The 106,026-nt window shown below is 34.4% G+C and overlaps 12 protein-coding genes across 17 annotated transcripts; 6 read left to right on the forward strand and 6 right to left on the reverse strand.

The window, feature by feature from the left end:
- Positions 1-581: 581 nt before the first annotated feature.
- LOC109181154 (leucine-rich repeat extensin-like protein 1) lies at positions 582-1,538 on the forward strand. Its single transcript, XM_019330909.1, has one exon. The coding sequence runs from the start codon at positions 582-584 to the stop codon at positions 1,536-1,538; it is 957 nt and encodes a 318-aa protein (XP_019186454.1).
- An 8,029-nt stretch (positions 1,539-9,567) lies between these two features.
- LOC109181155 lies at positions 9,568-10,146 on the forward strand. Its single transcript, XM_019330910.1, has one exon. It carries the CDS (start codon positions 9,568-9,570, stop codon positions 10,144-10,146), a length of 579 nt encoding a protein of 192 aa, XP_019186455.1.
- Positions 10,147-15,245: 5,099 nt separating this feature from the next.
- Positions 15,246-19,361, reverse strand: LOC109182125 (proteasome subunit alpha type-3). The gene is made up of 9 exons (XM_019332187.1): positions 19,053-19,361; positions 18,887-18,970; positions 17,745-17,818; positions 17,104-17,190; positions 16,927-17,011; positions 16,729-16,775; positions 16,355-16,420; positions 15,673-15,763; positions 15,246-15,520 (listed from the first exon to the last, which is right to left on the reverse strand). The coding sequence occupies exons 1-9, from the start codon at positions 19,194-19,196 to the stop codon at positions 15,449-15,451; spliced, it is 750 nt and encodes a 249-aa protein (XP_019187732.1). The 5' UTR covers positions 19,197-19,361; the 3' UTR covers positions 15,246-15,448.
- A 2,059-nt stretch (positions 19,362-21,420) lies between these two features.
- LOC109182123 (probable protein S-acyltransferase 4) lies at positions 21,421-25,180 on the reverse strand. 2 transcript variants are annotated; one of them, XM_019332184.1, is made up of 7 exons: positions 24,638-25,180; positions 24,025-24,207; positions 23,309-23,617; positions 23,007-23,228; positions 22,540-22,925; positions 22,314-22,491; positions 21,421-21,872 (listed from the first exon to the last, which is right to left on the reverse strand). In XM_019332184.1, the coding sequence occupies exons 1-7, from the start codon at positions 24,692-24,694 to the stop codon at positions 21,855-21,857; spliced, it is 1,353 nt and encodes a 450-aa protein (XP_019187729.1). In that variant the 5' UTR covers positions 24,695-25,180; the 3' UTR covers positions 21,421-21,854. The 2 variants fall into 2 exon arrangements, with proteins under 2 accessions (XP_019187729.1, XP_019187728.1); XM_019332183.1 differs by having other exon boundaries at positions 22,314-22,925; positions 24,638-25,179.
- Positions 25,181-27,510: 2,330 nt separating this feature from the next.
- Positions 27,511-30,784, reverse strand: LOC109182124 (probable protein S-acyltransferase 1). Of its 2 annotated transcripts, none has more exons than XM_019332185.1 (7): positions 30,401-30,784; positions 29,712-29,818; positions 29,324-29,629; positions 28,999-29,220; positions 28,509-28,891; positions 27,977-28,197; positions 27,511-27,882 (listed from the first exon to the last, which is right to left on the reverse strand). In XM_019332185.1, exons 1-5 carry the CDS (start codon positions 30,756-30,758, stop codon positions 28,538-28,540), a joined length of 1,347 nt encoding a protein of 448 aa, XP_019187730.1. In that variant the 5' UTR covers positions 30,759-30,784; the 3' UTR covers positions 27,511-27,882; positions 27,977-28,197; positions 28,509-28,537. The 2 variants fall into 2 exon arrangements, with proteins under 2 accessions (XP_019187730.1, XP_019187731.1); XM_019332186.1 differs by having other exon boundaries at positions 29,712-29,891; positions 30,401-30,601.
- A 1,944-nt stretch (positions 30,785-32,728) lies between these two features.
- On the forward strand, positions 32,729-37,532 carry LOC109182048 (retinoblastoma-related protein-like). Its single transcript, XM_019332067.1, has 9 exons — positions 32,729-33,789; positions 34,057-34,219; positions 34,327-34,399; positions 34,928-35,104; positions 35,197-35,316; positions 35,415-35,559; positions 35,737-35,849; positions 36,923-37,038; positions 37,113-37,532. Exons 1-9 carry the CDS (start codon positions 32,961-32,963, stop codon positions 37,252-37,254), a joined length of 1,878 nt encoding a protein of 625 aa, XP_019187612.1. The 5' UTR covers positions 32,729-32,960; the 3' UTR covers positions 37,255-37,532.
- A 5,011-nt stretch (positions 37,533-42,543) lies between these two features.
- On the forward strand, positions 42,544-48,126 carry LOC109182047 (alpha-L-arabinofuranosidase 1-like). The gene is made up of 19 exons (XM_019332066.1): positions 42,544-42,884; positions 43,236-43,455; positions 43,694-43,748; positions 44,168-44,379; positions 44,691-44,812; positions 44,906-45,053; positions 45,225-45,294; positions 45,473-45,618; positions 45,728-45,773; positions 45,873-45,925; positions 46,029-46,173; positions 46,358-46,476; positions 46,574-46,645; positions 46,729-46,835; positions 47,004-47,060; positions 47,155-47,353; positions 47,475-47,621; positions 47,797-47,979; positions 48,010-48,126. Exons 2-18 carry the CDS (start codon positions 43,279-43,281, stop codon positions 47,944-47,946), a joined length of 2,025 nt encoding a protein of 674 aa, XP_019187611.1. The 5' UTR covers positions 42,544-42,884; positions 43,236-43,278; the 3' UTR covers positions 47,947-47,979; positions 48,010-48,126.
- A 708-nt stretch (positions 48,127-48,834) lies between these two features.
- On the forward strand, positions 48,835-51,168 carry LOC109181543 (NADH dehydrogenase [ubiquinone] 1 beta subcomplex subunit 9). The gene is made up of 6 exons (XM_019331359.1): positions 48,835-49,037; positions 49,163-49,204; positions 49,969-50,050; positions 50,238-50,293; positions 50,484-50,556; positions 50,837-51,168. The coding sequence occupies exons 1-5, from the start codon at positions 48,903-48,905 to the stop codon at positions 50,523-50,525; spliced, it is 357 nt and encodes a 118-aa protein (XP_019186904.1). The 5' UTR covers positions 48,835-48,902; the 3' UTR covers positions 50,526-50,556; positions 50,837-51,168.
- Positions 51,169-51,255: 87 nt separating this feature from the next.
- On the reverse strand, positions 51,256-53,290 carry LOC109181542 (50S ribosomal protein 5 alpha, chloroplastic-like). Its single transcript, XM_019331357.1, has 2 exons — positions 53,012-53,290; positions 51,256-51,843 (listed from the first exon to the last, which is right to left on the reverse strand). The coding sequence occupies exons 1-2, from the start codon at positions 53,283-53,285 to the stop codon at positions 51,488-51,490; spliced, it is 630 nt and encodes a 209-aa protein (XP_019186902.1). The 5' UTR covers positions 53,286-53,290; the 3' UTR covers positions 51,256-51,487.
- A 733-nt stretch (positions 53,291-54,023) lies between these two features.
- On the reverse strand, positions 54,024-58,614 carry LOC109181539 (splicing factor 3B subunit 1). Of its 2 annotated transcripts, none has more exons than XM_019331352.1 (3): positions 58,531-58,614; positions 58,216-58,236; positions 54,024-58,120 (listed from the first exon to the last, which is right to left on the reverse strand). In XM_019331352.1, the coding sequence occupies exon 3, from the start codon at positions 58,088-58,090 to the stop codon at positions 54,302-54,304; it is 3,789 nt and encodes a 1,262-aa protein (XP_019186897.1). In that variant the 5' UTR covers positions 58,091-58,120; positions 58,216-58,236; positions 58,531-58,614; the 3' UTR covers positions 54,024-54,301. The 2 variants fall into 2 exon arrangements, with proteins under 2 accessions (XP_019186897.1, XP_019186896.1); XM_019331351.1 differs by having other exon boundaries at positions 54,024-58,127.
- A 2,520-nt stretch (positions 58,615-61,134) lies between these two features.
- Positions 61,135-78,573, forward strand: LOC109181540 (exportin-7-like). Of its 3 annotated transcripts, none has more exons than XM_019331355.1 (29): positions 61,135-61,253; positions 63,005-63,620; positions 64,174-64,334; positions 64,836-64,898; positions 65,858-65,975; positions 66,094-66,203; positions 66,291-66,386; positions 66,654-66,777; positions 67,190-67,257; positions 68,585-68,671; positions 68,780-68,932; positions 69,025-69,117; positions 69,237-69,296; positions 69,389-69,492; positions 69,577-69,664; positions 69,864-69,968; positions 70,089-70,190; positions 70,275-70,327; positions 70,459-70,522; positions 70,631-70,765; positions 71,800-71,912; positions 71,999-72,092; positions 73,647-73,866; positions 75,041-75,171; positions 75,982-76,128; positions 76,279-76,407; positions 77,472-77,570; positions 77,740-77,778; positions 78,034-78,573. In XM_019331355.1, exons 2-29 carry the CDS (start codon positions 63,380-63,382, stop codon positions 78,169-78,171), a joined length of 3,135 nt encoding a protein of 1,044 aa, XP_019186900.1. In that variant the 5' UTR covers positions 61,135-61,253; positions 63,005-63,379; the 3' UTR covers positions 78,172-78,573. The 3 variants fall into 3 exon arrangements, with proteins under 3 accessions (XP_019186900.1, XP_019186899.1, XP_019186898.1); XM_019331354.1 differs by having other exon boundaries at positions 70,086-70,190; positions 78,034-78,171; XM_019331353.1 differs by having other exon boundaries at positions 68,585-68,932; positions 70,086-70,190.
- A 14,827-nt stretch (positions 78,574-93,400) lies between these two features.
- Positions 93,401-94,422, reverse strand: LOC109181541 (calmodulin-binding protein 25-like). The gene has a single exon (XM_019331356.1). It carries the CDS (start codon positions 94,297-94,299, stop codon positions 93,595-93,597), a length of 705 nt encoding a protein of 234 aa, XP_019186901.1. The 5' UTR covers positions 94,300-94,422; the 3' UTR covers positions 93,401-93,594.
- Between the last annotated feature and the right edge of the window lie 11,604 nt (positions 94,423-106,026).

The raw sequence follows: 106,026 nt of genomic DNA on the forward strand, positions 1-106,026 counted from the left end.
CAGTACTTTTTAAAGTACAAAAATTTAGATCATTAGAATTTTAATTAAAAAATTAAAAATTAAAAAATTAAAAAACATTAGTACAACAACTTCTAAGCTAAGGTAATTCAACCAATTAATGAAATACTTAAAAAAAAAAAAAAAAAAAAAAAAAAAAAAAAAAAAAACAGCTCTTTGCCAATATTCCAAAGTATTCTCTAGATAAACATGTCTTATTACCTTAATTGGTAAAAAATCACAAAAATATTTTTATCTATAATTGATCGGTTCAAAATCGAAAAAAATGCGGAGTGACCAAAAATACTAAAATATTCTTTTAAAATCCTTTAAAGCTAAAATGGCATAAAATTATAAACCGACAATGATTTTTTTAAATAAAAATAAATAATAATAATAATAATAATAATAATAATAATAATAATAATAATAATAATAATAATAATAATAACGAGAATGTTATCTTTAACGACAATAACGTTATCTCTCCCTATATATATCCAACATTCTAACCTAGCTACCTACCTCGTACAATTTTATTAAACTTGTTTAATCTTGGATCTTGATTGCAACGACGATCGACCATGGCGGCGGCGGGGCAGTCCAGAGAAGAAGATCGTGCGGCAGAGGCGGTGGCGGTGGCAGAGCGGGAATTTAGTTGCAAATACTGCGACAGAAAGTTCAACAATAAGCATGCTTTGGGAGGGCACCAGAACGCGCACCGGACGGAGAGAGCTATGGATTTGACTGCTAAGAGGACTAGACGTGGCGACTTCATGAATTATTTTCCATTTTCTCCTTTCCTTGGGGTTTCTCACCTTCTCGCCGGCGCCGGCGGCCAGGTGAACTACTTGAACCAGGCACCCTCAATGCCGCCGTATTTCTTGCCTGGCCACCCCATTCCCTCGCCGGAGATTCCAGCACCCAGGCCGCCGCCCTATGCTTATCCATTTTCACCTGCTGTGTCTGAAACCGGCCCACTACCCAGTAGGCCGCCGATGGAAAATCATCCCCCTTGTGCTCGTCAGGTTTTGCTGCCGGAGATGACTATGTCTGAAACCGGCCCACTGCCCAGTAGGTCGCGGGTGGAAAATCATCCCCTTCGTGCTCGCCAGGTTTTGCTGCCGGAGATGACTATGTCTGAAACCGGCCCACTGCCCAGTAGGCCACCGGGGGAAAATTATCCCCCTCGTGCTCGTCAGGTTTTGCTTCCGGAGATGACTATGTCTAAAACCGGCACACTGCCCAGTAGGCCGCCTATGGAAAATCACCCCCCTCGTGCTCATCAGGTTTTGCTGCCAGAGATGACTATGTCTGAAACCGGCCCATTGCCCAGTAGGCCGCCGGTGAAAAATCACCCCCCTCGTGCTCATCAGGTTTTTTTGCCAGAGATGACTATCTCCGGCGACAACACCTTTCCAGTGGGAAGTTTTCACGCCAATTCTGCTGTCACCCCCATGCTTGGTTCCATTGCTATCAACTACTCCAATCCAATGAATGCTCCAGAAATGATTGAGGATGTAGATCAAAACTGGATATGACGACTCTGATCGATCTCATGCTAAGGAATTTCTATTTATTTTGCGCGGGAAAAAATAGAAATCCATTGATGTTTTGCCATTGTCGTCTTTTAATTTTGTCTGTCGTCAACAAACAATAATTTCATTCTCAGATACTCAGATCTATTAGATCATTTGTCTGTCGTTTTCAGTTTTCATAGCAGTTAAATTAATAAACGATTTCATTTCATTTTGATATATAGATTATTGTGTTTTTTAAGCTCAAAATTGTGTTGAATGAATTGAATATTCAGATCAATATAACTTCTCAATCTCTGTGATCTGACTTGGGTTTCTCTGATCTACTGTCGTCATTCGGCGCCGGCGTTTATCTGTTCACAACACATAAAAGGAAGGCGGCCAACGGGTAAAAACCGTTAGGTTGGTGATTCCCGGTGTTTATCTGTTCACTACACAATACACATAGAAGGAAGGCGGCCAACTGTTAACCGTTGGTGATTGTCGATTAGTTATGTACGTGATAGTTAGCGTGATCTACGATAGTTAGTTATCGTAGTTCTATGACTAACATACAACTGCGATGCAAACGTCAGCTGCATTGCGTCAGCTTTCGATAACAGGTTTAACTATTTTTTGAACATTGTCGATTTTTTGGTATTAATTTTAGGGTGACTGTCATGGACCTTGTGATCTAGTGGCATCAATTTACTCTTTTTTATGAGAGGTTGTGGGTTCAAGTTTCCATGTGCTTCTTCAGTATTTTGAGAAAATAGTTCTAATAGGGTTGACGAAAAAATTGACATTTAAATTTATGAAAATTGTATTTTTAGTTAAATTTTCATTTTTGGAGTGTAATTAAATTTGCTGTGATTTTGTTTACTAAAGACTTGTAATTTAATAAAATGTTAGCTTTAATTTTAAATTTGAATATGATGTCAATTTTTTTTTTCTGTAACTAATAATATAATCTTCTGGTACCATTATTTGTGGTACTTTGAAATTGAAAGATATGTCTCACGTCTTTATTGTGAGTTGTTTATTACTGAGTACTTATTAGTTGAGAAAAAACGCTATTAAAATATGTCTAACTTGAGTATTGATGGGTACGTGTGTGTTGAGTCAATTTATTGAAACTATGTCAAATGGTGTCATTGTATTTGAGATGGAAGGGGGAAAGTGTTCGGGGGTTTTGTGGGGTGGTTGGGTAGGATTTGAAGTTATATTATAGCTAAATTATATATGGACAATATTATGGATTATCACTCTAATCTGTTCGGATATAGTTACTAAATAGTATTGACTAATCTTATATCATCTAATCAAAATTAAATTAGGGTTGTATAAACAAGCTAAGGCCTCGAGTTCATCCTCAAACTTGATCAAACTTAAAATTTTGGACTTGAGTCTAGCTCGCTAATATAATTTTTATAAGACTCAACATCTATCAATTCAATTAGCTCGATTCAAATTAATCTTATATATTCCATCAATCACATTTTACCTATTCTGTTTACTATTCATTAGGTGAACCAATTCTTTCTTCTTTGTTTATTTTCTTTAGTATTTTTATTTATTTTTAAATTTAATTTGAATTTTTGTCTTTAGTAGTACTTTTAATGTAGTTTCTAAATGTATAAATTGTGTATATTAATACTAAACTTAGGAGTTAATACATTTTGGTTTCTCGACTATTAGGTAATACTCGATTTAGTCCCAGAAAATTAAAAGTACCCAATTTAGTCCTCTAACTTGTAAAATCGACTCAATTTGATCTTCCGTTACAAATATCATTTAATAACCGTTATTTAGAGAGGCAAAAACGTCAATCACTATTCTCAACCCCCTTTCTCAGGGGTTCCCTCGCTGGTTCGTAGTCCTATAGTCGTCAGTCGCATTGGTACAGGCCGAAGACGAGGGGGAGAGAGGACGTTGGTGGTGGAGGGTGGTGCTGTTGTCGCCGGTGGCCATCCGGCGAGAGGAAGGTAAAAGAGGTAGTGTGAGGTTTAACTGAGTGAAAATTTTCTGAAGAATTTCTGGTCCAATTCCTCCGTCAATGTCGGCGTGAAGAACCAACTATTCGGGTCGGATCCTCCCAAGCTTTACGCCATACATTACTTAGGGTTAAATCCGTGACTCTGTTACAGAGACTACGATTGCAATTGAGACATTGAAGATCAACGCGTTTACGCCAGTGACATGGCGCATCGGACGTGGTGGAGACTTCATGACTCCATGGATGAAATCTTGCAGAAATTTTGCGGATTATCGGAGCAGAGGAAGACTCAGTTGGAATGGGATAGGAATCGACTCAATTTGGTCCTCCGTTACAAATATCATTCAATAACTGTTAACTGTTAATACTAATTCAATTTTGTCGTTATTAGTCAAGTTTGGTTAATTGAACCGTACCAGACACATAAAATGAGACGGAGAGAATATATATAGCTCACGTTTATTTTGTTGGTATATAAAATGAGACGGAGAGAGTATATATAGCTCACGTTTATTTTGTAATAAATTATTAAAATATTTAACGTTAACGTTAAAATTGTAATGGCAATATACTATAGCATGCAAGACAGCAATAATATCACGTCATTTCAACAACATAAAAAATTGTTCAAACTTATCTTTAAATAATATATATATATATATATATATATATATATATATATATATATATATATATATATATATATATATATAAAAGAAAAAAACAAATTGTTCAAACCGTGTAAACCTTTATCCTAAAATTAAAGTACAAAACTTACATCAATTATTAGATTTTTAATTAAGAAGACTAATTAAAAATAAAATTTAAAAAAAAAAACACACACACACACACACACAGATTCTTGTTAGCTTAATAGGCAAAATATCACACAAAAAAAAAAAAAAAAAATCAATCTAAATTATCTATAATTGATTGGTTCAAATTAAGAAAAGACAAAATATAAATGTTTTCAACTTTTGATATGATGATTGACCAAAAATGATAAATATCCAAAAATCCTTTAAAGCATAAAATTAAATCCGAGACGGGATGGTGTTTACTGCTTACAATGTTACTAGAGAACGAATTATAGAAGGACAATATTTTTTAATTTTTTTTTTTATAAATAATAACGACAATGTTATGTTATTAAAAAAAAAAACAAAAAAAAAAAACAAAAAAACCAAAAAACAAAAACTTACGTTATCTCTTCCTACAAAAATCCAACACTCTAAGCTAGCCAGCTACCTCGTACATGTTAATTAAACTTGTCTGATCTCCGATCTTCATTGCGACCACGATCGACCATGGTGGCGGCGGGGCAGTCCAGAGAAGAAGACCGTGCGGCGGCGGTGCAGGAGGCGGGGCGGGAGTTTTGCTGCAACTATTGCGACAGAAAGTTCAACAATAAGCATGCTTTGCGAGGGCACCAGAACGCGCACCGGATAGAGAGAGATAGGGATTTGACTGCTAAGAGGACTAGACGTGGTAGCTTCATTATTATCCACTTTCTCCTTTCCTTGGGGTTTCTCCCCTTCTCGCTGGCGCCGGAGGCCAGGTGAACTACTGGAACTAGGTACCCTCAATGCCACCGTATTTCCTGCCTGGCCATCCCATTCCCTCGCCGGAGATTATTCCAGCAGCCAGGCCACCGCCCTATGCATATCCATTTCCACCTGCTGTGTCTGAAACCTGCCCACTGCCCAGTAGGCCACCGGTGGAAAATCATCCCTCTCGTGCTCATCAGGTTTTGCTGCCGGAGATGACTATCCCCGGCGACAACACCTTTCCAGTGGGAAGTGTTCCCGCCAATTCTGCTTTCACCCCATGCTTGGTTCCATTGATATCAACTACTCCAATCCAATGAATACTCCAGAAATGATTGAGGATGTAGATCAGAACTGGATATGAATATGATCTCAAGCTATGGAATTTCTTTATTTTGGGCTGAAAAAAATTGAACTCCATTGATGTTTTGCCATTGTCTTTTAATTTTGTCTGTCGTCAACAAACAATAATTTCATTTTCAGATTCTCAGATCATTTGTCTGTTGTTTTCAGTTTCCATAGCAGTTAAATTAATAAATGATTTCATTTCATTTTGATATATAGATTGTGTTTTTTAAGCTCGATCAAAAGTGTTCTATGACTAACATTACAACTGCGATGCAAACGTCAGCTGCATTGCGTCAGCTCTCGATAACTGACTTAACGGTTTTTTTGAACATTGTCGAGTAAACAAGCTAAGGCCCGCAAGCTCGAGTTCATCCTCAAACTTAACATTTTAGACTTTAGTCTAGCTCGATAATTTTTATAAGAACTCAACATCAATTCAATTAGCTCGATTCAAATTATAGTTATATATTCCATCGTTCTCATTTTACCTGTTTTGTTCACTATTTATTGGTCGAACCATTCTTTCTTTCTTGCTTATTATCTTTATTATTTTTTATTTTTTATTTATTTTTAAATTTGATTTTTTGTATTTAATAGTACTTTTAATGTAATTTCTAAATGTATAAATTTTTTATTCTAATGATAACTTAGTACTCCGTATTATGAAAAATTAAATTAAAAGTATTATGAAAAATTGAATTAAAAATAACTTAGTGTTAATCCAAGTCTCGTTAACTGATCTAACTAGACACATAAAATGAGACGGAGAGTATATATAGCTCAAGTTTATTTTGTAAATTATTAAAATATTTAAAGTTAAACGTTAAAATTATAATGTCATCAATATACTATAGCATGCATGACAGTACGTAATAATATCACTTATCATTTCAACAACATAAAAAATTTTACGTTCAAACCGTGTAAACCGGCCTTAATCCTAAATTAAAGTATAAAAATTAGATCAATTAAATTTTTAATTAAAGAAGACTAATTTAAATAATAATAATAATAATAATAATAATAATAATAATAATAATAATAATAATAATAATAATAATAATAATAATAATAACACTTTAGTACAACAACTTCAATTCTAAGGTAATTCAACCAATTGATGACAAACTTGTTAAAAAACGCACAGATTTTTTATTTACGAGAAACTTTAATTTGCCACTATTTGAAAGTATTTTCTAAATAATAAAATGTATTTTGTTAGCTTAATTGGCAAAATATCACAAAAAAAGTAAATCAGTTTAAATTATCTATAATTGATTGGTTCAATTCAAATCAATAAAAGATGAAATATAAATGTTTTTAACTTTTGGTATGATGACCAAAAGTGATAAATATTATTCCAAAAATCCTTTAAAGTTTAAAGCATAAAATTAAAGCTGAGACGGGATAGTGTTTACTGCTTACAATGTTACTAGAGAACGAATTATGGAATGACAATATTTTTTTCTTTTTTTAAATAATAACAACAATGTAATAGAGCCAGTAACTTTCAAAAAAAAAAAAAAAAAAAAAAAAAAACAATGTAATCTTTTTTTTTAAAGAAAAAAAAAAAAAAAACGATAACTTTGTTACGTGTTATCTCTTCCTATATAAATCCAACACTCTAAGCTAACTAGCAACCTCAGCTCGTACATATTAATTAAATTTGTCTATCTCCGATCTTGATTGCAACGACGATCGACCATGGCGGCGGCGGGGCAGTCCAGAGAAGAAGATCGTGCAGCGGCGGTGGTGGCGGTGCCGGAGGCGGGGCGGGAGTTTTGCTGCAAATATTGTGACAGGAAGTTCAACAATAAGCAAGCTTTGGGAGGGCACCAGAACGCGCACCGGATGGAGAGAGATAGGGATTTGACTGCTAAGAGGAATCGACGTGGCGGCTTCATGGATTATTATCCATTTTCTCCTTTCTTTGGGGTTAATCTCCTTCTCGCCGGCGCCGGCGGCCAAGGGAACTACTGGAACCAGGCACCCTCAATGCCGCCGTATTTCCTGCCTGGCCACCCCATTCCCCCGCCGGAGATTCCAGCAGCCAGGCCACTGCCGCCATATGCTTATCCATTTCCACCTGTTGTGTCTGAAACCGGCCGCCCACTGCCCAGTAGGCCGCCGGTGGAAAATCACCCCCCTCGTGCTCATCAGGTTTTGCTGCCGGAGATGACTATCCCCGGCCACAACACCTTTCCAGTGGGAAGTGTTCCCGCCAATTCTCATATCACCCCCATGCTTGGTTCGATTGCTATCAACTACTCCAATCCAATGAATGCTCCAGAAATGATTGAGGATGTAGATCAGAATTGGATATGACTGATCTCAAGCTATGAAGTTTCTATATTTTGCGTGGGAAAAAATTGAACTCCATTAAAACATATATTATAGGTTAAGATGTTATGTTTTGCCATTGTCTTTTAATTTTGTCTGTCGTCAACAAACAATAATTTCATTCTCAGATACTCATCGGATCATTTGTCTGTCGTTTTCAGCTTTCATAGCAGTTAAATTAATAAACGATTTCATTTCATTTTGATATATAGACTGTGTTTTTAAAGCTCAAAATTGTGTTGAATGAATTGAATATTCAAGAACAGAACTTCTCAATCTCTGTTATCTGTTCACGCGGCCAATGGCTAAAAACCGTTGGTGATTGACGGTTAGTTATGTACGTGGTAGTTAACGTGATTTATGACGGTTAGTTATCGTTGTTCTATGACTAACATACAACTGTGATGCAAACGTCAGCTGCATTGCGTCAGCTTTCGATAACCGACTTAACGATTTTTTGAACATTGCCCATTTTTTGGTATTAAATTTAGACTTGAGTCTAGCTCGATAATTTTTTATAAAACTCAACATCAGTTCAATTAGCTCGATTCAAATTATTGTTATATACTCCATCAGTCTCATTTTACATGTCTTATTTACTATTTATTAGCAAGGTTGCAAAAATCGCGCCTAGGCGGCGGCCGCCCGCCTAGAAATTCGGCGAAATCGCCGTTCTAGGCGGTCGGCCGCCTAAGCGCCCTAGGCATCGAGTAGATCACCGTGGACTAGGTGGCCTAGGCGGTCATCTAGGCACCATGTGCGGGAGTTTAAATAATTTTTTAATATAAATAAAAAATAAACGGGCGCCTAACGATTTTTTCAACTTTGTTTATTAGTCGAACCAACTCTTGCTTCTTTTCTTATTTTATTTAGTATTTTTTTTTACTTATTTTTAAATTTGATTTTTTTTTTTAATCTTTAATAGTACTTTTAATATAGTTTCTAAATGTATAAATTTTTTATATTGATACTAAACTTAGTGTTATGAAAATTAAATTGAATTAAAAATAACTTTAGTCAAATCTCATTAATTGAACCATACACATAAAATGAAACGGAGAGAGCATATTATATATAGTTCAAGTTTATTTTGTAATAAATTATTAAAATATTTAAAGTTTACGTTAAAATTGTAATGGCAATATACTATAGCATGCATGACAGTAATAATATCACGTCATTTCATCAACATAATAAATTGTTCAAACCGTGTAAACCTTTATTATCATATCCTAAATTCAAGTACAAAAATTAGATCAATAATGAGATTTTTAATTAAAGAATACTAATTAAAACAAAAAAAAATAGTAAAAAAAAATTAAAAAAAATACACGTACATATTCTTAATTTACGATAAACTATGCCACTATTTAAAAGTGTTTTATAGGTAAAATGTATTTTGTTAGCTTAATTGGTAAAATATCACCCAAAAAAATAAATCAATCTATATTATCTATAGTTGGTTGATTGAAATCGAGAAAATATGAAATATAAATGTTACTCTATATTAACTTTTGGTATGATGACCAAAAAATAATAAATATTATTCCAAAAATCCTTTAAAGCATAAAATTAAAACTGAGACGGGACTGCTTACTATGTTACTCGACAACGAATTATAAAACAACAATATATTTTCTTTTTTTAAAATAATAATAATAAATAATAACGACGATATTATCTTTTTCTAAAAATAAAAAAAGAACGTGAACTACGTGATATCTCTTCTTGTATAAATCCAACACTCTAAGCTAGCTATCTACCTCGTATATGTTTATTAAACTTGTCTGATCTCTGATCTTGATTGAGACAAAGATTGACCATGGCGGCGGCGAGCGGGCAGTCCAGGGAAGAAGATCGTGCGGCGGCGGCGGCGGCGGCTGTGGCGGTGCCGGAGGCGGCGGCAGGTTTTGGCTGCAAATACTGCGAGAAGAGGTTCAGAAATAAGCATGCTTTGGGAGGGCACCAGAATGCGCACCGGATGGAGAGAGCTATGGATTGGACTGTTAAGAGGAGACGTGTCGGCTTCATGGATTATAATCCATTTTATCCTTTCGCTGCCTTTCCACCACTTCCCGTCGGCGGCGCCGGCGGCGAGGTGAACTACTTGTACCAGGCTGCAGATGCAATGCCGCCGTATTTCCTGCCTGGCTTGCCGGAGATTCCAGCCAGGCCACCGCTCTTTGCTTATCCATTTCCACCTGCTGTGCCTGAAACTCAGGTTTTGTCGGGGCCGGCGATGACGGCCTCCGGCGACAACACCTCTCCGGTGGGAAGTGTTCCCGCCGATTCCCCTGTCACCAACTTGCTTGGTTCCATTGCTGCTATCAACTCCATTCCAGGGAATACTCCAGAAGTTCTCATCGAGGATGGAGAAGTGGACTTGAATCTCAAGCTATGAATTTCTTTTCATATTTTGCGCGGGAAAACTTGAACTCCATTAATGGATAGGTTAAGATTATCTTTGCAGTTTTATTGTCTGTTTGTTTGTCAGGAAACAATCATTTCATCATTATCAGATACTCTCATCATATGTCTGTCATTTTCATAGCAGTTTAATAAACCATTTTCATTTCATTTTGATAGATTATTGTGTTTTTTAAGTTCTTTAATTATTTTATCTCAATTTAAAGTGTTGAATTATCGAATATTCAAGAACTAACTTATCAATCTCTCTTATCTGAATTGGGTTTCTCTACTGTCGGCGCCGGCGCCGGCGTTTATCTGTTCACGACCGGGAAGGCCAACGGGTAAAAACCGTTGGTGATTCTCGACCGGTTAATTAGTTATATGGCAGTTAATTAACATGATATATGCGTGATGGTTAATTAGTTATCTTTGTTCTACGACGACTTACATACTACTATGATGCAAACGTCAGCTGCATTGCGTCAGCTTTCGATTAACCGACTTAACGATTTTTTTTTTTTCCTGTAACTAGCTATAGTATGCTGACCCTTAGTTTGTGGCACTTTTCAATTCAAAGATATTGCTCACGTCTTTCTTGTAGGTTGTTTATTAGTTTAATTAAGATATGTCAATTTATCAAAGGAGGCTGAAGCTCTGGCTATTCGAGAAGCATTAAGCTGGTTGAAGGGTCGGGGCTATGGTAATGTTCTTGTGGAAACGGATGCTCAACAAATTATATCTCAACTTCATACGCATAATCGTTCACCGTTTGGTTTATTGCTTTATGATATAAATGTTATGTTTTCTTCTATCTTCGTTTTCAAATGTTAGACTCGGGTTTAATTTGTAAAGCGATCTGCTAATATTGTGGCTCACTTGTTAGCTAGAGACGCTGTTTTAACGGGAGGTAGTTGGTTTTGGTTTGATACCGGCGCCCTTCCTTTATTTTTCGTGCTATTTGTAATGACTTACGGAATATATGAAGTTATTATTGGTGGTTTTGGATTTCAAAGAAAGAAAAAAAAAAAAAAAGATATGTCAATTTAAGTATTGATTGGTGTGTGTACGTTGACTCAATTGAGTGAAACTATGTCAAATAATGGTGTCATTATTTGAGATGGAATGTAAGGGAATGGCTTCGGGATTTTGTGGGTTATGGTTGGGTACCATATGAAGTTACATTATATCTAAATTATATATGAATAATATTATGGATTGTCACTCTATCGGGATATAGTTACTAAATAGTATTGATTGATCCCTTATCGTTCAATTAAGATTAAAATTTTAAAAAAGAAATAAGAGGAGCTTGAGCGCAAACTTCTTTTAATTCAACTTTTCCCACATCGGTGGAAAAAGTGGAGACGGTGCGGCCCTTAAAGCTCCCTATAAAAGAAGTCTCAAGGCTCCTCAATTTTTCCCATCCCATGTATCTTGCATCGGATCGGTAGCTCCATCCTCTGTGATATGAAGCCTAATTTTAGGGTTTACAAGTTTAATTATTTTTTATTAATGTTGGGAGACGTTTCAGAGAAAATAATCATTTTCTCCAAACAAGCTCCCTTAAAATATTGTTAAAACAGTGTTTCAAAAGTTAGTGTTTTGAGCTTGAAATGCTAATTCCATCAAGTTACTAAGCATTTTCTTTGAGATGGAAGGGAATGACTTCGAGGATTTTGTGGGTTGCTTGGGTAACATATGAATTTACATTATAGCTAAATTATATATGGACAATATTATGGGTTGTTACTCTATCGGGATATAGTTACTAGATAGTATTGACTGATCTCTTATTGTCCAATTAAAATTAAAATTAAAAAAAATAAGAGAGCTTGAGCGCAAACTTCTTTTAATTCTACTTTTCCCACATCGATGGAAAAAGTGAAGAAGGGTCTTGAAGCTCCCTATATAAAGAGGCTCAAGGCTCTTCAATTTTTCCCATCCAATGTATCTTGCATCGGATCAGTAGTTCCTCTATGATATGGAGTCTAATTTTAGAGTTTACATAGTTCAATTATTTTTTATTAATCTTGGGAAGCGTTTCATTGTTAAAAAACAATGTTTAGAGGAGGTCACTTGAGCGCAAACTTCTTTTAATTTTATTTTTTCCACATCGATGGAAAAAGTTGAGACGAATCATGAAGCTCCCTATATAAGGAGTCTCAAGGTTCCTCAATTTTTTACATCCCATGCATTTGATCTTGCATCAGATCAGTAGCACTTAATTTAGAGCTTACATAGTTTAATAGTTCAATTATATTTTATTAATGTTGAGAGACGTTTCAGAAAAAATAATCATTTTTTCCAAACAGACTCCCTTAAAATATTGCTAAAAACAGTGTTTCAAAAGTTACTGTTTTGAGTTTGAAATGCTAATTCCATCTACTAAAAAAAGTTACTGTTCAATAGTTTTACTTTCTTAAAATATTGAAAAGAAAAAATCAAGCGGGCATTCGAAATCTTATCAAATTCCTTTAAGTTTATTTTGTAAATTATAAAATATTAAAATTAACATTAAAGTTATAATGTCACCGAGTAAATTTTAAAGTACAAAAACTAGATTAATTAAAAAAACATTAGATTGAACAATTTAAAAAAAAAAAAAAAAAAAAAAAAAAAAAAAAAAAAAAAAAACATGATTCTTAATAAGGTAGTAGTGTGTGTTGTATACTTAATCTTTTTCAGCCCAAAGCTAGAATCAATGTCCACCACAATGTTCGATTTTGTGGCCACTCATTTGATATGGTAACAAATGTATCATCACACTATATAGTAGTTGACAAATTGAACAAAAGACTTTAATATAAGAAACAATATAATGCAATTTTTTTGGGATGGTTTTTGCAATGCAAATAGGAAAGAGAAGGAAGAGAGAAGATGAAAAATGGAGGAAAAAATTATGACAAAAAAAAAGTAAAAAATAAATTAAAGTATATTCAGCGCTTAGTTGATATGCCAAACACACCCTTACAACATTTGCTAGACTTTTAGACGATGTATTTTTTAATGTATTTTTATCCTTAGTTAAACGATCGGCGAGCAAAGTAGTCCACGAGCTTGCTCGGGCAGCTTGTTCCATGTCTAATTGCTCTGTTTGGAACTTGACTCCTCCTCTTGTCATTTTAAACAATTTGAGAATGGATTTGGTCTAATTTTAATGAAGCCTTTTATTCAAAAAAAAAAAAATAATAATAATAATAATAATAATAATAAAACCCTTTTCAGGATGTTCTAACTTCTAAGGGAATCCCCAACGCTTCTTCTTCCCTTGTCTCCCCATTTCATAGATCCATATCTTCCATCTCACCATATAATCTTAAATTATATTTTCTCTCTAATCCTTCTTCTTTTTTCTTCACTTTTTGTGAGCCCTACACTTTCACACTTCTACACATTATTTATTATTTTATTTAATTTTGTACAATTAATAATTTCATCAACTGTATAATAATTTTAAATTTTAAATAACGAAATAAATTAATATTCAAAAGCGAATACGAAATTTTAAATACTAAATATATCAACAATTATTTGTAATAATACAATTAAATTTTTTAAAAATAAATTAAACTTCAAAGTTTAAAAAAAATAAAAAATAAAAAATAAAAAATTAACATCAAATCTTTAATCGAAACAGCAAGCTGCTCCCAACTGACACATGCTGCTCACGCACCACACGCGGTGTCAATGTTGCTCCCAAGAGAACAATTTCTGCAGAGCAACTTCCTTTCTTGTCATCCCCTCCACTCCAATGCTTCTCTCCTCCTTTCTCCCCCTATTTCTTGCATGGGAGAGACCCTAAGGTATTTCAAATAAAGAAAATATTATTCGGACTCTCAAATTTTACTCCTTCAACTCAAATTTTTTATTTATTTTGGAACTTACAAAAAAAAAAAAAATAATAACTTTATCGTTACATTAAAATCTTCTTCTTTTTTGAATACAAACCAATGTGGTTTTATTTAGAGATAAACCGAAATAGAGTCAGGCGGAACAATGTCCCAATACATAACAGTATTATGATCGAAAGTTGTAGAAGTTAAAGTGTGAGCTAAATAGTTCTGTGGTCTAGGAATAAATTTAATCGAGCAGAAATCAAACGTAGATATGCAAGTTCTGCAACCATCAATAGCATAACCAATATACGAACGAGACGGGGCACCTGCAGAAGATAGATAACATTATTGAAGTGTAGGACAATCTGTATATAGCTCTATAGACTGTTCTCCACGAGCGCTTAGCCATGACAAGGCCTCTTTGCATGCGAATGTCTCGACAATTAAGTGGGGAGAAACAACTCGGGAGGGGAGCGCTGTAGGCAGAAATATAACCACCATTGCCATCGAAAAGAACCGCTCCAATAGTGCATGTGTTCATTGCATGGTGATACCCGGCGTCGACATTATATGCTCTCGGTTGTACTGCAACAGCATGGTTCATGATGGTAGACAGTGGTGGTAGGGGCGGTGTCTATGGCTCGCACACAATCAACAGCAGCGGGGTGTACTCAGCGCCACACCTGCATGGTGGCAACAGCGGCGGCAATCAGCTTCTTCAACATTAGCAAATAAACATCTCAAACCGCTCCTTGCACGCTCTCCAAATATGATATAAAATTGCAACTACATACATAACTCCATTAGTGTCTAGAATATTCAAGATTGCACTAAACCAAACATGAAAAACATTTGTCACAATATTAAGAAGTGAAGGTTGGATTGAGCCCATATGGATTTCGCATAGGCACACAACACCAATGAATGTATAGTGTCTTCATGAATGATAGCACACATGGCACAAATAGAATCAATATTTACCCTCTTTATAAGCAAATTATTAGTAATAAGAAGGATATCACTTATAACCTCCCATAAGAAAGTCTTCTATTTGGTAGAACTTTATTATTTGATTAATATCTAATTTACAACAAAACATGCCACCATTATCCAAAAGTACAATCTAGGAAAATCCCATTTTATAACCCTAGTAAAAAAATCACATAAATTATTTATTGTTAACCGCCTCAAACCAAAAAAGTCAATGAATCTTCGAAAATTATGTCTAAAGATCTCATGTCTCAAAAATCTGTCAAGAGTTATAAAGGTTTGTTAACATAAAACAATAAACCATAAAGCAACAGAGTATACATTTAATGAAACACCAGAATAGAACGCATAAAGGTTCCAAATCCACTAACACTTAAATAAGAAACACCTTAGCTAAAGTACATTGAAAATTGAAAAATCTGCTTCAATAAAGCAACAGTACAATAACAATTTATCATGTTATAGCAACTAATCTGCATCCATTTCTTCAAGTGCAGCTTTGGCGGCTGCCTTGGCTTCCTCTAACAGATCTTCCGGAACCTAAAACATACCAAAGAGAAGAGTTGATCAAAACATTATATTGGTGGCAGCATGTCTCTGGCAAAGAAAATAGAAATGGAAACAAACAAGCAACATGCCATTCTCTTCTAATTGATCAAGAAAGGATATTAAAATTGGTTTTTCTACCATACCTTCTGGTGTTGGCGGTTAGACTCGTCACATACCCAACTCATTTCCAATTCAAAAGCCTTGTCCTTGGCCTCATCATGTACACCATAAATACTGCGTATCAACAAAATACTACGTCAACATCACTTTTCTTAAGTTCACATGCAACATTTAGAACATATATATATATATATATATATAAAACACTAATAATATATGTCCCAGCAAGTTCTCGTTTGAGACTAAGTTCAAATAATAATCACAACATTTTTGTAGATGTATAGATTTGACAAATATATCCTACAAGTTATCAAGAAACAGCTTGATATAAATAACAAAGAAAATGAAGGGAAGAAAAGTAAATATACAATTGAATAGAGTAATGAGGTAATAAATTTTTTAAAGTTAAAACAAGAAGAGGAGCATAAGAAAGAAAAGGTCATTGCTTGAATTTCTCCAATCTTCAAGATTCAGTCATAGATGTGGCAAGAAATATTCACAAGTGAAAAAATAATTATCATTAGTGCGTAAAAAGCTACGTCATAGTAGTCAACTTGTTAAAATAAGTCCAGCTTAGACATGTTCTATACAACCAATGTGGTGGTGGTATTACTGACAAAATCAACAAATCTGTATACAACTATAAATCCATCCTTTGCAAATGGGCATGTATTCTCAAGTTAAATAGGAAAAGATGGGACTCACATTTTGGCTACTTCAATAACTCCTTGCCGACATGTCATTTCAGAGAGCTTCAATTTCTCAATTTCACTGGCCACAATTGAATTTGAAATGCATTAGCACGTAAATGAAATCAATCAGCCTATTAAAAAGTGCACTTCAAATGGAGATAGCCAGATAGTAAAAGCAATGACTAAAAGGCCAATGTGTATTAGCAACAATCTTACACAAAAAATAGATTTAATATGGGGGCTTAAGCAACCAAAACAATTTATGAAATTAGAAAGTTGAACTATACAAGAAATCACACCATTCATAGACTCCCACAAGGTGAGAGTGCAACTCATCAAAAATTAATCTTTAAGGTGGATAACATTAAGAAGATATGCACTACTTACGTTTTAGCAGCTTGCCTGCCCTTTCCAATGGCAGCACCAAAGTACCTCTATAATAAATGAAGAAAATATATATATTAACATGCGAAAATAACCCTCTACACAAAACCAAGTTAATTCAAAGCATGCCACAAGTTTAAAAATATTAAATGTACAGAAACCGCCAAAATGATGCAAAACGAACAGAAGAAACCAACTCACATAAGAGACACCAGAAGGTTCAACCATGTACAACTGTGGTCCATCTCTATCATATCCTCCAAGAATCACCCCACAACCAAAAGGCCTGCAGCAAGTTTTACTCTAAAATTTCACACCCAATATGCAGCAAAAGGGCAAAAAGATTCTTAAAGGCAAAAGTGAGTGCAACTAGCAAACCTGAGCCACCAATAAAGTGTACATAAATGTACATAACTAGCAACCCTTTCAGCAAGTTCTTTCACTGGAATAGGTTCACCATAGACACTGCAAAAACAAATCAATTCGAAAAATATAAGAACTACAAAGAACTTATCAAAGAAGAAATACAATGACTTGTACAATGATTCTGCTCCAATAGAAGTAGGTGCACCTGAGTCGTAAATTGGAATTTTCAAATCAAAGGTATACCAAGCATTAACAACTAACAGAACCCTAGGTGCAAATGCCCCCAAACGGAAAGTTCATCAGCAAAAAGGAAACCACCGCATGATAGCATGTATGCATGTTTGAATATTAATCCAATATCAGCCTCAGTTCATATTCTCAACGGTTCTCAAATTTTTTAAATGCAAACTCAGTTATGAGATATCCACAGCAACACCATATGCATTTAGTCTGTGTAACTAACAGTCAAAGACAAGAAGTATGGGAGACAATTTGGCAGAACAAGAGAAAGAGTAGATAATAGCTATCTCTTAAAACACAACAAATCACAGAACAAAGTCCAAGGAATGAGATTACCGGAAGAAAACCAATATATCACATCCTATGCTTATAAACCACACAAACTAAAGAAACAAGAATGATTGAAAGCATACTTCGCATAGCTGGTTGCTTCAGATTTAGTTCGTGCAACAATTTGCCTCCCATCAGCAGCTAACCCAGCGACAGCCTGTAAATAAATAAATCTTACTGATTTCCCAAAAAAAATCTTACTTAAACAGATTTAGTTTGTGCAACAATTTGCCTCCCATCCGCAACAACTCAAAACATTTCAAAATATTACTGATTCCCCAAAAATAAAGAACAATAGATTTTTCGAAGGATTTAAGTAGTACATCAAGACTTAGTTAACACAAGTAGTGGAATGTTATAAAGACAACTTAGATAAACCATAGCAGTTACCTTTTCTAGATTGTAAAACACAAGTAGCTTGGTGATTTAAGGCAGCTATGCATTAGGTCAGTCAGAACTCAGGAACTAGAACACTAAAATGGATTATTTATATTTTTTACAACGTTAGTGACAAAAATGCAGGTTTCTATAAAGATGAAATGACTACTATTCAACAGGGATTTTGAACCCAGTTAATCAGCTATTTTAGAAATAAACCTGTTAAAGCCTCATTCACAACATACACTTGAAAGCATATGAAATTGGGATTTTACTATATAAAAGTGCTTGTAAACATCTATAAATTAGAGCACAACAAGGTCCTCCTATCACAGTAGTTTGACCACCTCTGAACCAAGTATTCAAAGAATTTCCAAAGAAACACTTAAAATATAAAAATGTATGCTTCTATTAAGTGATTGCAAGCTTTTCCAGGTTTAAAAGGTACTAACTTCACCTCCTTCAATACTGTCACTTAGCCTTCTATAAGACACTGTTCAACCTTACCAAATATTTTTGTTCACTCTTGCTGCTCCATAGTATACCACAAAGAAATAAAGCTGCAGCTACATGGATAGAAAAGTAAATAGTGACAAAACTCGTAGTTGCACAACATTTCCCTAGCTGCATACCTTCACTATAATTGACAAAACCCTAAAACCCCTAGACATTTTCAAACCACATACAATATTCAGATGATTCAAAATTGTCCAAGATACAGGCAAGTATTCCAACGATTCAATCAATTGTAAAATATAAACCAAAATAAGGATAATAGAATACAAATTGCATTCCATGTGCTATTCGAGGATACGTGCAAATACAGGAAAAAGATAAACGGTAGTACCATGCCGGAATGGCGATGAACGGAGTGAATTCGCCGATTAGATCCTGGCAACATCATCTTCAAAGCAATCAGCTTCTCCACACCCTATAATCAAACCAACGGAAACTATTAAGAGAAACCCAAACCCTAAACATAAACCTGCGATTCAATCTCCCTATGGCCATACCATGACGATTCCATCCTTGCATTTGATGCCGATTACAGTGCCGCTGTTGTCAACGGCCTTGGCGGCGTACTCGATCTGGAAAACTCTGCCGTCCGGAGAGAAGGTTGTCACCGAGAGATCGTAGCCAGTGCCTATGCTGCTCATCTTTTCTCTTCCGTTTCTTCTGCTAGAGGTATTCCCCTTGATTCGAGTGTGCTCCGAGCTCTGAACAAGCAAATATAGTGCAGACGAAGGCGAAGAGAGTTTTCTTTGAGCTCAAGACAACAGGCCAGTGCAACTGTTGGGGAAAAAAATCAAACAGAAAACAAGACAGGGGTCTTCTGGCAATTTTTGTTTCTTTGTTCATCTTTCTTTTTTTTTCAATAACCTAGAATTTTTGGTCCAATAATTTTTATTTGTTTTTACACCCGTCCAATAATTAATAAGTTAAATTTAGAGTTAATTACCAAAATGATTCCTTGACTATAGCAAAATTATTAATTTAGTCCTAAACAAATTATTTGACCAATTAAGACACTGAATTTTAAAAATCTTAATTAATTTGGTCCTTCGTTAGTTTTACCGTTAGACTTCCGTTAATTGGGATCAAATTAGTAATTTTGCTATAGTCAAGAGACCATTTCAGTAATTAACTTTAAGGGTGACAATTTGGTTCGGTTTTCTCAAATCAAACCATACCGAACATTGAAGTAATTAACCGTACCGAACAATTCGGTTAAAAACTGAAAGGAAATACCGTTTGATTTTATTTAATGTTCGGTACGGTTTAGTTTGGGAAAAGCGAACCGAATTACCCACACCTAAAGTTAATTACTGAAATGGTCTATTGACTATAGAAAAATTACCAATTTGGTCCTAAGTTAACAGAAGTCTAACGACAAAATTAATGAGGACTAAATTGGTTAAAATTTTTAAAATTAAGGACTTAATTGGTCAAAAAATAGTCAAAATCAAATTGATAATTTCATTATAGTCAATGAACTATTTTGATAAGAGTTAATACCTAAAATTGTCATCGACTATAGTGGTTTTTTTCAATTTCGTCCTAAACGACTTTGGTGACCTAATATCGTCCCAGACTTTTGTGTTTCGCTCAATTTAGTCCCAGACTTTTGTGTTTTTGCTCAATTTAGTCTCTCATTTGTTATTCTGTCCATTTGGTGTTAAATAAATAGACAATTCAGTAATTTTAATATTGGCATCTCTTTACTCATAGACATGTGAACTGCGAAATCCCTTTTTTTTACAAATTACTCCCAGAATTACTCCTAAAACTGCGAATATAAAATTTGATTTGCAGGTCCGGGAGTAATTATGGGTGTAATTCGTACAAGAAAGAAGAATTTTGCACTTCACAAGTTGAAAGTAAAGAGAGATCAATATTGACATTACTGAATTGTCCCTTAATTTAACACCAATTTGACGGAATAACAAATGGAGGACTAAATTGAGCGAAACACAAAAGTCTGGGACGATATTAGGTCATCATAGTCGTTTAGGACGAAATTGAAAAAAACCACTATAATCGAGGACGATTTTGGGTATTAACTCATTTTGATAATTAACTCTTAAATTTATCAATGCGGGCCAGCGCGCCATTACAAGTCAAAATTCTTGAGAGCTTGTTTGCAATCCCAATTACCTAGCTCTAAATTATCACATTCATGTTAGTGGGCTTCACGACAATTGTTATACTATGGACTAGAATTCTTCTTGTATTGTGGACATTAGTTTAAAAATGATCTGTCTGCAATTAATATAAAATGATAATTACATACACTGATACACAAATGTTAATTGCATACACATGTTAATAATATATAGTGTATCCAATAAACATATTTTGTATTTGCAGTTAATAGTTTATGCGTCTATAGTTACAATTTTATGTGTTTGTAGTTAACATGTTATATGCATTTAATTTATATACATGTAAATAATATGCAAGTTATTTTGGAATAAGATCCACAATAAAAGGTAAATCATAGTCTATGATATAATTTGCCGTTTCACAAGGCTATTTTTAAAAACATTTTTTTTAAATTATAAATAGAAAATGATGATATTGTATGATGTATTTTATTTTAATGTATAGTAAGAATGTTTTTCTCTTTAGGATTAGAATTTTCCTCATCTAATATCCAATTTGAGCATTAATTGTTCTCCAATCAAATTTGTTAAAGTTAATTCTCTATAGGGTTGTATTCATTGTTCAACTTTTTTTTTTTTTTGTTCAACTTTGAAAATGGTTATTTTTTCTTAGTACATTTTTTTTTCAAGTTTTTTTTTTTTCTTTCAAATAACCCTTAAAGAAAGAAAAGCAATGAATAAATGGAAGAATCACAATGGCTAACTTAAACCCAAGCAATGAATAATTACACCATCCTTTGATCTTTTGCTGCATTTGGCAAAACTCATAGACACAAACCAGGTTCTGAGGTTAGTATTTCTTGTTTTCTTATAACAGATCAACCTTAGCCTTCAAACCATGTAGTCTTTGGCCATGAATTTCAGATACTCACACAATGAACAATGAGGAGAGGTTCAACAAATAACTATACATCCACTCATCAATAAATGTAATTTTCACGACGACGAGGATCAAGATCCTACACTTTATTCACCATGTCAGCACCACTCAATTGTCTAATATAACCCGCAACCAACCCACAAGCAAATCTTCTAATCTGGAATCCCGGGCCGGCCTTAAAAGCCCGCCCCACCAAAGGCAAGATGATCGAGAGAGAGATTCTCTGCTTATGTGTATAATACCTGGGTTGTGGAAAGCACGGGAGAGTCTCCCTATGACATTTGTTGTACCTGTGCAGAAATAAATCGTTTAGGAAAACAACAATCGTCACTAAATGGAACAATCATCACTAGCCTAAACAAGAATTCTTGAATAGCAAACGACTGGTTCAGATATTCTTGACAAAGAAGTACATATAATGTTTCTTTACTATACCAGTTCTATCCAAATGAACTAGATGGTAACTGCCAATCAAGTATATTTAGCTAAAGACGAGAACTTTTTACAAAGTACCTACACCTGGAATGACCTCTGTATAATGCACGGTTTATGGCTTCTTATAGTGATCAGACTGGTTTATCTGTCCCGGGTTTAAGAATGTTTGCATGCAGAAGGATCATGGAGATATAAATTCAAAAATTGGATCTTAAGCTTACTTAATAACAGTTCATTTCCCCGCTGTATATAAAAAACGAGAAAAAACCCAGTAGGGCGGAAAACTAGTAGAATACCTGCAAACTGTCGTGACTACTTGGGATTTCAATTTGATTGGAGGTCGATAATTGTTCAGGTATTCTTGACGTTGAGTCTTTTGCATCATCTTCAAGAGAATAGAAGGGCGATTCACCATCAGATCTATATTTTTCATCCTTGTTTATGGAGTTATTTTCGGTGCCAACATTATCCAACCGGTTGGGAAGGGAAAGGGCATTCTTCTCTGCAGAAATTTTCTGCTCCATAATATCGATCTTGTGCATTGAGCTAACGGTACTTCCCCGATCTGCAGAGTTACTTCTCCCGTTACCTTCCATATTTTCCAAATCATCCTCTATCTCATCAAGTTCCAAGTTTCTCAAAATTTCGGGGAGTGAAATGCCATTCTCTTCTGCAAACCTACTTCCAAGCTCAATATCAATTTTCTCTTTCGAGCTATCATCATTTCCTTCAACGTTAGGAGATTTGGGCTCCACCACCGCGAGTGCTTCTTCATGAACCGTTGCCCGAAAATCATTCAGCGGGGGAGGGATCTTGGAGAAGAGAATCTCCTTGATATTTTGCAACATCCCTTTGTTATATGGATTATCCTTCTTATCATACCGATACCTAAAGTTCTCATATGTGGTCTACGAAAAGTAAAGAGTCAGAGCACTTAATATAAATTTGACACATGGCAATGAGTAATCAAACAAACGTTCAAAGTTTACCTGGTTCGTACAAATCAGATAAAAATGAAACGCTGTAAGGCCTCCCACGAACCAAACAGCAATGAAGCAGTATACGATCAGAACATCAGATAAAACATCTTGTTGAATACCTCCCCAAGGACCGTCATTATGTTGCAGAATGTTGATCCAAGATATCACAAAGACGTATAAGCATAATATCGTTGAAGTTGATATGAACAAGTAAAAGAATCGGTAGTTACGCTGCAATCAAATACAGAGGAAGTTCCGTGTTACTCTAACAAGAAAAAGAAAGAAAGAGGGCAGAGAAAAATAGAACTTACTAATCCAATACATTGACCGACCCACGGACAGTGATGATCAAATCTTTGCACACAATTGTTGCAAATGGAGCAATGGGATGCTCGAGGAGGACGATAAAGTAGGCATGTATCGCAATATTTCACTTTGACTGTGTGATCATTCACGATCACATCCTTTGTTCGTGGAAGTTTTAAATGAGGCGTTCTACCATGTACCCACTCCGTGGAAGGGGTAGTCATGTCAAGTGTTTCATCAAATTCCGGAGGCTTTGAGCTCCTTGGGACAATTCCGGGATCTCTACTAGCTGTCAAAAAGAGAAACGTAAGGGCCTGCACAAAAAGTTTAGAAGATTGGTTAGCCGAGTTATGTACATTTCTATTTCCCAACCTTAGGCTTTTTAACAAGAAGCGTAATAATACAAACAAAGAGTGGCATAAGCAATGTACACAAGTCCATTTGAGTATTCTTGAAACAGAGTGAAACCCAGAATTCCCAGAAAATAGACAACATTAGGAGCAAGCTTTAGAAACTGAAAGCTAATAAAGAGACATTACTTATGGACAGCATAAAGATTCAAATATTTCGATGATAAAATAAAGTGGTGCTAATGATTTCCACATGAAATAACTTCAAATGCCAAAACAGGTCATATCTCATATGAAATATGAATACCAAAGAATGATTGACCCTCAAAATACAAGAAATACCAATATTGTAATGAGAATGGTATTGTTACCAGAATGGCAAGAACTGCTCCAACTAGTAGTATAGGGTACCAAGAACTACCATCTTTGTGGTGCTTAATATTGGAATAAACTTTTATGCAAAAAGCAGTGGCAGGGCCTGCAATCAGGAGCATGGATAGAAACAAAGATGCTACATCGGGACCAAAGATCAGTCTTCCTCCAAATAAGAATTTCTGGGAGCATTAACAAGAGAAAAAATAATAACAATAAGACCAAGGCAAATAGGCAATATTTTTACCAAACAAAGTATGCAAGCATGTTTTAAACAAACAATTATTGAAGAAACCTGTATAAAGCATGTTTTAAACAAACAATTAACTTGTATACATTCTGAATATCTTGTGATCTGGAAAAGTTGTATTAAAACTCATCAAATGTCACACCTAAAAACCTCCACTTGCAATGAACTGCCTAACAAAGTTCACAATTGCATACAATGTTAAGAACCATGTTTTCACCTAAAATTAAACACTGCCCTAGCTAGCCAAAATGAACATTTTCAAGACTAACAATGATGAACAGAAGCTATATATATATCACACAAGAAAACTCCAACTTCACTTGTGCATTTAAAAGAATCCCTAAATGAAATTATGAACTTACATTACTCCCCTTCCAAACCTGATAAAGCCTCTTGACTTTGGCTTTCCCTTGAGCCATCAATCACACTTGAGAATTGGAAGAGGGCAAAACAAGAAGCACCCAAGAGTCAAGCTTTTGGGCTGAGAGAAGAGAGAAAGAAAAACCCACTCCTCCTCTTCTTCTCCTTGTTCTTTTTTTTCTTGATCAGCTCACAACAAACCATGCCATGCAAAATCCCACAACTTATTGAAATTCGGGATTGCAAATTGTGAGTGTTGTTGACAAGAAACGCGGATTCGGGGGTGTGATCAAGAAACAGCTGCCCTCCCTGCCTGCCTTCTTCGTGCTCTGTGTGTGTCAAGACGGATTTACCCAGGAAGGATTGCTAACAGCCAACCTCTCTCTCTCTCTCTCTTTCTCTCTCTCTTCGATATATACATGTGTGTATATATAATGTATGTGTGTATTAAACGCGGAATTTCCTAATTTTGGTCGTGTCTCCCCCTAAGCAGAATATGATTTTTGGTAATTTTCACCTGAGATGAACTCTCTCTTCTGGCGGGGCGGATGTTCCAAATTTTGGCTCTTCTGCTACGAACTACGGAGTATTCTTTTACGGGGCGGTCCATTTCCTCGACTATTTTACAATAATTGAACATTAAAAATGTAAATTTGAATAAAAATAGATAAACCTAAGCACTACATAAATTAACAACTATTATGGATATATTAGACTTTTAAAAATAAAAAGTAATTTTACGATATCTACAAACTATTTCACATATTATTTTTTTATTTTTAGTTTATTGTCAATTTAACATTAATAAATTAAGCTAAATAATTGTTTACCAATACTCTGATGGGCTACATCTAGTCGATCGGCCAAGTAGCTTGACTTGCACCACCAGGTAGGCATATCTAACTAGGACAAAAGGTCGTTGTGATAGAGGAGAAGAGCATGGTTTAAGATTAGGCGCTACTAGACCGACCAACAAACCTGTTGGGTTAGTCAAGAAGAAACGTGCAGAGGCACAACATTAAACCAATTTAGTATAAATTGACTCGTGTATAGTATAAATTATTCAATTGACCTCGCTTAAAGAAACGACTTGTACTCATTTCACTACGTAAGTCTCATTCAACCATTATATCCAATTGTACATATCTAGAATACCTCTACTGATTAATCTATACTTCACTAATAACACTATATGTTCATAATAATCCGTAGACCTTTTCTTTTTCACACTCATTTAACGGTTTAATATGATTAAAATGATAAATGAATCAAAATTTATTGGTGAATTGTTTACTATCAACACTCTCAATATGTCCTACGTTTTACTATTTAATTCATGGTAGTTTACTCTCCTTTACTTGTGGAGAAACATTTTCCTTCTGCATTGTTTACTTTATGAAAATAAACTTCAGTCGGATATTCTTATTTCCATAAACAATATTTAATTGATTTTAAAATAGCATAGAATAAAAAAAAAAAAAATGTTGTGTTGGCTGTTTTGTTGTATAGCCAACGTGCAGGCACAGAAATCTGGTCTTTGGAAGTCTCACGTTTGTGTGTTGGACTCATGTTTAATTTCACAAAAGTTGTTTGGTTACCTAAATATTTTATTTTTTAGAACATGAAATATGTTCTAATTATATAAGACACCTTTAAATATATATCATATTCATATTACAATTATTTAAAAATATGTGTTTTCCTTTGAAAGTGATGCAATTGGTAGATAATGAAACATGATTATCATTCAGTTATTATCAATAATCAAAACCCCTCAATTGACTTTGTCACACACGATATTTTGAATGCAATTTACTTCTTTTGTGCAGCGCTGCAGATTTCCATTGTCACACCTTTATTTATTTTGTCATACAATATCTAATATTCCATCACTTTGAGGTTAATTTAGATTCAATTCGAGTCGCACCCATCTAAAGATTATTTTTTGCATCTGACATCTAACATCTCTTCACTTTGAGACTAATTCGGTTTCAATTCACATCCACCTAGTTTGACTCTTAATATAAAATTTGGTCTAAAATTCTTTAATATGACACTTTATAATTACATCTACGCACCAACTATTCTAATTAAAAATATTCCACCTTTATAGATTAATTTTGAATGTTACATGTGGCTATCAATTGAACTATGCAATGATTTTGATTGTTCTTTTGTTGTAAGTGACAACAAATAGACATAAAACACCAACACAATGGCAATAGTTGGAGACTAAAGCATGTCCTTTTATTAAAGGGTGTTGAATATATGGAGTCCCCAATGTGCTAGCTCATATGGACCTTTATCCAACACTATAACCAACTTCATTTAGTGTCTGCCTGTCTGTTTGTTTGTATGTAATATGCTGTATTTTAAAGCAGTTGATTGACTGTGACACAAGTTTTTTATTAGTTTTTTTCCTTCGATTTCGTCATATTATATCCTAGACCACATGAATTACGCGAAACTCATAAGTAAATCGAGTCAATCTAACTTCAAGATTCAACACCAAACTATACACTTTTTGTGCACAAAGAAGTCCGTCCATCCCAAACTCAAACCCCCAATGTTCGTAGTATAGATCGAACTCCCACCATGCTGTTAGCTAGAAGCAAGTCTTAAGTGAAGTTTCTCATCCATTAGATCAGACCAATATCATGGAAGACTATGTTGCACAAAATTTGGCATATGGGAACCCTTTTCTTGTAATGAAGGAAACTTACAACCACTATTCGAAGATGTGCATTGGATAAACTTTGCTCATGTGTGATAGCTCGCAAATCATATAAAAAAGGTAAATAATACTAAGAATACTATGCGCGACAAATTCGACTGAAAAGATATTAGCAAAAATTGAACTCTTGGTACCCCAAAATTTGTTTTAGACAAGATCTTGATAGATGAACAAATACACAACTAATAGTAGAAACATATAACTAAAACTTTTCACAAAACTTGAATTCTCAAGGTTCTCCAAAAATGTTACTCCCCTTCATCATAGATGTGCCTCTAACTTTGTTTGGAAAATTATAGAACAAAGTACAACACCCCCAAACATACAATTTTCTATTTTTTTTCTAAAACACAATCAGACCATAGAAAATTCATAAAGATATATAAAATTGCTATCAAAAATATACAAGTCTTGAATATTGAGATCCAAGACAAGTAGGCAAGATTGCAAGTGTCTTTTGAGTCCAGCCAAGGCCCAAGGATGTCCAGCTCTTCACCCTCAAAATTCCTCCCCCTTCCACCATGAAAAAAAGAAAGGAAAATAAGGTTTTTTTCATTATAAATTTAGAATGGGAATGAAGGGGGGAAATGAGACAAAAATGTAGTACCTTAACAAGGATACGTCATCCTCGTTTTGTTCAAATTCCCAGACTACATTACATTTATCGCATCTATTTTATCGAGGTTTTTCCCAACCAGTGAATGGTGAAGAAAACAGGAGAGGTCTTAAGCAACACCAGAGTTTCGCATTTCGCAAAATCTGCCCCTGCACTTACAGGCCATCAAATGCCCGCCACCACTGAATGTGCTAACGTTGTTGTTATGACCTCTTTAGAAGACAAAAGCACGTGATCCGTTAGCATGAAAGACATGGTCATTTATTAGAGGGCAGATAAGATGCAAAGAATGCAATGTAGGCAAACTCGAGAGAAAACTAACAGCCATGAAACAGTATACGACTATGCAAACTCTTATTGAAAGTTTCCAACTATTCAGATGTCATTTACTAATCGTTTTTTTTTTTTTTTTTGGGAATGTCTAGTGGGTATATGATTGAACCTAAAACCTCTTACATAGAGTGCTATGTCGATTTCAATTGACTAAACTACTGCTTAGATCTTTAACGATGCAGAAAGTTACCTTTAGGTACGATGAGCTGCAGATGACTACTAGCTGGAATTGACTTCCTTAGGCTTATCACCTTTAGCAACTTTCTCAACACCTCCGTCCTCCTTCAAACGGTCAACAATTACATTGTAATCCAAATTTGGTAAAATAGCATCCTCCCGTACCACTCCCAATTCCAAATTGTACTTGTTTTTGGAGTTGATCCCACCAAATCTATAGCTTACACTCCTTACAGAGCTCCTCACCGTTTCATCTTCTCCAACAACCCATTCTCGAAAATTGACCAGTGATGGTGCAGTCTTGGATAAAAAGACTTCTTTCCAGTTGTTTATTAAACCACGATTAAATGGGTTTTCCTTCTTATCATATCGGTATCTGAAGCTTTCATAAGTAGTCTGCAAGTATACATAAACTACATTAGTCATTTGACTTTCTTTTCCTATGAACAAAAAAATTGATGTAAAAAGAGCGTGAGGGTGTGCAAACAAATATATTGTCTAACCTGGTTATGAGACAGAAGGTAAAAATGGAAAAAACTTAGCCCACCCACAAACCAGACCGCAAAGAAGCAATAAAAAACTAAAATGGCGGAAACTACATCCTCCGACATCCTACTCAATAGACTGCCTCGTTGATGAAGGAGATTCATCAACGAAAATGTGAAGACATATATGCACAAGATTGTTGCTGTCGTTATGAAAAACAGGAAGCACCTATAGTTCCTCTGCAATCAAAGAAATAAAGAAATGGAGGCTAGTTTACTTTTCATACAACAAAACAAGGCAGCTGCCTTCTATTGCAGAAGATTTCCAAACCGTGGAACTTACAACTCCAATACATTGACCAACCCACGGGCAGTGATGATCGAATTTATCAACACAGTTATTGCAAATTGAACAATGAGAAGCACGTGGTGGACGATATAGCAAACAGGTGTCACAGAACTTCACTTTGACTGAATAGCCATTGACCATAACATCCTTTGTCCTTGGTAGTTTTATAGAAGTGGCCCTGGTATACCAATCCATGGATGTTACACTGGCTTCTAATATCTCATCAAATTCAGGGGGGCTTTTGTTCCTAGGGATTATTCCAGGATTGCTTGAAGACGTGAAGAAGAGAAAAATCAAATCCTGCATGATCACTATAATGTGTTAGGCCAAATTTTCAGAAGATAATGCCAAACTCTTCATGGAAGACTTTCCAATTACCTACCAAAATTGTGAGCACAATCCCCACAATAGACACAACCTTCCCAAATACTGGATCAGCTTCTTGAGTCCTTGAAAGCGTTTTCAAACAGAATGTGAATGCAGGGGTCCCTATTAGAAAAGCAGATAAAATCATTGATGCCCCATCAGGACCATAGACCAATCTCCCACCACAAACGAATTTCTGAAATAGTAAAGAAAGTCGTATAAACATGAGCAACCGGTAGTCTTCCTCCCCCACCTCATAATAAACATTATACTTCATTACAAATTTTATCTCATGTGTGAAAATTCCCTTCTATAGTTAGTGGCAATGCATTTCCAAATTACACACTGCATCACATGTTGAGCAAAACCTTAGCACAATGAAGTACTAATCTCAAGAAGACACTCAAAACTTAAGTGAAACAAAAAACAAAACATGAGTTTTGAACCATTGGACAATAATCAAAAACCATAAACTAAGATTGAAATCTCAATGAACCTAAGTTGTGGAACCCAATGAATTTGGCCTTTACTGGGCAAACATTTAACAGAAGTTGAAATGAAAATGGAAACATCATTTCCAACAATTTGTCTTCCCAAAATTTCTTTAAGATTTTTTTTTTTTTGTTTAAATAACCATAAAATTGTTTCTAGTCCCATTATTACAATAAATCGTTCAAAATAAAACACAAGCAACGAGAATCTTACATTGTGGCCGTTCCAAGTTTGATAAAGCCGTTTCTTGGGAGCGTCGACTATGGAGGATGGGGCCAAATCCTGATTCCGGATCCCATTCATCGCCGTTGCATTCTCCATGCGCAACTTTGATGATGGAATCGAATGGCTTATTGAGGGGTGTTGGTATAATCAATAATGGAGAGAAAGCAGAAGGAGAAGATGAAGATGAAATCACCCCTACACCTACCCCTATCCCTCTCTCTCTCTCTCTTTCTCTCTCTCTCTTTCTCTCTCTCTCCCTCTCTCTCTCTAAAAGAAAAATTGATTCCCTCCTCGCTACGCTTGCCCTCTTTCTCTCCCTTGAAACAAGGGGACATTTTCGCTCCATTTCTATAAATTTGAGCTCACTTCCTTCTCTCTTGGTCTCTCATATTTTGCTGGTGACATATCTTATGATTTGTCAAGTATATATAAATAAAATAATACAACTTTATAAACTCCTTTCAAAAAAAAAAAATTACAACTTTATAAACTATAAAATACACTCACAATATTGTAAACATTTTCTTAAAATAGCAATGCTAACAATTTAATTTTATATGTGAGGTTTTATGCGTGATGAAACTAGTAGGCCTATATATCCGAAATAACCTAAGTTCGATTCTTACAAGTTACAATTTTCCTTTAGCTAATTCTTGTGTCTCTAGAAGCGAACGAATACTAGTCAGGTGGATCTGAATCGTAATACAAGATGCCTAATGTCCAATCAAGAATGACAAATTAAATCGTAATACAGACAGAGAGAATGACAAATTAAATCGTAATACGGACGAAAATAACTAATAAGCCTAATGACCAACCGAGAATGACAAATTATATTGTACCACTATAACTCTTCATTTTGAATATACTAAATTATTATTATTATTATTGTTATTATTATTATATAATGACATTTTATTTTTTATATCACTTCTTTAATTTTCATTCCTAATAATTATATTCATTCCCATTAGATAATGTAATTTGAATTTCCACTTCATTATCACCTCTCTTTTTCCCCCACAAAATTACAATTCTTTTATTTTAATTCTGTCATCCCAATTAAACATTATGTTACATTAGATTCATTGTGCATATAAATGTACATGTAGGTTTAAGAAATCAATTTTATAGTACGACAAAACTGGAAACTAACGTTATTAAAAAAAAAAAAAAAAAAAAAAAAAAAGTTATACGCTTAGGCGTATATATATTTTTATATTCAAATGAGGTGATAGAAACAATAAACATAACAATGATACATGAATCTAGATTATATGTGCGTTTCATCTAATATGAATGAATATAATGTCAAATATACAGAGTTTAATGAGAAGTTACTAGTTATATCATGAATTATTTAGTAGCAATAATATTCATTGATTATACAATAATGTTTCAATGTAATAACATTTAATCTCTTACAATGAAATATAATTGCCATTATAATTAATCATGTGAACGTTTTTGTATTGTTGTTTACATATATCATTGAATCACCACATATATCATTGCTAGGTTATTTATTTTTTTATTTTTTGCAAATACATATAAAATGCAAATTCGACTTAAAACAAATATTTTCAAATATAAATAGTAATGTAGAGCATGTTTTTAATTTATTCATCTAAACGTGCTCATTTGATAGTTTTAACATTGGTAAGTTATAAGCAACCATTGTGGTTTATATATGATTTTGATATTATATTGTTTTTCAATATTGATATTAGCATGATTTTCGGTTTCAATATATATTTTCAAGCTGTTCATTTTTCACTGCTATATATGTTAACTATGTCATAAAATCGTGCATATGTCACGTCAATATCTTACATGTATTGCAACTTATCGAAGAACTCAATCCAGAGACGTCACGTCAATAGTTTGTCATCATTATGTTGGATTGTAGGAGTTCATATTAGTGTAAGAGGATCGGTGGCTCACAACTGATACTAGAGCTTCTCAACATCTCAGTCACTATCTCATTATTATACTGATCATAGTTTATCGACACCGTGTGATAAATATATGCTAAATACATTTTAAATGTAAAATCAAATATATCTTAATAATAATAATATACTTTTTAAACAATAATTAATGGATGAAAATGAAAATTGTGCTTGGGTCTTGTTGGCCCACTGTTGGTACCCGCCAAGCAGTATCGGGAAATTTGGCGGCAAAACTGGGACACGTGTCATATCGTTATTACAAAATGTGTCGTCTAGGGCTGCCTGTTACCGGCAGGATGACGTATGTCGTTTTTCCCGCGCGTATTCGCTAACAGAAAAAAGAGGTGGGCGGGAAAAAAGGGTCCCTTTTTTAGTGATAGAAAGAGAAAGAGGGGCAATTAGGCTGAAAGTCTGAAACCCTAGTGTTCTTCTCACTCACAATATCATCTCAAGCTTCTCTGAGCTTTTTTCCCCGGATTCCATTTCTCTCGATTAGAGCGATCTGTTATTCGATTGGCCGTGTTATCAGTCGGAGTGCAAGGAAGTTTTTTCCGGCGGGCGGCGGCGGCGGCAGTAATTTGGAATCAAATATAAAGATGGCTTCCTCGTCCACTCCTACTCGGCTGAGCTGCGGCACGGCGACAATGTCTACCGCGACGTGGCTGCGCACCGTCATAGATCCGCTTCCCTCGAAACCCTCGCCGGAGCTGGAGAGGTTCTTGTCGTCCTGCGATAGAGATGTAACGGCGGATGTGATTCGGAGGGCTCAGATTATACTCGAGGCCATATTTCCTTCTCCGAGCGGTCCTGGTTCTACTCCGGCGGAGGAGTGTGCGGCTGCTGGAGCTGAAGCTGAAGCTGGGAGCAGTGTGAGCCTTCAAAGTAGCAACTTAATGGACAACAAATGGGTGGAACAGCGTCGATCGGAAGCTATGAAGCTTTATTACAGGGTACTGCAAGCGATGTGTGTCGCCGAGTCCCAAATTTTACGCGGGAACAATTTAACTTCTTTGCTGACTAATGAGAGGTTCCATAGATGTATGCTTGCTTGTTCCGCGGAGCTAGTTCTAGCCACGCATAAGACCACTGCAACTGTATTGTTTCCGGCTGTTCTAGAGAGAACGGGAATCATGGCTTTCGACCTCAGTAAGGTCATAGAAAGCTTCATTAGACACGAAGATAGCCTTCCTCAAGAGTTGAGACGCCATTTGAATTCTCTGGAGGAACGACTTTTGGAGAGCGTGGTGTGGGAAAAGGGGTCTTCTATGTACAACTCCTTGATAGTAGCTAGGCCAGCCCTTTCGGCAGAAATTAACCGTCTTGGCTTGTTGGCTGACCCCATGCCATCACTGGATGCAATTGCAAACATGTCTTCTGCAATTTTACCTCCAGTGCCATCTTTTCATAAGCTGGAAACTAGCCCAGGTATGCATTAACTTGGTTATTATTTTCTTTGTATACCTCTTTTAGTTTTACTCATGAATTGGTGTATTATTGCTGATGTAAAACTGCAAGTAGAGTGAGTTCTGGATGCCTTTTGCTAAAGAACTTCTAGATAAATTTGATTTTTATTTTTATTCAAACCTAGTACTAATCTTTCATTTAACAATATTTGGAAATGGGTGAAATAGCTTCTTTTCTCTGTATCATATATCTGGTATTATGTAAATTCCTGACATATTTTACATTCAGGTCAAAATGGTGACATGAGGTCACCCAAAAGACTCTGCACTGAGTACCGAAGTGTGTTGGTTGAGCGGAATTCCTTCACATCACCCGTGAAGGATCGTCTTTTGGCTCTGAATCCTTTGAAAGGAAAGCTCCCCTTACCTGCTTTGCAGTCTGCATTCGCAAGGTACTATTGTTGATACCATCTATAGATAGATCTGTTGCTGTTTCATTTAGCTTGCAAATTTCAGTTCTCATGCGTCTTTGCCTCTGTTGAATTTGGATATTTTGCAGCCCTACAAGGCCAAATCCTGGTGGGGGAGGGGAAACATGTGCAGAAACAGCTATCAGTGTATTCTTTGGCAAGGTATTTATAGTCACAATATATAGTTAATAATAATAATAATAATAATATTATTATTATTATTATTATTATTATTATTATTATTACCATCGTTGTCTTCATTTTGAATGCATTGTAATGTAATGCTCTAAGTTTTCAATTCCTCTTAGCATTGATCCTATCTATACACTTACAAGTTTTGCACTGTTTCCAGTTTTTCTTTTCTTCCTGGCAAGCAGTCTACATCTCTCACAGTCTAAGAGCTTCTTTTGGAGAGCTTTCAATTATAATTTTGTTCCAAGAAATTATGAATTGGATGGCTAATCTGGTTATAATACCCCGTGTATTTTTATATAAATCAGATTATTAGAACTTTCTGGATAACTATTCAGGCAATCATGTGGCAAATCCAGTTGTGAATTTCTTAGATTTAACATGTGGGTGCTGATATATAACTATACTAGCTTTATGAAATTGAGAAACATTAGGGGTTTAATTTTTCTCAGTGGTTGATCTAATTAACTTTACACCAATTGTATGGTTCCCACCTAGATTTCAAAGCTGGCTGCTGTCAGAATTAGTGGCATGGTTGAACGGCTACAGCTTTCTCAGCAGATCCGGGAGAATGTGTATCATCTTTTCCAAAAAATACTTAATCAACAGACTGCTCTGTTATTCAACCGTCATATTGACCAGATTATTCTTTGCTGTTTCTATGGTATTGGCAAGGTACATATATAGTTAAAATATCAATTTGAACTCTGCTGTAGTCTGTTTTCAGATTTTGCTTAATTATTCTCTTCTTGTGTCATTTACTGCAGATTTCCCAACTCAGCCTGACCTTCAAAGAAATAATATGCAACTACCGAAAGCAACCACATTGCAAGACACATGTTTTTCAAAATGTTTTTGTTGATTTGACATCAGCTCAACGCCATGGCGTATGCAACTGTCTCTATGCACTCTTTCCTGAATCACTTTTTTTTTTTTTTTTTTTTTTTTTTGGAATTTGTAATCATTTTGAATAATTTTTAAACAGAAAGCTGGTAATGATCATGTTGATATCATCTCATTTTACAATGGAATATTTGTTCGTGCTGTAAAACCACTTCTGGTTGAGGTTGGACCCACTGGAACATCTCAACAGAGTAGCAACAATGCAGAAGCTAAGAGTAGTAGCACCGGTAGGTCTTCATTAACTGTCTGTCTTTGAGACATTTGTTTCCTTTTTATCTTATCTTCTTTTGTTGTTTAGGGCACTGAGCATTCCACTTCTCTTGTCTTTTTTTTTTTTTTTTTGCAATTCTTTGCCATTATTTGTGACCTAACATTACCTTTAACAATCACATGATGCCAACCAGGTCAACCTCCTGCATCACCCAAGACATCCCCTTTTCCAAGTCTCCCCGATATGTCTCCTAAGAAAGTATCTGCTGCTCATAATGTTTATGTCTCCCCACTCCGATCTTCTAAGGTAGGATTATTGTTCACATTTATTCTTGTGCTATGAAGTATATTTGAAATTGCATTTCTTATAGTACTTGAGATGGAGTATCAGTTGAAACTATAATTTCTTCATGCTGAGCCTTTTTTCCATTTTTAGGCATATTAATCATTCACTAGTAAAATTATTTCATCTAGATCAAATTATTTTGCTTATAGCTTCCATAAATATAGCATGAACAAGAGGGAGAGATGGAGTTTAATAAAGTAATCTGAAATTATCTTGAAATTGGATAGAGTTGTCAAAAGTTGGACGTGCTCCTAACCTTAGCTAGATCTATGAACTTAACTTGAGTTGCCTCTAGTTTCTTCATGCTAGTTTTTTGTACTTGATGAAGAGGTGTTTATTAGATAAGATTTGGAAAACATCTCCTGATCATATTCCTCTCGTGAAGAGAGTACCTGAGAAATGAAGATAAGGTAAGGGGATATGAATGGTATGGGACAGCGTCAAGAATCAAATGATCAGTGTATCCATGTAAATTCCTTAGTTGCAAAATGGAAATTGTACAAGGGTATTGCGAAGAGTTTTAGTATTGTATGCTTGTAAGAACATCTGATATTCACCAGTTTTAGAGTTTTAGAGTTTTAACTTTTTTTTTCTGGGGCACCTTCAGTCATTTCTTTATAGCACTTGGCCTTTATATTATAAAAGAAAATTATGAAATCTGTTATCATATTTGTTCGGTGGGATGGGTATTTTTTTTTTTAAATGTTTATATTTAGTGAATGCAGGTATCCTATTTGTTTCTTAGCATCACGCTAGATTGCTTTCAAAGAACAATTTTCTTGATACATCCAATTAGATAATAACTGGGCAGAGACAAATTGTGCCTGCCAATCTGCCATTGCTCAATGGTCGGCTAATGTATTCCTGTGGTGAATCCATATAATGTTTAATCTAGCATTCTAGTTGGGACTGTAATGCATAAATTCTTATTAGTGCTCATTTTTGGACTTCGTTTTGGAATTTAGAGAGAAAAAAGTTATATTTCTGTCCTTTGATGCATTTCCATGCCATTTGACTTCTGTATGTGTTTGCAGATGGATGCTCTGATATCTCACAGTTCTAAAAGCTTCTATGCTTGTGTTGGAGAAAGTACTCACGCATACCAGAGCCCTTCAAAAGACCTAACTGCCATCAACAACCATTTAAACGGGTATGCATGCTAACCATAATGATAATTTCACTAGCGAATGTAGAGGCACGAAAACTGAATGAAATTTTCTGCAGCCGAAAGCTTAGGCTCAACTTCGACGATGTGGACGTGGGCTTAGTCAGTGACTCTCTTGTGGCCAACAGTCTTCACCTTCAAAATGGAAGCTGTGGATCTTCATCATCTGCAGCCGTCAAGTGTGAGCAGCCAGATTCATGAGGCTGCATTACATATCCCCCTGTAAATCCTTTCCTTTTCTTTTTTTAATTTATATCCTTGTTATGTTTTACTGTTTTAGGGAATGGTAGTGTAAAGGCCAAGGGGTTATTCTCTTAAACTGGCTGTAATTATCCCTAGCGCCTTCATCCATCTTTTACTGGTTTCAGTGTAGATTTTTGTCTATTAATAAGATTGAGTTACAGAATGATGTATACTAGTAGAGTAGAAGGCAGCAAAGAATCTTCTTATATATATATATATCTATATATTCTCTTAAACTGGTTTATGCCTTTGGTTTAACTTGTATTATAAGGAATCTAGAAAGTCAACAATCTCCGCATTTTGCACCAAGTACAATTATGTATATATTTTTTATTGTACCAAATACTGTCAGTTCTTTTTCTTAGAAAAATATACATTATTTACCTGGAGCAAAATGTATCAGTATTGATTGACATCTTAGAATATTTTTAATAAACGATATACCAACTTAATTGTCATCCCTGAATGGCTGAATTCCATTCAATAGATTTTGAAATTTTGAATCAGTAATTTAATTGATTAAGGTTAAGTTATCATCATCATTGTACTAGTTTATGCCAATTGGCTTGATAACTTAATTGTCAAAAAATTGAAAGGGATATTTGTTGACTTGTGCATAGTTTCTTCCACACTTGGCATAGAATTTCCTTGTAAGCATTATAGTGGGGCTAAATGATGCTTTCTTGCCTTGAACCCCCAACCAAGGATGCACTAAAGGAACATGTGTGACAATTTGACATTTTCCCTCAGTCTAAGCATTCTTTTATCTTTTACCACTTTTACACTTCACTTATAAATTTCTTCATCGTAATTTCAAAGAATTCATGAATACAAAACAACTTTGTATACATAAGTGAGATTTACTTAGGGTGTGTTTGGTTTGTACATGGGAATTGAAATGGGTATGACCTACTTTTGTGTTAGAACTTAGAGCAATGGATTTAGATCAATAGAATTTGATTTTTTTTTTTTTTTTTTTTTTTTTTTTTTTTTTTTTTGCAGCTTAAACGTTACGAGCTAAAAGAGTGTACTACTTCAAGTACCTTGCCTAATACGGAGTAGTTGGTATTTGTATATATTAAATAAAGATTAGATTGTTTTGTTAAACACACGCATAGAACCATTAGTAGGCAGTAAATGATCCTCACTTGTCAAGATTTTATTGATAGAAAATAAAGAACAAATGAAAATTATGATCTAATATTTTTTCAAGTAAATTAAATAAAGAATAACATAAATACGAAATAAAAAGACGACTATGTGTGATGAATTCGATTAAGAGGGTATTGGCAAAAATTAAATACATGACCTTGCAGGAATAAGAGCTATTCTTTTTAATTGACGAGAGAAACTCGCAATTACTATCCGAGGGTGTACATTGATCCTGTGTAATAACTCACAAAGCACACACGATAAGTAAACCAAACATGAATAATATCCCTTCTTGAATTAGTTAATGGCAACACACCATGTTGTAAGTGTAGTTGTTATATTATACAATTATAGGTGGTTGGTATAGTTTTGAAAATATGACAACATTGGAAAATTTTATGTTGAGTTTGTTTTGTCAAATAGAATGACTTGAAATTTCCCAATCCTATAATGGGAAGAAGATCATTTTGACAAATGTTTAGAGATAATGGTAAGTATGAGTTTTTGGAAAATTGGTTTTCTATTACATCTGATTTTGAGTTGGCAGAACTGTAATTGCAAAAGATAGAAAAATTCTATGTGGAGAAGGAACATGCTTACCCAAACAACTAATTTAGATTGTGTTTCTAAAAGGAAAAAGTTGAATATCCTCTGTAAACTATGATGAAGAATTGCAATTAAAAGGAGACTTTGTGAAAAAGCCACTATATATTTTTGTCATTACTTGTATCAAGACACTATATATTTTTGTCATTATGCTCCCATTTTTTATTTTTCTAAATTTTCAAATTTGTTTTCCATACTTAATTTCACAGAGAACTATTCCGTAACTTCGTGTAAAAATCACCTAATGATTGAGTTAAATTGAATACATACACAACTTTGGGCTCAAATAAGTAGAAAACTATGTAGCCTAATGGTATCCGGATTGGACTTCCATTTAGAAGGTTATTATGAGTTCAAGCCTTAGTGGAGGCCTTCTTTGTGTTTTAGTAGGTTGAGAAAATATATGAACAAATACTACAATGTAATAGGGCCTTTGTGTTTTAGTAGGTTGAGAAAATATATGAACAAATACTACAATGTAATAGGGCCTAGAAACTGTTAATAACCCCAAATTGAAAAAAAAAAAAAAGAATATATGAATTTATAAACTCATTGGTTACACTAACTAATTAATTAGATTTAGTCTTTTAGTGTGATTTGACCTATATATACATTATAATTAGGGGTGTAAATGAGCCGAGCCGCTCGGTCAAAACACGGATAGAGTTTGAGCCGAACTCGAGCGGCTCATTTACTTATCGAGCTCAATCCGAGTTCACATATTCTATGCTCGTGGCTCGACGAGCCGCTCGCGAGCCTTATAATAATAATAATAATAATAATAATAATAATAATAATAATAATAATAATAATAATAATAGTAATATTATTATTATTATTATTATTATTATTATTATTATTATCATTATTACTACTACTAGTAATTCACCCGCGCAATGCACGGGAAAAATTTATGTTATTATAAATATAAATAAAAAATAGAAAAAGTAAAATATTTTAAATTATTTAATATAATAATATTTTTGAGTTTCCATTGGTCAAGTATTTATTATTTTTATAGAATACAAAATTACAATTAAAATTATAATTTTGTATAGTTAATATAATCTCTAATTATGCGCATATTCAAATAAACTTATAGAGAAAATTTACCTAATTACATTGATTTATTCTTAATTGTATTTCATCTATATTATAATTTTCACAATGCGAATAATAACTAAGATAATTACATTTGGAAAGCAAATTTTAAATTTTGTATGTGTAAATTTAAACTCTAATTGAACACATTTTTTATATGATTATATAATATATAGCTATTTTATTTTTCAAAAGTATATTTTTTATATGATTATATAATATATATAGCTATTTTATTTTTTAAATGTTGTGCTTTTTATTTATTTATTTATTTTTTTTATAATAAAGGATGTTGTGGCATTAATTTTAACATTAATTATTTCCCAAACCATATAGCTTTATTATATAAAGGATTATTATTATTATTATCCAAAATTAACATTTTACTCCCTTCTAAGACTTACCCTACTCCAGTACTCTTGCAGTTCCGCACTCCCACCCCCATTCTTCCCGAGCCCTAACTCTAGAGTCTCGAAGATTGTCGACGACAACGGCACAGAGACGAGATACGGAGACACCGGAAGACTACCGGCCAACGACTGATTTGAGCTCAAAATCGAGCTACTCGAGCCGAGCTCGAACTGTTCAAAAATGAAATTATGTGCTTGAGCTTGAGCCTACCCTCGTTTACACCCCAACCCAATTATGTGCATTATCTTATATGAAAAAATGAAATTAGTTTCGGAAGGATGAGAATTCAAAATCAATTCAGATTAACCAACGATACAATTACAGGAGAGTATATCTCAGTCTACCTCTAACTACTCATATCTAATAGGATACAGATAGTAGACTTATTCTAACCATAGAAAACTAATCATAGATGGCCAACCCGTGAGATTACTAAACCTGTACCATTTCCCACCCGGAGCGTATCCGGGCCATTATACTCCTCCGCGGATGTTATCATGCCGGCATCGGGAGTGGCATGAGCCGTGGCACCCGTGTTAGGATACCACGTGTCGGCCGGTGGTACGGATGTGCCCGGGGACTCACCGGACACGGCAACATGAGCTTGAGCGGGTGGCTGTGTCGTGTATCGTTTATAACAGTAGACCGCGGTATGTCCCTGCGATCTACAAATTTGACAACGTGGTGCACCGCGCTGATTCCGGCCACCACGGTGATTTCTGCTACCTCTTCCGCCACGCCACTAGGACTGCCGGCCACTATCACCGCTGTTTTGATTGCTGTTGGAGTGCCGGCCACCACTGCCTCGGCCTGCATAGAGCGCCGACGGCGAACCTGCACTGCCACTTTCCGGGAAGTCGTCCTCCAATATAAAGTCAGTAGCTTGCAGGTGATCAGCGAGGTGCGGCAGTGAGATCGGCGCATGGGCAGTGAGGGAAGTGGCGTATATGCGGTACCCCGGTCTCAGACCTCTCAGAACGTAAAGGTTCTATTCGGCCATGGAGAGAGACTGTCCAGCTTGCGCGAGTGCCTCAACCAGAAGCTCCGCCCGTCCAAGGTAGTTGCCCGGCGTTGCGTTTCCTTGCCGGAGCGCCTGGAATTGGCCCAGTAAACTCAGACAACGAGCCTTCGTATTGGAGCCGAGAGCGGTGCAAATTGATTTCCAAACGTCGGCGGCGGTATTCCGGCCAACCGCAAGATGCAATACCTCATCTGACATCGAGGATATTAACAAAGAAAGGATCGACTGATCCTGGAGTATCCATGTTTTGTATGCTGGGTTCGGGACCGTCGCCGTGGTGGTTGTGCCGGTGCCTGAATCGCCGGAGACCGTGGTGAGAGTGGCTGCCGGACATGGAGTGGTTCCATCAACAAAGCCGACCAGATCTTAGCCTCTAAGAAAGGGTATGAGTTGGGTTCTCCAAAATAAAAAATTTCTAGAGGTTAATTTCATGGATATAAAGTGGTGGGCACCGGCGAGGGGGTTCGGGTTCGCCGGAGATGACCCGCCGGCGGCGGACGGAGTACGGTCCGAGGAGTGCGACGACATGGGTAGGGGGGGGGGGGGTAGCGTATTTGTGGTGGAGGATTGTGTTTAGGCTGATACCAGATGAGAATTCAAAATCATTCAGATTAACCAACGATAGAATTACAGGAGAGTATATCTCAGTCTACCTCTAACTACTCCTATCTAATAGGATACAGATAGTAGACTTATTCTAACCATAGAAAACTAATTTATAAGTTATACAATTATAAACATATATAATAATATTAATACTCACAGAACTACTAGTTATGTATATATGGTTCATTTTGTACTTAGTAGGTAGCTATATAATTTGTTTGTTTGTTTGTTCACCCAATCTTTGATATTGACATTTTTATGCAGCTGGACAAACATTATACCATATGGATAAGTATTTGAAATATATATATACACTTTTAAGTATACTTATCCAAATCAAGAATTTGCAGAGGAACACCCAAGTTCCAGTGTTTTAAGAGAAGTGGTCCTCACATTTCATCAAACACTTGCTAAACGCCTAAACCTCAACACAAACAAATCTGCTTACGTGAAAGCAAAGATAAGAGCAACGATTTTCCAATTTTAGAATCTCACAATCCTTAGAAGCAACAATCTCTCTGTCACTCTCTCTGGTCTCTCCACGTATATTTATATCCACGCGAAACCGCGGTCAGCTCTCATCACTAACCAACACAGCTTGCAGTGACTGTGAGCTCAGCATCGTAACAAAAGGACTCTTGAAATAGAACATCTTCGCCGCACTCTTTCTTCCAGACTGGATCGTTTCCAGGTAGGAAATGTTTTCTGCTTTCTTGTTGATATGAAATTCTTTGCTTTTCTCGTTCAATCTTCTCATGTATTGCTATGTTTCTTTGTGAATTTTGTTCTGTTTTCGTTGATTTTTTTCTCAACTTATTGTGTTCCCTTGGTCAACAATATTGTAATATCATTTTTGAGTGTGCAGTTTGATCATCTTAGTTGGTGAAGTTTGTCAAAGTTGAAAGCTTTATTTCACTTGGTCTGGCACAGTGTGCAGAATGGTGTTTATTATAAGACAATCCAAATGGTCCGGAGATTTACAGAGTGTTCTTCAGATAATTTCATTGCCTACTAAGTACTAACTTTATTAGCATATTTGCAGGACTTAAATTGGCTAGGGAGTCTCTGAATGTGGTGAGAAAGCAATGGGTTCTCCTCCTTCGTCCCGTTTTGTCATCCTTAGTTTCCTTTTCTTTGGGCTTCTTGCCCTAAATCAATGTTCTGGAACTGAGATTGATGCAATGGTAGCATCGCTCCATGTGGATGCCTCAGAAGCATCAGCAAAGAAAATACCTGACAGTTTGTTTGGTTTATTCTTTGAGGTAAATCAATTGGATTAATGAATGCTAATATAATTCAGTTGAAATCTTACCATTTATTATTGCCATTAGTTCATAAGCATTTTCTTAGATTTCATTTATTGTACCCACAAGTCTATGACTAGATTGAACTCTCCCTTGGAGGCTATCCGTTTGTGAATTTGTTTACATTAGACTTGGCTGGAATTCATTGAATAATTTATCACCTAGAATGCTGATTCTAGGAAATGTTATATTTCAGGAAATAAATCATGCTGGTTCTGGTGGATTGTGGGCAGAGCTTGTTAGCAACAGAGGTCTGTTGAATTTATTTGTTTATTCATTTTGGTTTTCAGTGGTTGACATCTTTGTTAACCACAGAAACCTCTCCATCCTCTGGCGTTTAAAAGCCGGGAAGAGCAGGATTTTAGTTGAATAATGAATTTAAATAACCATTTTCTTGTAATGAGCTTCTGAGTGATCAGTATGACTTCCTTCATTTTTTATTATCAAATGACTGCTTGTGCTTTCCAACATTATTTCTGTGCATGGATTTTGAGTTAGAGAAATGTTCGAGTATACTTTTGATCCAAGAGTCTATGCTTGTTAGGTTGTTGGATAATATCACCTTATGGATAGGATCTAGCTAGAATATCTACTTTCTTCTCCTTTAGCTATTTTGTGTTCCACATCTCTATTCCCCAATTTTTAGTTGTTTTCTGAAACTTGATTTCAGGTTTTGAAGCTGGGGGTCCCAATACACCCTCCAATATTGATCCTTGGTCAATTATTGGGGATGAGTCCTCTTTGACTGTGTCGACTGATCGTTCATCTTGCTTTGATCGGAATAAAATTGCACTTCGGTTAGATGTTCATTGTGGCAGTGGAGGTGCAAATACCTGTACAAATGGGGGAGTTGGCGTTTACAATCCTGGATTTTGGGGCATGGTAGGATATCTATGTTTATCACGTTCTGAATGAATTTTGATAGCATAGGAAATTTTAAGCCGTATCTCTCTGATTGATATTGTATCAATTCAGTGTACTAGATTTGCATTTTCCCCTCTTCTACTGCACCTGTGATGCCAAACCTGTAATTCAATGCATGCTCGTATTTAATTGAACTTCTTTCTAGTTACAATTTTAGCAAGCATGTTTTTTTTTTTAGTGTTCAGTATCAATTCTTGACCCTATGCCCCTTGTTTTGGTCTTTACTGTGCAATTCTTCAATTTCTTTTTTATTTTTGCTTCTTTTGTAGAATATTCAAGATGGAAAGAGTTATAAACTGGTGTTTTATGTTCGTTCTCCTGAATCAATTCACGTGTCAGTTTCATTAACTGGCTCAACTGGGCAACAGAAGTTGGCTAGTGCTGACATTATGTAAGCAAGACTCAATGGTGAAATTTACATCGTTCATTTAACGAAAGTATCTTTGCTAAGGCATTTTTTTTTTTTTAATTGTTTCAATTGCAGTGTTGATGGTGTCTCTAACTGGACAAAGATGGAGGTGCTTCTGGAAGCAAAAGGAACAGATCCGAAGTCAAGACTGGAACTGACAACAACAAAGAATGGTGTTATATGGTTTGATCAAGTATCATTGATGCCTGTTGACACGTTTAAGGTATGCATCTCTATGTAGCTACTTGGAATTCTCAATGCTCATATAATCATGATCAATGGTGGGACAAAACGAAGAAAAAGATTTCCTTGATGAAGGCATAATTCATAGTATTGATAGTAAAGGTAATCGACATATCTCTCACTCTGTCTCTTTTTTGCGGGGTTAAATCAGGGACATGGTTTCCGGAACGACCTCTTTGATATGCTTAAACAGTTGAAACCCGGATTCCTCAGATTTCCAGGTATGCCTTATTTTGCTTTGTGTTATAATCTTCCAAACAAATCACATAGACAGATCAGGGTAATATTTGAACTTTGAAGTTGCTTGTATGCTCATTCTGGAAAAGGGAAAAGTAATATTTCACGTATGCCTCAGACGGTTTGACTCAGGGTCAAATTGCTTAACATATTTGTTGGTAGGTGGATGCTTTGTTGAAGGTGAATGGTTAAGGAATGCATTCCGATGGAAAGAAACCATCGGACCATGGGAAGAGAGGCCCGGGCATTTTGGTGATGTTTGGAAATATTGGACTGATGATGGACTAGGGCATCTTGAGTTCCTTCAGGTAAATAGCGAAAGACACGTTGAGTTCCGATATCTATTAAATATTAAATTTATTTTTTATTCATTATTATTATTATTTGGTGTAAGTAATCTTTATTCATCCTCGCCAGCTTGCAGAGGACTTGGGCGCACTGCCTGTATGGGTATTTAACAATGGTATGGCCATTACTTACTGCCCGGTATCATTCAACCCTCGTTTAAACATGAATGATGAAATACGAATTGTTTTCCCCTTTTCCTTGTTCTAATTTCTAGGAATCAGCCACCAGGACCAGGTTGATACATCACTCATTTCGCCTTTTCTGCAAGTAGGTTAACGGTTCTTTCATGGAAATTTTTGATTTTATATGCTGATTAGGCTCTGTAACAATTACTTGCGGTGGTAACAAATATTTTAAATTCCTATAACAGGAAATCTTAGATGGTATTGAGTTTGCCCGAGGTGATCCCAACTCAACATGGGGTTCTGTTCGAGCTGCATTGGGTCACCCAGAACCCTTCGATTTGAGATATGTTGCAATTGGAAATGAAGATTGTTGGAAGTCAAAATACCAAGGTATGCAGACCTTTCAGAATAGAAGCTTGTCTTTGCCAGCTATAATGCTATATAATATAGTTGACGTTTTTTCTTCATGTAGTCACATAATAATGAGGAATAATAAACCGTACAAATGATTAGAATACTTTTCACAGTATACGGGTCGGAGAATTCTTTTTAACGCTACTATTACATGACTCAGGAAATTACCTCAAGTTTCACGCTGCAATTAAACAAGCTTATCCAGATATTAATATAATTTCGAACTGTGACGGGTCTTCCAAACCATTGAATCATCCGGCTGATTTATATGATTTTCATGTAAGCTGCTCAATGCTCTTTTTGGAACATATATCAAATAGTTGACATTTGACAATACCTTAAAAGTAACATTTTCTCGTTTTGCTTCTGTGATTAGATTTATAGCTCTGCAAGTGACGTGTTTTCTTTGAATACAAAATTTGACCATGTATCACGGAGTGGTCCAAAGGTATGTTAAACTTTCCGATGGGATTATACAGCCCAGTTCTGAGGGTTCATTCTTAATGGTCCTATCTATTTTTCTTTCCGTAGGCTTTTATAAGTGAATATGCTGTGACTGAGAGGAAAGATTGCGGGACAGGTAGCCTTTTAGCTGCAGTGGCTGAAGCTGGATTCCTTATCGGGGTTGAAAGGAACAGGTATTATATTTTCTATTTTACGGGTATTTTGAACGAAGAAACTATGTACCGAGTAAGAGATAGCTAAGGCCCGTTTTCTTGACTATTGATAAATTTATTTACTACAGTTTATACAAAATACATTCTTTATATTTTTGCCGATGATATTTGTATTTGTCCTCCTTGCAGTGACGCAATTGAAATGGCAAGTTACGCACCTCTATTTGTGAATGTCAATGACAGGTGGTGAGTATTATAACCTTTCCCGTTCTTTCTTCTTTCTTTATAAACGGTGTTTCTCTACGACAACATTCTTAGGAACAGTCCTCCGTTCTCTTAGGTGGAACCCGGATGCAATCGTTTTCTCTTCTTCTCAGCACTATGGAACTCCGAGTTACTGGATGCAGCACTTTTTCAGAGAGTCGAACGGGGCAACTCTGTTGAGCTCTACACTCCAATCTAATATTTCAAGTTCACTCGTCACGTCTGCTATCACTTGGAAAAACTCCGAGGATAACCAGGAGTATTTGAGAATAAAGGTTTGAATATTTTTACCCAACTGTGAAGTAATGCATTTGTATGATTTTGTTTTCCGTCTTTTTTTTTTTTTCCTTCTATTTTTATTAATTTCATTGGCGACTTGCTAAATATCATATGCAGGCCGTTAACTTCGGGGCCAAAAATGTGACACTTACAATCACCGTCCATGGTTTCGAGCAGAACTCCATACAGTTATTGGGGAATGCGATAACTGTGTTAACCTCTAGTAACGTGATGGACGAGAACTCCTTCAACAAGCCTACAAAGGTACGAACATTCTTATGAATCGAAAGAAAAATCAAATTTTGACAGCCCCATATTTTCCAAGTTCGCCATTTGAGTTGACGGGTTTAATCAACCGGGGAACTACGAATATACATACACACATACATACATACATGTATGTTGTTGATGACTGATATTCTTGTTGGGGTTAATGCAGGTGGCACCCATTGAAACCAAACTACAAGGAGTTGAGAAGATGGATGCTGTAATGCTGCCTCCATATTCCATCACTGCAGTGGACTTCTTACTAAAACCAGCCAATATCAGGCCTGTTGGATCTGATTCTGCCCTAAAATCTTCATACTAATAAGGCTATGTATATTTGACAAGAATAAGAGGGGATACAAAAAAAAAAAAAAAAAAAAAAAAAAAAAAGAGGAAATAATGTAATGTTAGTATGCTACTCTGATCTAAACCCTGATGTATCTAGTGCATGGTGGTGTTTATAATATAATGTTGCTCTCTGCAAATGAGATGTTTGTTACTCCCTTCTTGTCTCCCATTGTGAAGTAGATAAAAGATTTTAACAAGTCCAAAATTCAATAATAGTCTTTCGGTTAGACCTTCTGAGTTTAAGTTAAAATGTTAAAGGTCTGACCAGAAAATGTCTAGTTTAACGTCTCCAACTTCTCTCTAAAGTTTTCATTAGTAGTCCTTCATTAGGTTATCGATGGAGCAATTGTGAAATAATTAGAATGTTAAATAGGTTATCGATGGAGCAATTGTGAAATAATTAGAATGTTAAAGGTTTAACCAGAAAATGTCTAGTTTAACGTCTCCAACTTCTCTCTAAAGTTTTCAGTAGTAGTCCTTCATTAGGTTATTGATGGAGCAGTTGTGAAATAATTAGAATGTTAAAGGTTTAACCAGAAAATGTTAGTTTAACGCCTCCAACTTCTCCCTAAAGTTTTCATTGGTAGTCCTTCACTAGGTTAGGTTACCGATGAAGCAGTCGTGAAATAGTCATGAAATTTGTTTTCTATTTCATAGACTTAGTTATTTTTTATGTTCGTAGGTTTGTGTTTGGGATAAGCTCCTTATACGCACAATTGTTTTATTATTAAAAAAAAAAAAAAAAAAAAAAAAAAAAAAAAAAAAAAAACTATCCTGGAAGAGTTGGGCCAGGCCCATTACATGGGATGCAGATTTGTATGCTGTAAGGCCCATCATCGACGGCTCCTCTTTGAGAGTTACGCAACTGAAATTGCTTCTTTCTCTTTGTAGAGAGAAGAGAGTAACAGGCGAAGAGAGAAAGAGAGAGAGATGAGTGGAGCTGTAGCATCAGTGTCGTTTCTAGCTCGGAGAGCAGCGCAGAAGGAGAGAGTGCGGATTCTCTACCGCCGCGCCTTGAAAGACACTCTCACCTGGGCGGTCCATCGCCACCTCTTCTATCCCGATGTATCCCTCTCTCCATTTCTAGGGCTTCTTTCCATTCGATTCGATCTGCACGTTCTGTTTTATTCACGCGATCTTATCTCCTTTCAATGCAATTCATAACCGGCGATGTTCTGTGCTTCTTTCAGGCCGATGCTCTCAGGGAGAGGTTCGACGCTAACAAACACGTGGTTCGTTTGCATTTCCTCTCAATTTATTATATGATGATTATTCTCTTGTGCGAATGTTTTCTCCTATTTATATGGAAAAAAATTCACTTATTAGGCAGAAATTGTTGTGCCTCTAACCTAATTAATTATACTATATGATCAGTTCAATGATGTAGAAAAGGTCTGATTTTTCTGGAAAGATTGTTGCTTTTGTAGATTATAGCACCTTATTATAGCTTTTTGAATTTTAATAAACAAGATGGATTTATTGGCTAGGTCTTATGAATTAAATACTCTGCATAATCAAGTTGTTTGATTCCAAATGTCTTTATTTATGTGTTATTCTTAAAATGGTTTTTGTTTGGGATACTGATTACATGTCCATGTTTCACAATTAGCCGTGTTAATTAATACTTTTGTGGTAATGAGTTCACTGAAAGTGGAATGGTTTCATGTTTAAATGTGGATAACATAAATATCTTGTTCAGTTAGTTGATATACATGTTTTCTCTTATTAGAACCTTGTTGTATCTGGTGAAAGTAGAAAAGGATATGTATATCCTGAAAATAAACTTTAATTGTGAATATGGACTTAGGTGTGATGATCACAATTTTGGACCCTTTGTCATAGCTGATTGATGATCAAAACAATAACCAAAAGCTTTACTTCGTTACAAAATTGAGCATTTTACTCATCTAGTCAATATTTTCCAGTATCATGTTTACTGCTTCCAGAATTGTATCCACACATGATCTTGCAATCATTTCATTTTGTTGACATCCAGGAAGATGTTGAAACAATTGATAGAATGATAGACGATGGTGAAGCTACTTATAATAAGTGGCGGCATCCTGATCCTTATATTGGTGAGTTCTATTTGATCTCACGCTCTTGACAATTGGGATTTTAGCTACACTATTAGAACAATGGAAAACTATGTTAAATCCCAAGGAGTAATTATTTTCACTTTTAGGTCATTTTTGTCATGTAAATTGGCCAATGTTGTTCTAATTTTTGACAAAATGTCACTTTTTATTTATCCTAAATATGCAGTTCCATGGGCTCCTGGTGGTAGCAAGTTTAACCGAAATCCAGTGCCGCCTGCTGGGGTAGTTTGCTTAAAACTTTTCTTTTGTCCTTCACAAAATATGTAGTAAAATATCGACTCCTCTTTTTTCTGATAATATGCTTTACTAAATTCAATTTAGAGGATCAATAATTGATCTATGAAGCTCTCAAGTGCATATGTAAACATTAATGCTCACATACATGCATTTCTTTGATTTGCTTCTGATGCAGATTGAGATAATATATAACTATGGCAAGGAAGACAATGATTAAGGTTGATCCTTTCTCGAGGAAATGATTTAAGGTTAGAATCCTTCATTTGTGTATGTTAACATTTATTTGCCCTCCATTAGTTGCAACTATGGTCTCATGCCAAGCAGTCTGATGAGGTGGTTTATTTGAGACAGAAATGATTGGTTGTACTGTCTTTGAATTTTAGTTTTTGTCCTTCTATATTGTTGCTCGTGTCACTTTAGTGTAGAACTTTATAAGACATTCTTCAAAAAAAAAGTTATTTTGATCTAATATACCTTATTGTACGAAAACAAAGTTTGCTTTATACTTCTAAATTGTTTCCATTGCAGATTTGAGGAGGTACCCGTGCACTGGAAGAAAATTCCGATCCATGTTTAGTGTTTTCCCCGTTTTCCCCAGTGAAGTTATATTTCGACTTTCACAAATTAATAAAATCACAGAGTTGATACTTAACTGGTTTGCTGTTGAGGCAGCTTTTGCACTTGTGGTTTAACTAGATTTTCTTTCCTTGGTAGTCATTGGTTTAAACTTAAAAAGGTTCCTTGAATGATATTTGGCAAGCAGCCTTTAAATTTGTAAAGAATCATTTTGGAACATATATGTGGTGTTGCTTTCCTTATTCTTGTATGCATAATAAGTGACAATTTGGAAAATTTCCCCACTTTTATCCCCCATACTAGTATGCCACTTACTCAATGACTCTAATAGCATTTATTTATTCAAACCATGAAAGTGGATCAACAACAAATGTGATCGAAACCCGAAGGCATGATTCTCTTACTTGAAAGCCATAAGTTCGAGTCTTGTCACTTTCTAGTACAATTTATTTCTCTTGTGTAGCTTTACCCAATTCACAGCCTCAAGAAGAAATTGTTAAGAAGTTTCCTAGCTTTTGAATATACAATAGGCTCAAGAAAAGATTTTAAGATCACAAGGGCTACAAGGGAGTTAAACATTCAGGCATGAAATGTTATAACAAGCTACACATTCTTGTTCTTCTTCAACTTTGAAGGAGGCCATCTCCCCTTCTTCCTTAAGCGGCGCTTCCTATCGAGCTTCTTCCTTCTCAGGCTAATTTTCTTTGCCACCTTCATCCTCATCTTCTGCTCAAGCTTCAGTTGAAGCTTGGGCTCCAATGTATCATTCTCAAAGGGCAAACTTTCCTCTTCGCCTTCTGAGGGAGGCTCGGGATTGTCAGTGTCCATGCCATCAGCAGCATCAGAAGCTGCATTGGCAATCAACACACCTCTCTCTTTGAACCCATAGGGTGCACAAATCCAGTAATTGGTGTATGATTTCAGAGGCAGAACATTAGAAGTCTTAACAAGCCTGGAGACTAGTAGAAAACCGATTACATAGTTCAGACACTCTTCTCTAACATGAATCCAGAAAACAAAAATGGAGTACATTAGCATGATCTTTTACTTATTCTTGGATTTTTTTGCCCCCACATGCAGCTCAATTGGTACTTAGATGGTAGATTGGGAGCAAGGACAATGTGGTGGGCACTAGTCATTCGTCCTTTCACATAAGATAAGAGGCCGTTGAGTCACTGTAATTTATCCCTCCACCACTCTGTTGGGAGAGGGATTTCGTCTTTTGTGAACAAAATAAAGAAAGTAAAACCCTTAATTCAATTCATTATCTTAGCACCTATCAACTTCTCCTCCTAAGTCTCTCTTTTTTATCAGTCACCCAACTTGAGCTCAAACTCTTCAACAATTAACTGAATACCAACGCATACACTTAATAAGGTTTGCCACACTACAAAAAACAGGATACTAATAAGTAATAAAATGCTCAACAGACATTGCCTTGCCAGAAAGGGCGCAAATAAGAAAGCATCAAAAAAGGCCAAGAAACACATATATTGGATCTTGAATCCTGACAAAAATAGATAATGCCTTTGGTTATTAGTTATCACTGCCTCATTATCTATATTTATGATCTTTCTCTGAGTTGTTGGACTTGAAGAAGTTTTTCTCAAACTAGTGTTGCCGGGATTCAAAATCTCTAATTCTACCTTTTTCAGTCAATACCCACCCGATAACCTCCCCATGTCATTTCTCTAAATAGACCATATTTACATTGGTATGTATTAATCCCACCACATTAAATGGGTAATCAAGCCATTTTACCAAGAACAAATTAAATGGTTCAAAATTGAATGGGTTACTACACCAAGTTGCCAACTATTTGACCAACTTTATGATTCAATCTTCTACTATATGACCTAATTTGAAGTGCCAAAGATGTTTAATTAAGTTTTTTGAGATCATCCTCTTAGTAGTGTTGTGTAATAGTGTGCGATCGTTTAGACTATCACCATAAATTCAGGATTGAAGTTTAAGTGCCAACACAATTATGATTAAAATCAATGTAACAGTTGAAGAAAATTCACAATCATTCTTCAACAAAACTGGTATGGGCGGAGATAATATTTCCATAAACCCGAGGAAAAAAAAAAGGAAAGGAAGGGAAGGCGTGAGGAACTAGAGACTTACAGTGATGAGGGGAGAGCGAATTAGATGATAGTGAATGCGAGGCGTGGGGAATAGCGATAGTAGTTGCGGTGAAGGAGATGAGCCCAGCTGCCTTCATTTCTTCTCTTCTCTTCTCTTCTCTTCTGGATATATTTAGCTTTTCTACGGTCCGGGATTTGAAGTTTTGAACAATGGAAGGAAGAAGACAAAGGCGTGAAGTCATACACATTAAACAACAACTTCCGGTCTTGATGTTAATCTCACAGGACTGACTGTTACGCAAAAGCCCAATCATCAACCACCAATTTTAGTTCCTCAATTGAGAGTTTGTGACTTATTATGTGTCGCAAAAAGCGAATACTATCTAACCTTTCTGAACCTGGCTTCACTCTCACCAGCAAGCTGGAGTCCCAACAACTCGATCGCCGCCGTACTCTATAAATTTAATGTCGCTTAATCTCTTAATTATTATCAAAATGACAAATTTAACTCCTCAATTTACACTAAATGTCAAATTCACCGTTAATATGTCACCTAGTAATATAAGGGGGTTTCACACGTAACATATAGTTATTGTATTACTATATGTAGCAAATAGTTAATAATTGATTAAATTAATTGTACGAATAATATTAATGATTTATTAATTATTAATTATTTAGTAAGTAATATGTAAAATTACTTATAAAACATAACTATATTATTAAATTTATTAAATTATCATTAATTTTAAAATAAATTTATCTTAAAAGTTATTATTACTCTCCAATCCTATGGTCATAATTTCACGATAAAGTGTCATTTCTGCTTTTCTTCTTTATATACATTATACAAACCTTAATAAATTTGCGTTACATTTTTGAAAACTTTGTCTATTTCTTGTTTTTTTCGTTCTTTTAGTCTGAAATTCATAATTTTTGGGGAATAAAAATTTACTGCGTTGTTGATGGAGGCCATTCCTGACAAACTACCACGAAGGCATAAATCACCCCGGCCAATAGAAAGCAGAAAGTTACCACATACCAAGACCAAATTAAGCCAACAAGCATCATAGAAATATAGTGTAATAATTCATACAATAAGATACAATAGCAATACGTATCCAACTAACGCCACAAAAATGAAGAAAAAAAATTAAGGCAGAAAATTATTCAGTAATATCGGCATATAGAGAGTGCTTTCATATCATATGCTACTCAAAAGTGAACATTCACTGGTCATAGAGTATGAATTATCAAAGATACAGCTACAGTTGAGATAAGAAATTGTTCATAAGAAGCATGATATATAGATAGCGGTGGAAGAAGAAACTCATACAAACATCGATAATTCAGGCCTGCTGTATGTATTGTTCGCGTCGTCCTCCAGGATGGGGTAAGCGGCCACAAGCGCATCCTGAGCGCCAATGTATAGTGAATTGTAGATCTTCCAGTAAACTTCTCGGACTTTGCGGGCAGGATGGAACAGTCCCTGGAGACAGTAATTGAGGATGACAGCAGCCCCGAGTGCGACTCGCATACCTTCGATGGCCTCCATGACAGCGTTGATGACATGGGGGGAAGTTTCGAAAATGTTTGGCCAGACGTAGTTCATAAGGTGGACCAGTGCATCTTCGCATCCGAGGCCAGCGACCCCTAGGGCCATGTGCTTCACAGCAGAGGCGGCAGTTTGCCTGTGTACCAGATCTCGGTCCATTAGAGCATCTTCGAGCAAGGGAGTTACGGCGTATATGTAGTCCTTCCCCATTTCGCCAATGTACTCGAAAAGAAAGGAGAGGGATTTCAGGACACCGTTCTGAACATTAAGCTCTGGGACCCGATATTCATTCATTAGTGCAGGGAGGACAGTGAAAGGAGAGCAGGTTTCCGCAACAATTGCAATTGCCACAGTTGTGCACACACGGTTCTGACGTTCCTGCACCTTGAGATTGTTCAACAAAGTTGCAAGGACATCCTGGGGCCCAATAGCTTTAGCAATATAGCCAAATGTGTTGACTGTTGCTCGTCGAATACCCTTCTTATGGGCTTTAAGCATCTCGAGAAGTTCAAAACAGATTCTCATCCATTCTCTTGCAGGTACAAACTCAGCCCCACGGTCAGCAATACGTCCAACCAGATCAATACAGTTCTCCTGGACCTTCTCATGACGATTCTTCAAAATAGGGGTCAACCGAGGAAGCAAATCCTTAATGGGAGGAGTCATCTTAGTCATACCAATAACATTCACAATTGCCTTGAGAGCACCCAGAATTGACCCCAGAACCTCAGGATATTCTTCTCCCAAGTACTCGTACAACACAACACCAAGATGGCCCATTAACTGTTCTTCTCCACACTGTTTCATGACCACTGCAATCCTGGAAATCAAATCTGCAGCTTGCTGTCTCACTTTAGCACTCTTATTGTTCAGACGCCACTTTATTGTACCACAGATCTGGGGGAGGTAGGGCTTCACCCTCTGTCCAAGGGCATTCACAACAGCACCAAATCCATTGAGCATTACATTGGCATCATCACTGGTCTGTTCTTGGAAAGCATAAAGAATGCCATCAATCAGAAGCTCTTCTAAACGAGCATCAATATCAGATGCACCAAGATTTGCAACCACCTTCTCAATTGTCTCCATGACCATTCTTCTATATGGTTCACTTTCATCTTTTAGGTCTTCCACGACTCTCCCTACTATATCTGCAACACCCACCTTGTTTGCAATTTCTACAGTTGTTTCAACAAGCTGCTTGTAGTTTCGGCGATCCAAAGCCATTCTCCTAACCCAGAAATTACGGAAGAACTCTGGAAGAATGTCATTTCTGATATATTCAGCCTCCACACCTTCTGTACTTACACATTGTTTCACCACTTTCAGCACAATTTTCTTCATCTCTTCATCAGGAGATTGAAATTCACGAATCAGAATAACCATAACCTCCTTGGTATAGTAGCTGGCATAGATGGCATCCATAAGAGGAATGATAAAACCAATAGCCTTCAAGAATGCAGCCAAAACCTTTCCACGATGCGATCTAATACCCTTCCACAAGGGCTTCAAAACTGAATCAAAACTCTCAATACCATATGGTGCAGCAGCCTCAGCAAGTGCAGCCAGAGAAAGAGCTGTAATGGTTCGGACCTTCTGGTTCTCATCATTTAATCCATGTTCTATAATTTCCACCAAAGATCTCAAGTGTGGAAGAACAGCACAGCCAATTAGAATAGCAATCTGTTGAACAATCTTAATACCTGTGTGACGAGCCTGCCAAGATTTCTTACTCTGACAGACTGCTTTCAGAAATGGTAGCAAGGCGGGAATACCAAGTGCAGAGGCAACAACACTGAATGCTCTAGCAGTGGTATTCCTGACATATTCATCAATGTTATCAATATCTGGACGCATGGCAGCAATCATAGTTGCCAAACCAGCTGCCTTGCTAAGGTTAGAGATAATCTCCCTTCCTTCAACACGAGCATAGTAATCTTCATCAATCAGTAGAGGCTCAATCACCACAAGAATCTTGTGTACATATGGACGAACCAACTCATCCAACTTGTAAAGTACCCTATCAATAACCTTCACAAGTAAGTGTCTCTCTTGGTCTTCCAAGGTTGGTTGCATGAGCAATGGCAGAATGCGATTGAAGAGTGGACCAGCACCAAACTCTCTGGCCTTATCAGTCAGCTGTCTCAAAGCTGTTTTCCTCTGAGGGGGTGTCCCATTCTTAACCTTGAGCAGAAGTTTCATAATCTTACGTTCCTTCTGCTCATCAGGAGACAACTCCTCTTCATTTTCCTCATTCAGTAAGGCACCAAAGTATTGGTAATCCTCAGGTTTCATAAGTGGCAAGCCACCTGGCATTTCTTTCGGTACATCAAACTGTTGACCCCTATTTTCCTCAGGAATGTTATAAAGAGGAGTCCCAATTGGAGTTGGGGTGGCAAGAAGCTTCCTAGCAGGTGTTCTGATAGGAACATAGGAAGCTGGAGGTTCCAATATCTTATAACCTTCTTGAGGAAACATTGCGTCAAGCTCTTCATCAGTCAAAGGGCGATTTCTTTCTTCAATGTCCTTCTCCCACCTCATTAGGTTATATTGCTCTGGTGTAAGTGGGCCACGAAGATTAATGGCACCAGGGGTAGGAGTAGCAAGTTCACTTCCACCAACAGGAGTTACACCTGGTGTATAAGCTGCAGCTGGGGTAGCACCGGACATTGGTGTTGCACTTCCCATAGTTGCTGGAGTCTCATCCCACCTTGATCTCTGTCTTTTGGGTGTAGGAGTAGCAAGACCCAAATTTTTTGGTGTAGCATCCCATGTCATTCCAGCAGGGGTTGCACCAGGAGTAACACCACCAGCAGATGGGGTAGCATCTGAATCAGCCAACCGCCCAGGAGTGGGGGTTTCATCCCACCTATTTTTCCTCACTGAAGGAGTAGCATCACCAACCCTTCCAGGTGTGGGAGTTGCATCCCACCTTCCAATCCCAGGAGTTGAGTCTGGAAGATCCCAGTCAGAACCTGTTTTGGCCTTCTTCTCTTTCGCACTATTCTCATCCTGAGACTGGTCCCACCTATTCCTCCTCTTCTGGGCAGGCTTTTCAGCTTCCGTTTCTTTCTCTGCAGCCCTTGCCTCTTCTTCCTTTTTCTTCTTTGCAATTTCTTTCATCAAATCTTCCTTTTGTCTCTTAAGAGCCTCCTCCCTCATCACATCCGCATACGTCCTCACATCCGGACCAGGGGTCTTATCCAAAAAAGGGTCATTCCTCTCAGGAGAAATAACGCGGTTCAACCTCCTCCTCCGATAATCATCCTCCCTATCAATAATCTTACTCGGTTTATTAAACCCCAGGTTTTCATCATCGTCTCCACCCCTTGGAGCCTCCTTGAAGAATTGTTTTGGGGCAGTGAACGATGCCATCTTCCTAGCAATCTCATTCTCGGCATTCTCAAAAGCATCTTCCTCATCATTCACAGGTATAGACTTTTCATAACCCTCAAACCGGTCAGTGCTGTATAGATCAGTATCAAAAGTCACAGCAGAAAGAGAAGCAAGCTGCTGCTCCATCTTCTTCCTCTCCTCCTGTGTCTTCTGTATCTCATCATCCATTTTGAATCCCTAGATAACCTTCCGCTGAAGCTGCAAACTTAAACAAAATTCCCGAACCCTAGTTTAACCTACAGCGAACCAGTAAGTAAGCCAAAGCCCGTAATTGTACACACAAACAACTTCACGCAAATCCCAAAATCAGGGACCTGCATACAAAATGAATCCAAATATCGTTTGTTAGAAACTCATAACATTAAGCAAGTTATCGCGAACTCAAACCCTCGCGGGGGAGCTAATCAGTAAACAAAATGAATATTACGCATCAACAGTGCACTACGATTGAAATATTATACGAATCCATGCCAATAAGAAGAACAAATCGATTCTTACTAAAAATTTAAATTAAAAATTATCACAAATTATGAAATATATAATCAGAAGGATCTTCTCATGCAAGCAAGCGGTTGATGAAATGAATGCAATTTGATGATAATGCTGACCTGATGGCAGCGATCGGTTGCTATTCAAGCAGTTGGAGAGTAGAGCTTAGCGGAAGCAAATGGCTACGAAATCAGCGTTCAGCATTTTATAGTGGATCCAAATAAGGGTTTCGAAATTGGAACCCTATTCGGATAAACCGACTAAGAAGGTCGTTCTGACCGCTCCATTTTTATTTTTTTTTTTAAACCTTTGGATTATTTGTGGAAAAACCAAAGATACAAAAAAAAAAAAAAAAAAAAAAAAAACACAACAACAACAACAAAAAAGATTTTAAAAAAATAAAGTCTTGGTGCATTAGAGTAAACTAGTATTTTATATGTGCGATGCAGTGAAAAAAATTATATTATTATAAATTTAAACAAAAATATGTAAAAATGTATTATATATATAATAATATAGCTACAATTCTATATATTTGGTCATGTATCTACTTTCATGACATTAAATTAAAATTTTATATAGTTAATATAATTTCTAATTATGTACATATTTAGATAAATTTATAGAGAAAATACATAATTAAATTGATTTACTCTTGCATTCAAAAAAAAAAAATTTGATTTACTCTTAATTGCATCTTGTTTTATTCTTATATATATTACCATTTCAACATACCAATAATAACCAAGATAATTTTTTTTTAAGGCCACGAGGTATCCTAAGCAGACTATTCCTCATTCTCACTGGGTGGGCCCAATGAATGGACAAAGTGCTGGTCATATTGATTTTTTCGAGATGGTTCGAACTCCCAACATCTCTTAAGGGACAAGAGTGCACGGCCACTCACGCCAACCAATCTGGTTACCAAGAAATTTGTATTTATAACTTTTAAAAAATAGTAAATTTTAACTTTTGTACGACTAAATTTAAACTATAATGGGATATATTTCCTTATATGATTATATAATACATTGTATAATATACTTTCCGTAGTTATAATGTATATTAATGGATTTATAATTAAAATACTTGCATTTTGAAATTACACAAACTTAATATTTCAATCTATTAGCTCCGGTCATATGTTGGCATTGCTTCTATTGATTGTACGAATATTATGCGTTCGTTTGTTGACTGTTTTATCCTATTAGTTCTTAGCTCGTCTAATGTATTAACTCACACTTTAGCTATATGGCCTATTCGCAGGCTAACACGTTGTACTTAGACTTTGTTTTCTTTTATTTTGTTTCGGTTCTTATGCAGTAGTCTACCATTGATTTTTTGCTTTCAAAAAATGTACTGTAACTTGGCGGATATTGGTATTTTAATGTTTTAATTAGAAGCATATATTGTACTAGTTTTTTTTTTTTTTTCTTATACTAAAGTATTAATTTAGTGACAATTGTACATTTGTATTGAATATTAATAAACAAGAGAATTGTTATCTAGTATAATAAATATATGTGTAAAGATAATGATAGAATAATCATAGATAGTTGGGGTTGAATTGTTCTAACTTTACATTGTAGCTTGAATTATATGTGAAATAATCAAATTATGTATATACGGGTTGAACTTCCATTTGGAAGATTGTGATTTCGAGCCTCAGTGGAGGCGTTATTGGCTCTTTGTGTTTCAGTAGGTTGAGAAAGTATATGAACAGATACTACATTGTAATAGAGCTAGTAGCATTCAAAAAAAAATGTATATACATTTTTTCACTAGCTTGTTATATTGATTTGATGTTTGTTTTCTTTGTATGCAATTACTGCATTTATTTTATTCACATATCACATATAATAAAATTAAATAAAACTAATAGTTTACAAAAATCTAGATCAATTAGTGCAAAATAACATTAACAAAAGGTTATAACAAGTAGAGCTTTTTTAAATAACGCTATAACATAAAATAAATGATTAGTGATCATAACTCATAATGTGTTACCACTCAATTTGCATTAGAAAATATAAATTATCTTTTGATTCATTGCAATTATTTGACTATCATTGAGTTTTATATAAGCTTTTATTTAATTTACAGTCACTCATTTTTTCACCATAAATTTATTTTACGGGTACGTCGACTTTTATACGTGGACGCGTTTGAATGATTATTGGTTACTTGAATGTATCAATGTGTATTAATCTCGCTTTGATTCATTCAAGTATTTTTATTAAAAAATGTACGGAGTAATATTTTTCAAAAATTATTTTATTGGTTAGTAATAGATTGATTAACATTGCTTTATTAATCAACTAAATCACTAATAAGACATTGTAAAATGGATTAGATAAGGATATATTATAAAATGAATATGACAATGAGATATTGATTAGATAAGGTTTGCACGGATTTAACTCACTGATTCAATATATTATATTTGAAATGAAGGATCAATGTTTGAATTTTGATAGGAATAGTGTATTTTTGTTTGAATGCTACTGACTTTATTAAAATGTAATATCTGTTAAGAGATAGTGTATTTATATTTTTTTAAATGCTATGTTGAATAGAGGTATAGGAGCTTTTGCCGTTGAGGATTTAACTTTTTGGGAAAGATGAATTACACAATATTTTGCTGTAAAATGGTAAAAATTTATGTAGTAATTTTAGTGGGGGAATCCGGGGAAAAAAGTAAAATAAAATGAGGCAATCAAATCTTCTACAACTCGCTTCTCCTTCGTCAATCTTCAGTCTAGCCTCTCTCATTCCTACTACTAGCAGACGATCCAAACCCTAACACACTTCTCAACCTTCGCCAAAATCTCCTGCGCTGAATGTGAGGCTCTAGTTTATACTTCATTGCTTCTAATAAGTAATTTCCGTATTATTTTTCATCGATAATTTATGAAAATATTATCTCGTGTCCTCATTTCTGCACAAGATACTGTGATTTGATTCGTATTTTTGTTTGTTGGTTTTTATATTTTTGACGGATGTATTCACTCTCACTGTATCATTGCCTGTTGGACTTGAAGAAATTGTCTGTTATTATTATATGTTTGTATTAAACAAAAAAATTAATTTGATGCTTTGTGGAATAAAATGTGCTGTTGGTATTTTTCTGCTTTAATTAATGGTGAATGGAGCTATGCATTGTATATAAATGTATGCTAATTTATTGAACATCAACTGTAATTACCTCTCACTGAGGATGTACAGGTATTTATCTGCTTGTATGTTTTAAACGCTTGTATGCAATTATGTATGGACATTGCTGTTGCTAATGTAGGAAATTTAATGCTGATAAAATGGTAGCAATTGATTTTATCATGGACATTGGAAAACCAGTTTCACGGAGAGGATCACATGAAACTGAGTGAAGGAAAGAGACACTGGAAAGTGAAATGTGTTGGAGTATAGTTCAATAGAGAAGTGGGATATTAAAGGCAGATACATAGCACATGAATTGGAAAATATGGAGTAATATATATTTTTTCATATTCTTCTAAAAAGTAAAAATGAATAATGCGTGAATTCAAGTGGACTTAAATCTGAGCATGCTGTGCAAGATATATTTTGGGGAGTAGGAACGGAAGGAAAGGTAAAAAGGAAATGAAAGTTAGAATTTGAGATTTGTTATTTTCACTCTCAATTTGCCTTCTAATGTTTCTGGAATGACTTTGTGACCAGCAACTCAGCAATTGCTATTCGTTTCTTTAGTCACCTATAAGTTTATTTTGAAGCTTGAAGTGTTCTTCCAGCAAACCGCAGGCCTACATCTGCCCAGAGTAATAACAGAAAAGCTCATTTTGGTTCACTCTATTGTCAGCTATCACCATCATCATCTGTTCATGTTCTAAAATAAAGAAGCTAAATTCATATTCAAGTGCTCGGAAGCATATTCCCCCTATATTTTCTCCATCACTCTCCCAGGCCCGTGTTATATGATATTCCATTTTCCTTTTTGTTGGTGTCCTGGTGCAACACTGGATGCAGATGGTAATATCCATCTATTAGCTTTACCATGTACAAACACTAGGTCATAGGTGACTGTTATGAAATTGATGCAAAATTTTGTTGAAAATCTCATGACATCACACGAGCGAAGTAACAGTCAAGTGAATCTGAAAATATAAAATAATAATTTATTCTAAGAGTTTGATCCACCAGTTTGAAATTGGATTTGAGATACATTTTCCATGGATTCCCTTGAAAGGAATTTTTGTTATCAATAAAATGATAGAGAGAGGGATACATTTTCTATCGAGGCTGCCTTCTGTCTATTCAATTGCAAATTACTTGCTTGCTTAGAATTCTTAAGTGATGTTCAACATTTAGAAGGGCGATATTTTAGGGAGTGGAATTTCCATTTTCATTTGCTACAATATGTTGTTTCCTTCTTAGTTTACTATGGAGTGCATTGTATATTGTGTTCTTTTCACTCTACTCTTGTATTTTTGAACGTTGAAATATTGGATGGACTCCACCTTATTTATTTATTGTTTTAAATATGATTTCCTTGATTTGGTTAAACTAATAAGTTTCTTCTATAGCTGATTATGCATTCCAAACAAAATTCATTTTCAGGAAAGCCTGCTGTAATGATCTACTGGCACAAAGTTACCGCCTTTGAGTCTTGCTGATCAGTTCCACAGCCCCTTTATGTTGATTGTCCTGATTTAGTAGGAATACTTTGTAAAAAGAAGAAAAGAACGATTACAACCCTCAAATTTTGTAATTTGTAAATGATGCAACATTTTATATTAGTTTCAGATATTTTGACAGAAATATGTTGACCTGACTTGGATTTATCTCTTCTTTCCTCTTGTTTGGTCTGCTATATATAACTGCAGAGTTTTTGGGTTTCTAATTTTGTATTGATTACGTATTCAAAAGAATTTTGGCATCTTTAAGTTGCATTGTTTGGCTGCCTGAACTCCAAGAAATTTGTTTTGCTGAAAAATGGAGAGCTTGGCACAACTCGAAGTGTTGTGTGAGAGACTTTACAACTCACAGGATTCTGCTGAACGAGCACATGCAGAGAACACTCTCAAATGCTTCTCACTAAACAGCAGCTACATCTCACAGTGCCAATACATATTAGACAATGCATCAACACCTTATGCACTAATGCTGGCTAGTTCAAGCTTGTTGAAGCAAGTGACAGAACAACACCTATCTTTGCAGCTTCGGCTTGATATTCGTAATGTTCTTATTAGCTTGCAGTGACTTAATTTTGAAGTTTTAGTCTATAAGGTTTTTCCTTTTTTTCTTCTCTTATGTGCCTTTGACATCCTCTGTGTAGTTCTAGGTTTTTCACTCCAATCCCTGTCAAATTGGATGAATTATAAAGGTTCTAGAGCAATATATGTTCCACTTCCTATAAATGTGAGATGAAATAAGCTTTTCTTTGTAATATAGTAAAGTTTTAAACTTTGTTTGCATAGTTAGTAATAGATGGTGCTCTGCATAGGTAAGCTAGTGACATGGTTGCCTTGGTGAAGGGGAAAGGGGAGGTTGTGTGTGAAAGAAAATGTGAAAAACAATTGTAGTCCATATGCACTATAAGATGGATCTTGGAAAGAGTTGTGTGCTTCTACCCTGCACTTTTTGCTAATTTATGGTTTTATTTAACTTTAGCCTTTGATTTCTTTCATAATTAAATTTATATATTGAATATTGATTTGTTAATATCTACATATTGTGATACGTTGACAATTAAGGATTTGTTTGGCTAATCTGTCCTCTTTCTGAAGGAAACTATATTATAAAGTACCTGGCCACAAGAGGACCTGACTTGGAGCCTTTTGTAACTGCATCTTTAATTCAACTGTTTTGCCGGGTTACAAAGTATGGGTGGTTTGAAGAAGACAGTTTCAGAGACGTGGTTAAAGAATCAACAAACTTTTTGAATCAGGTAAGTATTGTCTGATGTCTACTGGCCATATAATGCTATAATGACACTGAATAAATTCTTTGGATATTAATTTGTCAAGAGGCATGTGATAATGCTTTTGCCCCTCCCTATCGTGGGGTTTTTTTTTTTTTTTTTTTTTTTTTTGGGGGGGGGGGGAGGTGTTGGAAATATGATATTAGTGCTAATCATGGTTTTCCGTTTACATTTATTATTTTTTTGAAGCTTGTCTTGCTAATATGTTCTTTTTTTTTTTTCCTCTGTTATTTATTTTGCTAGCTCTCCATCTATAGATTTCATTTGTAGGTTTCTTCTAAATCTTGCTTAGAGTATTTGTTTAGCCTTTGAGTCAACTTTGAATCTGCAATATTTATCTATACTTTGTTCTAAATACTTCTTTTTAAAAGGAAAGGTTTGTGTTTACATGTCCTCAAAAGTAAATATGCTGTCTATGAGCTTCTGGTGTGTTGTTTTTTGCTTAATTTTTATTTTACTTGTCCCCAGACACCATTGCATTATGCCATCGGTTTGAAGATATTGAATCAGCTCATCTCTGAGATGAATCAGGTTCATCTTCATCTTAAAACTCCTTGTTATTTTGTGATACTCAAAGGATTATTTATCTTCCTAAAGCCAAGGAAAGGACTAAGAAATATTTACCATGTGACATAGGATTTTATCTTAAGGCTTTGGCTAGATTCATGAGCTTATACTAAATGTATTAGGAACTTGCCAGTAGTGTTAGAGAAGTGCTGAGGGAGGGTATCATAAACCTTTTTGTTTTCACAGCTATATGTGTCATGTGATAGTTTTAATCAATCCATGAGGTAATGGGCTAACAGCAATAAGGAGATATCAGAACTCTTTTAAGCATACCATTACTTTTTAAATTTAATCAGCTAGAATTTATTGACTTAACAAACATCTTTCTCTAAAGAGAAGCTGTTCTTATTTGTTGAATGAGAAAAAACTATGAAGATTGATGGTTTGGCTGACTTCTAGTGCACAATGTATAATGGTAGCTTGAACATCCTATAATCACTGTCTAGAAAGCACTAAAATGCTCTAATTTCCAGAAATTCTTGGTTCTAATACAGCTTTTATGAAGTATAATACTCTTTTGGCATCTTAGTGGGCTAAAATTATGGGGATTCAGGTAGTTTTGGACTACTTTGTTAGATGGCATGTTCTCCTTAAAATCTTGCTTTCTTCCTAGTCTAATATATAAAGTTATATTTTCTATCAAAAGCTTCACCAATCACCATCTTAATTATTCTGCCATACCCTATATCTGGAAGGGAGCTGTACTCTGACTTAAATCAAATTAGTGATGATTTTGAACTGAAGTGGGTTTGCTCCTGTCTTCTTATTGTGCTCACCCTTCTGCTTGTGATACAGTTCTCATATACTAACTATTAAGCCTATTTTTCCTATCTATGAGACTATGACTATCTTTGATTGAGTAGTTCATAAACGTACTATGTTGTCTGCTGATGCATTTCTCTGTATTTCTGCAAACTTTTTAGCCAAGTCCTGGGTTGCCATCTGCACAGCATCGTAGGGTGGCTTGCTCCTTTAGAGACCAATCACTTCTTCAAATATTTCAAATATCCCTTACTTCACTGTCACAACTGAAGAATGATGGTACAATGTCAATACCTTTTTCAGAATTGCAATGCTTGCTTTTTATGAGTTGAGTTTAATACATATGCTCTTCATCACTATTTGTTTTAAATACTTGCCTCCATTGTTGACGATGCAGTTGGTGGCAAGTTACAAGAACTGGCAATTGCACTATCTCTCAAATGTTTGTCTTTTGATTTTATGGCGACAACAGTTGATGAAAGTTCAGAAGATTTTAGCAATATTCAGGTATCTTTAGCATTTCCTAATAGTAATGTAGCTCCTTTATGTACATTTGGAGTTGTTATCTATTGTTCCCGATTAAATACTTCACAGATACCATCTGCGTGGAAGCAAATCCTTGAGGATCCCTCAACAGTACAGATATTTTTTGATTACTATGAAATCAATGAATCTAATGTATCAAAGGAGGTAAGAACATTAGTATTTCTGTTGTCTTTGCAAGTGGATCTTGCACTCAAGTTAGGTAGCTATATAGTTGTCTATATTTGATGTTGTTGTAGGAAGGTGACTTGGGTTTTTCCATGATTCCTTTTGCTTGCTTCCTAGGAAGGCTAGAATATTCAAACCTGTGCTTTTTATTCATTGTCATTGAAATCATTTCATGCACATTCAGTGTACGGATTTGAAATGATAATTAAATTTGATAGCTAACAAGTCTTAAATTTTACTATTAAGGCTTTGGAGTGTCTGGTTCGCCTGGCTTCTGTTAGAAGATCAGTGTTCTCAAGTGATGATGCTAGGATGAAATACTTGTTGCACCTAATGACAGGAACCAAAGATATTCTCCGAACAGGGAAAGGTGAATAAAAATTTTTGCATGTCCAAATTACTGTGTATAAGGGGTAATTGCAACCTTAAATTTTAGTAACTTTCATATTTGTTATGTTCACAGAATTTGCTTGGGCTTGAATTGATCAGTTTTGTGGATCATTGTGTTTGCACAGTTGAATAGTTCTTTGTTCTCCAAAAAGTAAAATTGGTTTCAAAACATCCCAAATTTTCAATTATATGATTATGTTCAGAATTTTAACTGGAGTAGAATATATGTTAACTTGGAATGAGTTATTCAGTGAATCAGTTCATTGATGTGAGACTGCCTATTTTCAGTACTAATCAAAGCCAGTATGATTGTTACTATTTAGTATTGATAATATTGGAGATTTGGAGAACTTCTATGGTGCTGATGGAATTCTCTTCACTCTCTGAAACAGGACTTACACTTCATGATAATTACCATGAGTTTTGTCGTCTTCTTGGACGTTTTAAAGTAAACTTTCAGGTACTCCGCTTCCTTTTTTTCTGATCTATGCACAATATCAACAATATGTTGTTTTTTTTTTTTTTTTTGTTTTTTTTTTTCCCATTTATTTACAATAGTTAAAGGATTCCTAGGTTAAATTTTATGAATGCTGCCTAAACTCAAGCATAGGTGCCTTAGTGTTTATAGATTTAGTTTCCTTGTAGAGATTTCAGGATTCCCAATTTCCCTGTTTCCCCACCTTGTGTCTCCTTGTTCAGTATAAATATCCCATTCAATGCATTCAATTTTATTGGAATGTGCTGAATATAATCTTTCTCTTGTTCTTTTAGTCTTTTGTAGCTTATGCCTGAATGTCAGATCTGTCTCTTTGCCACTCACCAGTCCGTCATCTCATGAATTCTATCTTGAGTTGCCAATGTATGTGAAAATTCTCCAATAAGGCATTGCTTCTTCACTAGTATAATTTGGATGTCTATATCTTTTCTACTTAATGAGATGAGATCAATACACTAAAAAGAGGATTGATTTAAAATTCAAGGCTCCTGCATCATGCAGGTTATAGTGAAGGAAAAATGCACAACATTGCATCTCTTTTTCAGAGGATTTGTTTCTGTGGTGTAAACACATGACCTAAAGATCAACAGAAAATAACTCTATGCTTGAATTCAAAGTGGATGCTTTTAAATAGATCAAAGCTGGTATATTATTGCATATCTTTCCCATTCAGAAGTTAGAAAAAAATCAATTATTAATAACTAAATGATCGCAAAAAAGAAAAGAACCCCAAGTGAGACATCAAACATTGTTAGGCTATAAAGTGACAGCAAAACTTCCATATTGTGCAACACTGCTTCATGTTCAGCTACTCCAAATGATCATATTTACCAATGCAGCTCTAGTTTACTTCAGAAGAATGAAGATGTGCTTTTTGTTGTATCTATTTGGCAGATGAATTGTTTTCTGAAATGCAGAGTGTGTACGAGCTAACACATGAAACCATGGGCACAAACTAAATAAATGAATTGAACATTCTTTAAGTTGTGATCTTCAGAAGTTATGAAGTTTATTTCTGTACATAACTGACATGTTCACTGTATAATTTGCTTCAGTATTGTGAAATGAGTTTATGCTTACTTCCATCTGGTCAGTCTATCATCTCTAAACTGAAAAATGTATATGGGTTGATTTATTCAATAATGAGAAGTAATGGACGAGTATCAAACTAGTGATCTTTGAAAAACTCAGAGGTCATTATATATCTTTGAGCTACCATATTTGCTTTCATGTTTTATATTATTCCTGGGTAAAGCTTCTTACAGAGGTGGTTTTGTAAATTATATTACAGCTGCAAGAGCTTGTAATTGTTGAATGCTATGGTGATTGGATACGTCTAGTGGCTGAATTTACTCTGAAATCTCTACAGTCGTGGCAGGTTGCCAGTTTTTTGTTGATCTTGAGAAATCTTTTCATACATTTGACATTGTTTGTCATTGATCCTGACTTCCTGGAACATCTGATGATATATCATCTTTCTCATCAGTGGGCCAGCAGCAGTGTTTACTACCTCCTTGGACTCTGGTCTAGGCTGGTTTCATCTGTACCATATTTGAAGGGGGACACTCCAAGCTTGCTGAATGAGTTTGTACCTGAGATTGTCAAGTGTTTTATCACATCGAGATTTGGTTCTTTTCAGGTTGGATGCTTTTGATTCTCATGACAAGGTGTTATGAGTTCATCTTATTAATATGTTCTTTTGCCCTATCATTTATTGTTTGCTTGGTGCAGGCAGGACTTCCTGATCCCTCAGAGAATCCCCTTGATAATGTAGAGCTTTTACAGGATCAGCTTGATTGCCTTCCTTACCTTTGCAGATTTCAGGTCAGTTTTGCTCAAGATTCAAACAAAGAATATCAGTATAAAATTAGAAACTAAAGTCAGCATTGTCTGATGACCTGTAACAAACATGCATTTACTGAACTTGGTTTCCTGAGTTGCAGTACGAGAGCTGTAGCTCATATATTATGCAGATTACAGATCCTCTTCTGCAGTTGTATATGGTATGTCAGATATTACCATTCACAAGTTCCTGGAGGTTGGAAAAAACTTTTTCATTTCCAGTATTAACATCTTTAAAATCTATTTAAAACAGGAAGCGGTTGATCTCCAAGTCATTTCTGTTGTTGAAACTAAACTTGCTTGGATAGTGCATATAGTTGCAGCTATTGTTAAGACAAAACAACTCAGTGGTTACAGGTATATCTTTACTTATAAATGTGGGATATATATGTGTTTTTCAATCCATTTACTCATAACTTGTGTTTTTTTTTTCAACATTAGTGGGGAATCACAAGAAATCCATGATGCAGAACTTTCAGCACGTGTTCTTCGGTTGATAAATATCACTGATAGTGGTTTGCATACTCAGGTGAAGTCGTTTCTCCCAACATTTTTGTTCTTATGGAGACAAATGCATTAAAGTTTGTGTTTGGCATGATTTACTGCTCTGGTGGCAAAATAGTTTTTAAGTTTTTTACTTGCATACTTCTTCCTCTGATTGAAGCCTAGGGTGGTTTTTGCATTGAAATGCTCTTACATAGTCTTCTTCTCTATCTTGCAACTGGCAGAGATATGCTGAAACAAACAAACAGAGGCTTGACATTGCTATTCTCATCTTCTTTCAAAACTTCAAAAAATCATATGTTGGAGACCAAGCAATTCATTCATCTAAGGTAAGTGAAATTGAAATTTTGAAACCAATCTATGCTAGATGCTTGGACAATGATGCTAGAGTTTGTTTACTCACATCTTTCTTGCTGTTTGTTTATTGTGAACTGTTTCTCTTGCAGCAGTTATATGCTAAATTGTCTGAACTTCTTGGGCTTCACGATCATATGCTCATCTTAAATGTCATCGTGGGAAAGATTGCAACCAACCTTAAATGCTATGGCGAGGTGATTGTTATAGTAGAGCAATTGGCCTGTTGCTATTCCCAAAGATATTCATGATTTCAATCTTAATCTTGCTCTTTTTTGCAGAGTGATGAAGTTATTGATCAGAGTTTAAATCTCATGTTGGAAATGGCTACTGGGTTAGTGTGTTTCCCATCTTCCCCTCCAAACTGCTTTTTAGCTCCACCCCAACAAAAGCTTACAAAATAACTTTGGAAGTTCAAATGTTATGGTCTCATTATTACTTTTGTTGATATTCAATAATATGCAGATATATGACTGCAAAGCTTCTTTTGAAGTTGGATACTACTCAGTTAATAATCTCCAACTGTAATGTCAGTACAACACTGAATCTCCTATTCCTTTTCTCTGCTGTAAATTTGTGATTTATTGACATATGATGCTTAGATTGGGTTTTACTTGCTTTTTTTTTGCATATTCAGAGGGAACAGTTTCCCTTTTTAAGAGATTACAGAAGCTCACGCAGTAGAACAACGTTCTATTACATATTGGGCTTGTTGATCTTCATGGAAGACAGCTTTTTGAAATTTAAAGCATCAATGGATCCACTTCTACAGGTATTTTATGTTCACTGTAACTGGAAGGAAAAAAGTTAAACTAATTTTACCCATTTTCTTACCTTTCATAGCTTCAGAAGACCATGAAAGGATTCAGTGTATGGAAAATTGCCTGAAATAGGAAGAAAATGAAAGTTACGGACAAAAATAGGAAAGACTAGTGGATAATTGGACAAACCTAGGAAAAATGCTTTGTGGAAATGCGTTTTTGGTGTTGACTGGACCACAAATGCATTTCCCAAAAGCTTCTTTCTTTTGTATTATTATTATTTTTTTAAAACTTATACCCCAAACGCATTTCCGAAATGCGTTTGGGGTATATTCACGTATGCCACAAACCATGTGGCCGCTGCTGTCCCCCTCGCCGCCTCTGTCTCTGGCAAAAACCCCATTTTGCCTATGCAGCGGCTTGGAGCTGCCGTACGGAATGACCGCAGCTCAACTTGACACTATCGGGACGATGAGTTACAAGGATGTACTGACCGAACTGGTGAATTCCCTGGAAGCCATGAACGTGAAACGAGTCAATATCAATATTCTTTCACCAGCAACCACAAGCATAAACCGTATGAATCTCAGCCACAGCATTGACCAGACCCAGTTCAGTCTTTCTTTGTCTACTCCAGGCGGCCACAGCTACGGCAGCGAATTTCTCACCCCATGCGTTTGGGGTACAAGTTTTAAAATTTTTTTAATACAAAAGAAAAAAAGCTTTTGGGAAATGCGTTTGTGGTCCAGTCAACACCAAAAAATGCATTTCCCGAAAGTTTTTTTTCCTAAGTTTGTCCAATTATCAAATCTTCCCTATTTTTGTCCATAACTTTCATTTTCTTCTTATTTCAGTCAATTTCACTTCAGTATATTGTACTTAAAGTTTTAGTTTTGTTACTTAATCTTGTACCTGTAGTGTTAATTTGTTTGTTTTTCAATTATGTAGTTTATCCATACCTTACTCCCAAGATATTCTTAATATTAAATTTCCAATAAATATCTGTTTCAAACTTTTTGTCTGAGTGACAATGATTCAACTGAAGGTTTTCCTGAGTTTGGAATCAATACCAGACTCATTATTTCGCTCGGATGATGTGAAACAAGTTTTAGTTGGATTGATGAGAGATCTTAGAGGAATTGCAATGGCTACCAGTAGGTTGGTTTTGCTGTCACATAGTTTATTTTTACGTGATTTCTTAATTCTTACTGATTTCTAGTACATTCTTCACTGAATATATACAGTCGGAGGACATATGGTTTCCTTTTTGATTGGCTATATCCAGCACGCATGCCACTTATACTGAAAGCCACCACTGTATGGGCTGATGTTTCAGAGGTCAGAACAAATTGGCAATTCATACCCCCCCCCCCCCCCCCCCCCCCCCCCCCCCCCACTTCGTTTATCTTTAAGGTGTAATTTAACTCTGTCAAAGAGATGCATTATTTTTACACAAATGTTGGAAATGAGTAGGTGGATTAGGAATTTCGACATTTGTATCATGGTGAGGTACTGGCTTTTGTACTTTGATGCACTGATTATGGGTGCTTTGAGAAAATATTTACCAACAAAGAATGAACTACATGGTCAGTTATATATATATATATATATATATATATATATATATATATATATATATATATATATATATATATATATATATATATATATATATATATATATATATAAGAATAGGAAATTGCATTTTGTCAATTCTCATCTGTTTTTAGTACTTGATGTGCTCAGCAACTTGAAGCTTCTGATTATTACAGTTAATGCCATATCTATTCAGGAGCAAACATTTAGGGGATGTTTGGTTCATGGAAAATGTTTTCCAAAGGAAAACATTTTCCTTAAAGTGAAGGAAAATGTTGTTTTCTAGTGTTTGGTTCATGGAATTCATTTTCCATTGGAAAATGAATTCCTTAAATTTGAGGAAAACAAAATCCTTGGTTGAACCAAGGATTTTGTTTTCCATGGGAGATGGGAAGAAAAAGTGACTAGATTGCCTATTTACCCTTGCTTTCTTTTTAAATTATATTACTTTTATTAATTTGTAGGGGCATATAGGTCTTTATACTCATTATTCCTTACAATTCCAAATCTAACCAAACAATAGAATTAGTATTCCCAGTAATTCTTTTTCCACCAACCAAACAATGAAATTCATCTTCCTAGTAATTGTTTTTCCATGGAATTCCAATTCCACTTCCCTTAAAATATTTTCCGCGAACCAAACGAGCCCTTAGTATTAAATATTTAGTATACGTCATGGTGGAACAAGGGCTCCAAGTGATACCCCTCAGATTATAATGCCACTGGGGAAGTCTTTTTTTGGAAGGGGATTGGTTGGGAGATGACATTTTATCACTTTTTTAAAAATATATTTTTTATATTTTTATTTGGTAAGTAATAATTTCACTGACTAGAAATGGTGTGAAGCTGGTGCTGCACCATACCAAACTAATGGTCAAAATTAAGTAGAGGTTGGAAATCATTAAGCTCCTCTGTGCAAACATTACTCTTTTTTACATGAATACGAAATAACTTTGAAGCAATCTTCATTTAGGTGATTTTCCATCTTTATACTCCTGCTAGTACAAGGAAGGGTGATTTCATTTTGCAATATGCCCTTGTGCTAACATTTTGTATATAGGCCACATATTTCAATGTATCAATTTTCTTTATGAATTCTCCATTTAGTTCTCAATGAGGTGCTTTCTGAGAATCAAGATGATCACTCCATCTCATTCTCATATCTTTGAACTCTATGCATCATTATTTCATGGAAGTTGGTTTCTTGAAAGTTGCCTCTTCCATCTAAGGTTATTTTGTGCTTGTTTGGTCCCATGATAATGATGTGTGATCGCATGTTTCAATGGAATGACACAGGTCACAACACCAATACTCAAATTCATTGCTGAGTTTGTGCTGAACAAGTCCCAACGCTTAAATTTTGAAACATCATCTGCCAATGGAATACTACTTTTCAGGGAAGTCAGCAAATTGATAGTTGTGTATGGATCAAGAATTCTGTCTCTTCCCAATCAGGTGGATATGTATCAGTTCAAGTACAAGGGGATGTGGATTTCTCTAACTATTCTCGTAAGAGGTAGGAGCATTCTTAACTTTTAAAATCATACTATCTATTTAATGGCACTTTTAAGTGGAAAACTGTGACTTGCAATATGAGCAGATTAATAAGGAGTCAGAATTTGAAGGCTATACTTCTTGGATCTGTTTTGTTTAGCTTTACTTGTACATTTCTATTGAATGAACTTAGTATCATATTATTGTCATTTTTATTTTTTATTTTTTCTGTTTGGCCAGAAGCTAGTAGCTGATAAGCTAATTGATTGAATTTGAAGTGTTAATGAAATAGTTTTTTTAGTGTAAAAGGACTTAAAGGGATATTTTTGAAAGTATATGTTATTAATTTGGTATATTTTTATTTTTTATTTTAATAACATATTGTAAAATTTATTTTATAGTTTGCGAGTTTTATGGAAAGAAAGAAAGAGGGAAAAAAAAAAGAAGAGGAAAGATAAAATAAGAGATGGGAGTGCATTACATTGGCAATTAAAAATTACTGTAAAATTGGATTTTTTTTTTTTATTCATATGTGTAATGTGTTAATGTACAAAAGGATGAGGGTAAAACTGGAAAATTATTAAAAGTTAACTTCTCTTAAGTTAAACTCTAATTTGAGTAGCTTCTCATAAGCTATGGAGTGTAAGTTACCAAAAAGCTTGCTTCCAAAGCACTCAGCTTTGAATTTTCTATTATTCAAAATGTTCTTTTTTTAGTTTACATTTTGAATCATTTTGAGAGAAGTTATCTTTGAATTACTCAGATGCATTTTTTATGGGATAACATGGTGTTGGCATTGCTATGGGATAAAGCAGCTACTACATTTTATGGGTCTTACTTAAAGATTTGCAAGGGTAGATTGGCATGCTTATGTTATTTGACTCTCTAATACCTTCTTTCTTTCGTTAGATGACTTCTTTTCCTCATTTTTCTGTTTCATTAATAAAATCTTTTTCTTTCCCGTTAAAAGATTAATTTTTTGTATAAAACGAGAAGGAAATGACTGAATGAGAGGAAGGAGCGCCGTTTAGTGTGCTTGTTCTTACTACCAATGTATATCCATGATTTCACTACATGAAAAAGGAATGCTATTAGTCTTGGTTTCTCTTGAAGCTGTCTTAGTTGCCCTCTGTATTTTCATTTTGCAACACTATAAAGTTGATTTTTGGTCTTTATGCTACATTTTTTTATGATAGCACTTTGTGGTAACTATGTCAACTTTGGCGTGTTCGAGATATATGGGGACAGAGCACTTGCTGATGCTTTAGAAACTGCTATGAGGATGGCTTTATCTATTCCTTTGACTGATGTACTTGCATACAGAAAGGTAAGTCATGTATTTTAGTAAGCATCTTTTATTGATTAAGCATTAGCTGCTAGTAATTTGTTGAGAGCATTTTGTGATTCGTTGTATGGATGCATACTTCAATTGAGTCATCTCACTTGTGTTTGGCTGCTAGTTTTAATACTAAGCATCTTTTGTCGAACAAACCTTCAGCTGCTAGTAATTTCCTGAGAGCATTTTGGGATTCTTTGTATGGATGCATGCTACAATTGAGTCTTTTAACTCATTTTTGGAGAAGATTTAATTGTTTAACTTAGTTTTTTTCTTGGGATAATTCACTTAGACCTCTGAGGCTTCTCAGAACTGTGGGGGTAGCCCTTTTAGAGCATTGCTGTGAAATGACCTATTCTCTTATAATACAAGTAATCATTATCCCACAAAAAACAGTCAACCTTGTGAAGGGGGTAACTTTTTTTCATATGGTAACTAAAAACAATCACTTGAAACAGGGTAACTGAATTAATTCTTCTAATTCATATTCTTTATTTTCACTTTTTATAGTTCTATTAAATTAAGAAGAGGTTAAAATTCTGAAATAAATTCAGTTACACAATCATGCTGTATTTTGATTGGTTGGTTCCAAAATTATTCTGTAGATTCCAGCTGCACAATCATATGCTTCTTTTGGCTATTTGCTGTGTTATGTGTACTTCTATACTTGATTCTATTGAGTAGTTTCTTTTAACAGTTCCCAAAATAATTAATTGCCTTTTCCTCTAAATGCAAATTATCCCCTTTCTTGAGCTCCCTTACTTAGAAAGAACAATACCTTACGGTTTTTTAATTGTGCAGCTTGCAGCAGCCTACTTCACATTTCTGGAGGCTCTAATGAAAACACAGATCTCATTTGTTTTGAATTTGGATACAAGCAGCTTTATGTTTATTGCTGGATCTTTGGAGTCTGGTCTTAAAGTACTGGATGCAAATATCAAATCACAGGTCTGTTCTTTGTCATCTTTCATTTTACCTGTTTGCTTCTTGCTCAATATCTATGGAACCTCATATAAACAGTGCTTGCATCTAATGTTTATTTGCAAGTTATATGATTGCTCCTTGATAATAATCTCATTTCTTTATAATGCATTTCAGTGTGCATCTGCTGTAGACAACTTGGCTTCTTTCTATTTTGAATGCATAACAGCTGGAGAGTCACCTACTTCCCCAGCCGCTCTAAAACTTGCTCAGCATTTCTCAGATTGTCCTAATATTTTTCTTGAAGTAAGTTCACTCTTCTTCCTCTTCCTTTTTTTTTTTGTACCATTTATATGGAACAGTGCCTTATGCATTGCCTTTCTTTGAGGTGCTCATCAGAATGTGTTTGGTAAATGGCTGTTAGTTGATAGTTGTTAGCTGATTGGGTTAGTGGGTTTAACTAGCTGATAGCATTAGCTGATTTTAGAGAAGTGTTTGGTAAATTAGCTGTTAGCTATTAGTTGATTACATACAAAATGACTTTCTCAAAAAGCTAATCGCTTTTTGAATTTTAGCATTTTGGAGCAATAAGTTATAAAAAGCTAATTAATCAAACACTCATATTGATTGTTTAACCAAGTCAAACAGTTAATAGTGGTCAAATAAGCCAAAATTAGCTGATAGGCTAAGTATTTTACCAAACAGGGTTATGTTTTTTTCTGGATTGAAGGCATTTCATTACTTTCAGTGAAGAAATTCTCTTGGTTCCTATGTTGTGCTTCTACAGTCATAATATGATAACTTTTATTTTGTGTGCTTCACAAAGAATACTCACTCTTTATAGTTGAAATAAATGTTCAATTGTCAGACTTGTACAGTACTCTATTCTGCCAAAATGCATATTACCTGAAAAGTATTAGAGATATTGTTTCTTCATTTTGATATTAGTATTTCTATCACTACCAAATGTTGCTTCCTTTTTTTTTTTTTTTTTTGGTTACAAATTGAAAACTTTCTCAAAAATGGCTAAGCGGTGAAACTCTATGTAATTAGTGTTACTTATTATGTTCACAAGCCATCCTTTTGGCTTAACACTTCTCTGAACTTCTACTCTATACCCAATAAGTGCAAGTAGAATGTTATACCCAATTAAGTGCAAGTAGAATGTTATACCCAATTAAGTGCAAGTAAATGATGCTATTGTGTTTTACTTGTAATGTAAGGAGTAAATAATAGTATTAGAAAATATTTGCATAAAAAATTTATTTGATCTGGATGTGATTTGATCAGGTAATATCACATTTTCTTGGTAATTATGTGAACAAGTTATACAATATTGGAAGTGCTGACATAAACATTTTCCCTGCTAGATATTGAAGACTCTCTTTGAGATAGTTTTATTCGAAGATTGTGGCAACCAGTGGAGCCTAAGTAGACCAATGCTGAGTTTAATATTAATAAGCGACGAGGTAACTTCTGGATACCTTTGCATTTATTTCCCTTATTGATTCATAATTTGTTTTCTACATTCCGCTGTGCATGGTTTGCTAGTTTGGCCGTGAAAGCACATTGGCTTTCTGTCTGTGATAGTCTATACTTAATGGCATTTTGCCTGATATATGATTGTGTATCTTGCAGATGTTCTCTAATTTGAGGGCTCAGATTTTGGCTTCACAAGTAAGTTTAATTGCCCATGTGCGGTTATTACACCTTGTTTCTTTTGTGGATCTGGAGTGTTCCCATCCCATATGTGACTGGTTTATAGTTTAAAAGTTGTGTCAGGAAATTCATATTAGAAGTGATGCCAGTCCTGATTTATATGATAACATAATATTTTTTTCATATTCAAAGGATCCAGAAATTTTTAATACACTTTTCAGGTGTGAACAATAACTTGTTCTTGACTGGTCTTCTTTGAATATTATTAAACAGCCAGTGGATCAACAGCAGCGCCTTTCCTTGTGCTTCGATAAACTTATGTCCGATATAACTCGAAGCTTGGATCAGAAGAATAGAGACAAGTTCTCCAACAATTTAACTAGATTCAGAAATGAATTCCGGACCAGATAAGACACTCTCAGCTCACTTAGTGCCATTTTGTATATGATCGCTCCTCCCTTCACCCTCTCCAAGACAAATGAAGAAAAAGAACAGATTTTAAAAGAAATGCAACAAGAAAAACAAAAGATAAGATAGATCAATGTAGAAGAAAAGAAACATACAGAGTATTTGAAGCATTGGAGGCGGTTGAACTACATATTCTCAAAAGATTCAGTCTTTTAGCCTTTCTTTTGCCTTGTTGTATGTGACCAATATCTGTATTCTGTGTACAGTTATTCATTTTATGAATTGGGGTTTTGTCTTTTGATGGTAGCTTGCCTTCTTCACTTTGCTGCCCATAAATTTCAATTTGTCGGGCTTTTGTGCTCTTAAGATGAAATTATATATGAAAAATTCTAAGTTGGTGATCAACATCATTATGTATAACATACATGATTTTGTGTGTGTATGTATATCTGTGTGAGTGTATATATGAAGGTGCTTATAGGCACCAATCAGTTGAACCCAGTATAGTCTCAAAGTGGATGGACAAATTATTAGTCTTGATCATTATTCTAGATTTTTTATATAATTAATTAATTAATTAATTAATTAATTCTAAGAGAAGATCGAAAGGGAAGGTGCTCCGAATTATTCAGGAGAGAATTGCCGGACTGTTTAATAGCCAGAAAAAAAATGATATAATGCAATCTTAATTTTAAGGTAGATTGCATTGACCTTTGACCCAAGCAGTCTCAGTCACGTGGCCGTGGTTCAATTCATGGTTCATAATCAACTAGTCATTGGTTAATTTGGATTTTTTTTAGGTATTACAAATCTATTTTAAAAAAAAGGACTTTGCACTTAATTTTACTAAGACTAACTGACTAAGTGAATATTTGTAGTAAAATGGATTGTCAATTTAGGTCTTAACTTGTCAGCACTTTTTATTATAATTACGGTTCGTAATTGTGAATCGTCTTATTCAAATCGTAATCAATAGTTCATAATTTGTTAAATAAAAAACTTTAACTATAATCATAGTTCATCCTATTTGAATTTTAATTATAATATTACATACGAATTAGGGTTGGATTGCATAGTACATGATTAAATTTTGAACCCTCAATTAACTCTCTAGTCTCACCACTAACAAATGGCTATGTTATTATTGAATGAGTAATACTATATCTACTTCCACATTTTATTTCTATCATCGCTTACATGTCACCCTTTGAAGTGTTAGTCAAATAGTTTTATTTTTTAATTTTTTTTTAGTGTAAAAGGACTTAAAAGGAATATTTTTGAAATTATATGTTATTAATTTGGTATATATTTTGATTTTTTATTTTAATAACGTATTGTAAAATTTATTTTATAGTTTGCGAGTTTTATGGAAAGAAAGAAAGATGTATTTTTTATTTTAATAACATATTGTAAAATTTATTTTATAGTTTGCGAGTTTTATGGAAAGAAAGAAAGAGGGAAAAAAGAAAAGATGAAAGATAAAATAAGAGATGGGCACATTACATTGGCAATTAAAAATTAATATAAAATTGGAATTTTTTTTCTATTAATATGTGTTATTGTACAAAAGGACGAGGGAATTCAAAAGAGATTTCAACAAGTGGTTATAAAAATTGAACTTTACTAATCATCGTTCAAGCTGTTTGGCTCTTTTCTTTCATATGGAATTCAATTCGAAGTTCGAAGCTGTTTGGCTCTTTCATCCAGAATTCCAAGCTGTTTGGCTCTTTTGTCAATGTTTTTAATTAAAGCTGGAATTCCAAGTTGTTTGGCTCTTTTGTCAATGTTTTTAATTATCAGCGAACTCAAAAGCTTTGTAAGGACCTAGGACCTAAGGAACTTACAAAGAGCCATCAAAGCTGACCTAAGGAACTTACAAAGAGCCATCAAAGCTGGAATTCCAAGCTGTTTGGCGAAGCTTTGTAAGGACCTAGGACCTAAGGAACTTACAAAGAGCCATCAAAGCTGACCTAAGGAACTTACAAAGAGCCATCAAAGCTGGAATTCCAAGCTGTTTGGCTCTTTTGTCAATGTTTTTAATTATCAGCGAACTCAAAAGCTTTGTAAGGACCTAGGACCTAAGGAACTTACAAAGAGCCAATAACGCTCCACTGAGGAGCGAACTCATAATCTTCCAAATGGAAGTCCAACCCAAGTACCATTAGACCACATAATCCTGGTAGGAACTTGGATTACTTAAACTCATGGATTTGCTTGAATTGTTACAAATGATACCCCATGAGGGGTATTTATAGTCATTCCACCTCCTAAATGGATGGTGGAGATTTACCTGATCTAATGACTAATAATCTAGTTCTAGAACATTCCATAAATCTTTACACAACTAAGAATATTTTATAGGGTTCTAGAATATTCTAAGTATCTCTACAACTACTAGTATTATATACATGCTTCTAGAAAATTTTATAAACTATGGGAAGATATGGGAAAGTTCAAGATAACTCTAGGAGAATGTAGGATACCTCGGAAATATATAGCTAAGTGCCCCGCGCGTTACATCCTCCCCCACCTAATTCGACGACGCTCTTGTCGCCTTGTATGTCTCCAAACGTCTTGGAATTGTCATAAATCCTCTTCGCGTTCCCATGTTGTCTCCGATTCGGGTAGTCCCTTCCACTTGATGAGGTAGTGAGTTTGAGGTGGAACTCCTCTTTTACGAACAACCCTTTATGTGAATTTGGTGCCCTTGTACATATAATTCCCGCAAGTATTGCATCTAACACTCATTGGAAGCATCATGCGAACCTTCACCTGGTGGTTCTTTGGTTGTCTCCGGCGCGGTATCTTCGCCGGATCGAAATCTGATGGTGTACTTTTGCATTGAAAATTATATTATTTTTCTAGAAAAAATAAAAACAGAGAATACGTTTATTTGTATTAAAAAAAAAAAAAAAGGAATGGAGAATGAAAATGATAATGTAATGAAAGGGGAAAGAAAATCTAAGTAAACACATTAGTGTAAGGTAGCATTACTATAAGATCTTAAATAAATTACTACGTTTAATTTGTTTTACCTATTTTTGCGATCCAGTGTTGAATTGGAATCATTTAATAATCATAAAAGGTATTACTCTTGTCTTCATGACTTCATCTAATTTTGAAGATTAGAATAAAAAATGAAGGAAAAAAAGTCATTATCTTCTGCATTCAAAGAAAAAAAAAGGCGTTATCTTTTGCAGTGGAGATGCTTCTTCAGTTGATATTTTTATGAGAGCCCTGAATGAATTGGAAAAGACTTTGGGTGTTCCTAATATTATTGTGGCATATAATTGTTTTTGGTCATTTATTAACAAATATGTTTAAATCACATTAGGAATGATGTTATTAACCTATCAAAATCCTCAATTTTACTTCTTCTTCGTAATAAAAAATGGGGACAAGGGTCAAATAGACCCTTGAACTATAGGCAAAAGAGCAATTAGGCACTTCAACTTTTAAAATGTGCAATTAGGCCCTTCAACTTATTATTTTGAGTCCAATAACAGGTTTTTCACCTGAAATAAACGGTCAACAGATCTGGTCGCTTTCTCCACCGGAGAAGACAACGGAACGGTTGTCTTCTCTGGTAGTTTTTTTTTTTTTTTTTTTAATTCGCCGGAAAACGTCGCCGGAATTTGTTGACCGTTTATTCCAGGTGAAAAACCTGTTATTGGACTTATTTGACTCAAAATAATAAGTTGAAGGGCCTAATTGCACATTTTAAAAGTTGAAGGGCCTAATTGCACTTTTGCCTATAGTTCAAGGGTCTATTTGACCCTTTTCCCTAAAAAATGTTATCAATACATAAGTCTACTACAAAATCTAAAAAAAATACAATTGAAAAAATCACAAGTCTATTTTGCATGGCAAAGCTTAAGTCTAGTGCACAAATTTACTTCATTAAAATTCAAAAGACTTGTGGTAGTTCTATTACCAAGAAGAAAAAAAAAAAAAAAAGAAGAAGAAGAGGATTTTGAGTGGTTAATAACGTCATTTTAATGTCATTTAAAGTACATATTTGTTGACGGATCGGAGGACCAAAAATGGTCATGTCACAATTATATTAGGACAAACATGGATGTTTTGAAAAAAAAAAATGACTAAAATGGAATACATATATAAATCTGCTAGGACCAAAAAATGAAAAGAACTTAACACTTAGAACTGAATATATCAAAATGCCCTTGTATTTAACTCCATTTAAACGATTTTGTTGATGGATGGCAAAAAAAGATCATATGTCACAATAATACTTGAACCAAATTAAACAAAAATATTTTAAAAACAAAAAATAACTAAAAGTAGATTGACACCTATAAATTAATTATGACAAAAAATAGAATTAACTCATAAAATATTCCTACATATTTACAAAAAATACTATTATATTTTTTATTTAAACTCCTATGAATTTTCTAAGACTATTATTTTTCCCCAAAACGATACTGTTTTTCTTACCAACCTATATATTAATCCAACTAAGTATATATATATCCATTATTACATTATTATTGAGACACTCTTTTTTTTTTTTGGTGCGCCCTGAGATTCGGTATGTTACACACTTCTAAATTTATCACTTCATGGCAAAATCCTAACCATTAATAAAGTTAAAATTATAATTATAAAAGTAAAACTAATGTCTCAAATTTTGCCACATCAATAGAGTATTAGTTGTTTTAATTTGCGCATCGCAAACGTAGGGTGTTTAGCATTTTCCAATATTAATTGAATAAACATCTCAAATTCTCAATTAATTCGAGTCTCAATAGACCAATTGTATATGGAATAAGTTTATTTATTTTTTATTTTACAAGAACGTCTATCGTTGTTATTCAAAATTTTGTAAATTGACTCATATGGAATTTTATACCAATTTGATTTCTATAAAAACTATTTAACGTTATGTTAATTAATTTAATATCATTGAATAAACATTATATATTTAATGAAAGTAAAACATTTGATGATTATTATAAAAAATCTACAAAAATAGAAAACTTAAATAATACTCGTAAAGAATAATAAAAGTATACCAAATAGTTTTTACTTGAATAGTGGAATAATACAAGTAATCATTATGTAACGCCCGTGCAGCATTGCTACACATTTCTGAGGTTTGCTACATATTTTCGGACTTCTCAAGCACATGTACATAGTATCCCATAGTTGGTAGAATATTATAGATGTATGTATATAACATTAGTAGTTGTAGAGATCCTTAGAACTTTTTAGAACATTAAGGAATCCTCTAACTTGTGTAGAGATATTTGAAGGATTCTAGAGGGCAAATCTTAACCACTGGATTAAGTAGATCTCCACCATCCATTGAGGAGGTGGAATGCGTATAAATATCCCTCATGAGGCTCATTTGTAAACCACCTCAACAATTCAAGAAACTTAAAGTGCTCTAAGTAATATAAGCTTCCAAGTACTTTGTCATATTCTTGCTATACTTATTTTCTTATAGAACATAGGTTCCCATATATGTAACATGATGTCAAGCATGACAAAGGAATGATATGTCAAAATAATTAACCAACAACGAAACTAGAAAATTATTCCACCGTTGCAATATAGCGACGGAATTCGCGGCCGAAGTTAATTCCGTCGCGAATTTTAGCGCAAAGAGAAAATTAATCCCGCGAAATCTTGGCGGCAAGTTGATAAGTGAATTTCCACATTATAGATTTTTTTTCTGAGTTATGTGAGACAGGGTGAGTTGAAATAGATTGGTGTTCCTTGAGTTAATTGGATACTCCCTAAACAATGACTGGCATTGGTTGAATTCTTTGTTTCTTTAACTTATTCCTGCTGAAAATTTCTTTGTTGTTCTAATTCATAATGCCTTGCCATTTAGCCCAATACTCAGGAAAAATTTATGAGGATTAAGCATGCATACAACACGCTGCTGAACTCCAAATCAAGAAAGAAGTATGATTCTGGAAGCAGCACAAATTACATGTTTAAACCCCCTTCACCCTGCAGGTAACTTTTTCAGGGATATGATGTACAAATTACATTAGGTAGATGGACCACAGATTTTGCTAGCATAACTTTCTACTAATATTTTAGGGCACTTTTGAACCTCTCTATCTTACAAGTTCAGGTCACATTGTGAGGCTGAAGCTTACTTATCTTGCAGAGGACTTCTTTAAGTATCTTCAAGAAGAATTCCGAAATCGGGAGACGACTCCAGCTTCGCGAGGGAAATCAAAGAGTTTGTGGGAGGAATTAGCGTTAAGTGATGGAATCTTTGCACCGTATATGACTTGAAACAAGACGAGCGATAAATGTGACCATAATCTGAGAATTATCCTACTCCCATCCATTTAATCTGAGTGTTAAATCTTTTCTTCTACTTTCTCCCCGTCTTGGGTCCCCTTTGGTGTGAGAGACAAAGTATTTACAGAATACTAATAGTTATTCATTCACTAGGCTTTTCCATTTTTACTGATAATTATTTACTCAGCTTCATAAGTTTTATTTAATTATTTTGCAATTGAATTGATCATTATCATTGGCATTTTATTCTCGTACTTTGAATTATCAAGTTTATTATTTTCTAGTTTATTAAATTGCATTGTTACACTTCCTTGTGAGTTCGACTCTTGCTTTGCACACTAACTATAATTGATTCGTGCATTTGTGAGGATAATTAAAATTGTCTATCAGGCGTACTGGCATTTCTTATGATTTCTTGCATCAATGCAAGCTTCGATTTGCTATTAAAACCCTGATGTGCTTTCTGCCTCCTGAATTCAACTTCTTGTTTAAATAGAGAATGTTCGAGCTTACAATGTCCTTAGTTTTGAACTTAAGAAATAACATCATATTACAGTCAAATGTAATATATCTTATTGGATGCAGGGCATCAAAGTGGAAGGTGCCGACAACCTTCATATATGGTGTTCATGATTGGATGAATTACGAAGGAGCAGTAGAAGCACGCAAGAAAAGAAAGAACTCAAAAGCTTCGTAAGGAACTTCGATTACTTAAACACATGGATTTGCTTGGATGGTTACAAATGAGCTCCCATGAGAGGTATTTATATTCATTCCACCTCCTCAATGGATGGTGGAGATTTACTTGATCTAATGGCTAATAATCTAGTTCTAGAACATTCACTAAACTTCTACACAACTAAGAGTATTCTATAGGGTTCTAGAATATTCTAAGGATCTCAACAACTACTATATTATATACATGCTTCTAGAAAAGTTTATAAACTATGTGAAGATATGGGAAAGTTCAAGATAAGTCTAGGAGAATATAGGATACCTCGAAAATATATAGCAAAGTGTCCCGCGCGTTACATCCTCCCCACCTAATTCGTGACCGTGTTAAGACCCAAATATTGAAATAGCCTGGTGTCAAATGGGTGAAGAGGACGTCAATAGCGTTAAGGGTTGTTCTGTCTTAGACACTAAGGTCTGGCCGAGTTAGGCACGCCGACCCGATTAAGTTTCGGGAGTCTGTCATTAGTCTTGGACTTGACTATGAAGGGGACCGATGCGATTCGAAGGGCACAACTGCTCGGAAAATATTGTCGCTTCCCTGATGAGCCCATGGTAGGGCAAAATCAGATTGATACGTATGTGGGTAAGATTGGTCCACGAGTTATGAGGCGTCCCGAGACGCCTCACGAACGTTGTGTGTGGCGCTGGACTCTATGCACGTGACATATAGGACACATAGAAAACTAAGAAACCATGCAGCAATAGGATTCATAGAAATTAGGAAATAGGATTCATAGAAATTAGGAAACCATGCAGCTATAGGATTCAAAGAAAATTAGGAAACTATGCAGTTATAGAATTTATAAACCTGACTAGTCAAGAAGGATTTTTTTTTTTTTTTTTTTTTCCTTCTCTCCTCTCTTCTTTTGTTAAGAAGGAATATTAATACAACACAAACTACCTCATTATAGAGTTTTTGGAATTGGACCAAACAATTAGAATAAGTATTTAAACTTTGGAAAAATCTATTTCCAAGTAGGTCCATATTTTTTTCTTTTTTTTTTTTTTGAAAGTTACTGGCTCTATTACATTGTAGTATCTGTTCATATACTTTCTCAACCTACTGAAACACAAAGAACCAATAACGCCTCCACTGAGGCTCGAACTCCCAATAACCCTACTGAAACACTGAAACACAAAGAACCAATAACGCCTCCACTGAGGCTCGAACTCCCAATAACGCCTCCACTGAGGCTCGAACTCATAATCTTCCAAATGGAAGTCCAACCCGGGTACCATTAGACCACATAATCTATTTCCAAGTAGGTCCATATTTTTTATTTTATTTTATTTTTAAGTTATCAACGCATCGTGGTGTTACAATTCTAAAAATATGCTCATTAAAAACCATTTGAAGTGCCTATTGATAGTCAATTGGATGTCTTATTCTGATCGAGGAAGAAGGCCACTGTCAATTTCTGAAAAATAAGTTCCAGAATCTTATTTTTTTTCTGAATGCTACTGACTCTATTACATTCTCAACCTACATTGTAGTATCTGTTCAAACATACTTTCTCAACCTATTGAAACATAAAAAGTCAATAACAGAGATCACAACATACCATCTGAGCACAATGTGCTTGGCACACAATAGAATCTTATATTTCATTATAAACCTAACTCTAATACTACTCCTAAGCGAAATTCTCTCCTCTCAATACTTCATCACTAAAGCCACACCCAATTGTTATGCTCTGGACCCGTGTCCAGCATGCATGCTGGACACGGGTAACAGTGCCGTTAGGCACTGTTATCTTTTTTTTTTTTTTTTTTTTTTTTTTTTTTTTTTTTTTTTTTAATTTCAGATTCGTTAAAGGAGTATATTTTCATAATTTTATTACTATATGTTCATAATTGTAAGTTCATAATGTTAGAGTTCTATGTTCATAATTCAATAACTGTACATTCATACTTCCATAACTGTACATTCATAATTTCATAACTGTACATTCATAATTCAATAACTGTAACTTCATAATTTTTGAAGCTCTATGTTCATAATTTTATCACTATATGTTCATATTGTAAGTTCATAATGTTAGAGCTCTGTGTTCATAATTCCATAACTGTATATTCATAATTGCATAACTGTATATTCATAATTGCATAACTGTACATTCATAATTCCGTAACTGTACATTCATAATCCAATAACTGTAAAATCATAATTTTCGAAGCTCCATGTTCACAATTATAGAGCTCTATGTTCATAATTTTATCACTATATGTTCATAATTGTAATTTAATAATGTCAGAATTCTGTATTTATAATTTTATAACTTAGATTCATAATGTCATAACTGTACATTCATAATGCCATAACTGTACATTCATAATGGCACAAACGAATAACGCCGTTAACGGACAAAATCAATTTTTTTTTAACTGAAATGACGCGTTTTTCTTAAAAACGACGTTGTTTTGGACTCGTGTCCTCAATGCATTGTGGACACGGGTCCAGGGCATAATTTGCCCACACACCCTTCCTTGTTGGCTAAGGATCTTTTTATAGCCTGATCCAAAAGATTCTTTATTTGTAATCTGTATGGGAATGTGATTTCCTACTGGGACATGTAATTGTTAATTAAACTCTCATGCACTATAACTTGAATGCGGAAGCACAATTAACAATGAATCGCATGTAAATCAAATCAATAACTAAACAATTTTTATGATCATGGATTTTAAATTAAACGGAAGTAAAGATAAAACTTACTTGTTCTATTAGAGATGCAATCTTTTAATTGACTTAAATATGATGATATAGAGACGGGAAAACTTAGAGATTAGAAAACCTTAATGATCCCTAAAGTTTAAGGATGTGTCTTATAATTTTGTTAATTTTAGGCTAGAAACCCCATAAAAAATAAATAAATAAATTACCTAAAAAATATAGGTGTAAATATTATTGGATATGGGCGAAAAATAAAACACATCGAAACTTTATAAAAATATTCATAACAAAATATGAAACATAATTAATTTGATAAAATAATTTGAATATACATGTATGTGTGTTATTAAATAAAATAAAATAAAAACTATAAAAATATATTGACTACCAAAGGATTTGAACCTAAAAAAAAAAAAAAAAAAAAAAAAAAAAAAAAAAAAAAAAAAAACTGTAAAAATATATTGACTACCAAAGGATTTGAACCTCTAATTTTCATTATAATAACCAAACACATGCTTTACCAACAAATCTAACTCATTTCTTATTAACAATCAACAGTTTTTATATACTAATACTCAAACATGTACCATATATCTACAATCTACATCTATACAATTTTAATAAGAGCGAATAATGTTAGGCTCTTAACTGGAACAAAAAAAATGTAGGTACTAATTGTTTCTTAAAATGAATGGTTCATATTATTTTGATTTTAGTATTTTTAATGATTTTCCTTATTTACCCTTTATTATATTATTTTCTTTCCTTAAATTCCGTTAGTATAAACTTTATTAACGGAATATTCCGTTAACTATTTATTATTCTTAACTTACTTATTAATTTCTATAAGAAAGGTCTTAAGTTCGAACCCTATTCCAATTAGAGTTAGCATAATTGTTAAACATATACCACGAATATGTTAAAATGTATTAAAAATATAATATAAAATTTAACATAAATTTTGGTCAAATAATTAGCGCGACTAAATACATAGCATTCAATGATTATAAATCATGAACTTTGAAAATCATTTGATTTTTCTTCATTAAAAAAATAATAAATTTAAGTTTAGTTTTTTTTTTTCGTTTAATTAATCTTCTTTTGATTATTGAGAACAAAACTTAATATTTCAATTATGTTTTTATCAATGCATGAAAACTTCTAAAGAAATTTGTAAGTTAATTTTTACTATATTATTATAATAATATCTATTGTAATCTTATATTTTGAATTATTTATTATTATCATCTATTGACAGCAATTGTCATTGACAAACTCTCAAAACAATTTGTCTCAACAACGAATGGAAATAAATAAAAAAAAAATTAATGATTTCATTATTGTTGATGAAAAGTATGTACGCCACTTTATTCAATCATTATGCTGTGGAACTGTGTCCTCCTTGCAATGAGGACATGGTTCTATGTTCATAATTACTGAATTATATGTTTATAATTATAAAGTTATATATTTATAATTTTTGAATTTCATATTCATAATTATTGAACTTTATATTCACAATTATTGAACTCTATATTCACAATTACAGAACTCTATGTTCATAATTATTGAAATATATGTTCATAATTATAAAGGTATATATTCATAATTTTTTAACTTCATATTTACAATTATTGAATCTCTATATTCATAATTACAGAACTATATGTTCACAACTCTATATTCATAATTATAGAACTATATGTTCATAATTTTTGAACTATATATTCATAATTATGAACAGTTTTAGAACCATATCCACCTTGCAATGTGGAAACGGTTCCATAGCATAATTTTCCCACTTTATTGCTCTTATTACTTAAATTTAAAAATAAATTAGTAGCTACAACAAAAAATAATACATACGCATTTAATTAATTTAGAATTAGATATCTCACAACACATGAAACATGTAGGGAAAAATTATCACTATAAAATATCAACATGTGCTTGTAAGATAAAAATTTCATAGCACAACTAAGATCTCAGTCATATACACAACAAGACAAATCTAAAACTTCATACACCATAATCTCATTGCATGATGAATTCCTCTATGATGCCACCAATAACCCAATTGCACATGACACACTACCAATAACAGAAAAAAAGGACATGTATTGAAGATGAAAACAATAACAATACTACCCAAAAGAGAATTAGAAATTTAAACAAAAAAGAATATTTAGTTAGACTATCGCTTTTAGACTTAGTACTTAGATTAACGTTATTACAAAGTTGAAAACATTTATTTTTGTGACAGTTATATATAATCAATCTCTCATGTATTATCTTCCATTTATATACTTTAAATTACCGATTTAAATAAACAAATTCAACATTTATTTACTTTTACATGAACATCTTCTATATAATATTACATTGATATACTTTGAAATACTTATTTAAAAATAAGTATTGGGCATTATCTTATTCGCGCAAAGCGCGTAAAAAAACTAATATATATATACATACAAATATTATATATGGGGTGGGTAGGGGGAGAGGCCTACAAGGTCCTTGGCAAAGTTTCAACGAAATTAAGTTACTTAAAAAGTTTAATTTTAAGGATTTTCAACCATATGCTTTCAATTGCCAACGTGCTACAAGCAATAACTATAATATACTCCGTAACTTTTGTTGTATTGCTCCGTATTATTATAAGGAGGGTGTATATTGGATAAAATTTACTTTGTAATGTTATGTTGTTTATATTAACCGGCTCAAGCAAAGAAGGCTAATAGGTTGTTCTCGTTAGGAGTAGAACTTGTAACTTTGTGATTACTAAGTCAACAACCTGACTAACTTGGTTGAAGTTGCCCCTCTATAAATATAACTTTGATTTCAAGGGAAAGTCAGTAGTCGCTGCTTAAAAGTGTCATGTGGGTGAAGCCCTCCTTGTTATCTTATCTGGAAAAGGGATCGTAAGGAGGTAAACCAACATATGTTGCATATAGATAACCAACTCAAACCATAAGGTCAATAGGCAGTTCTCTTCACATAAAGTCAAATTTGAAACATTGTGATTATCAAGTCAACTACCCGATCAATTCGATTGGGACTACCCAACTATAAGTGTAACGGTTGATATGTAAGTGTGTACTCAAAATTGAAATTTTAAAAGTACATCGTGCAACAATTACAAGTATACAATAATGGTAGATTGCACCATTACATATCAACGATTACATTTGTTGTTGTTGTAATGTGCATGCACTTTAAGTTTGAAACATTTAATAAAACGCTACGGCATTTTTTCCGTACTTTGCACTTTGCAGTCGTTGATTATATCAAATTAACGACTTGAATTAATATGCTATTTTTACTTGATTATTAGTTCTTATTTGATCCTATTGTTTATATATATATATATATATATATATATATATATATATATATATCCAAAAAAAAAAAAAAGGTTTCAAATTTGATGTTCTCTTAAATAAAGATTGACTTTGAAATCTTTAATAAAAAATAATATCACCAAAGACTAATATATTCTTCTTATAATTGACAACCTTTATTTTTCAAAATTGATTTTTTTTTTTTTTCAATACCAAGACTGCTTCTAGTTGGGAAACAGTTTGCCCTTTCGAATATATATTTTTGATAATTTGTTTTTAAATTATAAATATTTCACTTTTTAATAATTATATTCAAGTCATTCTAAGTGCTGTTATGATGAATTAAGTTTTACCTCTCAAAAAAATAAAAATAAATAATTATATTCCAGTCAAGTTTATCCCCCTTTAACCATTTCTACCTCAATTTATATTTATTTATTTTACATTTTATATGTAAAATAATACGGACTACGAGTACGGAGTAACAATTGAGTAAGCAGTTAGGCACGTGATAGCTAGTATTCTAGAAGATGGCTGAATATTACGACAGAAAAGTCTTTTTATTTATTTATTTTATTTTTTTTAAAAAAAGGAGAAAATTGCACTTTTCATCCCTAAGTTATAGGTAATTGTAGAATTCGTCTCTAAGTGTTGGTTATACTCAATTTTCGTCCCTAAGTTATTATTGATGTTACATTTTGTCCTTTTACTAATAAAACAATAGAGACTAAATTTGTAATTTCAGTATAACTCATGGAGGAAAAGTAAGCGCGAAAGTACGAAAAGTGCAACGACAAGTCGACAATGATAACTTAAAGACGAAAAGTGAGCATGACCAACACTCGGGGACGAATTCTACAATTACCTTATAACTTAGGGATAAAAGGTGCAATTTTCCAAAAAATAAATAAATTATGTTCTTGGAATGGATGATCAACATTGCAAGGTGAATTATTATCATACACATTTATTTTTATTATTCTAAAAGTTTATTTTTAATATATTATATTTTTATTTTTTGAAAGTTTATTTTTAGTATACCACCTAAAAATGAAACTATACTACATTTAAATGACATTCAATTTATTAAAAATAAATATTTATTGATGATTCACATTCTAACATGAACGGTATAATCTCTTATGTATCATCGCCTATAATTTTCATAATACAGCTTATTTCATGATTTATGAATTGAATTTCTCTCAAAATATTGAAAACTCTCATCACATTTTTGTATTAAAAATAATTATTAAAAGAAGAAACCAAAATGATTGACTAAAAATTATAACCACTTTCTTCTGAATCAATCAAAATAACCCGTATAAACATTAATATGATTCTACCTTACCAAATAGCCCTTATCATACAATAAAATAAAATGGAAATTCATTCAATTCTCACCTAGATATACCTATGTTGTCTGAACAATCAACTCTCACAATTTTATTTTCTCTTATTTCAATATCAGTACAATATAATAATAATAAAAAAATTATTGATAAATACTTATGTGAAACTATCTCACAAATTTTATCTGTTAAACAGATCAGATACTTGGATCAAGATAAAATGCAATACTTATACTAATAAAGTAAATTAAAAGGGTAGAATGCATGAAGCAAGATACGTTATACTGCGTCATGCTTATCCAAGTCTTGGTTGTATTGACGGAGGAGAATCAAAGTCAGCTGCATGACCCGGTAAGCGATATGCCTCAAATATATTCTCTACTTATTTATTATCCTATTTAATTTTTATTTTTATTATTAATTTTAAAAGACAACTAAAAATAATAATAAAAATGTCATATGGAGACTCCCAAGTCAAGCCTCTGCTACACTAACCTAACATGCCATCAGTATACACATATTGGTATTCTTGTAAAATAAAATAAAATAAAATACAAAAGTAAATATCTTATTAACACGTCATTTTCTTTGTTTGAATTAAAAATTTAGACTTAATATATCAACAATCAACATATATCTCTATTGTGTCGACCCAAACATAACTCCCAACTTAGTCAACTTTAATAATGATTAAATTCGTAAAATTTAAGTAACAGAATTATATTTCATTTATTTAATTGTTCTTTTTCGAGTAAAATTACGATAATCTTAGTGAATTTGAGCTAATAAGACGCGTTTGGATAGTTGATAATGGAGTTGGGGTAAAGTTGGGAATGACAGAAATGAGATTCAGATTCTAATGATTCTGCAGAACACAAAATACAAAGACTGAAGACTCCCAACTCCCTTCCCTCCGACATCTACAAAAATATGAACATTTTTTTCCCATTATACCCTTCCCCTATTTTCCCTAAACTTTTATCCCACAAGTTAAGGAAGTTTACGTTGCCAAACGCGGTCTATCTTAGTTCCTTGGCTACATTACTGTTTTCCATGACTCCAGAGTGGGAAAGCTGGAGAAGAAGTCAAGGTCGAAGGCTGACGCGCAGCTGACGTCGGCTTCCATTCTCGGCGGCGGCGGAGGAGAGATGAGCGTCGCCGGCGGCTGGAGTAGAGGTGTTGCGGTGGTGGGGTCCACCGTCTGCGGTTGCGGTTTGGTCTGGTCGAGCAAGAAAGCGGAGGTGTCGAGAGTGGGGAGGCAGGCGCCGCTCGGCTGGAGCCGTTGAACGGCGCGCTGAGGCTCCGGCTTCAGGATGGGGGCGACCGGCAGGTGCCCGCCGAACTTGAACCCGGTGACCTGCTGCACCATCTGCCGGAAATGGGCGGCGTCGGCGGTGATGTACGTCGTGGTGGACCGCTTCGCCGCGCGTGACTTCCGCTTCTTCATCTTCCCGTTCGCCGCGCCGCCGCCCACGCTCCGCCGCTTCGACCCCGCCGTCTCGTTCTCCGACCCGCCCGAAACCGTCGGCCCGGAAGCGCTGGGAGTCCCCACCACCAGCATCTCCTCCGCCTTGAAAACCGGCGGCGCCGCCGCCACCGGAGCATCCGACATCGATTTCTGCAACACCTTAGTCAGCGCCTCCGTTTCACCGGAAAACACGTCGGCGAACCAAGGATCAACGAACCCAGGACGAAAAACCCCCCACGGCTCCATCGCCATCAAATTCTCAGAAGAAGCCATTTCCGAACACCTTTTCAGTCCATAAAAGAAGAAACTTTAGGTTTCAAGTTTGAAGTAGAGAGAGTGATGAGATTATATATATATATAGACAGAGAGATATGCAGAACAGAGGGAATAGGAGCTGAAATGATAGTAAGAGCAGTGGCAATAAATAGGGCGGTGAGGGGGTGAGGGGTGGGGTGAAAGAAAGAAACGCGTTTATGGGGTCACGCGTCACCATATTTTGTACGGACTGTCTCTCTTTCTCTCTCTATCAAAAACCATGGTCTACCATTTTGTTTTGACTGTGTACTCACAAATTAAAATTCCTTTTATTTATTTATTTAATTTAAATTTGACAAGTAATATATATACTCCGTAATTAATAGCTGATAACAATAATTCCATATTATTTTGATATTGTACATTTTTTTTTATATTTATAGAGTAATACTTTGAGGTTTTTTTTTTCTTTTTTATTTTTAACAACTTTTCCCTAGTCGAGTTATGGGCCAGCCGTCCAGCCGAGCCGATGTAATTTCCTCAAAAGATGCATAATTGGATTAATTGGGAGTCTCAACTCAGAAAAAGCCTAATTTTAAGAATTTTCTTTTTAAAATATTAGTTATATTAAATATTAAGTAGTATGAAGGAGAAATGTATTGATTGTAAAAGTTAAATGATTTGTCTTAACGTGGCAGATAGACATTAGACCTTTTGAGTTCTATGTTTTGTTTCAAGAGAAAAATCAAATAAAGCTATGATGAGAGTGATGTGATATTGATTATTGTACAAAGTTTTTCACTAAATATTGAGTAAAATTATGTTAAAATGGTTCAAAATTGTTCTATTATTTGTGTTTAATTTGGTGTTCGTATATTTATAGTAGTTAACTAATATAGTTAACAAGATTAGTGTCTTTTTTCTCGATATAAGTTTTAAGATTTATTTATGAACATATGTTTAAAGTGTATGATTATATTGGTTGATTTATTTATAATTTATGAGATTAATTTATTCTAACATGTTTTCACTGTAAGTGTTCTAATGATGAATTTGGGTCAACACTAAATATTAATTGATACAACTTTTTTTTATTGGACAGAGAGCTTTTGATTTTTTTATTTTTTTTTTATTTTTGTAAATGCTCTAATAATTTATTTTAGTTAACGTTAAACATTAATTGATACAATTGTTCTTTTATAAGTCAATGAGCGTCCTTAATATATTTTTTGAAGAGTTTCTAGTGTGTTCCACCAGCTGGCACCTATAAATGCTCTAATGACTCGTCTGAGTCAACGCTAAACATTAATTGATACAACTTTTTATTAGTTAGAGAGTTTGCTTAATCTATATGACGGAACTTCCATCATGTTTCACCTATAATCCTATAAATGCTTTAGTGACTTGTCTGAGTCAACGCTAAACATTAATTGATACAACCTTTTATTAGTTAGAGAGTTTGCTTAATCTATATGATGGAACCTCGATCATGTTTCACCTCTAAATGCTCTAATGACTAATTTAGGCTAATGTTAATTTGATAAATCATTTTTGAGTGGCTAGTTGGTCTATTTGTTACATAGATTTCAATGTATTCCACCTACAAATACTTTAATGACTAATTCAAGTCAACACTAAACATTAATTAATACAACTTTATGGTCTGAGATCTTGCTTAATCTATTTGTTTGAGAGCTCTAATGTACTACACTTGTAAATGCTTCAATGGATAGTTGTGTCAATTAATGGTAAGGTGAGGGTAGTGGGTTCGAATCACGACAATTGAGGTTCAAAGCAATGATAAAGGTTGCTCGGAGAAGTCATGCACATGGTGACGAGTTAATAGAGTGACATCGATAGTGGGTTTAAAACAACTAAAAATGGAGATGCACTAACAATAATGTTACGTTGCCTCCCCAGACAAGGAGTGAAGGAGGGAGATATGATGATTCTTGCTTTCTTGAGAATGTAGTGTTGTAAAGACTAAATAAGATATATAGAGAATTATAAATAATTAGATAAATTGTTCCCAAATTATAACTAGATAAATAGATGTAGGGTTAAAGGATATTCCAACCTTTTTTTTTTCAAGTGTTAACCCGCTTTGGTCAAGCTTGTAAGGCTCATTTCTTCATGGGTTGGGTTAAAATTTATTGCCCTAAACCATCATACGGTCAGGTTATTTTGACCCACCTTGACACCTCTATGTAAAGTCTCAACGCATCTTATTCAATCGATAATACTCAAATATAAGATCACACTTAAAGTGAATCAAACTCGTTTCTTGAGTCTTGAATCACATGTTACTGGTGTATTTAACAAATAAAAAACCAATTATACTATGATGTTTACAATTATGAAGTTCGAATAAGTTACATCTTTTTTTTTCAATGATATTTGAGGCCCACTAGACTCGTTTCACTATGGGTTAGAAATGTATTGCTCTTACCTGTTCCACCGCTAGGCGATTTGGGATTGACCCATGAGTTTTGATCCACCATAACACTTCTACGTGAAAGGAATTGAAGCTTTTCTCAATGGCTCTTATTCTATTGACAATATTCAAACGTGAGATCACTTCTATTACCATATAAAGTATATTTAAAAAGGGGATAATACCCAAAATCGTCCTCGATTATGGTGGTTTTTCTCAATTTCGTCCTAAACGACTTTGGTGACCTAATATCGTCCCAGACTTTTGTGTTTCGTTCAATTTAGTCCCAGACTTTTGTGTTTTTACTCAATTTAGTCCCTCATTTGTTATTCTGTCCATTTGGTGTTAAATAAATAGACAATTCAGTAATTTTAATATTGGCATCTCTTTACTCATAGACATGTGAACTGCGAAATCCTTTTTTTTTTTTTACGAATTACTCCCAGAATTACTCCTAAAACTGCGAATATAAAATTTGATTTGCAGATCCGGGAGTAATTCTGGGTGTAATTCGTACAAGAAAGAGGAATTTCGCACTTCACAAGTTGAAAGTAAAGAGGGATCAATATTGACATTACTGAATTGTCCCTTTATTTAACACCAATTTGATGGAATAACAAATGGAGGACTAAATTGAGCAAAACACAAAAGTCTGGGACGATATTAGGTCACCAAAGTCGTTTAGGACGAAATTGAGAAAAATCACTATAGTCGAGGACGATTTTGAGTATTAACTCATTTAAAAAAATATTTATTAGGCTAAAGTGTCATCCCGCACCATGAACTATATCGGATTGTTCATGCCACACCCTGAACTTTCATAATGTACATTTAGATCCACAAACTATTTTTTTTTTTTCACCTAGGACTTTTTAAAGGTTACCTACAAGTTGCAGGTAATAATATGCTGACATGGACTTTTTTTTTCTCTTTTAGCACCTTGGTCATTCTCTACAGCTCTGCGCTTGGACATTCACTTCCCCAGCATTTTCAATGAAGAAAACGATCAAGTTCCATCTTTCTCTGTTTAAAAAATAGCCAATTAAGTGGCCGTGGCTAGACAGAGAAACACCGGCGGCAACAAATGAAATTTCTTTATGATCAACTCGTCGGCGGTTGCCGCCCTGTCTCTTGCAAGCTCCGAGGTAATATATATTACATTTCATGTCCCTCTCATCTCTTCCATTCATCCATCATATATATATATATATATATATATATATATATATATATATATATATATATATATATATATATATATATATATATATATATATATATATATATATATATATATATATTTGTGTGTGTGTGGTTTAACCTTTTCATTTTCATAAATATTATATTATATTTGAAAAATCAAAATTTTCGAAACAGTTCTCCACCGTTCACTCACTCTCCGCTTTCCATACTTTATGCAGAGTCAGTAAATGAGCTTCAGCTTGCCTAGCTCTCAGCTCGCCTTAATTCCGTTCCGGTGATGCAAGAACCGGACTTTCGAAGACCGCCGCAGATGGAGGCGCCGCTGGTTCAACGTTCGGAACAACTTATTCGCTTCACCTTCACCCTTCAACTTAATATATATACACTTGTGATGGGTGTGTAGTATATAATGGTATTGCTGTAAGTGAAATTTTGTTCTTTGAATATGAATCCACTCTTACATATGCTTTGTTTCAAACTACATTTCTTATTCATACTCAGAATATATATATATATATATATATATATATATATATATATATATATATATATATATATATATATATATATATATATATGGTATATATATTATCAGTTTCTCAGCCTCTCAATCTTCTTGGAGCGAGGCAAGCTTCATCCTTAATACATTGACCTTTTGGCAATCAATATATGCGAAGAGCAGGGGTACTCTCTGAGTAGCGAAGAGAAGAGGAAGGAGAGAAATTAAATGTTCATCTGCTAGGCGTGGTTGGGCTGGCGACAGAGTTGGGAGCAGCGGCGCCGCTATAAACGTAAATTGTAGTACATGTGGATGCCTCGAATTTTTATTTTTTATTATTTTTTTAATAGAAACAATAATGCAATTAAGGGTCATGCATAAAAATCCATTCATAAGCAAAAAACTAAGAAACTTAGAAAGAGGAGTGATATAGGACTTCTGATTTTAGTTATTTATAATAAAATTTGGGGTTGATTTAAAAAAGAAGATCCACATAAGCTAATAACCTTTGCCATGTCATCATAGTAACCTAGAAACCTTTAAAAAGTTCTAGGTGAAATAAAAATAATAGTTTGTGGATCTAAATATACGTTATGAAAGTTCAGGGTACGGCATGAACAATCCGATGTAGTTCATGGTGTCGGATGACACTTTAGCCTATTTATTACTATACCAGCTGGATTATAAGTGGATTTCTTTAAATTGGATAGGGTACCAATTAGGACTATTTGTGTCATGTAATGTATATTGTCCTCTATAATTCCCAAAAATCTTCAATATTGACTATTCAACATTCATACTAGTGACATTTTTGGAATGATATCTAGTAAAGGAATACGAGGACTGCACAACATATTATGGAATAATTGGGAATCTGGAAACAATGATGCAGTTCAAAATGTAAAACCAAAACTCAAAGGTTGACTATAGCGTTGCACTTGAAGAGATTCACGTGCTAGGATCAAGAATCTTCTTAATTCAATTGCCCTTGACAGGTCGGCATGCAGGGAAAGCATTGGGTGATGCTATACTAAAATTTATTTTTTGAAAATGTAATTTTAAAACTAGTTTTCTACCTCACATCATAAGATTAAGTTTTATTTCATATGAAGTTATTATTGATTCTCAAATTAAATGGTTATCATTATCTTAAAAGTTTTAACTTTATTTTTATAATATTTGTATAACAAGTGTCACATTTTCTTTTTTGAATGATGAAGTGTACGAAATCTTAGCCTTTACCTCAAAGCCTTTACCTCAAAAGACTCACCTCTTAGATTTATGTAATTAAGAAATAAACAAAAATCTAAGAGGTGAGTCTTTTGAGGTAAAGGCTTGAATGTGTTGATCTATCCATTTTTGCCGTGTGGGTCCAAGAATCTTTTTTCATTTTTTTAATATTTCTTTTCTCTTTTTCCTCTTACCCACCGGTCCCACACTTTCATGTGATCATCTTCAATTAATGCATTCATGCCCCCATCTCCAAGATTTCGTAAATACCCTCCCTTAATTTGTTCATAATCATAAAATTTTAACTCTATCCCTTTTAAAATATTTTTATGCGAATCAAACGGGCTGTAACGGTTTTAATTGTATAAATTAATTCAAAGTTCAAAGTTAGTGACACGTTATGAAATTATTATGTAAAAATGAGTATATTATTGATACTTTAAAAAGAGCTAGTTAATAATTCACCATGTTTAGTGCGGCATTTTTTCAAAGTGGGAGGTGATAGGTTCGAGCTTTAGCCGAGGCAGTTAGTAGTTTGAGTGTCCCCCTTCCCTTGTAAAAAAAAAAAAAAAAAAAACTAGTTAAAGTGTAATGAGAATCGAAATAATATGATCAAGTGACGATATACAAGTTTTGTGAATAGTGTTATTAATTGAATGAGTATAAAATGCCGCACTAAACATGGTGAATTATGCTATTTTATACTATGTGCTATAGTAGTCTTTGCCCAAGGTGGTATGGAGGAGGAAGGTCAACGTAAAGTCTTCGGGTTGGAGCTCTAGGGCGGTCCGCTGCTTGTCCAACTATCACCTTGAGTCGTAGGCCTACTAATTATCATGTCTCATAGATTATAGTTATTCTGTATGTCTCCTCCGTAAAATGGGCAAGTCGGTTGGCCAGTCAACAAAGATTACAACCCATAACGTTCATTTATCAACTATTTTAAATTATTAAATTAATTTTAAAAAAATCAATATGATATTTTAACCGTGAAAATAATCTACATATATTAGTATATAGCATGATTTATTAGTATATTTTAATAATAAAAAAAAGCATGATTTATTAATAGATCTAACGGCTAAAAAGATGAATAGAAATTAGCGATAGGAGCAGACAGAGGATAAAGCAGAAGCCAATGGAAAAGCAATCTACATGTGAACTCAAACTTTTGAGTTAAAAAGAGGGCGCCAGCAGTGACGTCATTCTTCGATGGGCATGACGACATCAAATATATTGCCAAATTATACAGGTGGAAATGACTTGGCAACTTAAAGGCGTCCACCGAAATCCTTCTTAATTTTCATTTTTTTTTTCTTTTACCTTCTTCTAAAAGGTTAAATCCCCAATCTCAACACTCATATCCCGGCCCAACCAAGCATTTGAGATTGATAGATTTAATTAACTTGGAGTAGCCCAGATTATTAAACCCGACAATAATAGGACTAGGATAATGCGGTAATAAAGACAATAGATATATGTCGCGGAGACAACTTTTGTATTGATAATTGTTGTAGGAGAATTACAATGATAATGTAATAATTTGACAAGATGTTGGATGTCCAAACAAGACAAAAATGCCTATTTTTATACCAAGCTCCCATCCACCGCCCTATGAGAATAGAGTGCGCGGTTGTATCACCTTTGTCCTTTGACCGGGTCCACGTGCACACCCGGGACCTAGGACACCTCCACCGAAGCCGCGCGCCTTCCACTACGGGGCCCCCCGGGTCGTGGCCTCCCTAGCTAGGGTCGTTGTGATCGACCTTGGCCGGGCCGAGGTCGACCCGTACCGGGGTCGCCCTTGGCCCCTCGTGTAGCGATATCTTTTTCTTGGGTCGAGTCGTCTCGAATCCATTCTTAATATATCCATCAGAGATTATGTAAATTATGATTACTCAATGACTCAGCAGACAGGACTAAATGTCGCACAAAAAATCTATCCACTTTAAATATAATCTCCACATTATTTTCACCGAGATTCAAATCTTTGTATTTTCTTTTAAAATACTGTATCTTTTAAATTAAATCCGTGTGGGCATTTTTTTTACTTTTACCATTAGCTCGCCGCCCCTATTTTTTTACCGCCCCGGCTCAACACCAGCAGTCCAGCCGGCTAACTGTCCTCTACAGTCTACACATGCGGCTCGGCTTTATTTTTATTTGGGTAATGGGTATTACATCATTTTGCCCCCTTAACTCTTTGCATTACATTATTTTGTCCCCTTAACATGAAAGTAATAGTATAAATTTGCAAAAGTAATATGACAAAACATGCACTTTTAAGTTTTAACTGTTAATGTAACGATAGAATTTGAAATTGGAAAATACTTGGTGAAATCTCATTTTATACTCCCAACTTATACTCACTTTCACATATTCTTGATGTAGACACTTTTTTGTGGACGCAGCTGATAAAAATAACCAATCCTTGTTTGTTACCTCAAAGAGTAGAAGTAAGGGAGTAAATTTGGGAGTTTATATAATAGAACTCTTGGAAATATGACTTTTGCAAAAGACATATTACTAATTATATTAAAAAAATTTGAGTAAATTTTTATCTCTGATACAAGTAAAACTCTATAAACTTAACTATAATTATTGAATTTAAATTAACCTTACAATAATAAAGATATCAGATGACATATGTTGTATACAAAATAAAAAGTGTAAGTTTGATTTATCAATTACTCACAAGTTTGTACATGACTTGTAAATGATGTGGTTTGTGTTTGTCTCTCTCTATATATTTATAAACCAATGAAATGATATGTTTCTTGGAACAATAACATATAAGCCATTGGTTCACAATTATTGGAGTCGAGAAAAACAACTTAGTACATGTTTGATCTACGTGTGCATGGATAATATAATGTCTTGCCCCGGCATAATATGTTTGGTAACCTTATACATTTTTTTTTTTTTAAGGAAACCCACATCCATAACTCAAAGACGTGAATGAGTAAATCTCGTTTTTATGTAATAACACTACTTATATTATTTTGTCTCACCTTATGCATTGAGACTCGATTTATATTCTAATATAATAATAAATAAATGATGATCAACCCAACAATTGAGTCAAACTTTTAATTTCATGAGTAAGTGTTAGACTGTGCGAGTCCGACTAGGACCAAATCCAATTTAGTCTCAAAGTAATGATGATACTAGATGACGTATGAAAAAAAAATCTCTCAATTTTTTTGAAAACCAAAGCAAATTCATTAATCAAATCAGACCCACAATACAACTAGGTGGGATAACATCTCACGTACCAAGGACAGAAGATGAAACAGCCGCCCGTGCAAGCACATGAGCTACTTGATTCACTGACCTTTTGACATGACGGACAATAACGTCCCCAATGTCCATAACAATCAAACGACAATGCTTTATAATTAAACCAACATACAAGAGGTCTAAAGTCGAAGAATTAAAATTGGAACAGAAATTTAAACCGTCCGACTCAACAATTATTTAAAAACCCCCTCAATTAATCAAACATTAATTGTGTAATGTAACACACTAACACTATTAGTTTGTAATTCTAAATTAAAAAGAAAAAGAAAGGGTAAGTGTTCAATTTAAAATCCTCTAAAGTTTTCCAAACAATGAATAGTCTAAAATTATTAACAATTGAATATATATATATATATATATATATATATATATATATATATATATATATATATATATATATATATATATATATATTATATTCTTAATTCCTCAAAAAAACAAAAAATGATCTGTTTTGAAAACGAAGTGAACATACAATATTAGGCTAGGTGGCAATGTATGTTTATGCATATATAAATATTAAACTAAAAAGTATTGGGATATAGTAATTAACTGAGTATTCCATCGCCCCACCCTCTGCCATCTCTACTTAATCAGATTCTTCGACAGTGACAATTCAAAGAATTTGATTTGGTAGATTAGGGGGGAAAATAGGTGAATCTTGCATACATAATAATAATAATAATAATAATAATAATAATAATAATAATAATAATAATAATAATAATAATAATTAATAAAATAAAATTGGTGATTTTATTACATGTTACAACATTATCCTTAAACACAATGGCGCTATGAAATGCAACCAATCTGTTCCATCTTCCCCGGCGTGACCCGGGGACTCCCTAATCTCCATAGTCACATCACTATCACATTTATTTATTTTGTTACAAAAAAAAAAAAAAAAAAAAAAAAGAATCAAGTTTTAGAAGCAGCCAATTCAAGTTGTGATTTGCCCACCTATGTCCCTCTCACCTTTATTAGGCATCTTCTTGGAGCTTTCGTCAAGTCTAATATGACTTTGAACTTTGAAACACTATACACAATCAATTTCAAGTGACATTTATTACTTTCTTTGGGTTGCAATAAAAATTAGCAATTATTATTTGAAGGTGTACAAAATCCTGATTATGTGTTACTCACTTTTTTCTTTGATTTTAATTTGAAGGGTTTAATTGGATATATGTAGTCCTAAATATCAGCACAACTAGTTAACAAACCAAAACTAAATTCATAATTTTTTAGTGTTGTTGTGAGCACTAGTGTACATGTCAATTGAGGCACATTATGTAATTTATTTCCTCTACCAATTTTCATGGCATGAGCAATGAGAGACCATTAAGTTTCGTTCAATATAATTGTATTGTTTTCTAGCTAATTCAAAATGTTGTTGCTATGAAATTTCAAACCAATACTTATGACTTCATAGCGAAAATTAATTTAAATTTAAAATTATGTGTACTTAAAAGCAATCGAATTCCTTAAATCATCATTAGATGTTATAAGAGTACAAAAGTCTTTTTTTTTTTTTTTTTTTTTTTGGTTTAGTAACGAAGGAAATAAGTAATCACTTAATCACTACCCGGTATGTATTGAATAAGTGGTTTTAGTTGATAAAAAAAATAAAATAAATCCCAATACCAAATTCTTTAGTTAATTAATACAATATTACCCTTTTTGAGACATCTTCCTTTTCTTTTGCTATTATGAGTGCTTTAATTTAGTAATCAGATTTTGTTGGATCCCAAGGCAACCGAAAAAAAGAGAGATAGAATTGGGATAGAAAGCAATCCTGAAATGATCATGTCCTGCGCATCCGTTTAGTACAAGTAAAGCATAAAGATTAAAGTTCAAATACAATTTTTACTTTTTTTATTCTTTTCTTTATTTTTTTAAGTACATCTTTATGCTCTCTAAACATTAAAATATAACCAAAAAATAACGAGAAAAAGAAAACGTACACTATCTTGTTAACGATGATAATGCGCACGTACATGGTGTGGTATATATTATATTGCTCCACATGAAATATTTGTCCATTTAAAAAAAAAAAAAAATCAATTCTCACTAACAGAATTATTGAGATAATCATAATATTAAATTGTGAATCCCTAAGCATCCTAAGTCAAGTTCGTAACATTTACTTGATGAAGTAGCGGAGTACTTATATTCAACTAAAGATTGTGGCATCCGATACAAAAGATTCGATTTCAACTATCCGAGTAGTTGGGAAACAACCATGTATGCTGAAATGCTTGTATATATAGCCAATATGGTAATGGTAATAGGACATGATCTTTCTTATACTGAAGCCATTTACGCAATATAACACATTTTGCTCTGTGCAATTACATTTTAATTGTTTCGCATTCTTGCTTTTCTTATTTATTATTCTTTATATTAATTTCAGTGTTAATTCAATTAACGCAGTCACTCACTGCCAAGTATTTTGTGTTTAGTTGACACCTCTGTGGTTCTGATATCCTTGAGAGATACAACCTTCTAAGGGCATCCTCATTAGTAGGGATGTTGGTATCGGTTTTGAGGAGTTTTTGTGAGTGTGATTAGAAAAAGAGAAAATGGTAAAAAAGTGAAAAAAAAAATACTGATTTAAAAAATAAATAAATAAAATAAAGACTGCCATTAACGCGCCCGCTGGACGCCATTTGTAGCCTTCACGCGTCTTTTTTCGGAAATTATTAAAATGGATGAGTCCCACTTTTTCTGCAAAATCTCCACATTTACAGTACCAACTCTAACATTCTCTCTCCTCATTATTATCCTTCCATGTTAATAAATTTTTCTTAAAATCTGTGCATAATCCCCTTATTGGGGATGCCCTATTAAAGTCAATCACACCAAAAAAAAAAAAAAAAAAAAAACTCAGCCACTCACTAAACTTTACATATTACAGTACAACACTTCACCTATTCCCTTTTTTTTCTTTCCTCTTGGAGTAATTTTTTTAGATGGGCCATAGCCCATCCTTTTCCATTTCTTCCTAGTTGAGAAAATGGACGTCAAATATTTGGGCCACAACCTCAACCAAGCCCAACTTAAACTATCTGCCTTCATT

The sequence above is a fragment of the Ipomoea nil genome, unplaced genomic scaffold (genome assembly GCF_001879475.1).
Source record: "Ipomoea nil cultivar Tokyo-kokei standard unplaced genomic scaffold, Asagao_1.1 scaffold1043, whole genome shotgun sequence".
NCBI lineage: Eukaryota > Viridiplantae > Streptophyta > Magnoliopsida > Solanales > Convolvulaceae > Ipomoea > Ipomoea nil.

Excerpts from the sequence above, each read along its gene's own strand:
- LOC109182048 (XM_019332067.1), top strand. The coding sequence starts at position 32,961 with ATGGCTTCCTCGTCCACTCCTACTCGGCTGAGCTGCGGCACGGCGACA. Across the intron at positions 34,400-34,927 it reads TCAGTGTATTCTTTGGCAAG|ATTTCAAAGCTGGCTGCTGT; the intron begins GTATTTATAGTC and ends GTTCCCACCTAG. Across the intron at positions 35,317-35,414 it reads CATCAGCTCAACGCCATGGC|AAAGCTGGTAATGATCATGT; the intron begins GTATGCAACTGT and ends ATTTTTAAACAG.
- LOC109182125 (XM_019332187.1), bottom strand. The coding sequence starts at position 19,196 with ATGAGCAGCATAGGCACTGGCTACGATCTCTCGGTGACAACCTTCTCT. Across the intron at positions 17,191-17,744 it reads GAAGCAACCAGCTATGCGAA|TGTCTATGGTGAACCTATTC; the intron begins GTATGCTTTCAA and ends TTGTTTTTGCAG. Across the intron at positions 16,421-16,728 it reads GGCAGGCAAGCTGCTAAAAC|TGAAATTGAGAAATTGAAGC; the intron begins GTAAGTAGTGCA and ends AATTGTGGCCAG.
- LOC109181154 (XM_019330909.1), top strand. The coding sequence starts at position 582 with ATGGCGGCGGCGGGGCAGTCCAGAGAAGAAGATCGTGCGGCAGAGGCG.
- LOC109181155 (XM_019330910.1), top strand. The coding sequence starts at position 9,568 with ATGGCGGCGGCGAGCGGGCAGTCCAGGGAAGAAGATCGTGCGGCGGCG.
- LOC109181543 (XM_019331359.1), top strand. The coding sequence starts at position 48,903 with ATGAGTGGAGCTGTAGCATCAGTGTCGTTTCTAGCTCGGAGAGCAGCG. Across the intron at positions 50,051-50,237 it reads GCATCCTGATCCTTATATTG|TTCCATGGGCTCCTGGTGGT; the intron begins GTGAGTTCTATT and ends CTAAATATGCAG. Across the intron at positions 50,294-50,483 it reads ATCCAGTGCCGCCTGCTGGG|ATTGAGATAATATATAACTA; the intron begins GTAGTTTGCTTA and ends CTTCTGATGCAG.
- LOC109181540 (XM_019331353.1), top strand. The coding sequence starts at position 63,380 with ATGGAGAGCTTGGCACAACTCGAAGTGTTGTGTGAGAGACTTTACAAC. Across the intron at positions 64,899-65,857 it reads TCATCTCTGAGATGAATCAG|CCAAGTCCTGGGTTGCCATC; the intron begins GTTCATCTTCAT and ends CAAACTTTTTAG. Across the intron at positions 70,328-70,458 it reads ATGTTGGAAATGGCTACTGG|ATATATGACTGCAAAGCTTC; the intron begins GTTAGTGTGTTT and ends AATAATATGCAG.
- LOC109181542 (XM_019331357.1), bottom strand. The coding sequence starts at position 53,285 with ATGATTGGGCTTTTGCGTAACAGTCAGTCCTGTGAGATTAACATCAAG. Across the intron at positions 51,844-53,011 it reads TTCGCTCTCCCCTCATCACT|TCTCCAGGCTTGTTAAGACT; the intron begins GTAAGTCTCTAG and ends GTTTTCTACTAG.
- LOC109182047 (XM_019332066.1), top strand. The coding sequence starts at position 43,279 with ATGGGTTCTCCTCCTTCGTCCCGTTTTGTCATCCTTAGTTTCCTTTTC. Across the intron at positions 44,813-44,905 it reads TTGGCTAGTGCTGACATTAT|TGTTGATGGTGTCTCTAACT; the intron begins GTAAGCAAGACT and ends TTTCAATTGCAG. Across the intron at positions 45,295-45,472 it reads CGGATTCCTCAGATTTCCAG|GTGGATGCTTTGTTGAAGGT; the intron begins GTATGCCTTATT and ends ATTTGTTGGTAG.
- LOC109182123 (XM_019332183.1), bottom strand. The coding sequence starts at position 24,694 with ATGGCTCAAGGGAAAGCCAAAGTCAAGAGGCTTTATCAGGTTTGGAAG. Across the intron at positions 24,208-24,637 it reads AGGTTTGGAAGGGGAGTAAT|AAATTCTTATTTGGAGGAAG; the intron begins GTAAGTTCATAA and ends TAATGCTCCCAG. Across the intron at positions 23,618-24,024 it reads GAGCAGTTCTTGCCATTCTG|GCCCTTACGTTTCTCTTTTT; the intron begins GTAACAATACCA and ends CTTTTTGTGCAG.
- LOC109181539 (XM_019331352.1), bottom strand. The coding sequence starts at position 58,090 with ATGGATGATGAGATACAGAAGACACAGGAGGAGAGGAAGAAGATGGAG.
- LOC109181541 (XM_019331356.1), bottom strand. The coding sequence starts at position 94,299 with ATGGCTTCTTCTGAGAATTTGATGGCGATGGAGCCGTGGGGGGTTTTT.
- LOC109182124 (XM_019332185.1), bottom strand. The coding sequence starts at position 30,758 with ATGGAGCGAAAATGTCCCCTTGTTTCAAGGGAGAGAAAGAGGGCAAGC. Across the intron at positions 29,819-30,400 it reads AAACTTGGAACGGCCACAAT|GGACCCCTGCATTCACATTC; the intron begins GTAAGATTCTCG and ends CTTTTCTAATAG. Across the intron at positions 29,630-29,711 it reads GGATTGTGCTCACAATTTTG|GATTTGATTTTTCTCTTCTT; the intron begins GTAGGTAATTGG and ends GTGATCATGCAG.